Here is a 144,179-nt window from a genome sequence, read left to right as displayed (position 1 = left end):
TTGAGATCTGGGGAATTCAGAGTCAAGGGTAACACCTTGGGCTCTTCGTTGTGTCCCTCGAACTATTCCTAAGCAATTTTTGTAGTATTTCAAGGTGCATTGTTCTTCTGGTGGAGGCTGCTGCTGTTATGTCAGTGCTCCATGTGAAGGTGCACTTGTTCAGGAATAATGTTTGTGTAGATTCTCAGTCTGTCAGGTCATAGCAGTCATAGTAGAAACCCAACAAGTCCTCAAATTCATACGACCGCATCGGTCGTATGCACCGTGCACCGGAATACGACCCGTGAGAGCGTATTTATGTTAGCGCCCCTACGGGGAAAAGGAACACATTACGGGATTTAATTCACGAAACGGCTTTTCCGTCACAAAATGGCTTTTTCCTCACTTTCCCAACACGGGTTTAGGGTTATGGTTAAGGTTAGGGTTAGGGATAGGGACAGGGATAGTGTTCGATAAAACTTTGTTCATGGTGACATTTCACCTGCGACTCCAGAGTGTCGATATTTACTCAACCGCTAGAGGTCGCATACGTCAAAACGTAACACTGGGTCGTAATACGTGCATGTACAGACGACCTGTGTGGTCGTTTTTTGTTTGAGGACAGCCTGTAGAAACCAATTGGACTTCTCTTTTAGGTTCCTGAAGATGATAATGTTTATCGAGGTGCTTTGTGTCATAGAAATATCCACAAAAATCTAATTGAATTGGCCCCTAACCTGTCAGGTTGTTTTTTAATGTTGTGATTGATCTGGGTACATAAAATACTTTTTTAACTGCCAGTGTTTGGTCACTTAGCAAATGAGACCTTCTTTGATTGTCTTTGTTGTCTTTAACAGCCTGTGGAATGATTTGTATGTAAAGAAAACAAAATGTAAATCTAATCGACATTCTGCAGTTTACTATTAATATTTTTGTGCAGCTTAGATTGACTCTAATTAGCAGGTTATTTGTGTGTTCTCTATGTTTCTCTCGGTGTTAATTAAAGCACTTTTTCACTTGTCAGTTAAACAAAAAGACTAATTTTAGTCTTAAGTGTGTTGATCACTGTCTTTTAGTGGGAATGATTACAAATTGTGGGTGTGCTGGGACAAAGTAAGTGAAAGAAAAATTAATGGAAGAACCAATCTGCTACTTTGAAAACATTTAGACTTTTTTATAGTAAAGACTGCATCAGTGATCTTTATGTACTGTATTTCCTTCCTTCTGAAGAGAGCTTTTATATGGTTTGTGTAGATATCAAATCAAAGCTGTTCTATGGGTTTCCTTTTCAAAATTAGGGATGTCAGGCTGTCTTGTCTCTCTCTGTCTGACACATACACACAGTTCCTTCTTATCATACTTGGCAGCCTGTTGGTCTAATTACAATCTCTCTGTTATCTCTCCACCCAGGGGATGTACAGCTGCTGCCAATTTGAGGATGAGACCACTCCAGGAGGGAGCAAAAGCACTTTGCCCCAGTACCACACTGTGACCACCATGCCTACTGCACCCCAACAACATCTAGTTACAGCCACAGTAAACAACACGACTGCCATTGCCATGGTGCAGCAGCAACAGCAGCAAAAGCACCACCAACAGCAACAGGGACAGACTTATACTACCATGCTACCCGGATCACCGCCAACTACTGGACACTCAGCAATGGCTCTGGGTCCCTCAAATAGCCCCTTACTGGAAGGCCCTATGCCTTGCTCCACCTTCTTGCCCCGCCATGACCGTAGACTGGCTGTAGTTGATCGCTGGAACAGGCAAAAGCCAGAGAAGGTCATGAGCGGAGGCAGCAGTGGAGGCGTGGGTGTTGGGGGGATAGCAGGAGGGATCACTGAAATACAGGCCCAGCAGCAGATTCTAGGACAGCACTGGAGCCTGCAAGGAGGAGTTGCAGGTGGAGCAGGGGCAGGAGGTGACACAGGGCTAGATGAATACAAGCGCTACTATGGTCCTATAGATCCAGAAGGATTAGGCGCCAACTCGGACCAACAGGTAGGGGGCCCCCAGCAGACTCCCAAAGCCAATCCTCGAGGCCCCAAGGCCTCAGGAATGCCAAGGCTGCCTCCAAAAGGCCCCCAACAAGGCCCAGCGCACTTAATCCCTAAGCCTCCTCCACCAATCCCATCTTCTCCACGAAGGCCTCCCTTTTGGAGGCGAGGAAGCCTCGCTCAGACAAGGAGAAAAGGCTCAGGAGGTCCTCTATATGAGAATATACTCCCTCTGGGAAGGCGAGGAGGTGGGAGGTATGGAGCAAGTGATGGAAGTGGAAGGAGAGGCCGTCGTCCCCCTCCACCTCCTCCTCTTCCTGTCCCCCTTTCCTCACCAACACACACCCCAACTACTCCCTCCTCACCATGCCGTTTCTACTCCTCCTGCTCCAGTGCCTCATCTTCTTCCTCATCCTCCACGTCATCCTCATCCTCTTCTTCATCGTCTGTGTCGCTTTCTCGGTCAAATTCTCCCTCTTCTTGCACCAGTGACAGCTCCTATAACTCCTCACTGAGTTTCCGGTATCGAGCAGGTGATTTTACGGTAGATGACGACTACGACTCAGATCTCCTCACGGAGGAGTCCAGCCTCCTCCTGGGGTCTCGGAGGAAGATTCGTTCACGCCGCATGTCATCGCGCTCGCTGCCGTGCAGCCCACCGCCTCCGCCGATCCCACCACGCAAACCACGTCCTCAGAGAGATTACGGACGAGAGAGGACAGGAAGCCAACTGGCCCAGTTACAGGAGTGGTGGGCATCGTGGGGTGACCGAGAGCGAGGGAGGGGAGGAACAAGTCGAGGAGATGGAGTGGGCAGGGAGGAGAAGAGACACCATAAGGAGAGGGAGCGTGAGAGGAAGAGGAGGAAGAAGGGGCGAAAGAAGAAGAAGAGGGAGGAGAGGGAGAGAGAAAGGGAACGAAAGCGACGCAAAGCCAAAAAGAAGAGAAAGAAAGACGACAAGATGAGAAAGAGAGAGCGGAAGAGGTCAGAGCAGGAGGGAGCAGATCCTGAAAAACGAGAAGAGCTCAAATCAGGGACACCAGACTATCCATCGTACCCACCCCTGAGGCGCGAGTCCTTTCGGAAAAAGAGTGAGAGCTCAATCAGGAGCTATGGTTGGAACATCCCAGGAGAGGATGAAAGGAAAGAGAGGGAGGACAAAGAGAGAGATGACGGGGAGGACAGCCGAGGAAAGGAAAGACACCACAGGCGGAGGAACAGCAAGCATTATCAGAGCTCTAGCAGTAAGCCTTCTACATCTGTCAAGTTCTGGAGAGGGGGCAACCCATCCTCTGACGCCATTCCATCTGCCTTCCTGCCCTTGTTGCCTGTCTCCTCTAAAAGGAGGAAGAGTAAAAGTTCAGACAGGGATGCTGTTGGAATGGAAGGAGAGAGGAGGCCACTGCTGGGACGAAATGAAAGAGGCGAGATGCACTCCAAGGAGGGGTTGTCCTTCCATGAGTGGGAGTCCGAAGTAGAGGATGAGGAAGACGATTCAGAGCAGGAGAGGAGGAAAGCAGAGCATGGGAAGAGACGTGGAGGAGGAAGGACAATGTCCGATGAGGAGCGGGAACGTGATAAAGTAGTCGGGATATATTCTGATGACGATGGTTCCTCAGGAGAGTTTGGGAAGTTTGAGAGGTACTGGGAAGATCATGAGGGTAGAGCAGTGGGAGGGATTGGAGGGGGAGGCTGGTTTTTCAGTACCTACCCCTCCAGGGATAAAGCTGGCAGCATAAACAGCAGAGATGACCTGTTCCTGGAGCGAGGAGAGAGGTGGGGAACAGCAGAGAGTGGGTGGGGCTCTAGTGCAGGTGGAGGAGGAGGAGAGAGAGGTTGGGGATCGGGGTCACACTGGCCACCACCTCCTCTAACACCACCACCTCCCCGAAGATACTGGTCAGTGGACAAGCTCCACATACAGGACGAGAAGAAGAGTAAACGCAAGTCCAAGGACAAGGGAAGAGGGCACGCAGGCTGTTCATCCTGTCATTCCCCTCGACACCATCCGCACTCTCATTCCTCCAAATGGGCTCGCGTAACTTCACGAAGCCAGGAAGAGCTGTACCACCACTGCCAGAGTTTTGGTGGTCCCTTGAAGCCGAAACATGACTCCTCATCCTCATCCAAACCAGATCGATCACAGAATCCATCTAAATCTGGCAGCCAGTCAAACCTCAGCATCCATCAGCGGACACAGAGAACAGAAAGGGATCGAGATCGAGGAAGACAACCATCCCCACCTTCAGCCCTTATATCTAACCTGCCACCCTCTCTGCCTGCCCTTCCAGCTCCTCCATCCTCATCTCACTCCATCCACGTCCCTCCCCCAGCTTCGTCCTCATCTGTATCCTCTCCCTCCGTGGTCTCGTCCACACCGGGGGCACCCCAAGCCTCCTCCATGGCTTCGGCAAGTGCCAAACTACAGTACCAGAGATTGCGCTCTGTACCCCAACCCCAGAGGTTTCCTCAGTCTCCTCACTTACCCCTCAAAGCCAAGAGCCTTTGCTCTCGAAGGGACTCAGCCCATTTCTCCAGCGTGGAGAGTGAGGTCTGAAGTTCAACAAGGTATCAAAAGTCATAAGAGAGCCCTGTGAGGCTGACACCAAGCAGGTGATCTGGATTTGAATTTGCCTGACAGCAAACATGGCTACACAGCCAAGTCAGTACAGTACACGCACTGAGCCCTTTCCTAAAGTTCTGCACAAACAAACCAGAAAGCCAAACAAACCCAGTGGGGTAGGTCAAAGGAAAACAGGAGCAATCTTGTGTTTACTGTTGTATCCTTCTGTTCCTCTCAGTATGTGAAAGACGACAGCCACAGTAACTACTTGCATTCTGAATGGAGTTAACCAATACACAAAAAGCAAATCAGACATCAAAAGTTGTACAACTGAAGGAGACTCCTTTGCTATAGTAAGTAAAGGGCTTTGGATGTTGAAGCCGAGCAGTAGTTTGTATTCAGAGGATTCTTAATGCTTACTGAGGGCTCAGGAACTTTGTAGTACTGTATGCCTGCTGCTCTCGGAAGCCTTTAACACAGAACAATGTTCTTATTTTTATCCCTTCAACAAATCACTTACCCCAATTTTCCTTTTTCCTTAACAAACTGTTTACACCCCCACTGAACTGTGACGCCCATCCGAGGCACCTTTTGTTGTGTATGATCAATATCTTCTTGTTTAAAGTGAGAGGAGGATGATAACCATCTTGTCCTCTCTGGTATCCATTGCTTTCCTTATGTTCCTTTCCCCTCTCTTCTCTGCCCTCTACTCCCTTATTTTTCTTCATTTCTCTTTCTATTTTTTCACTCTTTTGCCACCATATTAACAAGCCTATCTTCTCCTCATCTCTCTTGTCATCTCCTCTCCTGTCCTCCCCTCTCGGCTCCTCTCCTCGATGTGATTATTCTGTGTGTCTGTGCTTTTCTGTGTTTGTATTCTTGACAACAGGGTAAGTCAACTGTGACTGATATTCTACTGGCTAAATGAAAAGCTGAGTGCCAAACTTAAATAGAGCTCGACATCAATCTGTACAACGTTAGCAGCTGTGTTTCCTTTTCATTTAAATATGTGCACATGCTAATACACACACATACATGCATACATAAAAAAGTGCCCACAAACACTCACATACAGGTACATGTAAGAACATGTGCACCTGATCAAGTCAGTTCATCTGTTCTCTTTCTGGAGCAATACATGAGTCACCCCTCTGTTCATGTCACGGCTTTATACTTTGAAACCTTTACTTTCCTTCTGTGTTGTAGTTGTTGTTATTGATGGTGTTCTATATATCAAGACATGTATTAAATCTAATACAATGTAAGCACTGTGCCATACTACTCAAGCTTGCGTGCACATGAAACGTTCTCTCTCAACTACCTAACTACGACAACGGAGGCAGTGTCTGTTCCCTCCCTGTATTTGACTGAATGTAAAGTCAGCCGCCAACAAGTGTGCTGCAACAACAATTAAGACACTTGAAGATGGAACTCGTAGCATTTCTGACGGATTAGCGTGCATGATGCAGGAATAGGGACGGCGTTAACTTCAGCTATTATCGACGTAGCCAGATAGCCGGTATGCTCACCTTGCAGGGTAACTCCAAGTAGTTGCTAATAAAGAAGTAGAGCTGCAGTGGTTTAGAAATGATTTTATTGCTCTGTTTGCATTTAGTGTTCACCTGCAGGAGGGTCAGTTGGCACCAAGGCTAGAATACCAGAAAGATTCGCAAAACTAATCAGCTTAGGTTTGCTTGCAGTGAAGCGTGAGAGAGGTGCGTAATATGCTAGGTGGCGCTACACAGATTGTTAGACAAGGTGCAGGGAAATAAATACTTACAGCCTTATGCTAATTGCTCCTGCCATATGTTTTGTGTAAAGTATGACAGTATGTATTTTAATCAACATGTCTGGGCCGTACGATCAGACAAGGGATTGATTGGTGCCAAATTAGCGATAGTGCGAGTGCCGTTTTGATGTCAAAGAGACTGTGCCTGTGTTGGATGCAAGCAGATGGTTTCCGAAGAGGTGTCAGATCTGATTGGTTAGGTATGAAAGACACAGTAGCACCTCCTGTGATAGTTTTCTTTTTTTTTTTAAGTATTTCTCACCTTGTAAATGTGTAACCAAGAGCTATAGCTTTTTAAATCCATGACCGAGCTGTCACCAGCAGTTACACTCCGATGTCAAGCGGTTTAGAGTAGTCAGTTCTAATTATCAACCGTAGACTTTAGCGTCAGGACACCGGACATCAGTGAAGTATTAGTGACGAGGAAAGAGCCGCTGGCACAACACTGTTTGTCTGTTTTCAGTTGGTCAAAATGCCTGAGCCATCTTTCCCGTAAGTCTGGTCAGCTCATGTTGTTTGCCTGGAACTGCATCTGAGCCATAATTTACTTCAGCTGAAGAAAACAAGAAGAGAACTTAAGTTTTTAACATACACTTGTGTAGAGTTTTTCTGACTTTCTTTAAGAAAAAAATCTATATATATATTCATATATATATTCATATATATATATATATATATATATATATACATATATATATATATATATATATCTGTGGCGGTGGGTAGCATTAGAAAAAATTGTTGTTTAGCGTCTTGATATTTGGGGATATTGTTTCTCATTCCAAGTCCATTGAATATAAATATCATGGGAAGTTCTTCAGTTCAGAACAGAAATTTACTTTCCACAAAAAGACCGTTCACTGCTTATTACAATCAGAGACTAACACAAAATTCAGTGAAACCAGACAAACCAACAAGTGTGATATGCCTCCGTGCATTCACGCCTCACGGAACTGAAGTTTGCTGCCCCACATCCAAGCAGAAGTTTGGGCTCATTTGGATTTCTGAGTGTCAAAGCTGTTGCTAAAACACTACAGCGTCAGCAAGAAACGTGTAATGGCACGCTGTCTCAGCAGCGCAGCAGCTGCTAGTGGTGTGAACACAAAGTTTGGGTGTTTCCCCAGAAAAAAATAAATAAACCACCGATCTTTCCTTCTTTGCCCTCGCCTCTTTCTCCTCATGTCTATCCATTGTATTGGTGTGTGTCTGCAATTGTAAAGCTGGTCTGTTTTTTAAAAAAGAAGAGTACCTGTGGATATATTTATTTCATCTAAAAAAGAAAATAGCATATCTAAATATATATGATAGTATATTTCAAGACTAAGATCTATGTTATATAAGTTTGTCTACTAAATTTACGGTATTATCTCAATGAATATGTCTTTTTTTGTCTGTTTGTCTGTCTCTCCTTGTCTCGAAACCTCCTGCCCAGCTCCCTTCCCCCCAGCGAAAACAGAGACCAGTATGTAACTGTGTTTTTGCTCACTTAAGACCAACCATCCGCCTCCATTAGCTATCTACTGTAGCTAACGCTAAGAGTTCAACAAAAGTGACAATGTGGAGGGGTGCGCGAGTGTCTTATGACCGTGTCACTGTAGCAGTGGTGGCGTGTGTTTGTCTACCCAGAGGGGCCTTTATTTTTGGTTTGGGCTACAGATTAACGACTAATTAAACCTTTTATGGACACAGCAGCTTTTACCACAACTCTCACTTGTGTAGGGGTCGCGTTCTCGACCCTCTTTTGGGTTCACCGGACCCGCCAGTTTCTACTGTAGTGTACAGTGAGGTGACCTCTTTGAAACACAATGTAGCGAGCAGCACAGGCTTTTTTGGTTTGTTTATTTTGCATCTCTTAGTAGCTGTATTACTCTTACAAAACATGCACAGCTACCCCTGCCAACCAACCTATATGGTATATATAAGGACTTTGATATACGTACATAGTGTGTTGTATCTGCCACGCTGCTGTGCTGTAAAACAAAAAAAAAAAAAAAGGAGAATTATACACTACAAACACACAGTTTCTTTCTTAATTTTACAAAACTGGTAAAGCTATTATGACACATGTCAGGGGCAGAGCTGAATCTGCTCACTGGTGTGGTTTCCGCTAAGGCCAAAAGTGGCCGAACCAGGGCTTTCACTTTTTTGATCATGACATTTAACAAATAAAATAACAAAAACATTCAATATCCCCCACTTTTCTCCAGCAGGGAATGATCCCACATTATTGGATGGAACATGGAAACATCATTTACTGAGGTCTTTCCTCTTGGCTGATTTGTTCGTACATGCGCTTATAGTACTTTAAGTCCATGATGAGTTGGTATGGTCCAATATTTATCCTTTTCCCAAATGGCTTTTAACGATATTTGAAGCATTTAGTGGTTCTTAGCCCTGGCAAGCCCAGTTTTAGCCTGCAGTGGAAACACATCCACAGTTTTTGCCTGTACGCCTCTGAACAATGTCTCAAGGCCTTGTATTAATACTGCTGTACTGACTGACTGTATGGGATGATGGCTGGTTGTACTGCATTCTATTGTCAGCACCTCACTTACACACACAGACACACACAGACACACAGACACACACACACACACACACAGACACACACACACACACACACACAGAGTCAGACTCACATAAACACACAAACATAGATGTGGTATGATGCCGCCACCACCCTGCTTCAGCCACATCTGCCAGCAGTGATGACAATACTCTGCTGTACTGCAAGCAGGATGAAAATAAAAAGATGATTTTAATAAAGAACTCAAGTGACTGTCTGAGTTTTATTTTACTGGATGGATGAGTGGGAAGAGATTCTGCTTTTATATTTTAAAATAAATCTGGCTGGCACTCGCTCAAAGTCCTTTAAAGACATGTTCAAAACTGACAGTTTCACATCAGTACAGCTAACTGCAGCATCTATATTGACTGAAACAACACCCCTCTGTTGCTCTACTGATTGTTTGACGTTCTACACACTTAAAAAACAATTTAATGACTTTAATGACTTTTTATTTTACAGATTTTTTATGAAAAGAAATGCACAAATAATCAACGAAATTGCAAAACCTGTGAATTTACATGCAGAATATAAAATAACTTTTGAAACCAGTAACCATGAATATCCACAAAATTTCCATTTTCTTAAAGACAATGGGAATTTTTTGGACGTAAACAAGCTGGTAAAATACATTCACATGTTATATTGAAAAAAAAGTTCAGTTTATTGCTGTAAATCATTTCCTAACATAGATAATTAGACAATTAATAGAAAAAAATATTGGTTCTGGAATTTTACATAAATTTGTGTGGTAAGTAGGAGATTTTTTTTTCTTGTTAAAAAAGTTTAATGTGTTTGCATCAGTGTATATGAAATGTATTTTTCTATATTATTCTGTATTAACCTTATATATTGTAGGTAATTTTATTGTTTTTAACACATGTAAACTTCATTAAACAATCTCATGTAAAATTAAGCCTAGAAGTTTTACTTTATTTATAGGAAGTTTTATTGGATGGTAATGTTCTGCTATTATACAGTATTTCTTTTGGCATCTCAGCTGCTGGAAAATGACAGTTTCTGTCATTAATTTCTGTATGTTCTACAGCAGACCTCTGGTAATGACTTTACATGTAGGAAGGTAACTCTCAAAACAATCTACATCAATGGAAGTTTGACTTAAAATGTCACAACAATAAATGTAGTTCTGCCCTGAAGAGCGTTTTTATTTTTTTAAACTCTCATTTCAGTTTTTCTTTCAGTGATATTCTAAATATGACTCCATGTATAAACCTAGAAGTCTTTCAGGTAATCAAACAACCACTTAATTATTTAAGAAGAATTTTTCTCACCTGTCTTTTCCCTTCTGTCATTCTCCATCTGTCCACCAGATGTCCTCACTTCTTTTTATGCCTGTCCAGTCATCTGACTCCAACTTCCACCTGGTTTAAGCCCCGCCCACTTACACACCTGTTCCGAGTTTCCCCACTATTTATACAAGTCTGCATGCAGGTTATGTGCAGCGACTCCTTGTTAGTACATGTTGTGGACTCCTGTTCCTGCCACCTTAACTGTTTCCTGTACGACCACACAAAACTGAATTTAAACCTTCTGTTGGCTCCTTTATCTGGCTGACTGTGCACCTTTGCCGTTAACATTTATCCAAAAGCAGATGTTTGGCACTGTTTTTGTGGTTGCGGATGTTTATTTGCTGCAGTGCTCTGAAATTGTAATTCAGTTTTCAACTTACAGTTTTCTGTACTTTCAAGAACTTTTTCAACAGTTTATTTCTGAAAGTTTTTACCTAAAAAAAATACGTGAAAATATAATTTAGCGGTTCAATATGCACAACTGATGCAACAGTGAACACGTCAGCCAAGCTCAGTAAACAACAATTCAGTTATTCCTGACCGACCCGCAACAAGTGAGCCGATAAATTATTTAAAAAGAATGAAAAGGGAAAAAATAAAACAAACTAAATGAAGCAAAATCAATACTTTTATGCAACAGATGTACTACTGTCAAACTCGCTGCACATTTTAGCAACAACCATGGTTGAGATATTATTTTTACTTTGCAGTTCCAGGCTTTGTAGAATTTATAGGTCTAATTAGAATGGTTCTAACATTGTCTAGTTACAAAAAAAGCTGCAGTAGATCTCTAATCCAGTGAGTGTTAAGAATTACAGTTAGGAAGAATTAGTCATCAAGTGATTTTCAAATGCAGAAGCAGCAGCATTTAATTCCCTTTTTGGACAGCATTGACTCCAAATGCTGCTATCAGTGGTGGCTGATTGATCTCAAATATCTTTTTGAAAGCTTTGAATACATTTCTACAGCAGGTCCAGAAAGTTTGTCTAAAAGTTTGTATTTCCATTTTTGTGCTGATCTCACATGAGGATTTGTAGTTGTGACAAAAAAAATTGGGTATTTTCCAAAACCGATGTCAGTCTGAGCTGCTCCAACATTGTCTACTGGAATAATGGACGGGACAGTTATTGAACATGGGCACCCGCAGCAGCTTCTCTGAATGATTCTGTCTCATCCTTAACAACATTTGCTGTCTCAGTTTATTTAACCTAAATGTCAGGAATTACTTTGCCAAATTAGTGCGCCGATGGATTCATTAGACTTAATTGGATCCATTCTGTGTTGGAAGCTGATGAGTTCAGTAAACTTTTGCTGCATCCACTGAACCCTTATAGTGCTGGATGTGGAAATGAAAACGAAAAGTTCTGGCTGCTGAATACAGCGAAATAAATACAGAAAGAGCGGCACAAAAGGCAGAAAAGAAAAAGATAAGGAGAGAGCGAGAGACAGAGGAGGGGAAGAAAAGACGGGAAGACGCCAACGCTGATAGAATAAGAAGCAGAAAGAAAAGGTGGAGAGAAGAGACTGTCTGCAGGGCAAGATAGAGCTGGTTGTCATCTCTGCCAACGATAGGCCACCATGAGTGCTGCCTGTATTAGCAACACAAGGGATACGGATAAACCTCACACATTTCCTTCTGCTTATTGCTCACTGAAACATATTGCAGCCATCTAAGGAGAAACACACCTCGTCCCTCTCACACAGCAGGAATTACCTTCTAATACTCCCTCCGCCTGCTATTTTACAGTCCTATAATTAGACTGCAGGTTCAGGAGTTCAAATGTGTTGACTCTGAATGAGCTTTCACCACAAACCGCACATGTTCAGAGGCAACACACTGGATTTCTGCTGCTTCATGTCTCTCCTGGGGGACATACATGTGCGTCTACATAACCCCCCCCCTCAGCTTAGTGACTTCCTGTGTGAAAGGCAGTAAAATGTCAGGGTTACAGTACATCAAGATGGAGCCCCCCCCGCCAAGCACTCGGTGTCACATTTACGAGTCAGCTTGAGCCGGGGTTAAACTCTTTGATGGATGTTATGCGTCAGTCATTTTTACCTGCACATACAGTACCTAAATGTCAGCAAATGCATTTGCTGCTGACCTCAGCAGATGTTTCGACAAAGAAGGCACAATGCACATGTAGCCTTTTATTCATCAGATAAACCAGGTGAGAGCTCTCAGTGCATGTAATAATAAAGCACCGCCCTCTTCCGCCTCGTCGTGTTTTATTGTTTAATGACAGTAAATCACTAGCTGTGTTTCCATTATCCTTAGATATGCGCAAAATGTAAATACTACAATAAAAAACTGGTAATGGAAACACCTGAATTTCGAAAAAGGACTAAAATATTGCTAAGAAGTTTTTACGCTCTCATGAGGTGGTTTTTCAGACGTTTTGATATTGAAAAATATCGCAAAAGCGCAATGGAAACATTTTTTATACGTCACCGGACGTGACGTACCTGGTCACATGACCAGTTCTCTCAGAGTAAACATGGCGCGGTACGTGTGGACAGAAGAGGAGACCGACACTTTTCTTGCCATTATTCTTGAGAAAAACATCACTGCCATACTAGACAGCAAACAGCAGAGGAATGCAGAGTGTTAGAAGGAGATAGAAACAGGTTTTGGGCGTCCATCTTCCTGCAGTGAAATCTCGCGGGATGATGTTTTACGAGAGTTACGATGCTTCTGCCCAGAACAACCTTCAATGGAAACACGTTCAAAGCGCAAATATACTTTGTCGAAATTTTAGAAATATCGCTTTTATTTTGCGAAAAACTGTAATGGAAACCCAGCTAATAAGGCAACTGTTTCGATGAACGTAAATGTCAAAGCACAGCGAAAAGGTCAAAGTAAATTCCAAACAAAAACAACAAAACACCTGTGTGTGCTCACCTGCCTGAACCTGGACCATCGCACATACACATGGTTTGACGTGTCGGATAATAAGTTAAAGGAGCGTCAGCAGGGATTTTAGCTGTGTTCAGTTGTATGAACAGATTTGTATCTGTAAGGCCTAACATGCCAAGCAGCCCGGTGGAATGTGACGGCAAATTGTCACGCCGTTATCAACCACTGATTATCCAGAGTCAGGTCTGAAAGTGAGTTGGTGGTGCAGCAGTGCTGAGAAATGTCACCACATAGTTTGATCCTGCTGGCTGTTTGTGGGCCTTTCTGATTGGAGTTTGCATGTTTTCCCGGTGTGGGTTTCCTCTGGGTGCTTTCTGCCACAGTTTAAATTGGGTCTAGGTGTTACTTTGTGCCAGGCCGGTGTCTTAAGGGTCTTTCAGGGTCCATATGATGTAATTTTTGCCATTTTGAGTCCACAAACCCCTCAGCCGACTCCATTGTGCAGCCCTACAGTAAGTTTGTAACCACATGGACAGTCCACATGGCGACTTTGCTACAAAGGCAACCGAGCTGTTTTTCCAGTATTTTATTCTACTTTATTGGGTTTTACAGTTTCATATCACCAGTTTTATCCTGTCTTGATGCGTTGCACACAGTTTTGTTGCTGCCTTTCTGATGATGTCTGCACCGCTTTGATCAGTTCAGGTTGTTTTAAACCTTCCAACTGGGCTCCAACAGGCCAGAAGAGTAGCATAATATCAACAACTATGCATCCTTCATGTTTGTTGCTGTATTTGTGCATGCTATATGATGCAGGCTTTAAGGCCAGTCCATGCTATCCACATCCATACATCCACAAGGTTTTACAGGGGTACGTTTGGCGCCATCCACTTAAGACCGGAAGGGTCGGCACTGCAAACATGCTGACTACCCACGTGCCAGGAAAATAAAAGGTGCTTAAAATGAATGCTTGTTGTGAGGAGATGCTGTACAAGGAGATTCTCCATAATCCAAAACTTTAGAATTCATAATTAAATGTTGAGATCGAAGTATAGCCTAGCCGCGCTAGACCCATGTTTCTGAAGGCACAAGGGTCTAGGGCCGCTCGACAGGGAGGGAGGCGGGCTAAAAGGATGTCTTTCAAATCACTCTGCAGCAATTAGGTAGGTATACAACCAATCAGCGCAACGAATAGGCTGACGTAGTTCCTAGAGCACCGGCGGATTGTGGCTAAGTCCCATTAGCTTCCCAACCAGCGGAGCCAACTGGTATATTAAGGATTTGCCATATCCCGTCGGCATAAGTCCAAATACATCTTTTTCTCAATGAAACACTTCAGTGCCGTCCTTTGTTTATCTTTCAAGTTGAATTTTAGCTTCAAATCTTTAAGGGCTGTGGCCAAAGCCGAGTCGAAAGATAACTGTTTATTGTGCGCCGGTTGTTTCTGTCAGAATTGTCACGCCTCTGTCGTCACTTAGTTACGTCCGCCTTCTGACTCTACACTTCATGGTGATTGGTCCGGCCAGTTTTAGGAGAATCCAGCCTCGAGCCTTATGGAGGGTAACTAGACCCACCCTGGCAGAGAATTAAATTCGTTGCCGTGGGTTGTCTAGCGTGGCTAGGCTAATCGAAGTAGACACTGCTAGACTGTGGACATGCTTTTAAATAATGGTGGACAGTAGGAAGCGTTAAATTCTCCAGAAATCCTGTGCTACGCCCATGCAGAGCACTATATCCTGTAAAAAGAGCAAAGCCACAGCATTTCAGAACATCCTCGGAACCCCATTTGTATTTCTGTGAATCCCATCACACCATCTGCAGAGCATAAAAAGAACTGCATCAAATATTGACTTTCAAAGTCCGCAACAGTCATGCAGAAACCATGAACTGGTATTTAGCCCCCACCCCGTGTTTAGCAGCTCACTATTTCATCATGACAAAGCCCCCAAGCACAATGAAACTGTTTTCTCACTTTGCTGTGGAGCTTGACTCCTGTGCTCAGAGACCTGACCTCAGCCCCACTGAGGGGATGAGCTGAATTGCCGACCGAGCCAGATTGTAACAACCAACATCGGTGATCGAACCCGCTAATGTTTTAGCGACTGTACGGGAACAAATCCCTCCAGTCAGCCCTTCAACACCCACTGGAAAGTCCGCCGATGTAGTATATATGAAGCTTGCCTTACAACACTTCACTTCACGGTCTAATCTCACCTGACAGCAAAAGGCTTCACTCCCACGACACGTTCATGTATCGACCTTGCTCTCTGGCATTTTGCACCACACAGTCACACCCATAAAGAGGGCATTTTTCCCATCATCCTTCGGTGGAGGGGTGGTTATCACGGAGTCACTTACAGTGAGAAATGACAGCGGCACAGGAGAAGCACTTGGAGAAATGGCTTCGCACACATGACATGATGAAAGATGAAATACCCCCTGAAGGCATCATACATTAGCGGGCATATATGTGTCTGATTTATGGCCAAAAGCTCCGGGTCATATTGATTTAATGCTGTGTGGAGTGAGTTCAGGTTCTGTAAGACACACGCATGTGAACCTACACCACCGGACCCTCCTGTCATTAGTGTTGTTGCATTGAGATGGATGATATTTCAGCTTACATTTGTAAAGGTTTGCATTAACAAGGGCTTGGTAATGAAGGAACGTCAGCAGGAAATAGAGATAAATACGCTTCGTGTTGCTGCTGTCTCTGTGTTTAAAGGCATTAGAGGAGATTTAATTTCCTACGACTTTGAACGTAGCATGCGCATGTGCACATACAACCTCTCCCTCACCCCCTCTAACCTCCCCCCTCTTAACATTTACGAAGAAACGACCCCCTCCAGAAACTTGCGTAGGACTCGTTAAGTTGCCTACAGCCGCAGTATAATCAATAATCAATAATACATTTTACCTGTCCAGAAGGAATTTAGCAACCAAGGCATCTGTCTTTAGGTCCATTTGTTGCTTGAGCTGACGCCATCGCCCAAATGACTCGCCAATAATCACTTTTGTTTTTGCATTCTCGCCATCCAGTCGTCTTATTTTCTCTGACCTCAAAAAATGCCTTTCTTTTACGGCTGGGTCCCCCTGGATCTTTATCTGCCATTATGTAAAAAAAGATGAGCAAAACAAGTCTCCAGCTAACTACGAAGCTATACCAAAGCAACACATACAGAAAACATGTAAGTCCAAGGCGTACGTAATCTACGTAACTAGGCCTGAGCCGGAAGATTTTTGATTGACAGGAAAGGGAGCAAAGCAAACGCCTCGGTCTGAGCGCGTTGATTGGTTGATGTTTTTCAGGTCCTGCCATGTCCACAGTTATTTTTATTTATTTTTTTTATTCTTTTAGAGACCATACATACAAGTCCACTAAAGGTCAGTATATTCATTTTATGTGAATCAGACAAATTAAACAAAAAAAAACCATCCTCCATAATGCCTTTAAAGGTGTCTGATGCTGGATCCCTACCATCAAAAAATGCAGCACGTGTTGGAAAAAGAAGAAATCCGCACTAAAATGGATGAATGAAAAGAAAAAGTATGCAGATTCTGACCTGGGGAGCTAATGCAAATCTGCTACATACATTTCCGGTTTGTGCAGTCGTTCAACTAGTGTAAGCTGGATTACAAATGGGGAATATTCCTGCAAAGTTACCTCAATGCATCTGTGAAAAATGACGACTGAAAAGGTGAGGTGAGGTGGAAGTGATTGATACAACTGCACATGCCTGTCATAAGGCAACTCTTTAATAATGCTCCTGGCAGACCTTCATCACAAATTCTGTACTTTTTTTCCCCATTGTTCCTTTATCTGTAAATGAAGACTGTCAGATGTGGTTTAAGGCCCCAGAAAGAAGCGATAAGAGATTGATCTTGATCTTTTACTGCTTGTATCTCAGGAGGATTTACAGGAATGAACACATTAAACAGATTAAAGGGCTGATAATGATGACTGATCTATTGAGACAAAGTGCTGTAAACTGCTGTGTAGAGGCCACTGGAGGCGGACGATGTTTTTCTCTTGTCCTTAATCACACTCGCGCCGTAATTAGTGTGTTGATGATTAATTGATGTTAAAGCGCAACGTAGTGCACCTTTAAAAATGCGTCTCCTCCCCTTCATCTGCACCTCCGTGAACGTCCCCAACGGGCTTAATAAACCGCTATATTCTCCTAATAGGTGCAATCACAATAACAGCACGCACTGTGATCGTCTGCTTGAGGGAACAGCATATGTCACATTACACTGCCACTGTGTTACCAGCTGTTTGGAAATGCAGTCATCTCATTAAGTGTTTTGCATATGCATTCATTACCTATATTGTTTTGTTGTGTTTTTGTTTTACGCATTTTCACCCAACGCTTGCATGCAGCCAGTGCCACTACTTCTGCCACATGCTCCAGGCGATGCTTCACAAGTCAACAGATTTTCCATTTTGATGTTCTGTACCTAAGGCTTGTCATTTTCATTCTTTATCAGATTTCACAGACGCATTTGCCCACATCATCAAATACATGTGCAGCCAAATGGTTTTGAAAAACATACAACCTTATTTTCAATTTCAGTAAAGCTCCCAAAATTCCAAAGGTACCAGGGGCCTTACACAACACAAAACAAATTTTAAAAAAACAGATGCAGAATTTTTCCATGCACTAAAATAGTGCGGCCATTTGAAGCACAGAGTCATGGGTTTAATTATTTCACTCTGTGTATCTGAAAGATTTAGTAGTGGTTAGAACAAGCTGATAGTCAAAATATAAGATTATGATGAAGTGCTTTTACTACCCTTTGGACTGCTTCAGATAAATTAAAGCGAGTGGTTAAACCAGGAGATATTTGAGGTCTTGTACTCCGTCTTTGGAGTGGCATGGCTCAGTGGGTAGAGTGGCCGTCTTGCAACCGGAGGGTTGCTGGTTCGATCCTCGGCCTTTCGTGTTCATGTCGAGGTGTCCCTGAGCAAGACGCCTAACCCCTAATTGCTCGTGGTGGGTCGTGGTTAGCGCCTTGCATGGCAGCTTCTTCCATCAGTGTATGAATGGGTGAATGTGACGTATCATGTAAAGCGCTTTGGGTACCTTGCAGGTATAGTAAAAGCGCTCTATAAATACAGACCATTTACCACCTTTGTGCACTTTAAAGTGGGTATACACATGCATTTTCTATTAGCAATGAATCACTTGACTATTTTTATGACAAAACAAATCATTTATTGCACTGCACTTATAGAAAATTTTAAGTTGATCTACCCTTAAAACTCACTGTCTGCACCAAACAGCAGCCAGGCAGTGTTAGTGTGTAAAACAGGTGAAGATAATTTTTCATTTAGCTCCTATGGAGCCCGATTTTCTGCTCTGGAGATGGTGGTGACCAAAAATGGAGCTAAAATATTGGTAAATACTGGACTTAAACTTGCCAGTTGGGCACAAACTTTACCATCGACGTGTAAAAACAGATTCTCTTACAACCCTGGACATAAATCTGGTTAGCATTATGCCCATAATTCTCATTGTGCTGAATTGTTTGAGTTTTGGGAATTGCCTAAGCCTGCCAAGAGCAGCAAATGACATTTGTGGCTTTGTGATTGACATTTTAATCTTTACTTGGAAAGAAATAAGCCCAGGGTAAACACTGAACAATCAAACAGCCAGCTTTGTGTTTATTTTTGACCAGGCTGCACTTCAGTTTTGCTATTGACAGGCAATTTCATTCTGTAACAATTCTAGTTATACTGTGTTGAGTAGTGCATGATGTTTCTAATCTGATGACACAAGCTGCATAAATTGCATGTTTATGTATTCATTGCAAAGCCTGGACTTAGACTTCTCTTTGTTGTATTTTGCAGCTGAAGTATCTATTAATCACCTGGCACTTGAATAAAACTTATCGCCAGTCAGTGTATGCAGCCGTATCAGCTTAAGAGGTGGTAATATATTGGTATTGTGCTCATAGCTTGTTCCTGCTGCACTCACTTGGAAACAAAATCAATTATTGCTGGTTCGGTGTTGCCTGATTAGACAGCAGTAAACAAAGTCCTCTTAAGGAAATGATATGTCAGAAAATTACTCCAGTAACAGAAAGTGAAGTGAAAACTTGGAGAAAACACAAAAGAACTGAAATTTCCTCTGAATATCAGCCAGAGCAACAAAGCAAACGGCTGAAGTAAAGAGTTTTCTTTGCAAATGCACTGTTTGTGTTTCAGAATTGATCATAGTTATTTCTGACTTTTTCTTGGAGCCGTTTATTTTTGCTGTTATTGTTTGATAGACAAATGTGATGGATGATATTTGGTGATTGTTTATATTTTCTGTTTGTTATGATGAAATATTGGATCGTTGAAACGAAATAAATGTTGATTCCAGGGTGCTGAAAGTCTCAGATTCAGAAGCAGCAATGCAGATTCTCTTCTGGCTGTGGAACGGTGAAGCAGCTCTTTGTCCTTGTTGAGTTGCTGAGGGAGAGTCATGAAGGTTTCACCATCTACTCCATGTCTTTTGAAGGCCTGTGACTGGTCCTCCAGGGAACACTGTTGGGGATGCTATGTGTGGGAGTATGGGTCAAGGAGCCATCCAATCCTTGTACCACCAAAGTAGAAGCTGTGACCATGCTCTTGGCACACATTCAAACATGTTTCTGGTCGGTGTTGGACTCCAAGGTTGCTCCTTGTTTCCAAACTCTCTTACCTATGATCCTCTGTTTTCCATTGATCAAATCCCAAGGTGCAGCCAGGGTGAGGAAGGCATCTGGTTTGGGGAATTCAACTCGCATGTCTTCTTTTTGCAGATGATGTGGTTCTGTTCACTCTATGAGACTGAGTTTGAAGTGGTGAGGAGAATAATTTTATTTATATAGCATCTTGTAAAAACAGAGTTGCTCTGCTTCACAGATAGGACAAAAAAGGAGGAAAAGCACTGAACAACACAAGAAATGGAGCCAAATGTGGCAAAAGATTTTTTTAAATAAATCCAGACAAAATACTAAAAGCACCAAAAACGCCATACTCAATGAAGGCAAAAAAAGATCGAGGGGTTGGAGTCAACATCGCCATGTCTGAGACTTTGCCAGAAATCAGTGGATTCCTCTGGGTGGTGGAGTTGCTGTCTCAAGCAAAGGAGTTTAAGTATCTCAGGATCTTGTTTACAAGTGATGGGAAAATGGAGCGTGAAATAGGCAGATGGATTGGTGCAGCATCAGCAGTGATGTGGGCGTTGTACTGGAGAGTCATGGTGGAGATGGAGCTGAGCTGGCAGGCGAACCTCTCAATTTACCAGCCTGTCTATGTTCCAACCTTCATCTGTGGTCATGAGCTTGAAGTAGTGACTGAAAAAATGAAGTGGCAGAAAAGAAGTTTCCTCCATTGGCACCTGCAGGGAACTCGGAGTAGATTTGCTGCTACTTTGCATCAAGAGGAACCAACTGAGGTGGTTTGGGTGTTTGATCACAATGCATCCTGGGCAATTTCAACTGGGAGGAACCACCCACGTAGACCCTGAACTCTCTGGAGGGACAGCATGTCTCATCTGGCCTGGGAACAGCTTGGGAAGCAGTGATTTGGTAATTGGCAGGTAAAGAGATGTCTAGACAGGTTAAGCTAAGTCAGGATGAAAAGAAAAAGCTGATGCCTTTGGAGCAACTTGAAAACATTGCTAGGGAGAGGGGACATCTGGAATACTCTGCTTAGACTGCTACCACTGAGACCAAACCCTGGATAAACAGCAGACATTTGGATCAAACTAACAATGCTTTTAACTCTGATACGTTCTGCCATCTAAGTTCCCGATCTGTTCGTTGCACACACTCATTCTCATGCTGCTGCTTTTTGCTTTCAACTTAGTCACTCACATACAAATATGTTTATACAACTGCTCATTAAGTATTCATGTTCTGGGCTCTCCACAGTTACAGCTGCTACTGTATTTATGGTGCACTGATACGCACACACATACGCTGGCCTCATCTGAATGGAGTTAACTTGTGTGGTTTTCGCTCGCAGGAGGGGGGGGCGTCATTCTGATGCAACAAGCTGACAGTCTTGGCACTATGTGTGCCTGATCTTGTATGCATGTTTGACCATATTCATGTCTTCTTTCTGCATGTGTCTCTTTGTGAGTGTTTCTTTGAGTGTGTGTGTGTGTGTGTGTGTCTGTGTGTGTGTGACTTGACTCTTGGCGTCGTTGTGTGTGCACACCCTTGACTACCACACACACTCCTTGGTGCGTGCCTGGAATACAAGGCAGGGCCTGATGGAAGGAGGAGAAACGAGATCGCTCCTTGTATCCAGGGGCAACGCAGGTAACGGGAGGATAAGCGACTTGGAGGACGCCTCTCTGCTGCGTTCCCAAAAGCCTCGGGACACGCTGGAAGAACGTTCACAGCCCTGACAGATTTCTGAAAACACATTGCATCACACGGCTAATGAAGAGATTTATTCGGCTGTCAAATTTACATAAAATCACAGAAGAAAGTGGCTTCCACTGTGCCTGCACGCTGTCTGTCAGCTTTTCCTCCAGCCGCACACATCAGCAGCTGATTTCACTGATTAGCTTGTCCTGTCTGATTGGCAGCGCGTTAATCAGTGAAATCACCTGCTGCACTGATTTCTTGGAGTTTGAACCTGCAGATCGTTGGCACACTGTGACACATGATTGGCCCATCATAAACAAGACGGCGTTTCATAAACTCATAGAAACTCTCCTTCAACCGCATTCCCTCCTCCTGGACAATTTAAAGGTTGCCAGTAAGCAGTGATTTGGTAATTGGCAGGTGAGGAGATGTCTAGACAGGTTCAAAAAGGGCAAAGTGGGGCTGAAAACAGAAAACTGACTTCAGCAGCATTTATCTCTGTGTGTAGCAGGAGCAAACTGGAAACCCTGCATTCACTGGCAGCCTCTGATTCTGCACAGCACAGGACTTTTAGAAATGTTGGGCCAATTACGAGACACGAAAGCAGAATTCAATGTAGCATCTGCTGTGACAGCAACGATGTGAAATTTGGCAGCGATGGTCTACTCATTGAATCGTTTTTCTTCTGCAGGGACACGGACTACTATTGCTGAACTGATTACAGTTAATAAATGCAGATGGGATTGATAGCAAAAACAGAAATACTGGAGGATGCAATAACAAGATGTCACCCATAATAAAAGCCTTAAAATTAGTCATCAGCAAAGCAATCTAGCATTTACACAACGGTACAGTCCCCTCAGGCTGCACACAATTCAGCAGGGACTCTGAATAAAGTGAAATACAGTCTGGAGCCTTAAAAATAATCAAACTATCTTATAATGAAGCAGCAGCCAGTGTGGAGTTACCTAAAATGACTTCCTACACTAAAAATATAAGAATTATTGGAACAACTTAAATGAATTGCTTCAGTTGGCAACAACACAGTTTAATTAAATTTATCCAGATTAAGTTAACAAGTAAAGTAAATGTCACTGGTTTGAGCTAAATGAACCTTAAATCATTCAGTTCCTCCCAAATGAACAGTTCACATGACAGAAGCCTAATTTTAAGGAAAGTTAGCTTCAGGTTTTTATTGTTACAACTTCCATATTTGAATTTCCTGAATGGAAAACGAGATTTTGTTTGTTCAGGAAGAAAACAGAAGTGAAGCTGCAGCAGAAACATTTAGAATATCTTTAAATGTTTCTGCTCAACAAGCAGGGAACCTAATTTACACACTTTTTCTGAAATGACAATGTCTTTTCAAAGAGATAAAGTGTGATTTTAAGTCGATAAAATCCACTAAAGTAAACTGCTATCACCAAAGCAAAAGGATAATGGCTTTAAATCGACTCCAGCTCAAATAAACTTTTACAGTGCATGATTAATTTTACAGATTTTAATTAAAAGTCCAGCAGCTGCACAGTGTTTAGGCCTGCTGATTTACACCTTGTTTTGTTGTTTTGTGCTGAATTGTGAAGGATTCATGCCCTGCATCAGAAAATGTTCCGTGCCTTTCAAAAATGCATTAATCTTGAAAATACTTCAAGATAATGTTAAATATAAGCCTTGGCAGGTTCATTGAGAACTGCTTAATCTGTGCATGCAGAATCTCAGTTTTATTGTAATTTATCTGCAGAACTGTTTGACATTCATTTCTTCGTGTCTGCTGAACATTAAAGCAGACAGACGGGGAAAAAGCAGAATAAATGTTGAACCGTCTGGTCATTTAGATAGTCCAGTTGTGTTGAGGAGCTCAGAACCATCAGATGTTACTGAACCTGGTTTATCAGTGGCTCATCTGTAAATAAGGGGCCGTTTACACGAGGACGCTTGCAGGTAAAAACGTCAAAATATTTCAACAAAACACCCTATCGTTTATACGAGGACGGCGTTTTGGGGGCTTTAAAATGCAAAAATTTGAAACCGGCCTCCAGAGTGGAAAAGTAGAAAACGCTCCGCCGTTACGTTTCCGTCTAAACAGCAAAACGCAAAACTTTGCCGAGATCTGACCACGTCGCGTACGCGATTACGTCACATACGTGCGCCGGTGCTTTGGTTTGCCGGCCGGTACAAGGACGTAAACAAAGATGTGTGATTATTTCCATCCTTCGTACCTTCAAGCAACTCTGGCAGCTCTATGTACACTACAGGAGTCGTACCAACAAACGTACAGAATCTGTACAAATTCCATTCATGAACATTTACCGCGTGCACGTAGACATGGCGGAGTTTTATCACAGCGCCACCCAGCTGCCTGGCATGCATATCCAATCGAATTCCACACACTATAGAGTCACCGTATATACGCAGATTTCCTTCAAAACCGCTCGTCTAAACGCGAAATGACAAGACGCCACTTTTGTGTTTTCTGTTAAGATGGCCCTCGTATAAACATAGCCTCAGACACAGAATAAAGTGGATTTGTTTTGTCGTGAAGGTGCTTTCCGTGCCATCTGTGGCTTTAATTTTTGAAAAGTACAAGAGTTTCCAGAAGTTGTTTTGAGAACGAGGCTTTGCTAAGATTTTGGGAATACCAGCAGTTTGGAAACTGGTCTGCAGTTACTGTAGATAGCCATCACTGGACTTTATTTTTTTTTTAAGATTTTGAACACAGACAGTTTTTGAAATAACCAGAGGACGAGGAAAGTGTTACAATATGGAGCAGAAAGGGCACAGCTGCATCCCAAACCACTGTTTTAAAAAAATATATATAGGCAAAAGAAGAGTGTCCAGTAGTTTGTTGGGATAGAAAGGACTGAAACTGCAGAAAATGGAGCCTCAGAAATTATTTTTACAACTGTAATCCCAGCCATCAAGACAACCTAAAACTTGGGGAAGGATAAATGATTAAACAGGCTGAAAGTTGCTGGTAAAAACACCGCAGGGGGTAAATCATTTCATTTCTCTTTGGGCTTACATAGACTGCAACGATGGTCCACTTGACTTCCAGTGTGTTGTTTTGTGTGCTTTCCTGTCTGCCAAACGGTAAAAACATGTTTGGTTTCTGTGGGTTTTTAGAAGTGTTACAGTCTGTTTGGAATACAACAGAACCTGTCACAGTTTTGAGAGGGTTTTTTTCAGGGAGGTATAATTCATTCTGTTCTGTTAATTGAAGCATCCCTCTCCATGTTGAGCCTATTACCTTCCTCACACTCCTCACCTGGTCCTGGTTCCCCATCAGCACACCTGCTTCCACTTCCCTCATCCCTCGCTGTATAAAGCTCCTGCTCTCCAGCACAGATTGTCTTCGTGCTGGTGTTTGGAAGTCATCTCAGTTCATGCCTAGCTATTTTTTTTTCATCTTTTGTTGACCAGAGCAGCCTGTTCCCTGTGGTTTTTGTGATCTTTTAGAAGTTTACAACAAGTAACGCTCATTTTCAGTTTTGCAATTTGCCTCCAATGTCCCGGCCGTCACAGAAGCCTCATTTTTAGCAATTAAATGTTCGTTTGGAAGTCCTTTGTTTGCAGTTACAGTGTTTTGTCCTTTGAGATTTTAGTCAATGGAGAAATTTGAAAGTGGGAGAGGGTTTGAAACGAACAACAAAGAAGCAAGTTAAACGCAGCAGAGCTTTCTTTGTGTTAGCATGACAAAACCTACAACCCCAATCAGAGATAAGAGGTGTCAGTCAGAGATAATGAGTAACAATCAGAGATAATGGATGTCACAGCAGTGGTGATCAACTGTCTGGTTACTCAGGTGTTCGGTCTCTGAGCACGCTCAAATTAAAGCGCATCGTTTGACTCTTCTTCTGCACGAGATGGAGCATTGCTGTACATCAGCTTTAGTAAAGAAAGACGGGTCCTTATAATCTAAAACTACGAGGGACATAAAAATGTGTTGTGACAAAAAGCAAGAAAAAAACAAAGTCCATAGATTTATTTTCCCTCTCAGTGACTCTTAATGTAGCTGCTGATTTCTAACATTCAACATTAGAGCTCTTAAACTTCCTTCATTCCAATGTGATGCCCAACAAGTGCATTTAGGTTTGACGCTGTCCCATAATGATTGATGTCATGTTAGCTATTTGCCAAATCAGATTAAAATTAATGTCATGGATTGACCATTCTCAGTGATGAATACAAATATTCTAAACTGTGCTCTATTAGCTGCAAGATCTGGACCGAGCAGGAAACGTATTGATACATTTTCTGCATTGCCAGCTACATGCGTGTGGGTTCCCATGGCAACATGATGCACCTCCATGGACGGCTTCATTCAGCTGGATTGCATGAAGCTTAGCAGGTTTACAGATATAATGTACTTCCTCAGCTGGGAACCTTTATCACTCAGGAAGAATATGGAGAAGAACTGGTGAAAGCTGCTTACTACTGAATTTCAATTTAAATCCCAAACTCCAAACCTTCTCCTTGAATTTCCCCCCCGGGATTAATAAAGCATCCATCCATCCATCTGAGCCGGTTAGCTGTGTACCAAGTTACCATGGTGATCTAGCAGGCTAACAGTTTATCTGGTCGTTATGTTGGATTTATTCCACCATTTATATTATAAATCTGGAGTGACTTTTATTGTAGGTTTAAAGTTTTTTTTTGCCTCATAACATTTTGGTTTGATTTGCATTTTATGTTCTTGTTTATAGATAGTGGTTTTCTTAACACTGTCAGTATTTTTTGGGACTTTTGACCCTGAATTAGTCCTGCAAACCACCCAAATGTCACATTTTCAGTTCCAAACATGGCCTTTTATCACACTGGCTCCAGGTGTAAACTAACCGTGACATCACCCGTTGGTTTCAACGCCGAGAAAATGAAGCCTGGATTTTGCTACTTCCTGGTCGCCGTTTTGGGTTTTTTTTGGAGCCAGTGACGTAAAAAGCGTCATCAAACAGGCTGGACCGGAGAGCAACTAGGGGCAGGATTGGCTGAGGACTCTCTTATCCCGCCCACATTTTACCGCAGAGGCTTCTGTTGCTGTCTATCAAGTATAGCCACGCCCCCTGGCTCCGCCAACTTTAACCATTTATTTAAAATTCAGTATTGATTTATTTTAAGATCTCTCATTTTAACCATGAAAACTAACGGGAAAAAAATCCTGAGCTGTAGAACATCAGTCTATCACATTTTATTTTTTCCAAAAATGAATTGGGGTCTATGGAGAAAAAGCTTTTTGGAGCCAACCATAGTGGACGGCGGGATATTGCAAGTTTTTGACACTTCTGGGTGAGCTTCAATTCTGGAGCCAGATGCTACGTCCATCTTTATATACAGTCTATGATTGGCTCACATCCACCAGTGAGTACATCAAGAACTTTGAAATCTTATCTGTGAATGTCTGGAACAAACCCACATTCAGGGTTTCCCCTCTTTTTTCCAGCAGAGGAAATAATTTTCCAAAATCTTCCGGTCTGTCCCCAGACTGATGAAACAGAAATCCTCTTCCCCTGCTCTTTCTCTACTTTTCCATTTCTGAAGCAGAAGATGGTTTCCACTGTCTCAGATGAAAAATGGATTTGGATAGTTTTATTCCGTCTGTCATGCTCATCTGTGAGATTAAAATTTCACCTTCTTCTGGAGGCTCATTAGTCCAATTTTCATGGGAGCAGAAAAGAGTCATTACTGCCCCTCATTGAACCTGATCAGACCTTGTTCCCTCTGTCCAGAAATGTACTCAGAACTTATTGAAGACAACTCATCACTGGATCACATTACGGCTCAGTGTGAGATCAGCACTGATGGCCCGTTAAATTTAGGCTCCAATTACTGTTTCACATCTGCACTGTTCAAACTTAACCAAGTTAAGAAGTTTGAAATTCTGACCTCATCATTGCCCGTCTCACAAGAACACTTTGGTGTTTTTGTGATATCTGTTGATTTATTGCAGCATCTTTTGTTTTCTCTGCTATCTGCCCAGAAAGCCATCTGAACTGCATCTTCACACACCGTTCAGGGTTTGTTGTGTTTATGTTGCTGCTGCATCGCTTCAAACTAGTGGCTGAACATATCAAATCCCATTTATCAAGCCAGATATGAGGCATTTCTCAGGTGTCTAGTGAAGTGATCTTTAATAAATGAAAGTTTTTAGCACGGAGGTACGTGTGTAAACTTGATCTTCATCAACAATAAACTATTCATGATGTTTATATCAGAAATGTTTGACCTAGCATAAGAAATTATGAGATGTTTTTACCTTTTTTTTTTTTTTTTACTGCCAACCCACCAACCTGACCCTAAGATCAATAAATCCATTTTTGGAATTGCATAATGTGCTTTTTTTTCCAAGTTATTTAATTCACAAGTCATTTACTTTTGTGTAGTTTGTGCTCAGTACCCAAAGTGCACAAATAATTAATGATTACCATTTCCACCTTAAGGCTGCTGCAGTGCAGAGCATTGATCCTGTAGAGCAAGCAATTACGTTAAAGGATTTCGTGCCCTGGAATGAATGTGTGAGAGTGTACACGCTCAGTTGTTTGGTTTGCCAACACAAAATTTAAGTTGAATACTGAAATGCTGCAATAAATCCAAACTTCATGAAGTTTCAGCTCAACCAAGTCTCCACAAAATTCTGCTTCTGTTCGACTAAACTGCGTCTTCAATCACACTTTGATGGAAATGCTGGATTATCTTAACATGTTGTTGCTATTTATTTTGTTTTTGCTCTCTTTATGTCCTTAACCTAACAAAGTCAGACCTAACTACAGTTTCCAACAAGTATTTATTGTTAAAGTGTTAAACCAATGCATGATATTTCCCTAAACCAAACCAAAAGGAGTATGACGATGACACTGAAGTCCAAGAATAATCCTCACGCAGGATGTAAAGTCTGTCAATTGAACTGAGACTCTTGTTGTATTGGCTGAGTTTTCCAATGCAGTGGATTATGATTTGTTGATGCCTCCCTTTACGCTGGACTTAATCACTCATTCCTCCATAAACTTCAGTTGGTTCAAAACACAACAGCACGTCTCATCTCCATCTCCTCAAAATACTCGCACATCGCTCTGGTCCTTCAAGCGCTCCACTGGCTTCCGGTGCACTTTCGAGTCCAGTACAAGGTCCTGTTGTTCGTGTTTATGGCCATAAACGGGCGTCCCCCCCCCCACACATCTCAGAGCTGTTGGCAATTCACCAACCTGCCAGGACTCTACGCTCATTGAGCCACACCTCCTTGGTTGTCCCCAGGGCAAGATATAGAAAGTTTGGTGACCGCTCTTTTGCCGTTCTTGGCTCTAAGCTCTGGAACTCTCTTCCGTCACACTTACAGTCCATTTCTGAACTAAATGTTTTTAAATGTCGTCTGAAAACGCACTTGTTCCGTGTAGCGTTTGATGCTTAGCTCCTTTTAGAACTGTGTGTTTCTTAAAATGCTTTTACTTATTTATTTTATTGTACTCTGTTAAGCGCTTTGTGCTCCTTTTGGCAGTTGGAAGGCGCTTTATGAATAAAATTTGATTGATTGATGCTAATGTTTGACAGGGCAGAGATGGAACTTGTTGTTGTGCTCAAGTCCAACCTAACCCCAGGTTTTTAAGGTGTACCTGCAGGTGCTTCTTCTTTTTTTTCTTTCCCCCCTTCCTTCTTTGAGCAGCCCTTAAAGAGGTTCTTCTTGGGCAGTTCTTGTGTTTGGAACAGACACAAAGGTTCCTGCAGTGTAAAACGACCCAATGTTAAGGTGTTTTTTGTGTATTTATAAATCCCTCCCATAACCTTCTACAAAACACTTCCAAATGTTTCTTATCCACCCATCTGCACGCTCTAAGGTTTTCCCCTGAATAATGATGCTTTGAAGCATCAGTCAATGATCCCTTATTTTTTGACTTTGCCAATGACTTTGATTAAGATCATTTTAAAAGTTCCTCACTGTAGTCCTCTAAATGTCAACTCTTTTAAATGCTGCATGTCTAATTCTGGCACCGGCTCCCAAACCTCTTCCTGCCAGCAGGTTGACAAACACTGAGGTGGTCCGACGGCTGCATTTTACACTCCGAGCAGGATCAGATTGACAAATGAGACCCATTGGTTGTGTCTAAAACCTCCAAAAATCCCTTTTCCATCTCCCCCCCTGCGTCCTACTTTCTGTGAAATTGATGTCAGTGCGGGTTGTATTTGGAGTTCTGACAGTTGAGGAGAAAGAAGTGGACTTTTTTTTAATGGTAACTATTCAGGTGGTTGGAGGCTTTGACCTTGCAGTGAGCATAATCAGATCATCAAAAAAAAAATCACTGATAAATTAAACAAATTCAATGATAAAATGACTGTTCCATAATCCCCCTTTTCTAGCAGTGAACTGATGATCGTAAAAGTCAAGTGTTTCAGCACAGATGTGGGATTTTAAGGAGAATATTCTCACATTAACGTCAGTAATATTCCATCATGGCACTCATTAGCAATCTGTCGCTACAATAATTAAAAAATTGAAGAACAGTGTGTGAATTTACAGACATATGTAATTTAAAGTCTTTCTGAGGCAAAACATGTTAATGCAGTAAAGCCGCTGGACGTCCTCTTCAGTGGAAGTTACGAGTGATGGTCTTAAAAACTTTCCCACTTATGGTAGTTATACTAGATTAAACTATACTGATATTACTCCCCACCCGCATTTCCATTAAATAGCAGTCTATATTAAAAATAACAGACTTTCTGAATCCCTGTGCCTCAGTTCACCTTTTATAATTCTGCCTGATTCTCCCTTTGGTTCTTACCTTACATATTTTAAAAGTGATATGAAGGCATAAATTTGAACCTGAGAATCAAATTTTTATGACCGAGCCGTAACAGTTTTATTAAAACCCATAACTCTGTTGCCTCTTCCAGATTTCATTGTGCGTCATTACTATATTGTGGCTTCACACACACACACTTCCACAGCTGGATATGTCTGCATAATTAAGTGCAAAATTCTCATATTGAATGAATGAGTAAATTACAGTTCATTGTGGGATGGGACTAATTCAGCGACCTCCTTCGTCTGGGTTCCAGCGGGTCGTAGACATTCTTAAGGTTTGAACTCCCAGCTGTAGAACTCTATTGAGATTTCAGACAGACATTTTTGTTGTAAAAATGTTTGTGTTTTGTGAGTTTATGGAGCTCTTGGGTTTGCATCCAGGATAAAGAGTGTCTGTGGTCAGATTTATTCAGTATTTTTGTGAATATTTTGTGGAGCTTTTTCTCCATTTTCTAACCATAACTGAAGAACACACAAGCTTGATAATGTGCTGCAGGATCAGATGTTTTTTTTTTTTTTTTTTTTTTTTTAAACGCATTTTGGCTGAACTTTATTGTCAGAATATTTGCAACTTGTTGAATGCATGCATGCATTTGCGGTTGCAATTTAGCTAAATTGAGTTGCAGAAAAAGACAAATGAGAAGAAAAGAATTGTTAAATCCATGAATTCCAGCATCCACACCGACACTGTAAAAATCTGCATCACCGTGTTTTATTACGGTGCATTTTTTGGAGCTGTTAATACTGTGAATATGATGGAGTTTGATAACAGACTAGACATAATTCAGCATCAACAGCACACATCCAAGAAGGAGATATAACAGACAGAAAACTGGGGGCAAACTGGTGAAATGTGCTGTCGGTTAGAGAGCAGATATTACTGTATATAATCCACTTTCTCAGCAGTTCAGGGGAAGTTCACTCCACTCACCTCCAGGTCGCTGTGTTTTGTTTTCAGTCCTCGTTGCCCTGATATTTCCTTTTTTCCTCCACATAAAATCGACAGTTTTATTTCTGTTTTAGTAAAACACAAAGCAGGAACGTGTTCCGCTGATGTTGCAGCTGTTGCCGAGTGAATGAGCCGTAATCACAGCCTGGTGTCGTTTAATATGTTCCCATGTCTGGCTGCCAGGATGGAAATCTGAATATTTTGGCGTAAACAGTTATGTGCTGTTTTTTTTCCATTTTTTTTAAAGTTTAGACAGTCTAACGGCGTATCTGCACTTTCATCTTAGGGAGGCAATGATTTAATACGCTCCTGCCACTGTGAAGAAACTACAGTTTTGATGTTACTTTGAAATATTCCGTCACAGTGGGCCACCAGCGACCCCTGTCCTCCTGTTAACTTCCAGAACTCCTCCAATTAGTCTGATCCCCTGAGGAGAGCGCTGTCACTGGATCACTGTTCAGCAGTTGAGCAGATTTAGGGGCTCGACACACGGGAGGCGACAACAGTCACACTCCATTCATTTTCTATGGCTGCTGTGCCACGAGACGAACATCGCTTTCCCCCCTCCCAACACAGCCCGATCTCACGAGGATTCGTGAAACTGTCACGTAAATTTTTGTTTCGGTTTCGTGCGCACCAACACGATTTCGTGATGTTTTTCGTGCCGCTCACCACGAAATGCGCACCAATGTATTTTAAACGGCGGACTTTTCGTGTCACTCAGAACGTATTTCAAAAGAATGTGTATATTATATTTTTAATGTAAAACCGTGGCGAATCCAACGCTATATTTTGCATGACATCGTCCCTAAACATAACCCTAACCATAACCTAACCATAACCTAACCATAACCTAACCATAAGCCGGTGGTACACTTACCAATTTGCATAGGAATTTCAAGAATGTCCGGCGGCCGGCGGCCGCAAACGCGATCACACAAGCAGTATACGCCGATGGACAGCTTAGATCGTCATGAATCTGCCGGTATAAACCACTTTCAGATGTGATTACCACAGCGAAAAACATTTCGTGGTGAGCGGCACGAAAAACATGACGAAATCGTGTTGGTGCGCACGAAACCGAAACTAAAACTTACGTGACAGTTTCACGAATCCCCGTGAGACCGGGTTGCCCAACAACGCGACGGCGACATTCGTGCACGTGAAATTTCGTGCCCGTTCACGTAGACGTGCACCCGCTGGCTTGCGACGCGATACAAGAAAGTTAAAAAATGTTCAACTTTTGTCGATGTCGCCTGGAGCTTCATCCAATCAGCGAGGGTTTCACTCACTGACCAATGAGCTTACAGCATGTTACACAGTACAGTCTGCTCCTACACATTCACGGTCCGCTCCGGTTTTCAAACATTGTTTTCAGCCCTTTTCAACATGGGGGAGCCAGTTATTTTAGCCGTGATTGATTTCCCGATTCTTTATGATCCTTCCCTTACTGTCTATCGTTATATAAATAAAAAAGCTGCTGCATGGGAGTTGGTTGGCACCAGGGTAAACTTTTATAAGCCAATTTCAAGAGTAAAATTCCAGCTAAATTAAGCAATATCTTCTGGCTCATCATCTTTATGCTTTTCTGTCATGAAACTCTTTGAAAATGTAAAAAAATCCCTCCAATTTCACAGCCAATCAGAAGTGAGGGAGACAAGTGATCTGTGCTGTGTGTCGCCGTCGCCTGCCGCTGCCAAATATCGTGCACCGGGTGTTGAATTTATCTCCTGTTGCGATGACTTTCGCATTCCCCCCTCAACTGTCGCTTCCCGTGTGTCGAGTCCCCTCCTGTCACTTGAAGCTTTTATATGAGCTGCTCTTAAGAGAATGAGGATGAGGAAGTGCATGCAGCAAACATCTGGAAGGTGATCAAAGTCGTTGCAGCAGGTTTCTTCGAGAAAAGTCAAGTGGGTGCAACTGTACTTTAGCTGACACTTGAAGATAAAATGCAGTGTGCATTTTAGAGGCCCTGTTAATGTGTCCATATGTTGTTGTTTTTTATATGCTCGGAGATACTAGGGTACTTGAAAAAGTTCTCAGCCTCATCAGAAAATGCCACAGGAGTTCTTGCATTATTTTTCAACATAGTCTGGTTTACCTTCAATGCAGTTGGTCCACTGATATTCAAGCTTTACTATCCCTTCTGGATTCACACATGGCGGCTTCTGGACGGCCATATGGACGGACGGTACGCTGTCCTGGAGCAACAGCAGTCAGCTCAAAGGCTTCCTCTCCTTTTTTCTTTGATTGCTTCTTTTGATTGTTCCAATTCTGATGAATAGTAGTCCCCGTTAATGGTTTGACCCATTTGCAACAAGTCAATCACAAGCAATCCCTCACTGTCCCAAATCACAGAAACCATCGCCTTCCACTTACCTGATTTTTTTTGAGAGGCAAAGAGCAGATGTGTTTCCCATGTTTGCGTTGTGATATAGTGATATTGAGTGATCTAAGGCTTTATAGCAGTGGTCGGCAACTGGCGGCCCGTGGGCCAAAACTGGGCCGTCAGAAATAATATCTGGCCCACCAGATGATTTTGAAAATTTGATTTGGCACGGAGCCAAGCCAGTCCGTCACCGCAACATGAAACTCACGTGGTCGGCTGCTGCTGGGCATTTCCACGTTCGCGCTACTGGTCGGACACGGTTGTACCAGCCAGATTTCACTGAGCAACAATGTGTGCAAAACATGTGTGTCTTGGCAGTCATTTTTAATACATCTGTGATCAGAATTGAGACGTGTGTCCCAAGCAGCTGCAATCAGCAGTAGAGCCCCCCCCCCCCCCCCGCTTGGCTGAGTGTTTCCAACTTATAAACGCAGCGTACCAAAGACGGTCAGATTTAGACTTCTAAGGTTTCAAATGGTGCAAACCTGGGAAACCAATCCTGTCAGCTTTGTGGAGTTTCCTTTAGCATTCTTCTTCTTAATCAGCTTCTGGTTCCAGCATGTGTGGCTTGCAGATCAGTGTTGGAGCAGAGACATGGGTGAGCTGGTGTGCTGAGCTGCAGTGCTTGGAGAAGGATGGTGGAAATAAAAATAATGATTTCATAGATCTGCACATTCTGAAGGAAGCAAGAGTTACATTTGAGCATTTTAAGGCAGGAAGGGATTATTTTCATGGGAAGAAAATCTTCTAAATATGTAACTTTGATGCGCAGAGATGAGAGGGATTTAAACCATTCCAGCTGTAAGCTTGTGGATATCCCTGTTGCAGCACTGTCTCTCCAAACATATGTTCCTAAAGTTAAACAGCATTTTGAAGTAATGTATTTTCTGTAGGATTTGTTGATGTACTGTAATGCATCTAATCAACACGTCTTTGTCATTTATTTTATTGAGTTACTGTTCTGGCTCTTTAGCAAACCAACCATGCATTACCCCAGTAACCTGGAAAATGGAGGAGAGTCTTCAGTCACATCGGGAAAAGGGTCATATTTTACCCCAAAAGATGATATTTTGAAACTAACCAAATGCATATGTTGCCTAAGTCTTAACCTTACAGAAAGTTAAAATGAGTCTCAGAGTAATTGTAGCAGAGCATGAGCCTGTACCGTCTTCCTTACACACACTTTGTGGCTCTTTAAAACTATAAGTATTTTCTACAACCTTGCAACCTTACCTTTGTGAAAAAAGTACATTGCAGTTTAGTTTATTAATAATAATAACTTTATTTATAAAGCGCTTTCCGTCAAAGTGCTGTACACAGAAATAAAAACAGATAAAAATACAAACAATAAAAAGAGAACAATAAAAAAAAGACATCAGTTAAACAAACAATTTAAGATTCACATATAAAAGAAAAGAGGTGTGTCTTCAGCTTAGTTTTAAATACATTAATGGACGATGCCTACCTGATTTCAGCAGGCAGACTGTTCCACAATGTAGGTGCCCGGAAAGAAAATGCCCGTTCCCCCACCGTCTTTTTACAGACCTTTGGGACATTCAGAAGTCCAGTCCCCTGAGAACGGAGAGCCCGAGCGGGGACATACAGATTCAACAGGCTGGATAAATAAGACGGGGCCATTCCATGAACAATTTTATAGGTTAGTAGCAGCACCTTAAAGTCTGCTCTAACATGAACTGGTAGCCAATGCAGAGAGACCAGCACTGGAGTAATATGCTCGTATTTACTTGTTCTGCGTTCTGGACCATCTGCAGACCATGAAGACTTCTTCATTTACAGACCTGATAAAAGGACATTGCAATAGTCCAACCATGAAGAAACAAAAGCATCAATGAGGACCTCAGCATCCTGAAATGACAGACTTGGTCTGATTTTAGAGATGTTTCTGAAGTGGAAAAAGGCCAAGCTGGTCTCCTCTTTAATATGGAATTTCAATGAGAGGGTTTTATCAAAGTGTACACCAAGATTCTTAAGTGTTTGTGGGCAGAGAATAAACTGCTCTGTGAAGAATAGCTGGTGACTTCTTCAAGGAAACAAGATGTCAAAGCAAAAAGATGGAATAAAAGAAAAGTTTAACATAATTCACCTACTGTACGAATCGAGCAAATATGACGTTGGCAGCTCAACAATGCAACTGCTATCTTAAAGATTATGTTCCTATATGCGCCCCTTTGGGATTTCTTTTCATTGCTATGCAGATGACCTACAACGATACATGCCCTTGGTCCCTCAAAGTGTTTTTGACACTATAATGTTTTCATACTATAATGTGTGTCTACTTCCTTTTGTTGTCTTTTTGCCATGTTTTTTCCTATTCTTTAAAATTTTTTTTTACTGATTTATTATTATGACATTACTGTTTAAAACACTGCCTCTGCTTAAGCCCTCCTCATTATCTCTGGTGTTACTTTTATTGTTAGAACCAGCTAAACAACCACCAAGAAAGTACCACAAACTAGTACATGTACACGCTCACCCCTACACTCCTGCACACACACAATACTCACAACCTATTGTATGTTTCAATTATGTACCCCTGTTGTCTGTTTTTTTTTGTTCATTGCACAATGTTTTGTATGCTTACATGTTATTAAATGTGATTTTTTTTTTAAAAAAGTGTTTTTGCCACTGATAAACTCCAGGCCTGTCTCTCAGCTGCTAGGAGCTGGCTATCAATGAATTTCCTGCTCCTGAATTCTGCCAAGACTGAAATGATGGTGATTGGACCTGAAAGTGTTAAACTCCCCACAGACAGCAGGAAATTCATTCAGAAAAATAAACTCTCTCTGACAATAAACGTGATCATAAAGAATCGTCTGAGTGAAGGAATCATTTCTGAGTCGGAAACAAACCTGTTTTGTGAGCAGATCACGCTGAGACAGTATTTTCAGTAAATGACTTGGAAATAAGATAAACCTTCATCCACCTCTGCCTCTGAAAAAACAATGTTTGCCTCACTGAAGCCGCAGCTTTCTCACTGTTTTCTGCCCAAATTCTCCTCGACACAAGCTGCGGGTGACTGCGACTATATTTATCTCAGCAAACCCATGCAGAATGTGATTGTCAGTTTTGTCACATACTCTGTGAGAACAGACAGACTCCTGCCACTGAGCCTGTACCTGCCAACGACAACACGTGCCTGAAAACCGATGACAGACAACCGTGCTGCACTTTTTTTTTTTTTTTTTTTACTGTGAGTGTATCAATGCGGCTTTGTGACTGGCAAAGATATATTTATATTTTTATTTTCCTTTGGATATGGTTTGGTGCCGCAGCGTAAAATAAAGCTCAAAGAAAACATGCTGTTCTGCGTCTCTATCTGCTCCAGACAAAGTGCAGCGAAAATCAGGCCGAGATAGAGACGGAGAGGGGGACTGAGCGAGATAGACTGACAGGGAATGACGAGAGAAAAGGGAATAACAGAAATAGAGACCGAGATGGAGCCGGAGAGTTGGTGGGGAAGTGAGAGGAGATATTTTTGATTGTGAGAAATGGCTGATAGACAGATCTGCTGAGGCAAAGTGAGACGAAGGGTAGGGAGTGGAAAAGAGAGTGACAGATAGAAAACTGAAGGGCTGATGGATTAAGACATGTACGCTCTCAAACTCTTCATCGTCTTTTGAAGCCCCTCTTTCACTATTGCTGCTATTTGTTATCTCTGCCTCCTTTTGACTTTGTCTGTTTTTTCTGGTAGTATTTTATCACTTTGCTATTAATGAAAAGTGAAGTTTGACTTTGAAACTAGCCACTTTCTGCATCCTTTTAATGATGAAAGAGCTCGAAACTTCAAATGCTTTTTTCGCAACCTGGGTCTTGCATTTTTAACCTTTTATTCCTACTGGTTTTGATTGCACTTTCTGTACTCGCTCAGTTATTATCCTCATCTGGGAATGCTTCAGCAGAGTCAGGTAGAGCAAGCAACACAAGCGCTCAAAATCAAAATTATATCAACCAGTGAAGTCGGATCACTCCCATGATTAATATGAGGGATCTTAAGATGATCGATGGGATAGGAAAGTGGAAAGACATCCGTTCATTTCTTCTGAGATTCCTCAAACCGTTGCTGTTTTAACATGTAAATTACTCTCTTTTTTTTTTAACATATTTTAAAAGTACAATATGCAAGATGTTGAACATTAATGTAGCAGAAAACAGCTATCTGCTGTGTACAAATAGAGTGGATGATGTCTTTATCAGAGCATGAAGCCACACTCCCTCTGTGTGTGTTGAAATAAGAGCGTTTGTGGTGGGGCGGCATGGTGGTGGGGGGGAGTCGGGTTGTGGGGGGTGGTTCGGGCGGGTGGTCGTGGGGGAGGTGGGGCTGTGGGCCTTTGAGCAGATAAGCAGACAAAAAGAAAAGAGGAAAAAAAAAGAAAGAAATAAGAGCGTCTTATTTATTATATTTAGTCTACTCCAAAAGAGCTGGTGCATGCGAGTCCCTCACTTTGAAACTGTCAGCTCCACCCACACTTATAAACTCACAGTGACCTCCCACCTCGCATTGTGAAAGTTAAAGTGCACTCCGACATTCGACCACTTGCCCAAGACCCAAGAAGTGTTTTAATTAAGCCGGTTACCTAATTTATGCCCACTGATGAACTAGCAACTGAGGTGGTTCAGATATCTGCTCAGGATTCCTCCTGGACACCCACTTTCGGCAGTTTTCTGAGTGAATCCACAAGGAGAAGACCCCAGGGTAGACCATGAACTTGTTGGGAAGATGACATATCTCATCTGGCCAGGGAACACCTTAGGATTCCTCAGGAGGAACTGGAAAGCATTGCTTGGAAGAAGAATGTCTGGAACACCCTGCCATGGTGACCTAATACCTGGATAAGTGGAAGAGGGAGGATGGATGGATGGATGGATGGATGGGTGGGTGGGTGGGTGGATGTAACTTGTTTCCTTTCGCCTCAGTGATGGTCTCTACAGCAGCTGTACGGCCTTCTTCTGCTTCTCCTTCCCTGCTTGTTTCTGTTCATCTCAAGCTCTTTTGTGTCTGTTTCCACACATGGGTGGATCCACGTCCATCTATGGGTCCACTCTGGTCTAACAGACTGTGGAAACAGAAACACACTGAGCAAAACAGACGGGAGCAAAGAGTTTAATGACAACCCGTGACAGCCATTCAGTGTATTTATCAGGGCTAGCATGGACTAATGGTTGTGGCTGGATTATATTTTGTTGGCTGTCCGTACATAACCTTCCTGGATGTAAATGAAAGTGATCTGAGCTGCAAGGTGTGGCTAACTTTCCCGCTTGTTTTGTTCTCTAACATCAGGTGGTTCTCAAATGTTGCAACAGTCCTGGCACTGAGGCTTTTTGTGGCATCGCAGACAGTCTGAAGGACGTTACATGGCATCAACCTCTACGAACATCCAAGAAGACGCTCTGTGGGACAAAACTGCAACATGGAACTTTGCAAAAGAAGATATTAAATAAAGCTTGATGAGCACCTTCTTCTGATGTAAGACCAGAATGGGGTCCCACATGTTTGGAGCCAAACTGACCAGGACTACCACAGTGAACGCATCTTCCTGACACTGAAGCACAGAGGTGAAAGTGTGATGATGTGGGGCTGCATGAGTGTAAGAAGTGTTGTGGAGATGATATTTATAGATGACAACATGAACATGTGTGGATATACCAAAATAGTGGCTGACAAGATGATGTCCAGTCTGCAGAAGCTCGACAGAAGATGATATTCCAGCATGATAGCCAGTCCCTCCAAGATTGCACGGGCATTTTTTTCAGATTGTTGCGGCCTAAAATGCCTGAATTTGCGGCAGCTTTTCTAAAAAATTGCGATGTAAGTTGCGATGTTTTAGACGTATTTGTTGCGAAATTGTGGGAGACAGCGACAATCGCTAAAAAAGTTTCATTTTTTCCAGTTTTTAGAACATGTTTCAACATTTTAATTGACAACATTTCTTCCTAAATTAATCCTTTAACACTCCAACCCATTTCCACAAACTGGAACACCACGGTGGGAAACCAGCAGCAGCCAGATGCTGGTTTAACATGAAGTGGTTGGTAGATTTAAGGCACTAAATGATCATTTACTGTTGAAGGAATCATATTTGGACATATCAGTCAGTGGATTAAAAAGTTAATTTCACATCCTAGCATGCATGTATTCACACACACGCTCACGGCTCGTCACGTCCTTTAATGAATCTAACTTCCCTTCATTCTCTCAGAGCTCCAACAGATCTGGATCAACAGCTTCCATCATGGTGATCTGTCTGGTCTGTTTCCGCTCCTTTCAGACGTTCTCCTGATTGTCTGGAGGTAGAAAAGTGTCAGTCGATGGTTTTCGTTTGTTTTCCACCACAATATTCCACGGGTGTAAAACAGTTTAGCTCTGCTTTGGTGAAGAACATCAGGGAATTGTTTTTCACGTCTTCAGCAGTAATTTTTGTTGGTAAATGAGAGACATTAGAATGGGACATGTCTGCATCTTCAGACCACAAACAGGAAGTGAATTGGGTGACGTATGCTTATTACGTTTGGGACTGCTATGATTGGTGGAATGCATGGGAGGCGGGCCAAAATTGCGTGATTGTTGTGATCACAACATCACAAATTCCTGCAGGGACTGGATAGCAACCAAAAGCACACTGTCAAAATCAGACAAGAGTTTCTACAGATGGACAAAATGAGAACTACGACTTGGACACGTATGTCACCTGGCTAGAATCCAATAGAACACCTCTGAGGTATTTCTAAAAAGCAACACAACCTCTCCTTGACTTAGAATTAAATGAAACTGATGGAAGCTGGTGGAGAAATTCTGAATTGGTTAAAAAAAATGCAAAGTGCTGCTCATAACGGTTCCCTACACACACAAAAAAGAGCGCAAGAGAATCTTACAAATCTACTGATCTTATTGCAACAGAGGGGATGAGGCATGATGGGGTCAAGCAGTGCTGGAGGTCTGGAGCAGAAGATGAGCTGTGTAAAGAAAACTGAAGGAGATAAAAGAGGGCATGAAAGTAAGAGTGAAAAAGGTATAGATTCAGAGAGAGTGAAAGGGAGAGAGGGGGATTGGTTGGATGCTCTCTGTCGGCCTCATTGGATTTTCATCATTTTTCCCCATTAGTCTCTATAGAAACTCTCTCAAAAGGACCTGAGCTGAACATTAAACAGCATCAAGCTTCCATCTCCAACTCGAGCATTTCTCAAAGCAACATTTATGATTTAAACACTGGGTACTTGAATTATTGAAATAAACTGCAGATTTTAGAGTAGTGCCATACTGCAGTGCAGATCTGAGGATTTAAAGCTGTCTTTAGGCAGATTTTTAATATCTATCAGAGCTGAAATGACTCTGGGTTGTTTCAACAAATCTTTAGCTCAACTAAGTGAAATAAGATGCAACTCTGCAGCCAGGGCCGGCCGCTGGCATAAACACTCTATCCCGTTGTTTATAGCCACATCCACTAGAGGGGGCCACACCACAATAAGTGTATGATTCGCATTTTGTCCCTGTCGAGGATACATTTTTAAAAAGAAAATAAATATTTGCTGTTAATCATGTGCATGTGTGTTTTAACCCAATTACAAGCTGTGCACGTGATTTGGCAGTTGCCCTTAGCATGTTTTGGGGCCACACAAAAAATCTTGCTTAGGGCCACCAAAGTCCTAGGGCCGGCCCTGTCTGCAGCGGAGCCCTTTAAGCATCGTTCAGTATTTATTTTAGTTTTCCTGCTTCAAGAGATTTCAAACAAACTGAAACAACACAGTTCAGTTGAAGGTGCTGGACTCTACTTGCAAACAATAAATAGTTGATACCTGCGCTAAATGAGTGGCTGCTGAAGAGATTTTTAAAAGTTCAGATTTACAGCTATGTGTGGACACATAGCAACTCTCATTGGGTGATAACGTTGTTTGCTAATGTTTGCTAACGCACTAGCTTGATGAATTGATGGCGCATCAGTCCTGGGATTTCTGAGAGTCTGTCTGCCCACAAGTGGTCAGAAACTTTAAAGCTGCACAAATCATTATTGTTAATGATTACATTTAAAAATAAGAGACATTACATTACTTTCATTGTAGAGGTAATGCTACTTCTCATAAGATTTATCACAAAATGTATCAGTTCTCTTCAGCTCCAATGAGCATTTCCCATTTTTAGCATCTTGTTTTGGTCTTGATTCAGTCCCATACTTGATTTCCTTCAGCTCAGTTACATATTTCATCTATTTTTCTAGTTTTTTAGCTTCCGGCTTTATTTGAGCAAAAAAAAAAAAAAAAAAGCTTTTCTTAACCCACCTCCTAGATGGTTTTCGTTGGCAACTGTTCAACCTAAATTTCATTTTTAGTCGGAGCAGAAGTCAGAGGGAACCAATCTGATGAACGCAGAGTGATGATCATGCTGTCATAGACACAAAACTGAAGTAAGAAGAACTCACAAACCATTGTGGTACAGTTTAGGTCAGGGGTGTCAAAAAGGAAACACAAAACGACAAAAACAAGAAACAAAATTACAAAAACATGAGACAAACAACAGATGTCAGACAAAAAAAGACAAAACAACAAAAACAAGACGCAAAAGAACAATCTAGTATTTTACTTTATGATCAAAACAACTTCTTGTTGTCCAGAAATTATTATGGATTTAATTCTACAATCTGCAGTTAATGCCTTCTCTGTAATTTTTACACTTTGAAGGCCGGATTTGGCCAGCGGGCCGGATGTTTGACAGCCCTGGTTTAGATGGTTTGTGTCAAATTACAGAGAATTCTGCCTCTATAGTCCAACGCTGGCTGACAAAGACAAGTTGCACAACCATGTGAACGTCAAAGAAAGGTTTTGTCCAGTTTTGGAAACTGCTCCTTCTCTGCTGTGCAGCTTCTATTCCTTTCCTTGATGGTAGCTGCAGACAAAGCTCTCATTTCCAGCGATGATCCTGGACGTGAAGGTCGGATCACCTGACTGCTGACTGACACAGAATATGATGTTTGCTCTCTGCACCAGACTGAGGTCTGTGGAGAAATTACAAGTGAGGTGTAATGTGTGCAGCGCGGGTCCTGATGTCGATAGTGAGGTCTCCTGGCAGTTATTGCTCACATGCTCCTTTAACACGCACCACAAACGGTCTCACAGCTTTCTGATCGCCCTCATATCGGTGATGTATGTCAGTGTCGTGTTCACAACCTGTTCAGCTGCCTCCAATGTTCAAAGACGTTTTTTTTATGTTATTGTTCTGTTTATGTACTTGCCACTATAAAATATGCCACCTCGCATTCATTTTATGTTGCTTTTATACCTTCGATGTGTTCTATGAGGGCAGTACTAGGAAACTGCATTTGCTAAAATTTGACTTGTGGCCTCCAAGCAAAAATTTCTTGTTAAAATTTTTAAAATTTTGCTCATTTTCGAGTGAGAGAAGCAGCAGTGGTTCATTCATTATTTAAGTGGAATGGCCCTGAATGTGTAATGCGATGCGTTCCAGCTCTTCATAGCAATCCAATTTACATTTACACGAGGAACAGCTTGTTCTGAATCACACCCTTTGATTCGATTCGGCTCCTCTGAGGACCGAGCAGCCAGCAGTCAGAGCCAGACTTCAACTTCTCCGGGTGCGAGCGACGGCGGAGCGGAGACGCTTCACTTCCGTGGCATCAGAACGCAGTTCGCAGTGACATGTGGCAAGACGGTGACGGGACCTCACAGCGAGGCAGCTGGCTGGAGATAGGCCGGGGAAATCATAAATCACACGCCGAACAGGAGAGGTGCAGGCTCAGAGAAAGGTGACTGGAGACTGAGAAAAGATGCTGAAATGAAAGGTGACGCCTCCAGCTAACTGTTGAGTGCAATCCAGGAATTAGAAGTGTAATTTGTGGGGGTGAAAAAGCCCCTCTCCTGAGATGGAAACAGAGTCAGAATGTAAATATGTGTTTGTATGGACTGATGGTAAATTGACATTTTTTATAAATAATGCATCTCTAGCTATAGATGTACTTGATATTGTATCCATATATTCATATATTAGTGTGTTCATAAATTACTCCTTACATACTAGATGCTAAATTGCATTTCATTGTCTTGTACTCTGTGCAATGACAATAAATCTGGATTGAATCTAATTTAATCTAGTCTAATAATCTCATCAGGTGACAGATTGGCTACTGTCCCTCAAAAAGGTGGATTTCACATGTAATAGGCATTCTAATTCCTACATGCTTCACCTTTAACCTCAAAGCTTAAAGTCTGCACTTAAAGCACAACTTGATTGTTTCAGCTCTACCGTAAAACGGGGCTATAAGGGACAGCGGGGTAATAAGGGACATTTTTCCGGAAAATGTTTTAAATGTAATTCTGCAGTTTTTACCTAGATTTCTTTAAGAATTCATGGATAATTAATAAAAACAACACAAAACCACATCCTGCTCAACATAAAAACTGCAGAATTACATTTAAAACATTTTCCGGAAAAATGTCCCTTATTACCCCGCTGTCCCTTATAGCCCCATTTTACGGTAATCTATTGTGGAGCCAAAATGCTGGAAATTCTGTCAATGTCCAAATTTTTGTGGTTTTAACTGTAAATGGTGTGAACAGTCCATTCAGACGTCCTCTTGACTTTGGTCTGCTACCTTCACATGCTCACGTCTAGATTTGTATAAAAGCACTGGAATCTGTTGTTTTTTGCTTCCAGGGTTTGTGCCAAGATTCATACTGAATTTGGAAAAAGGGCTTTGAAGGACTCTACATTTGAAATCAGTTGCAAGACTGCCAGACTTTTTTTTTTTTTTTTTTTTAAAAAAGCTCTCTCTCCTTTTCTCTAGTATCTTCTGGCCTATTCCACTCTATACTAACATGACACCCACAACTATGGTGTTCAGTACTGTCTGGCTAATTATTCATTTATTTATTGTTTTTTTGTTTGGTTTTCTGTTCTCTGGTGTATGTGTTTGCTTGTTTGTCTTATTGATGGGTAATTATTAGTTGGGAATAACACAACACCTGATATTCTTCAGATGTAATAGCATTGCTTGCTAGTCCCTGTCCCTGTCCGTCCTCTCTCGTCCTGTCCACCCTTTGTTTCCCCTCACATCACCACTGAGGTGTAGCACTGCCCTCCCTGGCTCTTAACAGGGAAATGTAATAAAGAGTGTCAGCTTAGCTTTCAGGGAGGGCTGGTGATGGTCACACGCATGCACTAAATAATAAGATATTTGACTGCAAGACTAAAATATGCATTAATCTCATAAAGTGTTGACACCCCTTCCATGGAGTTAAACAATGAGAATAAATGCAGACAAAAAAAAAAAAGCTGATCTTACTTAATGAATTCAAAGCAAATTTGTACGACTTGGAGGCCGAAACATTCAGATCAACACTACTGTTTGATAGAAGACTAAACCCGAAGCAATTTCTGTACAGCATATTAGATTAAATGTGTTCTTCCATAACAGGAAGAGTTTCAGAACAACTGCAAAACAGGTTTGCAAAATTAGCTTACAAATGAGTGAATGTATTTGCTGTTTTGCTCTCTAAAAAATGGAAATTTATTCAGTTTACCCTCTGATGGCTGTAGGTGTTGTTCAAAATGATAATATTCCATAAGTCGCATAAAAAGGTTAAAGAAAGAGTTGATTTTGCTTTTAACCCAACACTGGGATCAGTTCTAGAAAAGGCAACCCTGTCGTCGTTGTTTACCGCCTCCAGACACGGTGAAATACACTTACGATGTAAAACATGTTTCCCCTGTGTGGTCCGCTGTGTTTTGACATCCTGCACTAATTTAAATTCTGCCCAGATGAATATCTGTTATTTCCTGCACTTGGACACCTGGCCTGATTAAACAAGTCGTGCCGTTTAAAAGGGGGATCAACCTTGTGTCTCTGCATTACTGCGTTTGTCTGCTAAATTATTTTAACACCAAGATGACAGTTTGTAATTTTTAATGGGAGTGACCCAAACCGAGCGGCTGACCTCTGATGAAACTAATGATGTCTGGAGTGAGCTGCAGCCGGCGCTGAGTCTATTAACACCGTAACACCGTGAACCCGCCGTACGGAGCTGCTCATTTCATAAAACCCTTCAAGACACCAAGATTTTACTGATTCTTTGCTACTTCTCTGAATGTCCTCATCAAACAAAAAGCACCAAGGATATCTGACCATTTAGAACAGTGAATATCAGCATGTTTGGCCTCTCTGTCTTGAAAATGAAGTGCAGCATATTTGCACTTTTGTTACAAGCCACAGAGTACAGGAGCAGTGAATAATGGAGTACTACTCCCAGGAACGAGGTGCTTCTTTTGGGAAGAATCTGTTATGTGACTGTAAAGTGGATGTCTTCACTAAATGACTTTGACTCTTAAATTTTTTTCTCATAGATGGAGCTAAAGAATTAGATTCAGGATGAAAACAAGAGTCTAAAGCCTGTTAATGTTTGCTCATTCCTCCTAAATAGAAAGTACAGCAGCGGCTGACAAGAACTTCATTAGTTCTGCAAGTAACCAGCCATCAGGCCACAACAGGAACCAGAAAACCAGACATCTTGATCTTGTTTTGTTGCACTTATCCAGGTTGTTTTCTCCTGACAAGATGTCAGGAGATGGAAAAGTTTAGAGTTGATGCTGAGGGCAACATGAAGGTTTGTCAAAGATACAGTCCATTAAAGGTCAATGAGATGTTTCAGTCTGGACAAAAAACAACAACAAAAAAAACAGCCAACAAGCCAAATGTCATTTCTAGAGCCATTCAGTGATTGATAAAATACAGAATTTTCTAAATCTGTGAGGTATTTTGGAATGACCTCACTTGAAAATCCACGTTTTAACTGAACAGAAACATCTAACACACACATAAATATATTCATATTCTGCTCTATTTCTCTGTGAGCAAACAACCCACAACGTAAAGCAGATCTGTGAAAGTCATCATGTCGACTACTAGGACCAGGTTTCCTTGAGTTGTTTGGTTCCATTGAAGCAGCGTTCAGATGACTCTCAGCTGGATTTGATCGACTCATCAGAAGTTCGTTGAGCTAAATCAACCTGCAGCTGTTATCAGTCTGTCTGTGTCTCCAGTTTACAGCACAACTGTGGGACAATCGGGGAAGTGTCAGAAGTCAGCTCTTCTTGTGTGGAACAGCAGTCTTTGTCAAAGTCAGGAGATGGACTGAAGGTTTCCAAGGGGCCGTTTACACGAGGACGCTTGCAGGTAAAAACGTCAAAATATTTCAACAAAACACCCTATCGTTTATACGAGGACGGCGTTTTGGGGGCTTGAAAACGCAAAAATTTGAAACCGGCCTCCAGAGTGGAAAAATTGAAAACTCTCCACCGTTACGTTTCCGTCTAAACAGCAAAACGCAAAACTGTGCTGAGATCTGACCACGTCGCATACGCGATTATGTCACATATGTGACCCTATAAAGTTTGAATTAGAAACAAAATGCGTGTTCACCTTCAGGAGTGTAAGACCTGGAGAGAGTTCAGAGCTTGAATCTCAAATGACTGCTTCTCCAAAGTTCCACAACTGAAAAACAGTCTTCATGCTGTTGAAGGATGGTAAATTAACTGGTGAAAAAAAATGGTGAATTAAAATTAAAAACTGCTACACTGCAGTAAGGGGAGAATTAAAACTGCATCACAGCAAACTGCGCCACAGCTCTAGGTCCAGAGAAAGCTGTTGGAGAATGATCTGGATGTCAGAAGGCAGGCTGCCCATGCACCTGGTGTTTACCGACAAAAAGTAGTGAAAACTGGTTTTAGCTGGCTGTGGCAGGCGAGGTCATGTCAGGACAAGGGGGGTTACCTTGGGCAAACATGCATTTGCTGAAGTATACCGAGTAATAGAATTTATCTGATGAGGTTCCTCGTGGTAATGAAAGGCTCTGATTGGTTGGGCAGTGTAACAGTGGGAGGGATCTGGCACACCACCTAGTGGATCTGATCAACGAGTGGGCTGAATCCCAAACCGCCCCCTACACACTCCCCCTCCACTACCGAGTGTCACTCCAAAAGAAGTCACACTCGCAGCTGTGGAGGGCACCTATTATAGAGCTCCGGGAGATGACGTCACACAATCCCGGCATGCAGCAGTCGAAATCAAAACACCGCCATATTGGCAGGAAGGCGCGCTGTTTAAACTACTGCCAGCTAACTCCTAAACGTTCTTCAGCATCGACATCAGAGAGTTCCACCATATGGTGGACAGTTGTTGCGCCCCGGGATGCCAGAACAGCCGAGGACGAGCAAAGGGGAGAGCATTTTATCGGATTCCCAAAGATCCTGAAAGACGACAGAGGTGGACCACTGCCGTAAAACGCGCAAGAAGCGAGCAGAAGAAAACGGAGCGGTGGGAACCCGCAGGCAACGGATTCCGCTTATGTAGCGACCACTTTGTATCAGGTGCAGAATCCGTTTCCTAAGCTTTATATCTGATCGCATAATTTCTCTTACCCCTCAAGGCTTTTATACGCTGTTCCGCTTCAGTGTCCCGCCCGCGGTACACTTTGAGATCTGCATAAGCAATTTGCTAAATGTCTGAAACGCGATTATACAAACACTATACGCCGATGGAAAGCTTAGATTCTCATGAATCCGCCGGTATAAACCACTTTCAGATGTGATTACCACAGCGGGTAATATAAACACATTTGTCCAACAAACAACGAATATCCATCCATCTGTTCTCTATTCACGGCTTTAACGTACACAGCGCGACTCACATTTCCGGGTTTATTATTACACACAGATGAAAATATTCCACAAAAAACGCCCATAATCCGACCTTGGACATCCAGACAAAACAAGCCAGTAAAATATTTTGTCCAAAACATGTCCTGAAGTCGGTATAAAATCCCCGAATCGGTCGTTTTCGAGGAAATACACCTCGCGATGCGTCCAATATTCCCTGTATTTCTCGTCATATTTTTATTTACAAATAGAATATTAGCGATTTTTTTTTTTTTTTGTACTGAAAATGGCTGGAATTGACTGCAGCTTAAAGGGTTAAGAGATTCACCGGAGTAGGATGAAGGAAAATTTATCAGGTAATTGTAGATGTCAGGGTACCGCAGGTCCGGTAAAAGGTCCGCTCCGACCGTCTCAAGATTCTTAAATAAGATACCGGGGGTATGATATGGATCGGATATGTTTAGTTTTTCCATTTGTTTGTATATTTTATAATATCGTCTGATTTAAAATGAAAAGTAAAATCAGACGGCGTAAATTTTCTACCAGCGCCATTCATTTTGAAGCGGAGTTTCCTGCCAACATGGTGGCGTAAACAAACGGAGTCACGTGACGTCCGGAGCTCTATTGAAGGGGGAGGGTATAAATACGATCGTCAGGAATGGGACGCCCTGTCGCCTCACCGGAAAACGGAAGACGTCATCGTCACGGTAACACAAAGACGCCTACTGTGCATGGCTGTAGCGCTGTGGCACAGGTTGCAACTAACAAGGATCGCTGCTGCTTCCAGAAGATGAAAGCATCCCACTTTTTTTTTTCACTCACGTTTTCCAATTCTATTATCTGGCATTTCAAATCCAACAACTGAATAAATGAATTCTGTCAGTTGTGTTCAAAGAAGACTTTAGTTTCTTCACTCCTAAATCAGTTTTGGTGTTTTGACCGACAGCGTGAGGTAGAGGAACCGATAAAACCTGAAGAAAGCAGATCAAACAAGGTAACAGTCAAAGAGTTCAGGTAAGAAAAGTCTCCAGAGCTCCATCAGTACCAGAGACCTCCACGGTTCTCGGTGTCGAGAATACGTGCGACGGCACAGGAGGAGAATCAGCGTCTTTTTTTTTTTCTTGTTTTGGTTCTTTCTTTTTTCCTTAAAGTTCTGTCAGTCCAGTCCTGTGTTTGGTGAGCTGAGACCTTTAGTACATTTTGATGGTGAAGTTTTGATGGTGTCATTTGTTGTCTCTCTTGAAAAAACATCATGATTCACATACCCTAATTCCACAAATCGACTGAATACATGCGCTAACATCAGTACAACGGAAACACAATTAAATCAAACGTCAGCAGAGAAGAAGATTTGTTTCTTTTGTTTTATCTTTTTACACCACTCTCTTTGTGATGTTCTGTCAGTGTGAAAAAGGCGTGGGAGAAATAATGGACGCATGTGGAACTCACATCGATATGTTGTTTCCTCCTCCATTTCGACGTTGCACTTCCTGAAAAAGTTGTCCAGAGTGAGCATCGATGCAGACTCGCTATTTAAGGGCTGAACAGTCCACTCTCCCTCCGTACTACGCGGTTTGGGACGGCCCTTAATACGGAGGACCCTCCGCAGAACGCGCAAACGGAGGGGTAGTGTGTAGGTGGCGGTTTGGGATTCAGCCGTAATTTTTGTAGGAAAGCATCAGGAAATCAGATACTATTAATAACTGAATAAATGATGTAATGGTGTTAGACAAGTCCCAACTTGTTCCAAAAAAGAAGGATGGACCTGCGTGGAACCCCAGAGCCAGAAAAGTATAAAAGACAGGGCATCAGAGGGCAGGGCCAGACTTACCCCGGGGTATCTCAGAGTGTTTGGATCTGTGCACAGAATAAACACTTTATTTTGAATCTGAAGACGACTCCGAGACTTTTCTCTGTTTTTTCCCTTGGTGAGACTACTGCAACTGTTATTTTTAATTGATTATATTTTTTTCACTGATTTGGAACCTAAATTTGAGACAATATACATAATTTGAGAAGACACGGGATACTCTACGATGCAGTGACCTTTTCTTGCTGTTTGTGAGCTTCCTTTTATGAACCCTCCCATAATTCTTCTTGTAGCATTTCTGCTATTTGTAGAGAGTTCAGAATCGGTGTGTGTGTTTTCCTGATAATTGCAGAGATGGCGTTCAGGTGCACTCTTCACACCACTTTATAAAATAGAAATTGGACAGCATTAGAAGCTTTTAGCAAGCATGAAGTGCAATAGAACTGTTGCTGAGGAGGGAAAAGAGGACTTCAGGGTATGCACAGGGGATCTGTGTGATTTTAATCAAATTTTCTTGGTTATGGTTCTTTCAAATAATCTTAAAATAAGACTTTTTGGTCAGTAAGTATCTCTGGAGTCAGGTCAGTGTCATCACCGATCCGGTTTAAGCCGCTTTTGATCTGAGGTGTTTTAACTTCTTGATCAAACTTTCAAAACAAGTAAAACTTAATTTTCACCACAGTAAATGTGTACAGCCCAGTTAAAGGTGTTAAATTTCTCACGTTTTGGAAATAAAGTCGTCAGCGTCGCCGGTTTCTGCGTGTTCTCGTCGTGTTCCCTTCCTCAAAGCCCTCCAGCTTTACTCAGCGTCAGAGATCCTGTGAAAGTGATAATTCATTTAATTTGGAAACTTATCAAGACGCCGAGACAAGAAGGTGCTCTGGAGAGTAAATTAATCAACTTCTTCTCCTCCTTTTTTTCCCTGTCACTCTGCTCTAAACATAAGAATAAGGAAGCTGAGTCTCTCCACTGAAGAAGTGCTTGTTTTCCTCATGCATTCATATGCAGAAGCTGTGGTGTTTGTGCGCTGGCGGGCAAATGTACGAGAAATGGCTCATATTTGTATTGATTGACAGACTCTCACAGCTTGAATACAGACACACGCTTTGTCTGTATGACCGGCTGACTGTTAGATCGACTGAATAGGTGCAAATTTACCGATCATACTGATGTGAACTGAGCTGCAGCTGCTTTAAAATATATTTACTTTGCATATTTTCAGTTTGCACGCAGAAGCGCTGGAATGCGGCTGAATTTGGAGCAAAGCTATGGAGCTAAAAATATCTGAATAGTGTTCAAATCAGAGTGACAAATCAAATGATAGGTTGCTTCTATGTACATAATAAAAAGGCCATCAGATATCAGCAGTACATGGGAAAATCTCCATAAAGAAAACACATAATATTTAACATTTTCTACAATCAGCTAATAATATTTTATGCTCCCAAATATTGGGAATCACTTGCAAATGAATGCTGCAAATTATTCAACAGCAATCAAGAAAAAATGCTGGAAACATGAATTAAAGGTCAGATATTTTAGGAAAAACAGAGAATAACTAAGTGTAAAGTGTGTCTTTTTTTTTTTTGCATAACAATAATTTAAATGTTGAAGAGCCTGCAGACATTCAATTTAAAAAGTGTAAGCTTAGAAAAAGAGGCTGTGTTTGGTCTAATATGTACATATTTTAATAATAATGACAATGCTATTGAACATAATGCAGTTCTTTACAGTGTTTGTTAAAGACTCCCCTCTGTGTTTTTTTGTTGTTGTTTTTTTGCTTTCGTCACAGCAAAGTATTGTTAACATTACATTTTGTTGTGCATTTTGTTTCTGTTCCCCCATGAGATTGCATTAGCTGCTTCCTGATGCATCTTTTTTTTTCCATTCTTGCATGCATGTCTGAGATAAAACAGAAGAATATCAGTAAAGTTTCTCCTTATGATGTAACCTGATTTCAGAATCTGCTCGTATTTTAGCACTCCTGTAGTGTGAGCCTGGATTAAGTCACTTTAAAGCATGATGGGATTGCTTTAAAGGGGAAAAAAACTTCAAAATATGTAACTTTGAGACACAGAGACGAGGTTTTAAGAGTTTGAGAGGGATTTAAAGTGTGCTGCTGCTGATTTTTTTTGTGTCTTTTACTTTCTTGGCTCTGTCCCCTCTCTGCCTGTTTCTAAAGTCTTTCATTTCATATGCTCTGATTCCTATTCATCCCCAGCAGAAGCCCGGCGAGTTCTCATCATTTCCATTCACCTGCGCTTAATCCACACACACCTGCTCGTCATTCTCCCATCAGCCCCTCGGTGTGTCTGTATATCCGTCCTCTTTCGCCGGCTCCTTGTTTGTTGTGCTTTCACAGCCGTGGTGCTCCAGCCTCGGCTCTTGTTTGTCTGTTTTTTCTTCTTATACCTCTTCCCCCGTCTGCCTGTCTGTTCCCCTTTTGGAATTGTTTGTTTTCTTTGATTGTTTGTGTACTGCCAACCTCTGCCTCAGATCTACCCACCGAGTAAACTCAATTTAACTTCACCCTGCATTGTCCCCGAGTCTGACTTTTTAGTCCCAACATCTGCACCAGGAGTTTTCTAGAAATCAGTCTGCATGAGGAGAAGTCATATTATCAGAACATGTGATGTTAACAATGGCAGCTTTGTATAGAAGTAATCGATAGAAATAAAGCAGAGATTCAAAGGGAATATATTCTAATTTATTTTTCTTCCAATGTGGACAATAAACCACACGAGGCAGTCTGAAAACTAGAGCTCTCAGCATTTACCGAGATCATTTGTATTGATCTATAAATCTCTCGACGCCGGTGCAGATGCAGCAGTGCGATCACCCTGAGATATGGTGCAATAAAGACCTTACTTATTGCCCTTTTAACTGAGCAGTCCAGATAATAATCCCCCTGCTGACCAGAGGAGGGCAGCCTGGTTGGAGTTCACGCTCCCCATCAGCTCCTCGCCGGTCTCTGGGTGACCACAAGCAGCGACATGAAATGAGAAGACACATGTACACACCTGCACATGGACTGCATGTGATCAAAAACCATCCACTTAGCGACACTGACATGCTTGTAATTGAAATCCTCTTGTGGCACACCTCCATACGTACCCTGATGAATAATAAGCCTCCGTGCGTCATGCTTCTGTTCATGCTTCCCCACAGGCATGATTGAAAGCCTCTATATTTTATCGAGTTCAGTTTGACCTCCAACCCCCTTCTGCTCCCGTGAAAGCCGAGAGCTGACATTGATTGAAGCATGGTGCAGCTGATGGGGGGGTAGTGGTTCTCAGATGTACTGCAAATGTACTGAATGATGCATTTCTGATTACAGAGTGAAATGAGAGGGACGTGACGGACAGCCGAAAGGCCAAATGGTGGAGAAAAAGCTAAAGAAGTAAAGCAGGAAGGCGTATCGTTTCCATCTTAAAGTTTGAACCCGTCCGCAGGGGTTTGATCCCATTAAGGCACACGTGCACTAGTGAGGTCTGACACCGGCCTGGGATGATGAGGTCTGGCTTAACGGAGGCGTTCTGGTTCATTCCACAGGTGATGGATGAGGCTGAGGTCAGGTTTCTGTGCAGACCAGTGAAGCTCCTTCACGTGAACCTGGGGAAACCAATTTATGGAGCAAAAATGTCGCAGCAAAGCTAGAAGCACATTGTTGTCCAAAATGAATGAAAACGATAAATTTCTTAACAATGCTGTCAGTCAAAGTGCTGTACATAGATAAAAACAATAAAAGCATCAGAAATTCACAAACATACTGAAACAATTGAAAGGACATCAGTAAAAGAAATCATTTAAGACTCATATGTAGCAGTAAACCAGGGGGTCTCCAGCTTTGCTTGAAATCCAGCAGTGGAAGATGCCAAACAGGTTCCATAAAGTCAGTGCACGGGGGGAAAAAAGCCCGTTCCCCAACTGTCTTTTTATGGACCTTTGGGTCCTCTGGGAACGCAAAACACGAGTGAGGATGTGGTATCTGATCTGTTTTAACCCCTCCTATATGTTGAAAACCTATAAAACCTGATTGCTGGTCATTGTCCAGCAAGGAGGATTCAATCGGCCGGCTCCATTTCTCCTTCACCTGCACATCATGGACACCAGAGAGAGAAACAACGACAAGGACATACGGGCTCACCAAATTGGACAGGTATGATGAGGTAATCCCATTTACAGTTTTGTACGCTGGCAGCAGCACCTAAAAGCCTGCTCTAACCTGAACAGGTAGTCGGTGATCTGATCTGCTCATATCTGCTGGAGCTTGTCGTTCAGTATAGCCTTCTTTAACCCTTGCCTCAGGTTAAATCAGGACCAGCTCTCCGTTTAAAGGGTTAGATTCTATCTGCCTATTAGTATTCCACCTAACAGGTTTCAGCAGAATAATTAAGCTGGTGTCGAGGAATACTCGCCTAGGTCCTAACTGTCTTCTTCCAAACGTCTTACCCCTCTTACTCCAATAAATACTCTCTTACTAAGCAGCCCTCCTAAGTAGTAGAATTGATTTATTGACCACGTTTGTTAACGACAGCTTTCCTCTTAAAACTGTGGCACTTGTTGATATTCCTAGGTTCGTTTTAGAGGTTTGGAAAACTAACCTCAGGGGTAATGTTTAAATAACTAGTTGGATTAAAGTAACCTTTAAGAACCATTAGATTTAATGCACACAATCAACTTAACTTTTTACCACTATGCAGAATAGGTGAATCTTAATCATTTCATTAGACTTCTCTTTAAATGCAATATAGCGTTTTATTAAGCAATTATTAGCAGGGGCACAGCATTAATTCATGATTAAACAATTTAATTATTTCTGATTATTTCTAACTAAACTAAACTAAGCTGAGCGTACCTAAGAATCTTCTCTAATTAGTAAATTTAGGAGAGAGAGCGGACAGCCAGGCCTTAGCTGCCACGCCCGGTCTTGACCTGCATCTAGTTGAACTCCTCCGTGGACCAGCAGACTCGGTACGAAGTCTTCTTTGTGGGCAGAGGGTGTTCTTCATAGGCAGGGGGAGTGGAGAGGTCCCGATAGCCAATCGTTGGTCTGGCAGTTATCTTTAGTAGCAGCTGGAACACAAGTGCGGGCGTCTCAGCTGTCTTCTCAGTCGGATGGTGGTGGTGGAAAGCCCCCGTCTCATCAGGCTGTGGTGGGTCACTGGGTCTTCCAGCCCCTGGAGTGGAGCAGCCCTCTGCTGCTGCCTCCTGTGCCTCTCTGGATGCCATGGGTGCTTGCCTCTCTTCATCTCTTTGGACAACTGCAGACCTCTCAGGACTCTCTGTCTGGCAAAGTGTGGTCTTCGCTTGTTGAACAAAGTCAGACAAAGACTTTGCCTCCAACGATGTTCTCAGCGAACTCTGGAGCCTAAGTCCTGCGTTGTCTTCACGTCTCTTGGGCAAAAGGGTCCGGTGATGATTCTTCAGAACTCTGGCGATGCTCCCCGGCAGCTCCGGCGAGCAGCATCTCCCCCCTCCAGGGGAGAACTCCAAATTCAGTGTCTCTGTCTCTGGGTTTTATACCCTAGCTCGACTTCAGCTTAGCACATACACATTTTCACACACAATTCTAACTAATAGGTACGCCCAGGTAATTAATTCATAGGTTTAAGACACAACCTTCTTCCTATCACGCATACATCATTCTTTCCATCTTTTCTGTTAACACATCCACTTGTTACACACACTTCAGTTGTCATGACAATGTAGGCCTGAGCCCATCCTGTCATCCTGTGGAAACTCCAAGTTCCTCATTTCTGAGGAGACTTCTGCTTTTCCCATCCTGTCTGCATACAGCTCAGAACAGCACAGATTACTTCCATTCAAAACTCACTCAGTTACACTGAATCACTTCTTTAAATCATTTTTCTTAGCATGATCAAATAACTTATTTTAAATCATTCTCTTCTATAGCAATCATCATTTCCAGAATATATATCAGCCTATCAAAATCATTCTTGCATCAAGCATAAGCATAATCATGTGGTTAACTTATATAGTTTCTCATTTTAACTTTTCATTGGTTTGCTTAAAGCTTGTATTTAGGTGGTGGTTGCTCCTGGGATCTCAAATAACTAGGCCCCACTTGACAAGCTGCTGGTTCTGGACCATCTGCAGACCACCAAAAATCAAAGGCTGGAGAAAAGTGAAAACAGATTTGTGTAACAAAACTGAATTGTTGTTTTTTTTCCTCCTTACTTTCCCATTAATCATGTTTGCATTCTTAGGATTTAGCTGCTGTCGATGCATTTAAAACTAGATATAAAGCAGTTCAAACTGTCAAAGCTGCAGCAGCTGCAACAGAAACAAGCTGCTGATACACTGATGCTTCACTGATAATGTGATGATGGCTTATATAGGAATAGATCAGTCAGAGGGAACAAACTAGGACTTTTACTTTATTATTTTAACGACATCCATCCATCTATTATCTATACACCGCTTAATCCTCACCCGAAGAAAGCCCACGTGTGCACAGAGAGAACATGCAAACTTCATGCAGAAAGATCCCAGGAGGGCCGGGACACGAACCGGGGATGTGAAAGAATGAGAAGACCTTTATTTTTAAAAGAAAAGAAAAAACTAAACTGAAACACTGCTTATGGACACATCAATGCCTGCTATGGGTGTGTTTTTTTCTTATTTTTCTTTTTTCCTCAATGCTGTTGTCTTAAAGTTGAGCTCATACACCTGAATGTATTCTGGAAAATGTAATTAGATCCATCTAGATTCCTATATTTTGAATTGTTGCCTTTACACAAATAAAGAAAGATCCTCCATTAACTGATACAGAAAAGGCACAAACTGGTGCCTAAAAGGTCATCGAAATGCAGAAAATTTAGTGTTTATTTCCCCAAAACCCCCAAATCCCTGAGCTGTAAGGTAAACGTGCTAACCACCGAGCCACTGTGCAGACGTTTTTTAACTACATTTTCCTGGTAATTCCTTTGTTTTATTGGTATTTTACTTCTTCTTTTATTACTTTCCAAAGGATCTCAACACTTCTTTCACCACTGGTAGCAATAACATCAAAAGTGGGCCTTTTTGAGCTGATTTTATAAACATTTTGATTTCAGAAAAGAAGAAAAACATGCATCCTGCAGTTAGCGGTTGCAGCTTTGTTTGACTTATTGACTGATGTCTCCTAAAGGCAGCATATTAGGCATACTGTATTTCTGGACAGTTCCAGCACTGACACACAAGCCACACTTCACCAGTCCGTCCACTAGAGGGTGCCAGATGCAGTGAGATTTTGAAGGCAGAGGAGAATCCAACCCCGTACTGACTTCCTGACCACCTGCCTGAGTGACTTATTCACTGCTTCAGCTTGACCTAATAAATCACATTACCATTGCCGGTAGTGTAATTACTGGCCAGCTGTCGCGTCTCTTTTTTTAACTCTGGGCTGGACTGAGTGTGCCGTACCGGACTGCAAGAGAGCCGACAGAGTGGAAGGGACAGAAATCCAATGGAGCGGGCTGGACTGGGCTCAGGTGAGCTATAATGAAGGGAGAACGAGACGGGAAGCCGCGATCCAGATTAGTGTTACTGCAGCGCCGCAACCGTGATGACAACTCCACTGTGCTGTCAGAAGCCATTAGGTCTCATTAGTGTGTGTGTGTGTGTGTGTGTGTGTGTGTGTGTGTGTGTGTGTGTGTGTGTGTGTGTGTGTGTGTGTGTGTGTGTGTGCGCGCGCGCGCGCGTGTGTGCGTCAGACCAGTTCTGCCATATTTCACCTGTTACACATGACCAGACTTTTACAGAATACAGAACTTAATTGCACACATCTGGGACTCACATTTAAGATTTAGAAATATTATAAGGTGATATATGGCATGTGTGCAGCTTTGATGTCTCCTTTGAGACTTTTTATGTTGATATTTTTCCTGCTGCATTCTGTTTATTTAGATCTATAGCACAAAATAACTCTTTATGCCTCAGAAAAACATGCTTTTCCACGTAGGAAACAGACATGTGAAATAGAAAGGTCATCAACTGTTGGGTTTGTCGGTGGAGTTCTGATATTATATCTTTGATATTGTGATTTTCTCTACAAAATCCCTTTAAACCACCAAACCTGCATTTTCCGCCTCCTACACTGTCTGCAGGCTTTCAGAGCAGACTCAAAAACTCTCACGTATATTGTTGTATTTTCTAAAAGTTTGAGTAATTTAGTGAGAAGAGAGCAACAGCACATTAGTTGAGAACTACTTTGAGCAGTGGATTGATACATATTTGAAGGTCTGCTTGGGTTATTTTGGTCAAAACATAAAGCAGATTACAGTGAGCAGGTTCCAGCGCTTGAAGATAATCTTAAGTAGAAGTTACGCATTCAAATCCAAAGTAATCAAGAATTCAAAAGGTTTCAGTGCTGCATTAGTAAACATTTGGTTCCATATAACAGACTGATATTAGTGTTGAACGTTCATGTTGCTGGATGTGAAGCTGCTTTCTTATATTTTTGGGAGGAGAATCTGTGGCAATGCCTCACGTTTTATAAACGGATGTTTTTCAGGTAAAACGTAAATGTGCAAAGTAACTTTGTTGGACAAATGTCATGGAGTAAACAGAATGAAGTCAGAAAAAGGGAAACATCTGTAACTTCAATCTGTACTGAAGTAAACCACTTCACTGCTGGTATGTCCATAGTAATGAAGAACACTGCTGAAGTGGTGTCATCCTTCAGTTACAGAAAAAAACCTGTTCAGTGCCATCTGTACGAGAGGAGATCCAAAGTAGTTTAAATCAATCCACTGGACTTTAACCCATAAGAACCCAAATCCATTTTTCCTTAAAGGACTTAATAAGTTAAGGTCAGACATAAGACTTTATAGGAAGAGACTGGGGCACTCAAAGTGCCTGTTACACTGGTGTCACCGTGGGTTCTTATGGGTTGAGAAAGTTCCTTGAAGACGTTTCACCTCTAATCCAAAAGGCTTCTTCAGTTCTGGTGGTGGTTGGTGTGCCCAGGACACACCTCAGAGGTTTAAAACCTGAGGCAACACCAACCACCACCAGAGCTGAAGAAGCCTCTTGGATGAGAGGTGAAACGTCTTTAAGGAACTTTCTTAAAGTCCACCTGATTGATTTAAACTACTTTGGATAGCCATGACCTGGATGAATGAGAACCTACACAGACATCTGTACGAGAGGAGATATTTTCTTGCAGCGTGGATGAGTATTTTTTTTAAGTGTGTTCTCAAATTTATTTCTAGAGTAAATGAAGCGAGAAGGAGCTGAATCACGTTCAGTCCAAACCCCTAGAAGAGGTTTCCTGATGGAGCAATGATTCTCAGCACATAATGCATAACGGCCGCTGGTATCTGTGTTTGGAGCTGTGATTGATTCCAGCTGGCTGAAGACGGAGCTCCAGATCTCACCTGGTGCTCATGAGGAGTGATTATCCTGGAGCTTCAGACCTCCTCCCTGGTCCTCCACTCCTCCTGATCCACCGGATTGGTTCACCACCACAACTCCTCCTCCCGCAACATCCCAGCAATCACTGCACATGAGTATATATCTGCAGCCAAGACCCCTTTCTGCTGGTTTGATGGAACCAGTTTGTGCTGGTACCTCTTAGTGGTTTGTGCTGTGTTCTGTAGGGGTAGTGAGGGGTGACAACAGACAATTAGAACTTCTGTTGGCGGCTGCTGATTCCATGTGGAGCTTCCAGTTTTAATGGAGACTGTGGCTCCTGTTAGCAGTCTGCCAACTTTAGAAAGAAGCTGTTTCGTAACTTGAGCCTTTGTCTGTTTAGAGGCATCCGTTTAGTTTAGTTAGTTCTGTACACTGTGTGTATAGTTTCTGTTGTGTTGGGTGTTGCTGCTGTGTTTTGGTTTGGCTACGGAGTTTAGTTCTGTTTGTGAACTCCGTTAGCCTTCGTTTGGTTTTATTTGGTTCTTTGATTTAACAGCATCCGCCAGCCCTTATTTCTTTGTGTTATCACTGTTTTTTATGTTACTTTGCTACTCCGCAATAAACTCCTTCACCTGAACCAATAACATCTGGTTATTGTTGCTGCATCCAGCTGATCCTAGAGTTTGGATCGCAAAAAATGTCAGAACCATCTGAGCTGCATCAACTAAAGTATGCTGGAAAGAAAGTGTATTTAGCTGAAGTATAGGGGTGTTTCAAATCATCAGTTTTTGTTTTTTTTAAAGATGGCAGTTCACATTTGTGGATTCTATCAACTTGAAATCATACATTGTGCCTTTCTGCTGGCTTTCTAACGATAGCCAAAGTGGGGAAAATTGGGATTTACTGCTCTTTTAGTGTTGTATGTCTCACATCATGACTTTAATGTAAATTTTTCTGCTTCAGTTCACCCGCTGTTTGCTTCGAGTAGGGTTACAGAAAAGGGGGAAAAATGTAAGTCTAATGACAAAATCATGTTCTGCGTTTCGGCAAAGCAAATACTTTGAAAACTGGGAACCTCAATTGTCCTGAAATCTGTTGTAGCCATCAGGGCCGGCCCTAGGACTTTGATGGCCCTAAGCAAGATTTTTTTTTGTGGCCCCAAAACATGCACAGGGCAACTACCAAATCACGTGCACAGCTTGTAATTGGGTTAAAACACACATGCACATGATTAACAGCAAATATATATATTTTTTTAAATGTATCCGAGACAGGGACAAAATGCGAATCACACACTTATTGTGGTGTGGCCCCCTCTAGTGGATGTGGCTATAAACAACGGGATAGAGTGTTTATGCCAGCGGCCGGCCCTGGTAGCCATGCAAACTGGTCACTTAACAAGAAGAAAATGATTCAAGTTTTATCAATTCAAACAACTCATAAGTTGATCAAAAAAATTTCTTTGAGTGTATTTGTTAAAATATAGCTCCATATTTTTGCTGACGGCGTTCTCAATCATTAAAACATCGCAAATTCTTCTACAAACAAAAGCAGCAAGATGCATGCAAAATTATTTCATTGTTCTGTTTGCCCAATGAGCATTTTGTTCCTGGCTGCGTTCAGCATCACGTCTTACTTCTTCAGCTGAGTCTTCCTTCATAATGACTGAAGCCTGTCTGCTTCCGTGAGGCCTTTATTTAGGTGCACTGCTGTCATTTTTTGATTCATAGCTGATGCTTTAAATATGCAAAGTCTGACTGAGATCAGGACTTTAAGGACCTTGAAGAAGGAAGGACAATAAAGTTCCTTTAATCTGATCTCATGGTGTGGTAATAAAGTCGGAGCTGGCTGACTTAATATTGGCATCTGCAGGAGGGCAAGGAGGGAGGATGTGGAGTTTTACTCGTATTGTGGGGACATAAATGTGTGTGAGTGGGGATTTGACTTGCTTTGGATGACAAAAAGCCCCCGAACATCAATATGTATCATTAAATTTTATGTTTAAATTCAAATTAAATTAAGATTGAATTAGGATTATAGCGAATCTACATTGAATCAGTGCAAATCAATGTAATGTCAATGGAAGTGATGGAAACCTGACGGTGTGTGTTACATGTTTGTGTGCATCCTCAATAAACTTGTGCATGGGACACGCTCTTGAAGCGTGTGTGTGTGCGTGTCTCTGTGTGTGTGTTCGCGATGCCTTGCCTGATGAAAGCCAGCAGGAGACCCAGCGCCCCTCTGAGCTCGACTCCATCAGAGAGAAAAGAGGAGACGAGCAGCAATGAGGACGGTGGGGGAGGGAGGGAGGAGATGTGGGTTTCAGACTCTGTGTGTGTGTGTGTGTGTGTGTGTGTGTGTGTGTGTGTGTGCGCGCATTTGTGCATGTGTCTTTCTGAGGGAATGACGAGGAGATGGAGAGAGAACACACAGCTCTGTATGTCAGTTATGATTCTTCAGCCATGAATGTAAAATAGGACTGTAATGCGCGGTTTGTCTGCGTGTGTCATTGTGTTTCTGCAGACTCTCTGTGGCAACACATGACACGAAACCAAACGAAATGTCATCTCATGTTTGCGTTTTCCCTTCACAGCTACAGAAAATAAATAACTTCTAATACGACTCCGGGGAAGCTCAGTTTTTCTCGCTTTAGGTGCACAAACTAATGGGTCAGGGGGAAGTCATGGTTTGGGTGGAAGTGACTTCTAGGATTCTCTGTGCAACATTCAGAACCAACAACCAAAACAAACAGGCACATCTACACAAAAGAGCCAACAAAAAAGAGCCCAGCCACAACTGTTAGCCCATGCTAGCACAGTAGAACACAACGAATGGTCATAATGGGTGACTTTATCTTCACCTGTCGCTTCTGTAATATTCACTGGTTATTTAGTTTATTTAGCATCTTGAATGCAGCATCTCTGGGACGTTGTGATTGGTTGTTTGTGTCACATGTATATCCACAGTGCCATGTGGGAAATGTTTTTTTTTCATGTGCGAAGCTGGCCTTCTGATATGTGCAGTCTTCCAAATAAAATAGTTGTGAATTAGTGCCTAATGGTCATACATTCTAATGTAGTTTAAGTCCACAAAACAAGACAGCTTCTCCTTTTCTTCACTCATTTCTGTTTGATTTTTCAAACTGAAGTGAACAAAAACTGACACACAAAGACCAGAGCAGAGCAGACATGAGTAAAGAAAAAGAAGCAAAGGCTGACACGAAATAAACGAGTGCGTATTAAATAGATATGTGACATCAATAAAATGCTTTCAATTCTTTGGATTATTAGGGCACCAGACTGTACATTTAACTTTACAGGTCATGCTGTCAGTCTAAGTGCAGGGAGGAACAACAGTTTCAACGGGAGGTATACACATGCACTAACCTGCACAGAACATAAAACCAGGAAGCCAGATTTCAACACAACTCTGATAATTACTACCACCATTACTCCACTACATCTTTGCATAGCAGATAGCTCCTTGATGCAATGTTAAGGCAACACCAGAGTTAATGTCAAATCAATTTAACACCCTTAAGGTTTGTAAATGGCCAGAGGGGAAAAAAGACGTTAAAATGGAAGACTGATATTTCTATCAGAACCAGTGCCATTCCTACATTTGAGTAGAAAAAGTTGGCTTTTGGACACCTTGTTTGTTTGTCCGACCAAGATTTTGTCTTTAAAAAAAACACAATAGTTCTGTTTCAAATTGCCAGAAAGGTGAGCATAAGGTGGCGTCCTGGTTGTTCTTTTGGGCTGAACATAACCAGAACTTCTCTGGCAGAAAACCAGTATGTTCAGCTCAATAACATTACCACTATTTATTATTTTCACACATCTGCAACGACTGTCACTTGAACATAAAGTCAGAATTTAATCTTTGTCATCGTCTGACTCAACAGGTGACGTCATTATCAACGGTCTGAAGTAAACAATCAACAGATGATGAACTGAAAATGCACAATAAGTTCAAGATCATTTCTGCGGGCTAACAGGTTTTGTCTTGTAGTTTTAATTTTTGCTGCTTTGACAATATTTTACTCGTGAAGTTAATTGCTGGCTTTTGTGAACAAAAATCAAACAAAAAAGATTTTATTACTAGTCAAACACAGTGATCAAGTTTGACTGGATAACTCTCATTTATTTCCATTTGAGCTAATGTTATTCATTTTCTTGGGAATTCTTCAAGTAAAATGAAGATGAGGATAATAAAGCCACTTTGTCCTTAAGTAAATTCCAAAAAAACATCCAATTTGGGTGAACTAACACCAAAGTTAGGAGTAACAGTCAATGACATACACCCCCTGTCAAAAGTTTTAGGACACTGTCTCATTCAAATAAAGTAGAACCTGTCCTACAACTTTTGACAGGGGGTGTATTTCATCACATGGATGTGATCAGGGCAGGACTCTGATCATACATGTAAAGTTTCAGGCAGATTGGAGCATGTTCAGGGCATTTACACAGCATTTGAAATTTCATGGCGAAGGATCAAAATTCCAGAGGCCGCCACGGACACGCCCTTTGACTTTGGAAAAAGATTTTAATAACTTTGGATCATTAAGGCCTCCTGTATGTACTGGCCCAATTTGAGGTGAATCGGAGTTTCCCCCTGGGAGGAGTTCACTCTAGAAAAAAATGAAAAATGGGCAAAATCTGACATTCAACACAAAATAGCTCACTTCCTGTTGGGTTTGGAATGTGGCTGTCACTGACTTTTTTGTTCAGCCTGATGTGCTGCATATGTGTACCAAATTTGGTAGATACACCCCCTGTCAAAAGTTGTGGGACAGGTTCTACTTTATTTGAATGAGAAAGTGTCCTAAAACTTTTGACAGGGGGTGTACTTTCACACTAAAACGATGACTTGTTTCCAAATTCCTCGCATAAAAGATGCCATCGCCAAACATACCGACAGATCAGGATGTTCCAACCCTCATAACATGAAGCAGCATGCAATCAGCAGCACTATTATACAAATCAAGATAAGAGTGGAGGGATGAGTTTCTCATTTGAAAATGGCGAGTGGGGAAGAAAACACTGTCGGTACATACTCGACACAAAAGATGCTAATTTTCAGGAGCTTCTAGCAGCAGCAGCAGTGTGTGACGGTTGACTCATCATCGAGGAGAAAAATGCAGCATGTAGCAGCTTCAGCTAATAAACGGATGTTCCCCTGAAAATTAATAACCTCAAAGGGCGAGTCTGCCTTTGAGGTGTGTGACACTGCAATATATCAGTGCAGCAATTAAAACGTGTTAATTAACGAGCGAGTTAACGAGCTCCGAGTTTTGGAACAGGGTCGTTAACCAGCCTCCGATTGGTCGATGAGAACAAACAAACCAAATCTCTTCCTGTTTCGTGTGTGTGAGCGCCGGTTCGGTGTGTTTTAGGGTTTAAATGTGGCCAGCTTGTTCACACTTCATCATACATGATCGCCACCACCTGGAGCGGCAGATGGTGGGGCAACAGTCAGAGGGTCACAGTCTAAACCTGGAAAATATTTATTTCACAGTCTAAAATGTACGTTGAGATTTCACAAAAGAGAGCAGTTTTAAAATCGATCAGAAATACTTTATTGTTCCCCGAGGGCAAATTGTCTATGTTAGAGTTGTTCCCACTGAAAGTTTTAGAAATCTAAACAGTAACAAAAAGTTAGACTAAATATTGTACCACTTCATTACCATAATGGAGCTTTAAGTTACACAAACATCTGTGTTTATTTCAAACCCTAAACAATGAAGTTCTTGTTAAATATCGACAGATGGTTGCATTCATTGGAAAACACATTTGTAGCGGAGCTTCTGTTTTGCTTTTTTTAAAGTGCAATTTGCAATAAACAATACAAGCATTAAAGTTGAAAATCTATCATTTAAAAATAGGGATTTTTTTGTTCTGAAAAGAGGCATTTTAAGTTTTGTTTTCATTAGAAACACAACGTTGGATCCATCTTCCGAAAAAAAGTCACATCAAACTGTCCTTACGTGATTCTAATAAGAAGAAAAAAATGTCTAACCTGTCCTCTTTATCTTTTGAAACCCTAAAAAAAATCAATAAAAATGGACTACATTTATTATGGTATCTACGCCGACATCTGGCCTCCTAATAAAGTCGTGTTTTCTTTGATCTCTGCTGGCTTTTCGCTCGCCTTGGTCACAGGAAGGTCAGAGGCATGACTAAATGATAGTGGTGATTAATGACGGGGAGGATGTGCTTTGTCTTCATATGAGACACAATCTGGTGTACTGTACATGACGAGCACATCAATAAGAAGATAATTTGCTGCCAGCTACTGGAAACAGGCAGCTACTACACCTTTATTTCATGCTGCTCCTTTCTAACTGCAAGGCCTCATACACAAACACAAACAATATGCTCACAAATAGCCCAATAATCAGATGGGTCAATATGTAACTGAGGGACTTTTGAAGTCCATGGGGAATATCTTGCATACATTTTTATTAAAAGTTAAAAAAAAAAAAACTATTTTTTTTATATTCAGTATGATCACGTCTTTACAAATTCAGTAACTATTTATTATGGAAACAATCACTTATTAATGAAAAATGACAGAATATCAATAAAATGTCAAGTTAATATGAAGTAGTTAACAGATTTACTACAATATCTTTGAAACTGAAAGTTATTTCTAAAGATATTCAATTGTCTGTATAATATTTAGATGAATCTTTCTCTAAAATGCTATGTGGTGTTTGGTTATAGGCGGCCATGTTGGTTTTAGGACGGAAAACAGCAAAAATGTCAACTATGATACAAAAAGTCCTGCAGTTATATATTGACCCAGCTGTTCTTGAAAAAAAATCAGAAAAGTCATGTGATGATAATATTCACAGTTTAACCGCTTGAAGGTTTTTAGTTTTTTTTTTTTTTAGGTTTTTTTTTTGCTGCTGTTAAGCTGCAGCGACTATTTTTAGCCTCTGCTTAATTGGATGTGCGGAGAAGTTCACACAAGTTCAACTTCAGACCATCAACACACAGACACACGCTGGAGGTCCAGCCTCCGGTCCAGCAGTCTGTCACAGATGTGCCTGAGCTGAATGACCGAAGGCGAAAAAACATTCAGCCGCTCAGACATTCAGTCTCTCATCTGGCTGAGCAGGAGGCCCTAAATGGGTCAGAGGCATCACAGACCTGAACACACACACACACACACACACACACACACACACACACACACACACACACACACACACACACACACACACACACACACACACACACACACACATATGCAGTGTGGAGCAGCCATGTTTTAGTATTCATAGGTCACATTACAGATATTTATTTAGGAAGCATCTTTGCACAACGTCATCATTTAGACGTCTTATTTGTCAGATAATAAAAATCGCACATGACATTACAGTCAGCTATGGAATAAAAGGCAGAAATGATTTTATTAGCATTAGCAAACATTAGCTGTTTTTGCATTAATGTGTCCGAGCATGTGAATGAATATTTCCGTGCTCTTGTTCGTATCTTGTGATGAAGTGGCGTGTGTGCGTGTCGTGTAGGGGGGGTAAATATAGCCAGCGTGGAGGGAAGGAGTGAGTTCAGAGCTCCAGGTCCCCGCAGGGCTCGGCAGCGTCTGCCAACTCAGTGTGGCTCCCGGCGTTTCTCTCACGGGAAGCAGTGAGGAAGAGGAAGCTGCTGTTTATACCTAAATAAAAACAAGAACATCTGTTTGCTTCCTTGCTTTAATGGGATGTGAGGTATGGATGCAGGCTGCTGGGAATTCGACTTGTTGGTCACTTTAACCTCAATGCCAGGTTTTAATATTTGCTTGTCAGGAGGTAGGTTTGATCCGGTCACTGCCACTGACGTAACTCTGCATTTTACGTCATTTGCAGTTGTTAAAGATGCCATTGTGATGGTGGCTAGCGGGTTGGCTTGGTATTTCTGTAAATTTATGTAATGTCCATGTGACATTTGTCAGTTTTCTTGAATGTATTACATTTTCTGTCATTTTCCCATCAGTTTAAAGCAGCTCATATCACATGCACACATTCACTGGCCTGCTGTGCGCTGATTATTCACCTTCACCTCCTATGGAGAGCCGAATGTCACTCATCACAATGTTCATTTTAGAGCCCTGTTTACCAAAAATTGCAATCCTGTCAAACTAAACTTCCTTGTCAGATATATTTAGATTTTTTTGCACAATATTTTTGTTTATACGTGTCATTTATTTTACTACTTTGCTGTTGCGTCTTTTCAGCTAACCAATCATGTGTTAGAGACTTCTGGCAACACAAAAAAAAATGCTTAAGATTCAATTGTGTTGTAAAGGGACCAGATTTGAATCCAAATCATGAAAATTAAACTTCTAAGAATGATGGTCCAACTGCAGACTTTCCCTCCTACCTGCTTATGCTGACTTTAACAAAATTTGAGTTTCTTTCAAAACATAAATAAAAATGCAGTATATTTGTAAACTCCATGCCCATTCAGATAAATTAAAATGTCATTGTTTTTTTATGTGTATGTGTAAAATATTGCTGTCTATGTGGGCAGAACCATACCTTTTACAAAGAAATACTGAGGTACTTAATTCTTTTGTTGTATCTGCAAATCTTGAAAAGCATTCCTCATTTATTGCTGACAGTTAGGAAACTGATAAACAGAAAGCCTATATGTAACAAACCTTAGCAACCAAACCGTCCATTTGCAGGGTGGGACTTTTCGTATCATTATTCAGAAAAGTTTTACAAAGATTCAGCACAGTTCTAGATGAGCTGATGTGCTCAAACTGCAGTGACTGAGGAGAGGTGGAGTCTTGAAAGATCTAGATGTAGTACATCTGTACACGCCTGTATTACGACCGAGTGTTACATTTTGAAGTTAGGCGACCTCTAGCGGTTGAGTAAATATCAACACTCCGGTGTCTCAGCTGAAACATCACCATGAACAAGCTTTGACCTAACACTAACCCTAACCATAACCATAACCCTAAACCCGCCTTGTGAAAGTGAGGGAAAAGCCGTTTTGTGAATTAAATCCCGTAATGCCTTCCTGTCTCCCGTAGGGGCGCTAACCTAAACACGCTCTCTTGGGTCGTATTCAGGGGCACGTACATACGACCTGTGTGGTCGTATAAGTTTGAGGGCTTGTTGCTACAGAGGGTTGCAGAGGGGATGAAGTCTATCGGAGCTGACTTAGGGTGAATGCAGAGTAAATCCTGGACAGGTTGGATGTCTGTTTGTTTCTTCAGGTTAAATCAAGATGGACTTTAAATTTGTCATGAGTCTGTTGTTGTCAAGTCTGCACATTTCGACAGAATTTAACTTTTGACAGTTTTCACATTGAACTTGGTTGGCTCCTCGACTGGGAGGAAATGTAGAAAACATTTTTACATTGGCAGCTTTCCAAGGAAAGAAATAGGAGCAGACATCAGGTGGCACAAACTTTAAGAGTAACAACCTCGGGATCAACCCTTTTACTCTTCCTGCTTCTACTGTGGAGTAGAATCCGACAGCTTCAACCAAGATGTTAAGTCCAGGCGTTTTATGTTGTTGATTGTGACATTTGAGAAGAGAAGACTGCTACTAGACAAGGACATGGACTTGAACAAACCAACCAGCACCGAGCCCCACGAAAAAGTACTTTTTATGCCTTGATAACGGCCCTCAAAGAAGTTCCACACCGGCAGTTCTTGTGGTTGGAGCACACACTAAGGCTCAGACTGACATAAAGCAGCCTGCAGGTTTCGTCAGGGGAAAACAGCCTAATAGGAAAAGGTCCAGAAGAATGTGCAGCAACAGCACATTAATTTGTCTAAAATTATCTTTAACTGATCAGCAATGAAATGATTGCAAATGCAGTAGAAAGTCCTATGCCCAAAAGTTTGTTATCACATAAAAAAAAAAAAAAATTGGAATGCTGGTACAGTCAGTGTTGGGTAAATATTAAGAATGAACTTGTCAAGTCAAGAAATCTTTATTGTCCCCGCGGGGCACTTTTTGGTGCAGCCAGCAGCAAAAACAACAAACAAACACAATAAAATGCGATACACAACAATAAAATACTCAACAGAAACAACAACAATAACAATAATCAATTAAAATGCAATAAGATATAAGCTTTAAAAAAAAGCCTAAGGAAAGTTAAAATGACCACAAAGCAAAGTGCATTATGAAGGTGTTAAAAACCGTTCATTATTAAGAAGGCCAATGGGACCAATGATTTTTTAAATCTGTCTGTCCTACATCTAGGCACTTGAAGCCTACATCTAGATGGAAGCACCCTGAATTCAGAAGCAAGAGGGTGACTAGTTTCAAACAGGACAAATTTTTCTTGGTTTAGATACTCGTTCTGTGCTATCACCAGATTCCCACAGGGAGTCTCGGCCAGAACACCACTGAGGCCAGTTTCTTCAGAGTATGGGAATAAAAGAAGCAGAGACTTGGTTAATTGTCTGTTTATTTGTAATTGTGGTTGTAGTTTTTCTTTGATCTACGCACAATCAACGTCTAAAGAAGGATTTCTCTGTTGACTTATCAGCCACCCGTTACCCTATCACACTGCTCGTTACTGTTTGACGTCACTCCCCACTTGTGCCACACGCACAGAACAGAAAGAAAATCTAACACTATTTTAACATAAACTACAACCTTAATAGACATAACTTGGGGGCATTTTCTCCACTCAGTTATCTCCTTTTTAAAAACAATACGTGTTTGCTATATGCTTGCTCCGTATAACTCACTGAAGTCTTTGTCATGGTGCTGCTTTACTAGCTAAACTCCCACAGTGTTCGCTGCTTGCTAATATGTGACAGTGCTAAATAATAAGAGACTCTAACCTGCAGATACCTAATGTTAAATCAATCAGATCGTGACAGTGCATGATCTGTTAATTAAAACTTTCTCCGCTTTGAGGAGAGCAAACCGCACAGCTAGCTAGTAGTAGCAACCAACAGTTAAAAGTAGCACCTAGCAGTTTACATTAAGAATCTAGCTGCTTACATTAGCACCTAGCTTCTAGCATTAGTAATTAGCTGCTAACAGTAGCAACGTGCAGCTAAAACCACCGCACAACAACTAACATTAGCAACTAGCTGTTAGCATTAGTAACTAGCTGCTTACATTAGCAACCAGCCTCTAATAGTACCGCCCAGCAACTGACAACAAGCCGACGGCGGAAATTCCGAAATTCCAGTTTCCATAGGATTTGTTTGGACCAAATTTTACAGCTTGTCATTGTTTGAAAGCAGATCACCAGGCTAGAAGTGACGCTATCACTGCTAATACTTCTAAGTGGTTAAAACAGTTGGGGACAGGGGGCAGTGTTATGTAACCACGACCACGTCAGTGCGCTTCGTCTCAGCCTCCAGTCTGATCGCTGCCATATTTCACTTCAAGTGCTTCTGAGCTCTTGGACGGAGGCAGCCTGAGGCGGGTGCTGCTGTCTCTGACAACATTTCTGCCCATAAAAACACAATCCCCTCAGGTTCAAATCAGTTTGCACAGTATAGGCTGCGGCTCTGGTATCTTGTATGCTGCGTGCTGCTCGGCTTCATTTGCATCATCACGTCCCTTCTTCTTTATTAACACTTCTCTCATTATAATCAGTGCGGCTCCGAAGTTCTGTGATAAGTTCCTCCGACGCCATAGTGGGAATAAATTATGCGGATCGTCGCTGTTGTTTCTGCTGAGACTTTCCCTGCTGCGATACAGTACATGGAAGTTGGAAGGATTAAGAGAAAAAGAAAAGCCTGAGCCAAGACATAATGCCTCTTTGAAATCCTCCACACCCCCTGCAGATGACTAATTTCCCTCTTTACTTAAATCCACTCTCCCTCTGTGTCTTCCCCCCCTCTTTTTGTCCTCCCTCCATCTCCATATCTCTGTTTCTCCCACAGCAGGTCCTTCTCTTTGCTTTCCTGTCACCTCTCATCTCACTGTGTTCCTCCAACGTTAACGCTAAACCGTGCTGACATCATGTATGATGTTTGTGTTCCTGTGACTAAGCTGATGTTGCCGGCTGATTTCCTTCACTTTAATTGTATGGAAAATCCTGTGCTCGGTGGACAGACCGACATTTGTCTTGTGACACTGGTGCAGAAAGACACTGAGAGCGAAGGCATCTTTACATATCAGCACATTTAATGTAATTATCACCAACACTGGATCCAACACTGTATTCCACTTACTGTGATTCAAATGGAGAATTTCATTTTTTTTAAACACACAGACGAAATTGAAAAATGACTTTAGTCAATTCTGCCAATGTAAGAACCTGATTTTCAGAGGATTTAGCCTCCGTCTCCATCTCTCTTTTCATTTCTCCTGTCTCTTGGCAGCCGGTCTGCCTTCTGTTCTTATTGTTCTCTCCGTCCTATGCCACCTCCTTTCGCTCGCTCTCCTCCCATTCACCTCTCCTTCATCTCCTCCCCTCCTACCCCCTTCCTCTCCTTTTTGCTCTACGGCAACGATCATAATTGGTCTGGAGACATACAATACAGTATTGACAGCTCGCACGGCAACAGCAATGCACATGCTGACGCACATTTTTCAAGGACGTCCAGGCCTCACACTGCGTGCACGAGCTGCATGTGACTATATCCATATATCTGACCTTCACTGAACGGCAGTAAACAAAGCATATTATTCATCATGGTGCGTAAAATGACTGTGAGGGAGAAAAAAAATCAAGTGATACTGATTTTTTGATTTTTTTTTTTTTTACTGGTCACCATCAGAGGTTAATAAAAATCATCAAGAGCCACAGTGTTGATGTCACTACAGGGCTAGATGCTAACTCAGACTTCTTTTTCTAATACAGAACTTGATGCAAGAATTTGTGGAGTTTAAAAGATCTCCTTCAATTCAAATCCAGTTTTTCACCCTGCTTACATGTCCATAGGGGTTGTCATAGTTTCTCTGATGTCCGTGATGTGCAAGCGGAGAAGAAACGTCCGTTGACACTGACTTGCTTAATAATAAGTTTATTATAAGAACAGCATCGACAGAGAGACTGTCTGGGAGGATCCTGCCAAATGAATCTCCCTGAACAGCAAACGGAGGTCACTTTTATATGTTTTAAACAAGTGGAACCATGTCACAACACGTGATCTGTATCAGAAGACCTAAAAACAAGAGCCTCATTGATAAACCCTGTTGCGGAATCCATAGGATAATTCCCTAGACACAGGAACTACTAATACAACACGGAGTTCTTTCAGCAAGAAGATACAGTCCATTCATAGAGCACATGCCTAGTAACACATGTCTCAAGTCATATGAATCGCGTCTAACGACACGTCTGGCCTCACAGATCAGATACTACAGGGTTTTTCTGTTTGCTGTTCATACCAGTTTGCACCACGACTGAAACTAGCCCCTTCAAACTGCAGGGTACCAATGGCAGTGTCAAAAAGTTTTCATTTCTAACAAACCCATTTAACCATTCGTGTCAGCCTGGAGGGGTGGGACTTCCAATGAATGAATGAATCAAACTGTATTTATCTTTATGTTTATTTGTATCAGAACAAACCAATACCCCATACCCTTAAACATTATATCATTGATGTGGAACTCAATAAAAACAGGGACTGAAAAACTGAGGAACTAGTCCTGAAAACATTTTATTCCACACATTGCATATTTCAGCAACTTTTTGATCTGTCAGAAAACATGACCATTATAATCTGATTATGGTATTTGCAGGGTTTTCGCTTATATGCTTGTTGATCGTTTCTTAATCGCATTACAATCCATTTTTCACGGTCAGGTATAATCTGCATACGTCGCACCACAGCTCTTTCCTCTTATCGCCCATCTTCTCTCCATCCTCTTCTCGTTATTCCGTTGTTTTCCTGACCGTCCTCTGAAGATGCTGACCTTCCTGTTTGAGACTGTCGAAGCAGCAAAATCACTCCTTTTCTCCTTCGGTCAATCTGCCTCTGTCATCCCTTTCTCCCTTGATCCCGTCTCTCTATCCTGTAGCTTAACCCAGTTCACTTTGTTTGCCAGCTAATAAAGTAGACTTGATGAGCATATGCATTTTATAAAGGAGGATGATACGAAGCTCTTTTCATCCCAAGGACGAGACGGAGTAAGTGTGGAAGATATAATATCAGGACTGGAACATTTTTAAAAAGTTGTCTTTCATAGGCTAGAATAAGAGTCTCTTACTTAATAAGTTCTTGATTTCCTTTTGTTGAGAGATTTTTGCTTCCTCACAAAAAGATAATTTTGTTCTTTCTAGGAGTTGATGTGAAAGAAACTTGTCACTGAAAAGCACATATTTCAAATTACCTGTGTACCATCAAAATACATTCTGTCCATAAATGCAACCTTTAGACACAATATGCACGCTGTTCAAAAGAAGCTTTGAAAACCCTTCTGCAATGATCACAGGATGTCATTTTTGATTGCTTGTCAATCTCAAGAGGGTTAGTGGTGCCTAATGTTAGCCAGTAGGAGCTCAGATGCTACATAAACAAGAAGAAAGGAAAGTGGTGTGCTGATGAAGGAGCAGCTCTTTTTGATCAGGATGAGCAATGACTGATTACCATCATCACCGTACATAAGGGTAATTTAAGAAGTTCTCGTCCTCAGTTGGAAATAAGGGTTTTAACTCTCATTCTGAGGCTTAGCTGTATGCTATGAAGTTTTACATCACTGTCCACAAACGTGAGAGGTGAAAACTTTGAGCTGGCTGCTGTTGCTCCAGGACGTCTGTCTACACAACATAGGAGGCCACGAAATTTTACTCACCGTACCTGGTGCTATCTGTCTTTTATCTGTTTCCCAAACTGAATTCCCACTTGCACCATTTACAGATGGATGATGAGGTCATGCATGCTGTTGAGGAGTATCTAATGACTCAATGTAACCTTCTTCTGCAAAGTGATAGTGAAGCTTGAACATTATTGCTGGACCAAGAGCGTTGAAGTTAAGGAAGACAAAAAATAATGCAAGAACAATTTCCTGGGACATTTTCTGGTGAGACTGAGAACTTTCTGAAGTACCCCATGCTTAGTAAAAGTTCGTGTTTTGCTTTAGAAGACTGGATGACTAGCCTGGCGACACAGTAGATGGAGGAACTGCATGTTGTCAGTCCAGCATTTCACTCAGCCCTGCGTCCTTTCCTTTTCTGATCTCCTATTACAAAAAGGGGTTCTGTTTGTGTAGGGACCAGCAAGCTGCCAATGCGTTGTCTTGCAAACACAAACAGCTTTGAGCAACAAAATCCAGAATCTGTGGGCGTGGAATAACAACCCTAACCTTAAGACTGGCCACAAGATGTCTCCTACTTCACTGAAACGTGGAGGGAAACTTACACTGTAAAACTGTTCTTATATTTGGATGAGACATTTGGGTGTATTCATGACCAGCTCTGTCGAAAACTAAACTGTATCTTCGTGAATCTCTCACAGATGATGTAGAAAAGGCTTCTACTTCAAAGGAGAACCAGAGTCCTCTCAGGACCATTATTCTTAGACTTCAGTGCTGTTTTCACCTAGCCTAGCCGCGCTAGACAACCCACGGCAACGAATTTAATTCTCTGCCAGGGTGGGTCTAGTTACCCTCCATAAGGCTCGAGGCTGGATTCTCCTAAAACTGGCCGGACCAATCACCGTGAAGTGTAGAGTCAGAAGGCGGGCGTAACGAAGTGACGACAGAGGCGCGACGATTCTGACAGAAACAACCGGCGCACAATAAACAGTTATCTTTCGACTCGGCTTTGGCCACAGCCCTTAAAGATTTGAAGCTAAAATTCAACTTGAAAGATAAACAAAGGACGGCACTGAAGTGTTTCATTGAGAAGAAAGACGTATTTGGACTTATGCCGACGGGATATGGCAAATCCTTAATATACCAGTTGGCTCCGCTGGTTGGGAAGCTAATGGGACTTAGCCACAATCCGCCGACGCTCTGGGAACTACGTCAGCCTATTCGTTGTGCTGATTGGTTGTATACCTACCCAATTGCTGCAGAGTGATTTGAAAGACAACCTTTTAGCCCGCCTCCCTCCCTGTTGAGCGGCCCTACACCCTTGTGCCTTCAGAAACATGGGGCTAGCGCGGCTAGGCTAGTTTTCACCTGTTGTTTACTTTCACTTTTCACCAGGTCTTTAGAAAGGTATCGGAAAATATCACACTTGTGTTGACACTTTCACAACTCTACATACATGTTTAAGGCTTAGGGAAGCTTACGCAAAAACTGTCTGGTTAGGTTCAGGAAAACATCATGGTTTGGGTTGAAATTAGATTATTTTACGACATATGTAAAGTTTTTAGTGTTTAAATGAACAGTAGAGAGGTTCATTTTTTATCATTTTAAAGTGCCAAAAGGAAAACATTTGTCATCATCACATTTTCAAAACATAAGCATCACGCTTAAAGGCAGCTTGACAATGACTTTGCAAAAAATCAATATTTTTTGCTGTTCCTCCTTCACCCAAGTCCCTTCGTACATCGTCCTCCCAGTTCGCCTCCATCTGTCAGACAACCTGAGTCATGGCTAATAAACTTAATTAATCTGTCTGTATGTCTTACGTATTCGGTTCATGTTCTCATCTCAGTGTTTTGTTGAACATTTTTCCTTTCCCTTCCCGCTGCTCTTTCTTTCCTCTCCAACTGCTCCTCATCAGCCTCCTCTTGTCCTTGCATCACCCCTGCTTCCTTTCTTTCATATGTTAATCTTTCACTGACTTTCTTCCTCCATTACATTGTCATTCCTTCCTTGCATTCCTCTCCCTAATTTCTTATTAGTCTCCTTATTTGTCTCCTTCCTTCCCTTATTCGCCTCCGTTCTCGTCCTTCCTTTTCCTTTCTATTTCTTCTTTTATCCCCTCTTCCCTTTCACTCCCTCATTGTTTCTTCATCTTTATTTGTTGTCTCTTTCTTCCACCCCTTCATCTCCATCCACTCGTTTTCTACTTCTCCCCACCTGTTTTCCTCCATTTCATCTTTTCCCTTCCCTCTCCTAATCACACCAACACCTCCTTCGCTCACTGTCAGACTTTTCCTCTAATTTAAATGCCATTTCTGTAATCTCTCCCTCCCTGCTCCCTTCCCTCCATCCTTCACCTCCTCCAACCAAATGTTATTTTCCTGGTGGAATTTCGCTGAAATCACCGTTGTCACAGCAACCACATAATGACTTCCAAAGTATTCAAAACAAGCTTTCACAGATGCAGAGGGTGGGGAGGTTCCAGCCAGGTTTACTACCATTTACAATACATCATTCTTCTTCTGCATATGTAGTGTCAGACACCAGCTTCTATTTTTATCTTTGCAATTGAGGAGGGAAGCACGACTCGCTTACTGTGTGTTTCAGTAGAGTTGCTGTGGTGATGTGTATTTTCTCATGCCTCACCTGTGTTCATTATCTCCCAGTAAGTCAGATTAAACATTCAGTAGAAAATGAGTACCATACTTCAACTCTAATCTGAAGAATTTGCGTTTTTAGGCACTAAGTTTTTAATTTTCTTCACTTTGTTGGTCCGCTTTGTGGTGTTGAACCGGTTGCTTACAGTGGATTTGTCAAAGTTCTTAAGCTGGAAAAGCCGACCTGAGACTGAACCAATGGGTAAATGTGCAGTATAATCCCAGCAGTGAGTATAAAAAGGTTAAAAAGATTCAAGAGAGGCTAAGTTGTTTGGTGGTCTGTTATAATCAGCACCTTTCACAGAACACCAGTTCAAAAACATAAAAATGTCATTGGTTAAATGTCCCACATTTTTGCCCCTTGTTGAGAAATTGGCAAAACTCTGACTTGTCCCTAAAATGTGTCTCAGTTTTTCAGCTCAAAAAGCCACAATCATCATTCATTTAACTCCTGGTTTTACCATTATTCCATATGAGCTGTTTTAACGTCTGTAGCTTTAAATGAAGCTCACTGTTTATGCCCCATTCAGGAAGAAGACTCTCTCTGTGTCCGTGATTAACAGCGTGGAGAGGAAGAGATGATCAGGTCAGTCGACACAAACATGAATGAGTGTCACTCAGACTTTCTATGGCCTCTAACTTCCATAGTTTGGTTGTCAGACGACGTTGTAAAATCAGTAGTTGGACTGTATAAAATGCAGCTGATGCGAGCACAGGGAGCAGGAGAGAAGTAAATAGATGTCGAGGATGCATTGAAGCGCAACATGCTATGGGTTCAAGTGGCTTTTAAAGTTTCCCTCAGGTTTACAGTTTCCACAGAGCTCCGACCTGTGAGCACATAATCACAGATAATGGTACAAATGACACCGTTAGCCACACAGCATGCTAACACTAAGAACTTTCCTGCTGTTATGTTGACATTGCCATAATAAATAAAAGCAATCCAGGCTTCAACCTCATCTGGAAGCTGTGGGTAGTGAAGTGGCAGGAGTGTACAAAGCTTGAGCTAGATGACAATTGTTTCCTCAGTTCCTCTATTCTCACAGCTTTTATTTTACACCTCCAAATTTTAAAAAACACACAAAAAATGGAATTTCACGGTATGGGACCTTGAAAGTTCTTGGCCAGCTGTTTACTAACATTCAGGAAACACATGAAGAGAAATTCATAGAATTAAAGGAGGCAGATAAACCAATTTGTACATGATCAGGAACCTTGCTGCCACAAAATCATCTGTTTTTTTGTGTAACAGGTTTGACTGTTCTCATCAAGAGAGCCTTTCAATGAGGCTCTTTAGCAGCACCACATGAAATCCACAGTTGAATGCAGACTTTTCTTAAAGGCTTCTGAGAAACAAAACATAGACTCGACAAGACTTGGGGGGGCTTAACGTAACGACATAAATCACCGTGTTCCACTTGAATACAGTCAGATCACCCAGGGTGCATGTTAATGCCACGTGCAGGCAGTCAAACACATGCACACATAAACACCAATGTAAACGCATGCACACACACACACAAATGGAGAGCAGCATGTATGCAGGCCCATTACATCCTTGCATGAACACATGCAAATATCAACACGCACTTGAGTCATTTGACATTTACGCAGCTTATACAAATGTTAAAGTGGCATTATGGCGCTGTCGTATTTTTGTTTTGCATGTGCCAATTAATTATCTAAGCACCACAAAAGGAAGTCCATAGAATCATGTGGAAGCGGCCTAGAAATGTCAGTGATGCCACATTTGTACACAAATGTTCATAATTACCAGTAATTAGAAGAGTCTTACTCTATTCCTGAGTCTTTTCTCTGTGCCTCTGCAGTGTTATGTTGAAATATTTACCTTTTGTGGCAGAAGCATTCTCATGCTGTTCATATTTGTCCTTTAAATGGTGCATTGCAAGACGGATGAGTGGATATGACATGAAATGCGGTGTATGACTAAATAAATAGACCAGGGAATAAACCAACAGACAGGAGATGATCTAAAAATGACTTAGGCAACAGCATTTTAGATTAGAGCTTAATTGTGTTGTGGACGCCTTAGAATCCACCCGTGCATAATATAATGACTAATGGAAAGTGTGACTAACACAGAGATTAATGATATGTGTGATAATGAAATAAGCATCCAACCAGATATTTTCACAAAATTGAATATTTAACTGAGTGTAAAGACAATTGGTTCTTTTGGTATTTGACCAAAAAGTAACTATTTGCTTAACCCTTACACTCTTTTAAAGCAGTAAAGAAAGAATAAAGCACGCTTTAGATATGAGATATTTGAGCATTTTTAATGAGATCCTTCAAATCAGCATGCAGGACCCTGAAGGAGCTTCCTATCCCTCTTTACAGCGGTGCAAGTCTGCAGTCCATTGATGTAGAAATCCCTCATTTCAGTGTTATTGCTCACATGTGTAGATCAATGTACAGCTAGCTATATATAGCTACGCTAGCGTATTGGATTTCCCTGGCAGCGAGCTAAAAATAGAGTGAGGGGCGAGAAAGAGGGGGCGAGAGGGATCCCAAAGGAATAAGACAAACACAGTAGGATGAAAGGAGGAGCAGAGAGAGGATCTATAAGGACTCTGCTTGCTGTACTTGCTATGCAGCCTTCTTCCTCCCTGTCGACTTTCACTGTTTCTCTTCTTATTAAATCAATTAACAGCTTCACCCCATTTTTCACTAATGGTTTATGTGCAAACCAAACATTCGTAATGACAGCACTGTTTGACACAGTTTTAAAACCTTTTAACAATTAAAAATAAGGGACAGAGTTACTTCTGTGGATCAGTGCCCACTTCTCCCTTCAGCATTTGAGTGCCAGGGGAGTTTTACTTCACTTACTCCACAGTGGAGCTCTTACAGGATGCCTCAGGCAGAAGTAGTAGGTTTCCGTGTCCGCTGGGAGGTTTTTACGAGCTGTGTTAAGCAGAAGCTGGTGTTCACTGCTGATCGAGCTGCTGCTGCTGATGCTGCTGATGCGCACAAGCTTCCAGCCTGCCGGTCGAGGAGCCGTTATCCATCTGAACAGCAGGTTGATTTGGATTCAGAAGTGGTTGCAGGCTCTCCCATTGCCTTTCTTTCACATGAGGCGTTTTGTTTAGCGCTGGCTTTAAGGCGATAAAGCTGCGGCTAATTATTTTTATCAGCAGTTAATCTGCAGATTTTTTTTCATTAATCCATTTAGTGTGTTTGTCAGAAAGTGGAAAAGCTCAACGTTCGAATGATTTGTTTTGTACGACAGTGCAGCCAGGACCAGACTTCGCTCAGAGGCATAACCCACAGTTCATACTGTAACTAAACACAAATACAGCGGATGAACACGCCTGAACAGAACACATAGAAGGCCTGTATCTGTCTGATGTGCCTGTCAGCTATTTACTCACTGCTACATTTTCAGAATCTGGAACTTTCAACATATTTTGCATCTTCTTTAACATGCATCTTCTGAACGTGTATATTCAACTGCACCTTTTACTTAAAGTCATTATATTTCTGCAAATGTTCACCATCAGTTACCCTACTGTCTCGCGTTCTTAAAACATCAAATAGACACTATATCACTGTTTTCATTTTTTACTATTTTTTTTATTTCATTGCTACAGCCCATATGATTGCACCATTTCTCCCATTTTGTGGCAACAACCTCTCATTGTGTTCAGCCTTGTACACCTGTTCTTGCACGCCGACTGACCCCTTCGTCGTCCATGGCTTCAATGTCCCGCCTACCTCTCTCCAGAGCCGACGGCCTCCAATCAAGCCCCACTCCTGGCTTTAAAATAACCGTCAATCCTGCATCCTGTGCAGGCGTGAACTAACCGTGACGTCACCCGTTGGTTTCAATGCCGAGAAAATGAAGCCCGGATTTTGCTACTTCCTGGTCGCCATTTTGGATTTTTTGTAGCCAGTGACGTAAAAAGCGTCATCAAACAGGCTGGACCAGAGAGCAACTAGGGGCAGGACCAGTCAATGGGACTGTCAATCAAATATAGCCACGCCCCCTGGCTCTGCCAACTTTAATGATTTATTTAAAATTCAGTATTGATTTATTTTAAGATCGGCCACCTGATCTCTCATTTTGACCATGAAAACTAACGGGAAAAAATCCTGAGCTGTAGAACATCAGTCTATCAAATTTGATTTTCTCCAAAAATGAATTGGGGTCTATGGAGAAAAAGTTTTTTGGAGCCAACCCTAGTGGACGGCGTGATATTGCAAGTTTTTGACACTTGCAGGTGGGCTTCAGTTTTGGAGCCAGATGCTACGTCCATCTTTATATACAGTCTATGGATCCTGTGGCAGCTTTTATGATGTGTTCAGCTCATCCATGTGTCTCTTGAATGTGTTTTTCTTTCGTAAAGGATCTAGCTGAGACGCAGGTTTCATTTTGAGGAAGGAGGGCTTCGTTAGGGACAAAATGACAGTTAAAACCTTTTCTGTTAGTAAATCCTTGAGAGCGATGCTTCTTTTGTTTTTCTGTTTGGTTAGTGTAGTTACATTTTGTTTGCGAGTAGTTTAGATATACTCAAGCTTCAAGAAGAAGAAGTCCTCTTTTGGTTCTGTTTGTTTATTTTATTAAGTGGCACCCTTTGCCATCCATCACCTCGGTTCATTCTGGCCAAACAGCGTCCATCTGCTGTTCTTATTATCTTCTAGCTCATTCTAGGTTTTATATCTGCACATATGTTACTTTACTTTAAAAAACTGCATTGATTGGACTGCTGTATAATCTGTACTCTTTTATATGTGCAGTCCTTGTTTGTTGTGTTCTGATATGGTGACATGGCTGGACAAGAAACAAACTTGGAAGATGGAACAAACTACATATTGTCTGAAATATCATCTTCACTCGCTCCACTGCCCACAGAAATGGATCTGTACAGACAATCTAATTTTAGTGCCGTTCCGTTCCCCGCACCGTGTTTGGAGCCTTCACATGTTCAATGATGTCACTTCACATGTAAGGGTTCAAGGCTGAGGGGGAACATTGGGGCTTCTGTTTGTGCCTGGCCTACGGGTCTTTGAACTGAACCGTGTTGTGAATTCACAAATAAGTGTATGTGAACTCTGAGAAATGTGGTGGTTGGATGCTGGAGAAAAGATGAGAACAAAGAAACCAAATGGAACTCACAGAAATAGCCTCTATTGGGGGTTGAAGGAGCGTTGGGCCCAGGTGCTCCCAGTTCCACTAGACGGACAGACACAGCTACCAATTTACTGCAAGACAGCGAGGGAAAAACAAGCAGATACACTTGAAGCAGGCCAGAGAGGATTGCATTGTGTTTTAGATGTGGCATCTCCTGAGAAAAGGGATTTGTGAATGTGCAGGTCAGAAACTAGTTCCAAAAAGTTTAGTACATCAATGAGCATTTCCTAATGTCTGAGTAAATTACAGGTTCAGATTAAAAAGCACTTAAATACAACACATATTTGCTTTCAGATAAAACAAAAAAGACAGTCAAGATATGGATTTTACACTCAAATATCCTTTTAAATTTGATCACCAGACACGTATTAGCAATTAAACCAATACCTGTCTTCACCATCCTGCCTCACTACTTCCTAAAATGCTGATGTTTTAAATCACTCATGTTACATTTCAGTTTTTCTTAGGATTAAATCGGGGACATATTGATTCCGAATAGCCCTTTAAAGATTTCCACACTGAACCGCCCCTCCTGAACTCTACCCTTTTGTATAATTATTGATTATACCTTTGTCTTTTAAAAGAGACTTCTGCCTCTCTGATGGGATATTAGTATTGATCCGGTGGTATTTACTGTTTCTCTCAGTGGAAACCTTTTCTTTAACTGTACAACACAAAGCCTCAGGAGGCATTTTACATTACGGACGCTTTCACTCCGGTGATGAAACTGGAAAAACAAGTCTAAAGTGTGGATAAGTGCTACGATTTTCAAGCCGTCAGTGACCGTTAGTGGTGTTTTGGGAAACAACGGAATATGCAGTAGAGTCACATTTTCTTTAGAAATCCCAATAGATTTGAAACTATTGCACAATAAAATGCATGCCAGAGGCTAAATAATTCTCTTTATCCCCCTTTCATGCCTGAATCTTGCACTGTTTCCATCTACGAGTAAATAAAGGCAGTGAACACATTCCTCCGTCTGCTGTTCATCAGCACTGCAGCAGCCTTTGGTCCTGAACATTTTGAACTTTCAGCCACATAAAGATACTATCAATTGATTCACAGCTTCACTGTATATTGGTTGTATAGACGCTGGAAGAAATGCGCCTCCAGAAACAACAAGGAAGGAATAAAACTGAACACAGCTTGAGGACAACGCTATTTGTTCGTACTTTAGACCCCAACTTTCCAGCAGTTGCTTCTCACTTCAATTTCAGTCCCCCAGTTTGCAGAATTGCTTGCAGACAGCTCTTCACGAGGACTAAATGTGAGTTATTTTCTACACAGATACTTTGAAGCAGCTGTGAAGAAAAGTGCAGCAAAGTCTGACTGCTGCATCCGTAGTTATTTTTTCCCTGATCTGTGCAGCAGCAGAAGGCAGTTTGACTCAGGACCAGTTGGCCTGACTCTGGAATAACCGGTTAACTAGGCCATGTGCTCCCTCGCTATTACTATGTTTGTGATTATGAGTCACGTATTTCACCATAAATGGCAGAAGGTTCCTCAACTCTCTGCTGTTCTGGAGTCTAATAGAAGAATTAGTGCTGGGAAGCCAAGTTTCACTTTAAGTAATCAGTCACAGGAAGATACCCTCACCCAACATTAGTTTTTTTTTTCTCATTTTGGCGTTGAGTTTTAAATGAATTTAATTTATTTTGTCTAACTACAGACCACTGTGTATAATAATCAGAATTTGTCACTTGTGACGTCAAAGGAAAGATCGCCAGTTTGGAAAAGAAACAAAATCTGATTCTGGCCATTGGAGGGGAGGATGGAGGCATAAACCAGACTTTCTCCCAGAGAACCAGGATTTATGATAGACAAGACACAATCAGTCTCAGACTTTATTCTTTATTGTTTATTTGCTTCCTGGTAAGACTGAGGAAATGTCACACTTTGCTAAAGGCTTGGCTGACGTCAAGGACCTAAATTACCTGGTTAAGGTTAGAAATAATGTCATGATTAGGGTTAAAACTACAACACTTTTGACTGTATATTTGAATCTTCTCCATTTTCTGGGTTGGCACTGTCTTTTCTATGACTGATTGGCCGAAAAGGGGAAATACTGAAGCACTAACATAACTGACAAAGACACATTGACAAGAAACATACTCGTGACACATCACAAATGACGAAACACGGCTAAAAATAAACGACACTGTAGCTTCCTTAGGGAAATGAAAAAGCTAAACAGGCCATTTGTGGGCTCATTTCTGTGGATATTAGCCCCCCTTACAGAGTGAAGCCACCAACTGTCAAAAATGTTTTCCACATGTCTTCATGGCAGAGCTGCCAGCCTGCTTTAGCTTTCAAATTACCACACGTGAAGTTGACAGGGTTGGTTCCTGGGGTTTGTTACATGTGAAACCCTGGACGTCTGAATATGTGTCAACAGAACACCACAGTCTGGATTTTCACCAAAGGGAGTCTTCAGCTTCCTCAAGGTGACCAAAATGACACTTTTGGCAAAGGAGAATCAACCAGAGTATCAATATTACAGTGATGACAAGCAGTCTTATGTTTTCTAAAGGGACCCCAGTGTGTAAATGCAATTAAATCGGGCCTCTAACGTGATATTGCAGCAATCATCCCTGAAAATAAATGGCAATCTTTACAGAAATTTTTCTGTTTGTTTGCTGGCACAAGTGCAAAGATACCAACAAATTACTGGTGAAAAAACACTTTTACTACATGCATCACTTTCCACATAGCCTGAGCCGTGTAGACGATAAAACACTTTCCCCTCCAGCTCACAAACATTTCCAGCCCAGGATAAGAAGTTTAGAATTTTCTCCTGGGGATGGGACTTATGGAGGCAGATTGCTCGGCCTGTAAAGCTGAAAGATGAGAGCCCACCTGAGGTAGGGGACAGACGACCCATTTTGAGGCTGAACTCGTGTTTTTTCCTTTTTTTTTTCTGAAGGCAGATCCTATTGAAACATGTGAGAATGTAGGCCAGCGACTGTGAAGAGTCAACATGTAGTGAAGGATGTGATTACCATCGACTCTGTACCCCACAGAGACCACATGGCAGATGTCACATCGCATCAGGCTCTTGCTGCACTTGAAAGGATGGTGATATATAGACCCGGGCATGCACATTTTAAAAGACGCCATAGATCTTTCCTCATGGTGCTTCCCACTGCAACTGGGTGTCATCCTATCTCTGCATATGTTCATTATTTATCAATGTCTGACCTTTGAGTGAAGTAAAATCCTGCATATTCTTGGCCTATTGATGGTCTCTATTTCAAATTAATGTAGACACCTGAGTATATATGTCTACATTGGATGATTCCACACTTCAGAGCGTGTCCTTTACCGACCATGAGAGACAGATGGGATTTGGAGGTTGGGTTGGTGGATGGTTGGAAAGAAAATATGATTTGATGTTTGCATTTTGTCACCAACCATTTATTATTATTTAAGATTATTCTAATCTTTCGTTCCCGTCGGATAACTGTGAAAAGACCTTAACCACAGCTGTCCTGCTGACATTTAGTTTTGTTTTTTCAGCTCAGTTTATTGAGATTTACAATAAAAGTTCTGAAAATAATGCAATATTATGGGGCTGCATGCAGTTCCTATTAAAAGCATTTCTAAGTATTCAGAGGATGCTGAAGATGCTGGTGGCCCTGCAGGAGGGGGCGCTGTGACGTCACGGGTGACGATCCTTGAGGTGGATGGCTCAGGTGAGAATGCCGGAAGTGTAGGAGGCTCGGAGTTTGCTACGGCTGGAGAGGACGCCAAAATCCGCAGAAGCAACTTTCTTTTGTTGTGCTTCTCAGCGCGTTCTGCAGACTTCAACGATCCGGTCTCTCCGTGTGGTTTTGGAGGATTCCCGTGAAGACGCGCGCCGCGTGCGTCATGGAGAGCTGTCCAGAGGTGGATGTGACGGCTGAAAGTAGTCGGACCTCGTTTGTTGAGCGTGGAGATCGAGGAATGCGCATCATGGAGGGCTGGCGGCTTTGGAGAGAAGTTTTACTGGGGGAATATTATGACTTGCGTCGGATGGATTGATCAGCGGTTCCATGGTGAGTAGGCTCTTACTTAATGCTTGTCTGTTGTACAAATAAGGCGATGATGGTATGATGTGCGGTCTGTTGTTGAGAAAGGGACACCAACGATGTTAGATTGATTAGCTGAGTAGAAGTAGGCCTGTCAGGTGAAAGTGTGTGAATGAGGACCGCTAGAAATGAGTTGTGTAAGTGCAGACCTTCTACCATTTCTTTTTTATCTCTGGGCCTACTGCTCTGAAGCACCCCCACACCATGATGCTGCCACCACCATGCTTTGCTGTGTGGGTGGTGTGTTTATGATGATGTGCAGTGTTTGGTGCCATCAGACCAAATCATTTTCTTCTCATGGACTTAAGAGTCTCCCATATGCCTTCTGGTGAACTCTGGTTGAATTTGATAAGCATTTTTTTCAACGATGTCTCTTTCGTTAACAGGCAACATTTGCTGTAGTATGCACAGTCTCTGGTAACTCCTTCTGATGAGTCATAGGTGTCTTGGTGGCCACAATGATCTATTGAACTATACTGCAGGAGACATTTAGTGACTTGCAATGTTGCTTCATGTGAATTCTCTTTTACTAATTGTGTACGTTCTGGCACAAGTAGGCTGCATCTGAGTAGAATTAAGTGAGTCGCTTTAAAGGGGGTGAGCACTTTTGAAATCAGCTGTTTCATTCAAAATGAAAATCTGTTGATGTATATTCCCAATTCTAAAAAAAAAAGGCCAAATTAAATTGACCAACATTTAGTGTTGAAAAGCTATGAGAGAAGAATATTTCCACGTGCTGTGAATACTGTTTATAGGCGCTGTATAAATAGCTCGCTGCTTCGGGCACATCTCGTGTGTCGTGTCTGTGCGTTGTAGCCGTTTTGCGTGCCATCATCATCATCATGGTGTTAAGATAACATGTGAAATGGTGAAGGTTAGGTGTTGTAAAAATGCCTGGCTGTTGGAAAACCATAAAGTCCCACCCAGCATCATTCTCATCTCATCAACATTTGGTCACTGCTAGGTGGAAATCTGATCTTTATGTTAATACTCAATATCAAAATCAAGCATTAGCCACCTTCTTTTTTTTTTTTTTTTTTTTACATTCAGATAGAACTTGATTATTTGTCTGCTCTGCAATCAGCCAATCAAACTTCAGAATGTTTCTTATGTAACCATGCACATTTACTAGTTGGTTCAAAACCCTCTGACTTGTGTAATTTTTTTACTTAAAGAATTCAGAAGGCTGAGACGTTTCCTTTGTGGCGTTTATTCTGGTAAATGTAAGAAAACCTCAGGCCTCTCAGGAACTGGCAGTGAATTCACACAATTATACAATATTAAAACAAGCTAATAAAACACAGTATGTATCTGGTAAATGTAAGAAAAACCTCTGATAAGTGGACTCAGGCACACTAAAAAGGGAGCAGCACGTTCATTAGGCTAATGCTAGCTAGGTAGCTAGCTCATGCCTCCTCAAATACATATTTAAGCAAACAAAAACATTAAATATAACAACACACTTCAGTCAACATCTGGATAGATCATAGTGTACATACACTCATGAAATAAACAAGAGGACATCAAGAAAACAGCCATTTATGAGCCCCTGCTGTGCTCCACAAACTACCTCATGCACCCTTTTAAGTACTGACAGTGTGGCACCAACACCGGTAACACACTACAGCTCCAGAGAGGGCGCTATTGAGCCAACAGCAATAAATGAAAACCAAATTACAGCAAGTGGAATTACTGTTACACTTAAATTGTCAAGAACAAACAATCGGCCAGTCATGTATCTTTGGGTGCAAACAGAAGGCCCCTGTATGTGTTTGTGTGCGATTGGTTAGTGCTGGCAGGTGGGACGAATCCCCATGCTGCCCACACATGTACTCATGTATTTACACTCACACACGCACACAGAGTGAGTCACAGGGCAAAGCAGCCCACTGTATCAGTCTGTGGGTCGCCAGGGGCTGATGGGGCCACTCAACCATGAAAGAGGGGTATGGAGGCGTAACAAGCACACAGCCAAACACACAATATCACATGCAGGAGGACGGGGAGACACATGCACACGGTTCCTTTTTTTCATATGTGACCTCCTGCTCACTCTTTCCTTCTCGCTGTCTTTCTTGAAACATGAGACTGGATTGACTTTTCCAGAAAAATGACCACTGCTACCACCTTCCCTCAACATTAATCAAGGATTTTAGTTGTCTAACATTCAACAGCACCAAGGATATTGTTCCCAAACCTCCTTGTGTTTCTATATACCCAGTGGTGCACACCAACCCTCTCCATCTTGACACTAGAGTTGACATAAACTGTTAGAAATAGCTTTTTTTTAACGATTATCCATTCTGGTCAGTCTGAGACACTACTGCTGTTTTCCAGCCAGCTTCAAGTTTCTTGCAGTATTCAGTTCAGAAACTCAGTTGAAAGAAAACCGAAAATGAATTTCTGAACGGCGAAGGCTGTGGAGGCTTTAAACTGAACGTCTTCTTAATATTCCTTGTATGCTTTAACTTTCCGCATAGTATTACCAGACAAATTTGCAATTAGTGCACTTGTAATTAATCCAGCTTTGGTACAGCGCTCCCTCCCTCCCCGTTCTCCTCTTCACTCGTTTTCTCTTCCTTTCAAAGCTCAGCAGGCAGAACCGCAGCCATTATTCTGAGAACTTCCAATCTAATTTTATTTATATAGCGCCAGTTCATAATGTGAGTCATCTGAGGGCACTTTACATAGAAAGGTGAAAATGCTACAATATTATATTATATAGAAAACCCCAACAAGTTAAACTATTCACCTTTGTACACTTTGGCAACAGAAGGTAGGAAGAAACTCAGTTTTTACAGGGGAAACTTGCATCAGAACCAGGCTAATGGAGGGCGACTGTCTGCCTCAACTGGTCGGGGTGAGGATGAGAGACTTCTTTATGATGACTTCGCCAGTAAAAAATAGACTTTAAAGTAGACTTAAAGTCCCTGCAATTCCCTTTTGAGCATCCCTTTGGCAACAGAGGGAAGAAAGAAGCTAAATTTACACAGGTTAAATTTGCATCAGAACCAGGCACAGACAATGGCGACTGTCTGCCTCGACTGGTCAGGGTGAGGATAGGGGACTTCTTTAGAATGACTTCACCAGTAAAAAGTAGACTTAAAATCCCTTAAATTGTCTTTTGAGCATCCCTTTGGCAATAGAGGGAAGGAAGAAACCCAGTTTTTACTGGTGAAACTTGCATCAGATCCAGGCTCAGACAGAGTGACTGTCTGCCTCGACTGGTCGGGGTGAGGTTGTTGGACTTCAATATAATGACTTTACCAGTAAAAAGTAGACTGAAAGTTCCTGAAATTCCCTTTTAAGCAGCAATTTGGTACTAGAGGGAAGAAAGAAGATTTTTGCAGGTGAAACTGTCTGCATGGCAACTGTCTGCTTTGACTCGTCAGGGTGAGGATGAGGAGCTTTTATTATGATGACTTCACCAGTCAAAAGTAGACTTTAGAGAAGATTTGAAGCCCCTTAAATTTCAGATGACTCGCAATTATTCCACCATAGCAGTCCTAAACTCCCAGCTCCTATCCTGAAGCAGAAACACCTTAATGAACAGCTCATATTGTAGACTTTTTCGCTCCAGTTTGTTGCTAATTGCCATCAGAATAAAGTTTTCTAAGTTGAGCCACAAAGAGACATGCTGAGAGGTTTTGATGATTAATTAGTTACACAATACTCATTTGGCTGCACCTTCAAATCAGTCATGATGTTGCAAACTGATGACAATTATTAAACTTCCCGGTGTGGCTCGGCTTCTCATCTCATAATAAACCCAACATTATTTACATCTTTTACCTTATATTACATCACCTTTTTAATGAGCAGACTGGTTGCTGTCACATCATTACAACTAAACAGTTTAAATTCTGTTTTTTTTAACTTGCACACACACAGAAATGTGTAAACATCACGACAAGTTTTGACTTTGAAATCTTCCTTTCATTCCCGGCTCCTGGAGATTATTTCCACCCTTGTCAATCTTTTGACTGCTCAGTTATTATGCAGAGAAGATGAATGCAGCTCACGCCACAGATACTGTTTGGCTGTTTTGTTCATTAATGACTTACACGACGCTAATTGTTGCTGTATGTTTGAATCAGTCATGCTGTCACTGAGCATGATGTGTCCTCAATTTTCCAAGCCTCCTATGTGCCATGCTGCCTTTTTGCGCGTGCACGCCTCCTTCTCCCCTCCAGCCTACATCACTGTAACCCCACCACCACCACCACCTCCCCCCCTCTCCTTCACACACACCACACCAGTCCCACCTCCCTCTGTACCCAAACTACAGTGAAGCCAATTCAAGCGATTCTCCGCAGTGCTGAAAGAGCAGAGTGAAGTAAAGAAGGAGAAGCAGCAGCAGCAGCAGGAGGAGGAGGAGGAGTGAGGAAGAGAAAGAAGAGGGGGAGAAGCAAAGGAGAAGAGGGGAGGTTCGGGGAAACACGAGAAAGAGAGAGAGTCTGTGTAGAGTAAGCAGCAGAGAGAGAGAGAGGCAGATCAGGGGGGAAACTGCAAAATTTGGTGTCCAGGCTTCCCAGTTGCGCACAGATCTCAGCTGCACCGTTCCGACCAGCTCTCCGCTCTGCAGGGTGAGTAGCTTCTGCTGCTGCTGGCTTTTATTTTTGAACTGCGTCTCATTCCACCCATCTCATCTCTGTGTCTTTTTTTCCTTTCCTCCCTGCTTCCATCTGTTTTAAAGCCACTCGCGCTCTTTGGGGGGCTGCTTGAGGGGCGAGCTGCTCCGCGTCTTTGGCTCTGCGCTCGTCAGGACTTCTGTGTCGGGGGATGATGCTCACGCATGTGACCGTGTCATGGCATCACATTTTTTTTAAAAATTTAATTTCTGCCTCCCCCGGTTTCCCCTCCTATAAGCCAGCGATGTTGTTGTATAAGAGAGGAGTCCTCCTGCTCACCTCGGGGTTTTTTTAGGGGGAAGAGAAAGATGTGCGCTGTTTTTATTTGTATTGATTTATTTTCTAATTTTTGGGCTGACAGCTGCTGGTGAGTGTGTCTGCTCGGCTCCGCTGCTCCTGTTAGTGGAGGGGGGTGTACTGTACGCTGATTAGTGTGGTGCATTTGGAAGCAGCGCGCCGTTTGCACTGTACAGTCTGGAGAACAGCGCAGGAAAAACCGCTCCGCTCCCAGAGGCGCGTAGAGGAGGAGGAGGAGAAGGGAGGGTGGGAGGGTGAGGCAAAGTGTGTGAGGATGATGTGATTGTGTCACTTTGTGTGTGTGTGTGTGCTGGAGTGAGGCGATCGTGTGTGTTTGTGCTCTCAAAACTCTTGGCTCGTTCTTGGGGAACCCATCCTGTGATTCTGTTCCAACAGACTGCAGCACTTCTTATTCTCTCTCTCTCTCTACATGCATATGCATAATAAGATGAAGAGCAGAAACAGGAGTGAGAGGGACGAAGGGAAGCGTCTTGGGTTTTTCCCCTCTTCATCCATCCCCAGTCTGCATCTGCAGAGATGTTCCTCCTCAATGAATGTAAAAAAAATCTTTGAACACTGTACTGTGAATTTTTTACACATTTTTCCCCAATTTTGTGAAATTACAGAAAGTAACATGACAGAGGAAACTATTAATTTAAATGGTAAATTAAAAAAAGAGGCCAAAACTGTATTCCACTTCAAAAATCTGCATTTTTACAAGCCATGATTTGTCCTTTTTACACAATTTGACTACAGCTGAGTGCATGTATTCTTTATGCTGCTGCGGATTCAGATGCACTAATATTAATATGCTGCTTTATTTGACTGCTGCACTTTTAAGTTATTCAGTTATTTAATAGTTTATACTATTTCTGTTTGACTATACATCTTAGGCTGTATGATGCAAACAATGTTTTATTACATTTTTATATTTAATGACAATATGGCGTCTGTCTATTTATCTAAAATTCCATCTTTTCTACTGTACTATCAGCAATAACTGTAGTTATCTTGCAGTCATTTGCTGTTATTTGAAAGAAAAATTACATATTCTGAGGACTGAAAAATGTAAAATATTTTTTTTAAAATTCAAACAAAGTTTAATCTAATTTTAATTGAATAAACATCCCAAAACTGTCAATAATGTACATATCAAATATATATATATGCTGTATATATATATATATATATATATATATATTTACAAATGTTAATTTATTATTTTGCAACTTAAAACTACACCTTTTTACTGTTTGTAAGTCATTCAAAAGGCATGTAATTTTACATATATTTAGTTATTTTTTATGCTTTTCACAGTTTTTGAACATTACAGTATTGGGTTTTTTTTTGCGTATTTTTCTGGCATTCCTGCTGCCAGATTTTCATGTTCTTTTTTTTTTTTTTTTAGAACATTATTGCCATATAACAGGGCAATTACATAAAAAAAAGCATTAACATTGTCCTGAGACTGGGCATCATACCAAATACAAAATGAAAAAAAAAAAAAAAAATGCAGGCATAGGTTTGAGTCCTACTCCAGGAATTCTATTATTGGCCCCCACTTCCTCTCAAAAACAGGGGATTTTATTTGCAGTTGTGCTGTCAGCTGTTCCATCAAGAAAACTTCTCTAGTTTTTTGTGTCCATTGTGTAATTGTCGGTGGCTCAGGTTTCAACCTGCATATTATCATTTTTCTTGCAGTCATTAACATTAAATGCAGAAGATATTCTTGGTCATGAGAGAGAGACTGTCCGGAGAGATGTCCGGTATAAAAATACTAAAGGGTCCCAAGAATTTCACGTTCTTTTAATGGATTTTTTACAGTGTGCAATCTGTACCATTAAAATCAACTAAAAATGTAATTATTTGATGGATACTTGCCGTTATTTTAACAGTTTTTATAGTTATTTACTTTTTCAGCATTGCAACATTTTCACTACGTTTTTTCTGTCACTCTTGCTGATTTTATTTTATTTTATTTTTTTTACAGTGCGCCAAAGAATAATGGGCTGTCAGGTGACTTGAAACTATAATATCACTATTGTTTAGAACATATTAAATAGTTGAATAGATGCTTACAGTTCTTCTCAGATTCCTACTAGAAAGGAATGATTCAGCCTTTAGATGGTGTGTCAGAGCTCTGCAGTGCGTTCATGTTCTGGACGATGGAGGCTTGTCATGGAAAGTCCCTGTGATTAGAAAGCTTTCAAACCATGAAACATTTACGATGGCGTTAATTAGCATGTTAAGTCACCTCATGGGTGGAAAGCAGTGAGAGCTGGCGATGAGGGAATTAAATAAAGTGGGAATTTTTAAGACTAGCATTAAATTTGGTGTAGTTTTAGAGACATGTTTGAGTGTACAGTATGTCCTAAAAGACATTTCTGTCTTGTGCATGTGATGAATCATATTTACTTCTGAGCACAAATGATCCATGAATTGAACTGTGTGGAGTAACTTCTAAGACATTTTAAGCCATAAAGGGATTATCTTCCTGAAAGAAAAATCTAAATATGTAACTTTGATGCATGAAGATTATTTTTTTAATGGTTTAATCAGTGACCAGAGAGAAAGCAGAACTTGTGGCGACAGTCCAGCGTTTGAATACGCGGGGATATCTGGACAAACTACAAAGATTAACAAAAATGGAGACCCGAGGACGGTGACACCCTGAACACTAAAACATGTTCAGAAAGACCAACTGAAAGGCTGCGTTTAATATCTGTTCTTAACCATCAAAAATGAAGGGCTTCTCAGTGCTGCTGCCATTTTGTAACCGATTTCAAACAATGCAGCAGAACAGGAGGGAGGGAACACAGACACCAGTTCTGCTTTTTGAATGGAAAATGAGTTCCTTTCATGTGGTGCTGGTGATGTGATGCCAGCCAGGATCCCTGTACAGCGGCTATAAAGGTCAGATATGTGGTTTACTCTACTGCAGCAGTGTCCAGATGTGTAAAGTGGTTGTATAACGTGTGAGGTATCATCATCATCTGGCATGTTGCCCTCTGAGGCGAGCAGAAATGAATCACACACTAAGTTGAGCCGTTGAAGTGTCTGATTGATGATGTGAGTCCCGGACAGCGGCAGGGTCAGAGCTTCCACGGAGGTTACTGTAAAGTGTTTCGGATACGTTAGTCCAATAAAGAGATAACACATCTCTGGTGCCACTGCGGGACCTCAAGACCCCACATGTCGGGTTTTATAGCACATTCAGCTGCAGGATGAGTTGAAAATGAGTCACAGTTTGACCAGATCCTGTCGAGGTTAAGGAGAACTTACAAACCAATTAAAAATATTTAACTCTGAGTTATTTAAGCACGATTCTAGTCTGCTAATTAGATTTACCACTGAAAAAATAAAATTATTCTAGATTCAGCTGTAGGAATCTCTGTTGAATCCAACTTTAAATTCTAAAAAAACAGAGAGTGAACTGACCAAAATTAAGAATAAACCAAACAGGGCAATTTGTGGTTGGAAAAAGAAGCCAAAAACTGCAGTTCCACGAATGTCCACTAGATGCCGGCTCTAAAAGTGAGTCCCTCCCCATAGACCTCAGTGTTAAATGTCCAACTTTACAGTAGAAGTAAACATGTTTACAGCCTGGCACAAGAGTGCTGCTGTAGTCTCTAAAGCTAACTTCTCTATTTATAACAGCTGTAAGGTGGGTGAATTTTTATACAACTCATTTGGATAAATTGGATTGAGGCTTAAACTTATGCATAATTAAGGGCGTGGCCACTTCGTGTGAGAGGTGACTCCCTTCATAAGACAGTCCACAACTCATTCACTCCACCTGTTTGCTAAGTTCTGCATTAGCCAACAGTTAGGATACAGTCCGTACACAAATAATGCATAATAGATCATATAAAATGGTATTATATCGTGGCATTAATATATTTGTCTTGTTCTTAACTCTCAAAGTTAAGAGTTGTATCCTGACGATAACAATGGAATAACGAAATGGAGACATTGCTCAAAATTTCAGTTTTATGGTGTATTTCTGGTGCAGCAGCCAATCAGAGGCAGCCTTCGGGGAATCATAGGAGCCATGCAGAGATGTTTGTTCACAGTGTTGGATATTATGTGTTATCTATCGTAATATGCAGCAAATTCGACTGAGAACAAACCAAAACAAATCCAAGGAAAAAAGTACTAATTTCTGTTTTTGTCACATACACCCCCTTGTGGCTGCTTTAATAATGACAAATAAATGACAAACCTATAGGACGACTGAGGTAGGTGGAGTCTGCTTTGGGATCCCATCTCCTGCTATCTTGAGTCATTTAATTGTGCTGGAACCATGTTTTGTCGTTCCCTGAACCTAATCCAACCTGAAGCACACATCGCTCTGACAGACTCATGCGTCAAAGCAAACGACCTGTCTGGCTGTGATTTTGAAGGACTCGCTAAAATTAGAGGTCAAGAACCCTCGAGACACACCGGTTCCTACAAAAGGGCTTTTATTCAGAGAGGCCACACATAGAGGTGGGGCAGAAAGCCAGCTGTCATCACGCAGCTGTGATTTCTGTGTGTCTCTGCACAATCGACTCTTAAAAAATGTGAATAAACGAGCACTCATCCAGCCTCTCCTCCAACACATGCGTCACTACGGGACACAAAAGGTGGCAGCGTTAGCATAGACGATGACAACTTAAGAGACTCTTTGTGTCGGCTTCTTTAAGGTTCGAGCTGAAAATCATTTTTTGCAGAAAGACATTTTGGTTTCCATGTGTCAGGACGGATACGTTTTCAGTGTTTGAATCATGCACAGTTAAGGTCGATTCCCCTTCAGGCCAGTCAGATGTGACCTCAAACACAAATTATACAACATCCAAACTGACTGAAGGTGAATGAAGACGTGTGTGTGTGTGACTGGATGGGTTTCTTTAGGCTTTTGTGCCCGTGTGCAGGCATGTATGATGTGTTAAGCTGCCTACCAGCCCTGCTGCATGCATGTGTGTGTGTGTGTCGTACAGTATGTGTGTGGCGCAAGGACTTTCCTCAGTTTTTGGGCCAAGGTCTTTCCCTGTAAGCTCTCTCTTCCCCTTTTCCTCTGCTGTTATTTCTCTGCATCCCTGCTCGTCCCTCCTCGGTCTCTTGCAGGCCCTCCTTCCCTCTCGCCGGCATGTGCACGCGTGTGCATGTTTTTTAAGCTAATTATCTTTATCAGCCCGGCAGTGGTTCTATAGTCTGCAGGACGACGGGTTTGTTTCCCAAAGCTTTCATCGTCTTAAGTACCGCTTTGAGAAATGAGAGTCTTCTTGTGGCTCCGAGAGACTGGAGGCGCACTTCGGCAGAATTCCTAGAAAAGTCTGGGAGAATGTTGCGGCTATTTTTAAAAGATAAGTTGTTTTTGGCATTTTCGGAGCAAATGTCTTGTTATTCTTCGCGTCTCTTTTCCTCCACGTCCTCTTTCTCCTTCTGTTTATTCCTTTCTTCCATCCTGACTTGACTGCTTTCAGCATTCAGTACATTTCATTCGCCTCCTAATCCCTTTGACCAGTTCTTTCATTTCATAGCATTAACCCGCTATTTATTTTACTTTGACGAATCCATTTAATCCGATAGATGATTCTGACCTTGTTCCCCCTCCCCATTCCTCCTCCTCTTCCTCCTTTGTTTTCTCCTTCTGTTTATTCCTTTCTTCTGTCCTGAAAAAATCCTGACAAAAGCGAATAACAAAATGACACAAAATGCGACAAATGACACAAAACAGAACAATAAAGGGTCAAAACGTTAGGGGGGAGAAAAGGGACAAGTGGCACAAACAAAACAAAAAATTCCCCCCAAAAATGACAAAAGTGAGAAACAAAATGACAAAAAATATAGACAACACAAGTGAGGCAAAAAAATACAAAATGACAAAAACGATACACAAAACATTGAATAAAGCAAAACACAAAAAGACAAAAATAAGATAAAAAAAAAAACACAAGTGAGACATAAAGGAAGCACAAAAATGAGAAAATCTGACAAAAAAAGACCAAAAAACAAGACAAATATTACAAAAATGAGACAGAAAATTGACAAAAGAACAATCTAGTATTTTACTTTCTGATCCAAACAACTTGTCATGGTCTAGAAATGATTTTAAATTTATACTTTTACTAATTTACAATCTGCAGTTAATGTCTTCTCCGTAATTTTTACACCGTATAGTCATCCGGCTTGTTTGACTCCCTGTCTTAAAGCATTATCCGTCTATTTCTGCCTTCGTTTTTCTTTTAGGAATTCATTTAATCTGGTAGATGTTTCAGACCTTCTTCCTCATCCCAATTCCTCCTTCTTCTCCTTTATTTTCTCCTTCTGTTTACTCCTTTCTTCCATCCTGACTTGGCTGCTTTCAGCATTCACTACATTTTTTCTTTTTACTCTCTTCATTCACCTTTTAATCCTTCTGATCAGTTCTTATATCTTATAGCATTAACCATCTATTTCCATCTTTATTTGTCTTTTAATCCGGTAGATGTGTCTGAGCTTCTTCCTCATCCACATTCCTCATCCTTCTCCTTCATTTCGTCCTTCTGTTTCCTCTGTCATGACTCCTCTTCATGTCGTCTCCCATTCTTCCCATCTTTAAATATCCATCTCTTTTCCTGCCAGTTGGCTCGATCCTCTTGCTGCTGACAGAGGGACATATTGCCTTCTCAACAGAAAACAAATCCCACCACCCCTCCCCCCCAACCCCAACTCTCGCAGACTAACCTGGGAACGCCATCTGTGGAGCCCCGCCCGGCACCATGGGACGTGTAGTTTCGTGGTGCTCAGCAGTTGCTTGGCCCTGCTCTGTACTGACCCACAGTCGCTGCTTCGCTTCGCTTTCATCTCCGTTTCATCCGCCTCCCTCTTTATTTCTTTGCCACTTCTTCGTTTTGGGAGCCAAGATCGCTATCCTCTGTGGGTGTCTGCTAGCTAGAAGTTTCCTAGAAGTAGTAGGGAAAAAATAAATAATACAAACTTTACAAAGAGGTGGTGTTTGCATCGCCATTTAGGAAAGTCTGTTTTTTAAATTTGGCTTCTTCAGAGCAGGACGACAGCCAAGATTTTAGAAATACTGAGGTCATGAATCCAAATTCACAATTCCAACAACCAAAGACTGAACCAGAGAAAACATGAATTTCATTTCCATGTTCAGTTATTATTATTTTAAGAGAAGGTGTAACTATTGCTTTCAGCCTAACAGTTTTGTCATCCTGCTGTCCGATATTTCATCCTTTCCACGCTTTTCTGAGTCATCAACTATCTGAGCCAAAAGATGGGTTTGAAAGTCACGTTATCTTTAAAAAATGGCCAAAATGACAGTTAATTGCCCAGAATGCACCGAAAACCAAAGAAAAGGTCAGATCTTTGACGGGACGCTGCATTGCAAAGTTTAACTCTCAAAAAATTGAGCATTGGTGTCAGATTTTCAAATTCTGTGCTTCTCAGTACAACTGTCAATCATGGAGCTGAAATTCAGTGATTTTTTTTTTGTTTGTTTGTTTTTAGCTGAGCTGCAGACTGTTCTGACACAGAAAGAAAACAAATATGGAGACAAATAAAAAATGTAAATAGTAAAATATCTGTAGCATGAATTCGTAGTTGTTGTGTAGTAGATTGTACTGTTACCACTCGCAGGCAGTTGGAAATTAAAGATTTTCTCAGTTAATCTAAGACATGTAATCAAAGAAATTCATCTTTCATTATCATTTGGCAAATATGTACTGTGACACTACACACAGAGGGCATTTTTGAGGTCTTTCTACTTCTCATCATGGTTGTTTTGTTTCTATAGAGGTGCAGGACTTTATATTGCAGTAAAAAATGAACCCACAGTGAGGAAAAATGGAACGGGAGCAAAAAGAAAAAACTCCAGGAAATATCCCAGAGAACGTGAGCCATGCTTGGTAGCTGTGTGGTTTACATCCTAACATTGTTTCAAATTAAAATGTTGGTTTTATTAATTTCACCAACCACTGTAGTAGAATTTGCTACCAAAATAAAACTCAAAGTCTCTGATAAAGTCTGTGTCCATTACATGAAAAATGTTTAGCATTTTTAATGTAATGTCCTCAAAATAAAAAGCAAACGCCAAGTAAAAGACAAACGTGTCATCGTTGTAGTTTTTGTTTAACTGGATCAAATGTAAGTGACCAAACGGCCCGACTGTAATGCTGTGAGGTCAATATTTAATTGTGGGACTTTTTGTATCATAGTCCACATTTTTGCTGTTTTCAGGCCTAAAATCAACATGGCCGCCTATAACCAAACACCACATGGAATTTTACAGAAAGATTCTTCTAAATAGTATCTATATAATTGAGTGAAATTGTAATTGAAAGTTATTTCTAAAGATATTGTAGTAAACCTGTTGACTACTTCATATTAAATAAGTCAGAAAGCCTTGGAGTCTTCCAGTCTTTCCTTCAGGAGGAAATGACATCATGAGGAGCAGGTCATGTGATCTGGAATTAACACACTTCCTGGAGAGGAGTTTTTGGAACGGGGAATTTAGTGGAAATGGATTTAATTTGTTGTCTTCTATATAAGATTCGATATACAATCCCTAAAAAGAAATATGCCATGATTATCTCAACTTAATAAAAAGAACACAATCAAAATAATTCCTGAATCAGCTCATTTTATTATTGTTTAGCTCATTAGAAGGTGATTTGTGTTAAACTCAGACGTTATTTAGTTGACATTTTAGTGATATCCAGTCATTTTTCATTAATAAGTGATTGTTTCCATAATAAATAATTTGATCACAATGAATATAAAAAAAAATTCTTTGGTTTTTTTTTTTACTTTTACCAAAAACGTACAAAGGATATATCCCATGGGCTTCAAAAGTCCCTCAGTTATAGATTAACTGTGTTAAATCTGCCCACAGAGCTGCTCTAAATTCAGCACAGACATCACTCATACCAAGAAGATAATTGAGAAAATAAGCTTTGGAGCGTCATAAAATTCCAACAGAGGAGTAAAAAATGTCCTTGACTCCATTTTTTTAACGTGTCTGAATTCTTTTATACGCCTTATTATTACTCCATTTTTATCTGATTGAGAAATTCAGCTCTTCAGTCTTTTGCTTCTACCAGGACTATACAATCGTAACTTTATTCATTAAGTGAGAAGAACAATTACCAACACAAATATTACAATCACCTATAAAGAGGCTTGTTGATTGCAGATAAAAAACCACCTCTGTCTGACTGTCCTGCACAATGGGCTCCTTATTAAGTAAATGGACTATTTCCAGAAATTAATTCAGATGTACAAAGCTCCTGATTAAGGGGAACTTATTATCAGTCCTCCACCGACAACCCCCTTTTAATGCCTTAATTAGTAACGCACACTCGTTCATTAAGTTGGACTTCATTTAGGATGCTTCTAAGCCTCCAATGAAATTAAACAGAATTAATAATGTATCCAAATAAAAATGTGAATTATGCTGAGGAGTATTTTGTGGAGCTTTGTAACGAAGAAGCAAAATATAACCCTCGGCGATGTACATCTTTACTCTTATAAACGGCAGGAAAGAGGCGCAGCTTGTTAGCTAACGATGCTCCAGGCTTGTGTAGTATAAAGTAATTTATTGAAGCAGTTATCAGAGAAAAAAAAGGCAAAAATTCAATGTGTTTGTCAAAGAAATGACAGGCAGCATGAGAAATGTAGATAAATCAAATAAAATCAGAGATGGTCAGCATTTTCTGGTTGCAGAAGTGTTCTAGCTGACCCTGACCTTTGACCTCTGAGACGTCTGAGTAAAGCCTCTGAAGAACAGATTTATTCATTTTTATTTCGAAAGTAACATGCTTTGGACTGGGGCCTTTTACTGTTTTTATATTTTTGCATTTGGCAGCTAAAACACCACACGACTTTGATCATTTCTTCTCAGATGTAACAGTCAGCGTTCACATGACCACAAGAGGTGCTTGCCAGGTGAATGCAGCTCTTTGAGCAAACGAGGACCAAATTGCACAAACATTGGGTCCAGGAAGCAGTCAACAAGCGACACTTTGAGAGCTGAAGCATTTCACTTCCAGTATCTAAAATAGTGATGTTTACTAGCTCTTCGCCTTTCTAGTTGTTGTCAAAACAGTGCAAAAATAAATAAACAGCAAATGTGCAAAAAAAAAAAAAAGTGGACATGTCTAGTCCTGGAAGAGAGAAAGAGAGAAAAAATGAGAGTGAAAGAAGAGGAATGTGTGTAGCCAAAGGGGAGGGGAGTCTGTGTGGTTGACTGGAGTATGAGGAAGGTTTCAGCACCGTAGTGGTGGACAGCTCCTAGTGCTGCTCTACAGAAAATCCTCCATATCCATCTACAGTATCTATCCATCTATATATCTATCCATCTATCTATCTGTCTGTCTATCTGTCTGTCTATCTGTCCATCTATGATTCAGCCATATTTGTTTTTGATTTCCGAGGCTTTTATTTTGGTAAGCCACAGCTCATAGACTTATATGTGAGTGAAAAGCAGATATGCTGAAAATGTGAATTTGTCAACAGATAAGAAAACAAAATGAAGAGCTGACGATTACGAATATATTAAGATGAGATAAAACATTCTTTATTGATCCTTTACCGGGGAGATTCACGTCATGAAAAATAAATATAGAAGAATAGAATTATAAATCAGTAATGTGGGCTTATACACAGTCAGCAAGTTTGTGATCATCTAAATGGAATTAAAGGACAAACCTATGAGCCCCAGAACTTGCTTAATGCTACACTTGCTTCGTTTGTGCAGCTCTAATGTCTGTAGGGTGAAGGATGTGGGCCGTGGATCGTTTGGGTTTAAGGGTGGGATCTCCATGGAATGGGCTTGTATCGCAAACACTCGATTGGATTAAGATCAGGAGAGCTTGGAGGCTTGTTATTGAGCTCTTGGTTGCTTTCCTCGAACTGCTGCTAAATAATGTCACAGTGTGATGGGGAGCAATGTCCTGCTGGAAAACCATGAGTCCCCAGGTTTCCCAGCAGAACGTTGCTTCGTAACGAGATGATTCGTGGTCATTTCTGACCTGCACAAAACATTTGCATCTGAATGGAAACATAGTTGGATCTTTGAGGTTATTTGCATTAAAAAGAAAGTCATTTAAATAACTTTATCTGGAACATGGCTAATATCTGAAACATTTGAAAATACACTTTCTTCTTCAACTTCATCCAAACCCTCTCTCCTTGTTCTCTCCTCCCTCCATTCATTTACACACTCCTCCTTCTTTTCTCTCTTTACTTCCTCCTTCTCCTCCTCTATCCTTCGTACTAATCCCACTCTTCTCTTCTAATTGCTGCCTCTCTTCACCTCCTCTCGTTCTCCTTTCAGCATCCTTTCTTCACCTTTTCCTCCTTTCCTCCTGCACCCACAGTGTCACAGGCACCCTCCCTCTCTCTTCCTCTCCTTCGTCTTCCCTCCTTTCCCACATCATTACCTCAGATTGTTTGTTCCTCAGCACCACCGCTCCATTCATCTGTAATTCATTACATCGCCTCTGCTCCTGGATTGCCCCCTCGTGCACACACAGTTAGTTAGCAGCTGGTGCAACCTGGGAATTGTGGTTATATTCTCCAGGCTTAAACTACAAAGAGAACCTCATCCCAGCCCATTTGTTGTCTGCTATCTCAGCAAACACAGGCCTGGTTCAGAGTGTGTGTTTGCGTGTGCTCGTGATGTGAGGACATAAATCTGTTTGCACAGTCACATCGTGAGGTCTTACTGCCCTTTTGGGGACAAAATAAACAAGTTGCTATGAGCTCAATCATTAGACTGCAGCAGGAAGTCTTGGTTTAAGTTTGGAGTAAGGGCTGCTGCTGGGCGAGTAGTGATTCTGGTTAGGGTAAGTCAATGTGATGTCCTTCCAAGTGATGGAAACTCAATTGTGTGTGTTTGTGTGTCCGAAATACTCGTGCACTGACCCATCACAACAGTTCTGTCCTCCAAACCCACATTTCTGCAGGCTGCTGTCTCTCTCCAGCCCGGGTTTGTGCATAAAGTCATTTACAGAGCCTCAGAGTGACTCAAACGATACAGGATTCTTGGCATTATTTGTCGATATTGTATTTATTCGTCCCAATCCCAAACAATCAGACATACACTGCAGTTAGCGTGGCTTTACATGTGAGACCAAAGTGTATGGAATTCATGCACAAAAGATGGAAAAACTGGAACCAGTAGGGAGATCAGCCAAAGTTTATTTTCTGAAATGAAATGAAATTCTAGGTATGTTTCTGAAGATGACAAATTGAAATTAAAGTTGGCAAGATTTAAAAAATTTGATTGGTAAGGAGGCTGTACAGTGGAGTAGTGGTTAGCACTTTTGCCTTACAGCAAGAAGATCCCCGGTTCAAATCCCGGCCTGGGATCTTTCTGCATGGAGTTTGCATGTTCTCCCTGTACATGCGTGGGTTTTCTCCGGGTACTCCGGCTTCCTCCCACAGTCCAAAAACATGCTGAGGTTAATTGGTTACTCTAAATTGTCTGTAGGTGTGAATGTGAGTGTGATTGTGTGTCTGTATATGTAGCCCTGTGACAGACTGGTGACCTGTCCAGGGTGTCCCCTGCCTTCACAGAGTCAGCTGGGATAGACTCCAGCACCCCCCATGACCCTAGTGAGGATAAAGCGGTGTATAGAGAATGGATGGATGGATGATCAGTAAGGTTTCAGTCACTGTGGGAAATCCAATGTTTAATTATTTCCACTGCCTTCTTTAAAAAATCACCCTCTTGAATAAGTAATTATAATATAAACTTTAAAAAATTACAAATGTGTTGAATATGCTGTTGCTTCACATCCTTTACAACCAGATCACAGCTCTGCCACATCATTAAAGTTCTCTGAAATAGAAAACTAAATGATAAAAACCTTCCTTTCTCCTCAAATTGAACTCATCATGAACTCGGTGCTGCACGAAGAAGCTTACTGGATCCACACTGGATCACATTTTTCATGAATGAACACCAGAATTTGTCACATTTCCTCTCATTTTTCACACTTGGCAAATATTTCTGCTATTATTCTTGTGACTTTTAGAGATGGTTCATGTTTTCTCATGTTTGTTCTGCTACTTTTTCTACTTTTATCTCTATAACTCCCCCCTCATTTCTAACATGATGTTAGGTGTGTTGCACTTGAATGCAAACTTTGGCAACACTCGCCCTCTGCCTTACCATCCAATACATTTAAAGCTCACTTCAACAAATTATCCAATGAGAATCACACACCTGGTTCAGTCTGGACAGAAGTGCCTCATGTCTTTGTCCACTTTTGACTCAAACCAGCACCAGGTTCAGCTGCATTTTGCTTGGAGATGCACAGAGGACCTTCATTTTGCTCCACATGTTTGTATCTGTGAACCATTTTAATAATCCAGTGTGCAGTGAATCAAAGAACATTCTAGGGGAATGAAATCAAACCTGCCTTTCATGCAATCAGCTGGTGATGTTGTTGTAGATGAGTAGCCTAAATGAATTCCTAATTAATACAAAAAATCGAGAATCAGCTTGAACAAAATGCAGAGTCATCTTCTATGACACGGTGTCAGTCGCTCCAGAGTCGACTCCCGGTAAACGTTCCGTTACCGTTAAATAAATTAAACCTGACCATCTCCACAGGCTGTTCAAAGTTGTGAAAATGTGTTTTCACAGGTAGTCTGTTCCTCCTGCTGCCATAAATAATGGATCCATCCTGGAAATCTGTTGATGTACCACTTTATTTCTTATTAAAGTAGCACCAGAGATTTTATAACCAATGACAATCTGTTTAGATGAGGACACTGATCCACGTGGTCACTGCAGCCATCACACCAGGTTCTGTAAATTCCTCAAACTTCTTCCTAGAAAGCATTAGGAGTAGTTGATTAACTGGTGCCTGCATGCATCCGTTAGCAAACACTGGCTTAGGGTTAAATGCACAAAAATACATGAAATAAATGAAAATATCACAATCTTTATGTTAGTTTTGTCTAGCCAATTCTGTATTTATGAGGAAATACGAACATCTCGGAACTAGCTGTATGTAGAAACGTATATTCTGATATTTACCGACTACCTCCATCTGTTGTGACTTTCCTTAAGTCTAAAAGTCATTATAGTTTCTATGCGTTAGTCAACAGCAGCTCTGAGTGAAGCCCACAGGCTGAGACGGTTATCAGAGTCCTGCAGGTACTCCGCTCCGTCTCTGGTGTTCTAAGTGGAGGATGGATTTGTGTGTTTTGACTGAGCGCCGCTGAACGCCTGACTGCCTCTCATGTCGAGCCTGACATTTCCTCTGCTAAGACTGATGCTTATTTGCACGAGCCGAGCACAAATCAACCTCTGTCTCATTCAGAGGACGTGGCTTTGGTCTCGGGAAGCGTCTTGTTTGAATGAAAGTCACAGCGCTTTCTCTCGCCATCTGTCTGCACACCGCAGAAATCTGGATGTTTGGCTGCAGATTTTCTGTGTTTTGGGGGATTGCATCCTGCTTTAAAATGTATATATTGCCTGAAAACTAATACAAGCTGCAACCACAGATACATACAATCCCTTCTTAGAAGTTTCAAAAATTCATGACTTATTCACAAGTTTTTCAGACTGTAGTGAGATCAGGGAGCAGGTGGAGGTCTGCCCTGGAAAGGAGAGGAAGGAAGGTTAGCTGCAGCAGGACAGAATACATGTGTGTGAATGAGAGTTAGGGTGAGGTTACAGGGAACAGAGGTGAAGAAGGTGGAGGATTTTAAGCGCTTAAGGTCAACAGTCCGGAGCAATGGAGAGTGTGGAAAAGAGGTGAAAAAGCAAGTAGGTTGGAACAGGTAGAGAGAAGCGTCAGGTGTGATTAAAAAGAGTGTCAGTGGCTGGGTTTCCATTACAGTTTTTCACAAAATAAAGGCGATATTTCTAAAATTTTGACAAAGTATATTTGCGCTTTGAACGTGTTTCCATTGAAGGTTGTTCTGGGCAGAAGCATCGTAACTCTCGTAAAATATCGTCCCGCGAGATTTCACTGCAGGAAGATGGACGCCCAAAACCTGTTCCTATCTCCTTCTAACACTCTGCATTCCTCTGCTGTTTGCTGTCTAGTATGGCAGTGATGTTTTTCTCAAGAATAATGGCAAGAAAAGTCTCGATCTCCTCTTCTGTCCACACGTACCGCGCCATGTTTACTCCGAGAGAACTGGTCATGTGACCAGGTACGTCACGTCCGGTGACGTATAAAAAGTGTTTCCATTGCGCTTTTGTGATATTTTTCAATATAAACGTCTGAAAAACCACCTCATGAGAGCGTAAAAACTTTTTTGCGATATTTTAGTCCTTTTTTCGAAATTCAGGTGTTTCCATTACCAGTTTTTTATTGCGCTATTTACATTTTGCGCATATCTAAGGATAATGGAAAAGCAGCTAGTGAGATTCAAAGGAAAGGTGTAGAAATGGTGGTTAGAGACATGGCACTGAGGAAAAGACAGGTGGCAGAGCTGGAGGTAGCAGAGACTGAAATGTTGAGGTTCTCTTTGGGAGTGACCAGGATGGATAGGATCAGGAATGAGGACATCAGAGGGACAGTGGATGTGAGACATTTTGGAGATAAAGACTGAGATGGTTTGGACGTGTACAAAGGAGGGATGGTGAATATATCAGTAGAAGGATGCTGAGTTTTGAACTTCCAGGGAGGAGGCCTCAAGGAAGACCAGAGAGGATGTTTCTGGATGTAGTGAAGAGGACATGAAGGTAGTTGGTGTGAGAGACGAGGATGCAAGCAGAAGATGGAAAGAAAAAGAAGGAGGTCTACACGTTTTTCAGACCATTGTTGAGTCCTTGGTCGAGGTCTTACCAGGAACCATCCATCCATCATCTATACACCGCTTCATCCTCATCAGGGTCATGGGGGGGTGGAGTCTGTCCCAGCTGACTGAGGGTGAAGGCAGGGACACCTGGACAGGTAACAGTAAATCACAGGACTACACATAGAGACAATCACAGTCACCAGTTAACCTCAGCATGTTCCTGGACTGTGGGAGGAAGCCGGAGAACCAGAGAGAACCCACGCATGTACAGGAGAACATGGAGACTCCATGCAGAAAGATCCCAGGCTCAGGCTGGAACACGAACCGGGGATCTTCTAGCTGCAAGGCGACAGTACTAACCACTGACTCACTGTGCAGCCCTATTTTGCCAAAAGTGTTTGATTTGCTTTCATTGATTTGTGCTTAAATTAAAAATAAAATTAATTTGGTTGATGTCACATTACATGGGATGCATTTCAGCCCGGAAGGGTATATTCTGAGCCATGTCAGCCCCCGGGGTATAAACTGGGCTAAGCTATAGTAAACTTTAGCTGGGGCTTTAATCTAACCTGTTCCACACAAACTAGTCAATCTTAGTTTAGACACAAATCAAAGTGATATTATACTGAAATCTGTCACACAGAAACAAGTGAAAGCAACACCAGCCAATGTGGACGTTCTTTCATAATGTTTTGCTTAAATTTTTCTTGTTTTTTAATTCAGTTTTTACTTTCATTTGAACTTTTTGATTTTAATTTGCTAAAGACCATTCTAGTTGTGTTCTTTTATAATGATTTGATTACTGAGCATACTCATTAAAAAAAGAATTTAACAATTAGAAGTTTAACATGTTTGTGTCAACAGGTATAAACTGGCCTAGGCTACTTTATTCCAGGTTATACTTTGTTGGGGTTGTTAATCTGGCCTGATACACCAGAGAAAACCCACACATGCACATAGAGAACATCCAAGCTCCATGCAGAAAGATCCCAGGATCAGGCCGGGATGTGGAACTATTTCTTCTGAAAATCACAAAGTTAAAGTTTGGGTTCTGCAGCTCCACTGAGCGTTCTGTTTGTCTGCAGACTCACATGAGCAGCTCCACCGCCGCATACCTGCTCGTCTGCTTTAATCTCTGCGGGGGATTTCTGTTGAGGGATGTTTTACGATCTAAAATATTTGTAACGGGTGACTCACGTCTGAGTGAGCGAATCCTCTCTGACACTGCTGAATGTGCTCGGCGGCGTCTTACTTGAGTGATGAGGTCACGCCTCGCTCCCTTCCTGCCTGACAGCGACTTTCTTTTCGCTTCTTATCTGTTCGCTTCTGATCTTGTCTCGCCGAGTTCATTTTGTTCTCGGCTGGTCTCTTATCTGCTTCTCTCTTTCTCAGCCTCCCCTCGTAAACAACATTTTAAGAGTCGGTGAACCTTCCTCTAACGGCCCGCTTTGAATGCCGTTTATTTGTAGCACGATGAAAAATATTCAGTTTAGCTGTAAATGTCCCCTTTGAACAGGACAATGTGGGGGGGAAACGCCCGTGCTTCTTAGGCTTCTAGAAATGTAAATTGATGTGAGAGGGGAGAGTTCTTAAGACCGCAGTGAAAACTTCTGATCAGCAGGATGAGCATGTTTTTGAACTTTAAAATGAGTTGTTGAACTTTCTCTTATTTAAGCTCCATTGAATGGAGTCTGGGCATATCCTGAACAAAATGAGCAACTGAATCTAGAAAATGGTAGGTAATTTAAAATGTATGCGAAGCTTCTGAAGCTTCGAGGTCATAGTTGTTTTTTAATTGTAAATGTAGTTTGTTTTTTATGTAGATGGATAGATAGATACCATTCTAACTGCAATAATTCCAGCAATAAACTGCTTTGATGTAGGAAAATTCATAACAAAGTTAATGATTAGGTCATTTACAGCAAGACTACTTTATTCATTATTACTATTATATGATTTAAATGGAAAAAGGGCAAAAATGGAGGGTCAAGTCCATGTTTTTTTTTTTGCTCTTAAGTCTCTACAGACTCTCAAGTCATATAATAACCTCCCCTAGAAGCTTAAAAATGACGTTTTTGTATATTCAAGTTGAATTTAAGTTGTTCATCCATCATAGCACACTGTTATTATGGGATGTACTGCATGCATATGCTGCAGAGCGCACATATAAGCAATAGTGTTGATCTTATTGACGTTTTGGACTTCCTCCTTTCTAAAAGCAGAGCTTCAGCAGCTCAGACTGTAAATGCATCAGTGTCTTATGTCTGACATAGTGACAGCATTGCGTATGTTTATTTATTTTCTCATAAATGCACATGCAGTCCTGTTTTATGGGCTGTATGCAGTTTGTGCACAGCTGCAGCTGATCTGATCTGTCAGTTAATATCATCTTATTCAGGCTTAGAGACAAGCAGGTTGTTTCTGCGAAGTGGTTCTTCAGTGTAGCTCATTTGGAGACAAAAGTCTGACAGTGATGTGCAGAAATGACGGTCTGTCTGAGAGGAGAAGGTTTGGGTTGAAGTGGAATCCGTTCCTGAGCGTCCATATGCTGTTTAGTTATTGGTGGAGTGGAGCTTCACGCCTGCTACACCCGCAGCACGAATGTGACCTCCATTTTGACTGGATGGATGAGGCTGTGTGTTTGTGTGTGTATGAAAAAGAGGATGTTTCTCAGTGTGTCAACAGCTGAAGTGATGCATGGCGGAGGCAGCGTTTGTGCCACCTAGTGAGTGTCAAACTGCACTGCAGGTTACCTGGAAGCCTGACAGACTGCAGAAGCTCGTTACTGTCGTTAGCTGAATGCTTGTTTTGGTCATTTACGGAACATCATCATCATGTATGGAACCAAGAGACACCTTGAGGACTAAACATTTATTGATATTTTTTGCCCTGTTGGTAAAAACTCCATTTGCCAGAGTTGACCAAACAGCAGAGCTTCATATTTTTTAGGATTTTCTAACCTTTCAGTCGCAGTCAGGGTTCTTTTTTCTTGTTTTCTACTCGGTGAAAAAGCTTCTCGTTTTCAAGGATTCTGATACATTATTGATCAGCGCCTGCATGAATAAACCCTGAGCTCTACCTGCGACTCCCTGAAGGAAAGTCTGAGTCATAGTGAGCAAACAGGACTCCCAGTCACTGCCCAGCCTGCATCGTTTGTCACTATTTTCATGTTTGCTCATTTTTTCTCATTAATCCTCTCATAATTAATCATCCTGTTTTGCCTTGTTTTAATATTTTACATTATTTTACTCTGTTTTACATATTGATTGCTTTTGGAGTTTATTATTTTATATTTAGCAGTTGTCGTGTTTGTTACTTTAGATGCAGAACTTGGTTGTTTTAAACAGGCTGTGTGCATAAACTTGATTAGATTTTCCCCCGTTTCGTTTTTGGAGACTTTCCTCTCTGCTGTTGGCATAAAAATGCTCACTCTGGTGGAAAGAAACTGCTTTTTGTTCTGGCTGATCCTGATGAAGATCCTTTCCTTGAACCTTTCGCATCAGTGCTTCCTTTTGTTCGCTCACGGAGGTGTTTCTCCTCTTTTATGTCATTTTTATTGGAAGACTTCTGGTGGAATTCTTGACCTTCTGACTGTTTAAAGCTTTTCTTGAATCCCTTCATTCAGAGTATCATTTACAGTCACTGTGAATGTGTTCACACCCACCTGGAATGGAATAAAATAAAAAAAATAAGTCAGGAAAACTTATTTTATTGCATTTACACTTTGAATTATGCTCAATTCATTTTGACTTTTTTTTGACAAATATTTACTGAAAAAGAATCTTTTATGTCAAAGTGAAAACAGATTTCTACAAAATAAGAGTAGATTAAAATTAACCCTCTTTATACTATGGTGAATGCTTATGCAGTCAATTATTTTACTTTGTTTTTAATTCATTCACTGTACTTTCAAAAAATATAATTTCACTTCGACATGAAAAAATTCTTGTCCAACAAGTCGACTCAAACTGACTTATTCGGTGTTGAAACGCAATAAAATGAGAGAGTATCTGAGGGAAGTGAATCATTTTTATGTGGTGTACTGCTTCATGACCTTTTTCTTGACTTTGTTGTTATTTCCTGCTTTATGAGGGAACTTTACCCTCCATGTCCTTGAATTTACCGGCACCGTTTTTATTTTGAAAAAGCATTTACACAGAAAAACCATCTTAAAACCTCCAGACCAGTATGAAGAGTTCTGCTTTGCTTTTAAGGCTTCACAGTCAAAAACAAAAATCTCAATTTGCTGTGATGATGCTGAGATGCATTTTGATATTTGATATCTCATGTCAGTTAAAGTCAGGACAGATTAAAAACAGCTTCTTTCTGTCCTTTTGTCACGTCTTTGTTTCTGAGTTTTTGGACCTTTGTCCTTTCTTTCCTCCCCTCTTTGATTTCTTCATATAACCAGAATCCAGCAGGGATTTGTTCTCCTCTTCTGCTCAAGTGAAACGATTCTTTCCTCTTCCTCCTCAGATGAGTTCGTTTAGCACGAGGGCGCTGACGCTGCTCTCGTCGGTGTTCGGGGCCTGTGGTTTGCTGCTGGTGGGCGTCGCCGTGTCGACCGACTACTGGCTGCTGATGGAGGAAGGAATCGTCCTGCAGCAGAACCAGACCACCGAGGTCAAGATGGCGCTGCACTCCGGCCTCTGGAGGGTCTGCTTCGTGGCAGGTCGGTCACAATCTCACGCCAGTATGCATTCATTTTATGGAAGGAGCTTTTCACGAGCTTTTTTTTGCTTTTCTGTGCTAGCATGCTTTTTATTTTTTTTTAAATTTAACCTTTATTTAACCAGGAGAAATCCCACTGAGATTAACAACCTCTCCTGCAAGGGAGTCCTGGCCAGGATGGGCAGCAGCAAATACAAAACAGTTATAAAATTACACAGTTCAAATATGATTAAAACACAAGCAAAAAGCAAAAAAAAAAAATCTAATTTGCAAGCAATTTATGAGAAGCAAGTGCATGTTGTGGAATCAGCCTCAAGAACTTGCAGTTTGGATTTAAAAACGTTGGAATATGTTGCAGAAAGAACTAGGGCTGGCCTGAATAGTGGTCTCTAGTCTCTGGATATTCGGGCCCTATTAAAGACGAATATCTGAATATTCGTTCTGCCCCGTAACGTTCAGTTAAACTGAAGAATTCCCAAACAGCAGAGGTCTTCCGCATCTTGTCTTGTGTTTATGCAACGAAGTGAAGCGTGACGTCAGAGTCGGATGGGGCGGGGGTTGCTAAGGATACCGCCGTAGCGAACGAATATTCGAATATTCGGGATCAGACCTAGAAAGAACTGGAAGTTATCTTGGTTAATTTCCAGTCTTTCTGCAACATACTCCATGAAAAAGCCTTTTTACCCAGTTCAGTACAAACATATGGAACAGAAAGCAACAAATTATCTTGTGAACGGAGAGCGTGAAGATCAGAACTTTCCTGTGCAGTTAGAGAACAAATGTAGGCGTGCAGTAGTCCAAGTATTGCCTTGTGTATGAAAGTCTACCAATGACGGATCCTTCTGGAGAATAAAGCAGCCGTCCCACCTGAGAGCACAGGTGTACATGTTTATTTACTTTGTCTTTGCCCAAATTGTTTTCTCATTGCATTTCTTTGAGACAGGGTTTAACAATGTGACCTGGATAGTGTAAACATAATCCTGAATATTACAGCTGTTTTTCCTGTTCAGTACTTCACACAGCAAATACACAGTTTTGGATTTTTTTTAAAAACAAGCATTTCTCTGTCTTTTCATAGAACCATATGTGTTTAAAAAAAACAAAAGAAAAAAAAATATATATATATATGTGTGTGTATATGTGTGTGTGTGTGTGTGTGTGTGTGTTTAGAGAGCTTATTCATACTGTGAATGCTGAAACAGAGAACACATAATTTAATCAGAAATATACTACGAGTTTAAAATGCAGTTTAAAATCCCACCTCACAGCGATGCGTCGGCACTTTACGGTTCATAATAAACCTTAGAGAAGCAAACAGTGTCAATCATCCGAAACATTCATGTAATCCAACACAGACAAAAAGTCGCAGCGACAAGCCGCTTTTTGTGACACTAAAAGAGAATAAAAACCCAGTTTTAGCCTCAGCTTCTTCACAAGATTCTCCATATGTGGCTTAAAAGAGCTAGTCATCAGATATTTATGCACGTGAACCACCTCTAGTTCGTTTCCCTCCAGGGTGGACGCTGAAGGAATCATTGTTTCCACTTCCTAGAGCTGGAAAACAGCATTAGCTCAGTCTTGTCTGCATACTTAATTACATCTTATGGTTTAGAAATAATTTGATGTCTTTTTGGTTCTTATTAGCCAGAATATTCTTTTTCTGAGGCTCAGAAGGTACCAGATTATTTTCACTGTAGACTTGTGTGTTCTGGTGTGATGTTCCCCATAATCCTGTAGCTCCTCTTTCATGCACTTTATCTCCTTCTATTTTCCCTGATTGCAAGTCCTTTTGCCAAAATGTGACTTTTTTATCACCACTGCAGTGAGAAAACACCAGGGTTTTCTTTGAAAATACACAAATAAAATGGAAAACAACCAAAACCTTTATTTAAAGCTTGAAAAGCTGCGACATTTCGCATGTTTGCTGAGATAAACGCTGAAACAGTTGTACACTGATTGTCTTGAGTGTGGATCTTGAGGATAATTCCAGGTGTTTGGTTCATAAAAATTAAAACCAGCTTTTGTGAGTTCAGAATAAAGCTTCAGACAGATAGTGGAGCAGATCTGGTAGAGTCCTTTGGTCCAGTTCAGCCAAGATGTTGTGTAGGGTTTAAACAGCAAAGATCAGATTTGTTAATGAAAGGATGGAAGTGTTTAACGTGCCTGCTGCAGTGGTGACTATCAGGGAGCTCTGGCAATGATTCTGAAAGTGGAAAGATAAACTCAGTCTAGGGGTTTGAGAGCGAAAGCAGCAGCATGTCTCCAGATTCTATCACTGACTGATAGAAAGACTGCCTCAGCCGTGCTTTTTCCTACAGTTTAAGTGAAGGTCCATTCAAACATTTTAAACGACAGCTGCTGAGCCAAAGCGCTTTCCAGATGAGAAACAACACTGACGAATTTACTTTAACAGGTTTAAATATTAAGCTTCAAACCCTACAATACCAAGAAATCACCAGGCTAATTTACATGACTAATTAGTGTTAACACCTCACAGAATTCTACATGGCAAACCCAATGAATCTAAAGATTGGATCAGTGAAGAGACTGATGGACCACCAGCAGAACCAGGCTCAGGGACGGAGACGTCTGCCTCGACTGGCTGGGGCGAGGCTGAAGAAGACAGAAGTGGAAAACGGAGGCAAAGACATAAATAAATGAGCATAAACAATGGACAGATTGGTGCAACAGATAAGTACAGATCAGCCAGAAACACCTGCAGAGAGATGCAGAGGACAGAAAGGACACGGCACTAACTAGAAGTTTTACCAAACTTGGACCGCCCGGCGACAAAGATGACCCCTGTGACCTTGAAAATGAGGTCACGGTCACCAAATGCGAACTTGACCTGTGTCTTATTATGGTAGACCTGTGTACCAAATATGGTGAGGCTACATCAATGTTTTATGGAGTTATCGCGCAGAAACCAAAGTGTTACAGACAAACGCGCAAGCAAGCAAGACCATGCAGCTGAAAACAATACCTTCCGGCAAACGCAGTTTTGCCGTGCGGTAATAATGTATACTATCACAGCCCTTCAACTTCGCCCTATCATGACATATAATGGTGGTGGATAATGCAGGATATACCTAAAGATTATGTTGAAATGTGCCTTTTTTTAAAAAGACACCCCCATGTCCAGGTTAAATCCTACCAAATGAATGGTATATGTCATTTCAATAAGGAGAGATTATATGAAAATAGAAGGATTAGCATGCTGGATCCAAGTATTTTGGTGACCGAGAGACGACCTCATAGTCTCAGGTGAAGACAAAAACAGGAATCCCCAGAGTTTAGAGACCTGTGGTGGCGGAGCAAAGTTTGAAGCCAGCTGAAAATCCCTGGACAACCCAGATGAGGAAAAGGGTTGTACAATCAGCGGTGTGGAAGGAAGAGTGACAGAGCTGGAATGACTTTAAAGAACTGGGTTTAGGGGCTGATTGACTCCGAGAGCGAAGGCTGATAGATCATTGGACGATCATTGAGATTGAAGGGATCTCGACAGCGTGGAAAAACTAAAGTGACAAAGAGAAGCAGAGCAGCAGGATTCCAAGCAGTTTCTATGAATTATCTGCTTCTGTCTCATTTTTCCTAACTGTGGGCTCTTTTTTCATTGCAAAATTAAGTCCTGGGCATTTGTAGAAACAGAACAACCATGACTAGAATTAGAGAAAACTCTTGTTATGGTGTGAAATGACACAAATATAATGCCATAAATCAAATAGAAAAATGATACACAAATTTCTCTGATTATTAGTTGGACAACAAAAATGAAGGAAAAAACAAGAATCAACTTGTAAAACATTATTCCAAGGGCTCACAGGTGTTAGAGAGAAAAACACTAATGTTTTTAATGTGTGAACACAGCCTGCAGTTCAGCCGAGTTCACCTGGATAGGTGAGGAATTTTTGTTTAAGGACAGATTGTTGCAGCTGAGGCGCTCATGGCTTCGTGTTTGTACCAAAGAGTGCAGATTTTTTTGTTTTTTACAGAATGAAGTTAGTTGAAATGGTTTATTTATTTATTTTTTTTAATGAGACAAGTAGAATTAGAGTGATTTAGATAGAATGTCCCAAAATTTCGCTTAGATTTGGTTAAATGTTCCAACAGAATGGTAAATCACAGATGAGTCCAACAAGTATTTCACAGGTTTTCTGCATGGTAAATGGAGTCCTGTTGGAATTTTTTAAAAGATAACACATCTTTCAACCTTGCTGGCAGGCTTTGGGATTTAAATTTCCCCACACCGTGATTCCATCAAATCAACTACGTGATTGGTGGGATTCGTCCCAGTTGAGCTGCTACAAAGCAGATGATTGGCTCTTTTGGTGATTCTCCTGTCGAGTTTGATTCTTTAAGTTTCGAGTGTGTGCCTCAGAGTCTTTTGTCCCGTCTGGTAGAACTTTGCTTCTTTAGACAACTCTGCTGAAGCCAAAAGAACTGAATTGTATTTTCTTTTTCCTGAACACACAAACAACAGCAGGGTGGACACAAATAACTGTCCTTATTGCAGTAGCTGTCTCAGTGTTTAGGGTCATGATGGTGTTGCTCTGGGGAGGTGGCCATGTTTGTGTTTCCCTGTTGTCTGACGCCTGGTACAAAAGGTCAGAGGAGGAAAACGCTGGTGGCATTTGGATCGGCTGCGAGAGGGAGGAGAGAGATCACATTTGTCTGCGCATGCATGCATCATTTTTGTCGACATATTTTTGTGCACGTACAGATGTCTGTTTTGTGTATCGTGTGTGTGTGTGTGTGTTCTCTCTGCCTGCAGTTTGAGGTTAATCATCGTCTGCATTCAGCTCCTCTTCCTCTCTATCTGGACTCAGACCTTGTTTTCTCCCAAACCTCCTGACCTCCATCTGTCTCTGCTTCTAATTCATTTTTTCTCTCACTTCCAATCTCCACCTTCCCTGTTTTTGTTTGTTTATTTGTTTTCCGATGTCTCTTTTGGGGTCTTCTCTTTCACCTCTCCTTTCATTCGTCCTTTCCAAATCCCTTCAGAAGCTCCCACTGTCTGCCCTCCGTCTGTGTCTTTTAACCTCTTTATTTTTTGGTTTGTTTATCCTGGTTTTTATTTATATATGCAAATAATTCCATATTGTTTGTGACCCAAAGAAGACCCCAATAAGGCCAAACATTTATAGCTCCTTCTGTTTGTTTTTCTTCCTTCCTCAGGACCGGAGAAGGGCAGATGTGTGGCGTCGGAGTACTTCACCGAGCCGGAGATCGAGATCACGACAGAAAATACAGCCAACATCCTCAGTAAGTTCCAGTTCTCTGTGTGAGAACTTTATACTGATGATGATTAATAAAAGAGCTGCAAAAAACAGTTTGTGTATTAGTTTGGGTCAATTTTACCTTCTGGTTTTGTTCAAAATGTATGTGAAAAATATACCTGTGTGGTGAAATTAAAGGTAAAACGTTGAACCAGGAAGTTGTACTGTATGAATAGGATTCTATATGTGCAGTTTGTTCATTACTTTTTCATGTAGGACTTCTCTACTAGTTGCCAATGTGGTTTAGAGGTTTACATTTTAGGTTTTTTGTTTAGCTGTGCATCCATTTTAACTGAAGCCTTCCATTTAAGAGAAGTTATTCTTAGAGGAGAAGCAAAAACCAGTTACTGTATTAGTTTGCGTCTCTTTTTTTCTTCTGATTTGGTACAGAATTTTAGGGCTGGACCCGAATATCTGAATATTCGTTCGTATCCGGATATTAATTTTGGTATCCGAATAATCCTGCCCCCCGGTCGGACGTTACCGGGAACGAATATTCGGCGTTGCTGTCTTCCCTCCGCCTTCAGCCCACATCGGCTCATATTGGGGCTCATCTCGTCCTGTGATCACATAAACATGTACACGTATGTCTATGTGACCACTCCTTCCTCCCCCCAGACAAAATAGGAATATTCGGAGCTCGTCTCTTCCCTTCGCCTTCGGCCCACTTCGGCTCATCCCGTCGTGTTCGGCTCATCTCAGCTCCTCCATTCATGTTTCTTACCTCCACCCGAATGACCGGGTTGCTGCAGACTCTGACGTCACGCTTCACTTCGTTGCATAAACACAAGACAAGATGCAGAACACCTCCGCTGTTTGGGAATTCTTCAGTTTAACCTTTTAAGCTTCAGTCAATTCCAGCCGTTTTCAGTACTAAAAAATCGCTAATATTCTATTTTTAAATAAAAAAAATTACGAAAAATACAGGGAATATTGGACGCGCATCGCGAGGTGCTTTTCCTTGAAAACGACCGATTCGTGGATTTTATACCGACTTCAGGACATGTTTTGGACAAAACAGTTTACTGACTTGTGTCATCTGGATGTAAAAGGTTGGATTATGGCCGTTTTTTGTGGAATCTTTTTTTGTGTGTAATAATGAACCCGGAAATGTGAGTCGCGCTGTGTGCATTGAAGCCGTGTACAGAGAACGGATGGATGGATATTTGTTTTTGTCGGACAAATGTGTTTTTCTCACCCGCTGTGGTAATCACATCTGAAAGTGGTTTATACCGGCGGATTCATGAGAATCTAAGCTTTCCATCGGCGTATAGTGTTTGTATAATCGTGTTTGCAGCCGTCGGACATTCTTGAAATCCCTATGCAAATTAGTAGGTGTACCGCTGGCGGTACACCTACGACGCACTGAAGCGTAAAGAGTTAACTGAAGACAAAACGAAGGCAGTGTGCAAAATTTGCGTCTGGGAGACCTGACGAACGGATCCGGATATTCGTCTTTAATAGGGCCCGAATATCTGGAGACCAGAAACCACTATTTGGGCCAGCCCTACAAAATTTATTTGAAAAATATACCTGCATGGTTAAATAAAAAGTTAAAATGTTGAGTTTCAGATCAGCAAGTTGTACTGTATGATTAAAAAGTTAATGTGCAGTTTTTTCACAAACTACACACTGATTTTCCTTCATCCTCACCTCCAGATGCTCTGAGTGTTTGAGCTCAGAACTCAGTCCTTCACGCTGACAGCAACATTTTCTAGTATGTTGCTGCTGATGGCGAAATATTATCCAAAGTTCGGTTTCTGGCCAACAAACCTGTGCAAAACCGCATTCATTTTTCAAGAATTCTGTGTTTACACAAATAGATTTTTCAGTCAATCAGGACGACGTTCCCCGCGGAGCCGTTTTGTCTGTGAGCTGTTTGAATGATTTAAGATGTTGACACTGTGAACCGGCTTCAAAGTGCTCTCCCCTCTGCAGTTTGTTCTGTCTCTTTGAAGTGAAGCGCACACTGTTGTTAGAAACACCGGCGGGGAAGACGTGCGGTCCGTTTAATGCCAGATAAATGTCCTCAGGTAGACGCACAAGTCAGAACACCCGCAGTGGCTCGGTGGGAGACGGTGCTGAATAAATCATGGAGCAGCTTAACACCAACAGACCTCCGGGTAGAAATGCACAGCCCAAATTTATACCATGCTTGAAGATTTTTGACTCCAACCTGCCCTGTCGTTAGGAAATACATTCTGTTCTTCAAATTGAGGACTTGCTTTTATGTAGTTTTCATACATTTTCAAATAACGGTGAGGTTTTCTGAAAGTTTTAGGGGCTCCTGCTCTTGTAAATTAAAATGCGCTCAGCCTTGCAACAAAAAAAATGTTGGAAAAAATGTTCTCGGAGGAAAACATGCCTCTGAGATTGAACACAGCCAGAAGAAACAACACAATGGGGAGTATTCTGTAAAGTACACTACCCTTTGATGCACAACAAACTGAACTGTTTACAGCCAACTTAAGCGTGACCTCAGGATGTTAGCTGCAGTTATTTTAATATTTTTGACAACTTTTAATGGTTTAGTAGCTTCACAGCAAAAATACTTACAATTAAGAAGGTCCTCTGCTGCTGCGCCTTTGAACCATTCAGATCAATGTGGTTTAAAGTGGTAAACTGAGGCAGATGCACTTCACAAAATTTATTACAATTTCAAAATTTAACATTTCAGCACCTAAAACAGTCTTACACCTTAACATCTAACTCCAGATGATAAAGCCATTATCTACTATCTACATTCACACACCTTATTTACAAATTTTATTGTGTATTTTTTAGGATAAGATGAATTTTATTGATCCTACGGTGGGAAAAGTTCACCCTTACAGCAGCTCCAAGAACAAAAATAGTATAAAGTCAGTACAGAGTAAATTAGGAACACACAGTGCAAAAATGCAGAGAATAATATAAACACAGAAGATTTTTTTCTTAGAAGACTGTTTACATTTTTTGTGTAGAAAATGTTAGTATCACTACATCCTCGCTCATTTAGCAGAATGATAATGTGACGGTTCAAAACTTGACAAAATTGTATTCTCTACAAGGTGACTATTACAGTTTAGGGCTGAAGTTTAGCAAAATTTAAGTAAACCAGCTGAAATGAGAAGATCTTTGATTCAAGCAGCAGCTGTCAGTGCAAAGCTGCAGTTCCTCAAATTGCCACTAGAGGCTGGCGTCAAATAAGCCTCATTCCCCATAGACCTCCATGTTAAAATGCCCAAATTCACTGCAGAAATAAACATGTTTACAGGGTGGTACAGAAACGTTTTTGGTGTTTATAGCTAGTTCCTCATTTCTGACTCTATGCGGGTTAAGTTTTTAGAACTTACTAGTGTGGCTTAAAGTAACACATAATTACACAACTGATGCCCCCCTCAGCTCTACTCACACTCCATCTCTTATACATTTTTTTGGATTAGTCGTCACTTGGTCACTGCTAAGAACTGATGCAGCCACACTGAGCTTCAAACCCTCTCAGAGGACAGTTTATTCCTCTTTTTATGCGGTCAGTCCTTTAATCAGTGCAACACAAAGCTGCACAATTATAATTACAAGCTGCACCAAAAAGTTGAAACAGGCATTTGTGGGCTTAATGAGGGCTACAGTTGTTTTAATCATTGATGAACAGTTTTAAACCAAGCAGCATTAGAATTCAAACCTTCACACCCTTCAAATTCTAATGAACCTGAAAAGCAGAGAAACTTGTGACTCACCGTCTTTGCCTTGGACTAACAAAGTCAGAAAAACTTGCTGGAAAAATTTTCAATTATTTAGGATTCCCCCAGAACATTTCTCAAGGGTTCTGCGTTTGCTGCATTTTAATTTTCCTCGTTTTTCCTCTCACCTTACTTTCTCTCACTAACCCTCCCTCCTCCAGAAATGGTCCGAACTGCCACTCCCTTCCCCATGGTCTCCCTGCTCTTCGTCTTCACCGCCTTCGTCATCAGCAACATCGGACACATCCGGCCGCAGCGCACCATCCTCGCCTTCGTGTCCGGTATATTCTTCATACTATCAGGTAGTACACCCAGCACACACCTGTTTCAGACCGTAAATGACGTTGTCAGCCTCTGAGCAGCAACAGAAGGAGTTTTACTCGCTTCACACCTTGTTCTTGTGCAGAGAAAACTGTCAAAGCCTCACAGAACACTAATTTTATACTCTCGTGGAACAGCTAAACACTCCATGATTTTTCATGTCGCAGTTTGTTTCCCGATTTTCCAATTACTCTGCCGTGTCTTGTAGTCGTTGCAAAGCAGCCTGGGAGGCGAAGCTCAGCTGTCAGAGAGTCTGGATGCAGGGTCTTCAGAGAGAAAACAAGTTTTCTAGCTGTACAAAACACAACGCCGCTCCGTGCATTTACGCCAGGATAACAGCAGCCTCCATGCAGCTAATGCGACATATGTACCGCCTCTGAGGAGCAGTTTCCTTCCAGGCGCTCGCGAGGGTTTATGATCAGGCGATTAAACCCAACTGTGAACTTTCCTCAGCTGCTCCCAGGTCAGTCTTGCATTGCCTCGTTTTAAATTGCAGACTTTACAGTCCATGATGGCGAAGATTTAAAGCTCATCCTGGCACTGCAGATAAAAAGGCTTCAGGGAAGGCCACATTCTGTATCAGAGATTAAAGAATGACTGAGGCTGCTTTCTGTAATGACATTTTCACCGTATTGTCCTCAGTTTTTTTATTGCGGAGGTATTTTCTTTGGTGTTCTGCGGGCACACAGATATTTCTTAATGCTTTTTGTGCATGTTGTCCTTGAAGAACACAATATATTTGTGCAAGCACGAGCAGATTACATCCAAATCAAGAACACGATAAACACTGTGCGCACGAAGATGATGAGTTTATACAACTTTGCAGAGTGGAAAAGCTGCAACAATCCCAGTAAAGTGTAAACATGATGAGTAGCAGATCAATAGATTTTCTAAATATGTAAAAATGAGCTACATTTGATTGAAAAGTTAGCAAAGGCTTTTAAAGAGAACTCAAGGTCATTCAATAAACAGCATAATTGTTCAAATTACAGGTTTTTTCATAGCACAGGTCTCATTTTAAAATGTTTCAACAATGAAGGAATCCCACACCTTCATAAATGTGTATATATTATATGAATGAATGAATGAATGAATTTTTTACTATTGTGTCTTACATACATTCAGTATGCCAGCCCTAACATGGGCTTATAAGACACCAAAGTACACACCAAGCCAGTTGCCAGCAGTAGGTACAATAAACACATTTTAGAATTTCATTATTTAAATAAAGAAGTCTGCCGCCTCTTCCAGGCTTTACAAACAAATGCAGCCAGGTTATGAACATTATATGTACACAAATATTTCATCTTGTCGTCGTCACTACACCAGAACAAATCAGGCTTTTTAACAGATACTTCACTGAACAACACATTTCTGAGGTCCTCATAAAAAGAACAATACAACAAAAAATGAGATTCACTCTCAACTTCTCCCAGTTGACATCGTCCACAGAGTCTCTCTTCCTCAGGCGTTTGTGAGAACCTTCCGGTCTCTAAAGCCAGAGGGAGAATTCCAGTTCATAATTGAGCAATCAGGGATCTCTGGTTTCTTGTCAGATTAGATTTAACGTAAAATTCTGCCTCGAAATCATCCTTTATCTGAACATAAGTCCGTAACTTGGGTTTAGTCAAAATCTCACTTTTCCACTTTTCTTTAAATGTAGACAATAATTTTGTTTGAATGTCTTTAATATTGCAGGACAAATTGTTATGAAATATATAAAGAAGCTGTGCTTCATTAAAAACTGCTCCAAGCTCTGCAGCCCAGAGAGAGTTAGATTTACTCCAAAGGAAGACCCTTTTTGTTATTCTATTATCAGGCGTATAAATAATCCGGTTCCACAGTCTGACCATTTCACATTTCCTTAAGATAAATCCAGGAATCCAGCCCATATCGCCCTGTGCTGCCAAGACTGGAACAAACCTGTGTATTATAAGTGGTTAAGGGTTAAATCTGCCTTTGCATGCTTTGGGGTATCTGCTGTAGTTTTACTTCCTGTTTCTCTTCTGTCTCCATGCTTCTCCCATGTCTGTCTCTCAATCTGTTTGTCTGTTTGTGTCTTCTGGCTCCTTTTTAGTGACTTTCGGTTTCATTTTGAGGTGATTCTCCCTGCCTGTCTCTTTTTCTTTTTTACTGCCTCACTTTGTGTGTTTTCCCGCCTGTGTTATTGTCTGCTCCGCCCTCATTGCTTTCACTTGCATTTTGTTCCCTAATTAGTTCCCAGTCTCTCCTTGTTCCCTGTACTCATCTCCTGTGTTTGCTGCCTGTGCTCCTGATGCCATGCCGGTTCATTTTTACTTTAGTTTTTGTGTTCCTCTTTTGTTTATTTTTAATTTCTGTCAGCCTGTTCTCCTCAGTTTTTGTGTCTGGAATCAGTTTTGGGTTATTGAAGCTCTCTTTTCCTTCCTGCTTATCTAAAGCTCTGCAGCTCATTCAACAATTACTCACAGCAGTCTTCCTAAAGCAGTCAGTGCATCTCAAGTCTGGACAATATATGTAAACATATCATTAAAGGGTTAATAATTAGAGTACTTCAAGACGTTTTACACGCACAACTTGAAATAAGGATAAAAATAAACTGTTATTCTAAAAACACAAACAGAAAAGAGCCTGAATTAAGAATAACAGAAAACCAGTGGTTGAGGAGTCAGGGCGTTGTACAGGATGCTCACATGGTTGTTCATCAGTGGTGCACATCTGTTAACATGTTGGGATCATTTTAGATTCAGAGAATGGCAGGAAAGATTGAGGGGCATGAAAGTCCTGTCGACTTAAATAGGACGTTAAATAGCAGCAGAGCAGAAGAAAAGAAGTGTTCCTGCAGAAAGTCAGCATCCTTAAAGGTTAATGATAAAAAGACAGCTCAGTGGATGGAGATTCAGTCTGCAGCTCTTCTATGTGTTTCCCAGCTGACGGCTTGTCAGACCATACCTTGTTCTCGCTGCTGGCTGAACAGTGAATGGAATTTAATTCCAAATAATTGCTCTCTGCTGAGAAAGCTGCAGGGCAGCAGCGATTTGATGTTTCACTGCGGGCTTTTGGTAAAAAGTTTCAACTTAAACCAAACAGTCTGGAAAGGGACTTTGTTGTAGTTTGACAGAACTACAGTCAGAAAGACTGTAATGAGGAGGTGTGGTTTTCTTCAAGATGTTGCTTCTGAGCCAAAACCCTCCCATTATCTCCCTGCAGCAAGTGACTGTCGTCAGACTCCACTACTCCAGACAGGCAGCTCAGTGGAAAGTTACTGGATGATATTTTTGATCACTATTTTAGAGACCCAAGTGGTTCTGAACTAAAACAAAAAGAGATTCACCTTCAGATCTGTTCCATACAGATTCTGCTATGTGGACAAAAGTGTGCAGACAACCCTGGTCTGGTGCTGTTCTTCATGATATGGAGCAGATTTCTCATTCCAGCAGGATAGAAAGACCTCATAGTGCTTCATGGTAGTGCCCCTTTGCACAAACCCAGGTCTATAAAGACGTGCTTTTTTCCGTTTTTGTGCATAAGACCCTGCACAAAGCCCTGACCTCAACTCCATCCAACACCTTTGGGATGAACTCGCACATTGACTGTGAACCAGGCCTTATTACCTCACGTCAATATTACACCTCACTAATGCCTCTTTTAGCTAAATGAGACCAAATCCCTGCAGCCAGCTTTCAAAACCTTGTGGAAAGGATTCAAGAAAAATGGAGCTATAATAGCCGCAGATAAATGTTGATGATTGTGGTGAGACGTGTTCAACATTCAGATGTGGATGTGATGTTTTACTGCCTGCATGTCGTGTTTGTCTGAGTACAGTGTTCCCAGTAACAAGCAGATGCATCTGCTAATGCCAGCTCGTTTGACAGGAAGAAAATTGGAAAAAGTTGCACCTCCACCACAGGAGGATTCACTGAACTGTGTGGCGTTTTGACTGCTAGTAGAAATATACACATGCATGAGTATGTGACATTCTGTATTCCAGCTAGTAGTTTTCACAAATCAGTTGTCATAATTAGGGGAAAAATGGGATGCAGACTGCTTATGAGTATCACTGGATGTACCAGATAATTACAGGAAACAACGAAAACCTCCAAGCAGGAAATACATGATGGAAATGCTGAGAATAGTTTGTAGTCTAACAGGAGTATTCTGTGCACTGGTTATGGACAGAGTTTCACTTTCCAGTCATGTTCTACCAAAACCAGTTTGCCTCCTCCCGACACCGTTTTGCAATAATTACAAAGAGACACGGCATTTTTCACCCTGTAGCAGAATGGTAATGAGCTTCAGTCAGATCATTCTCCAGCAGTGACACAGCATTGTGGTGATGCAGAAGGATTCATCCATCCGAGGATGTTTTCCTCTTTTCCTGCTTTTTAAAACTGATCATGATCGGTTTAATCTTCAACAAATCTACAAAAAAGAGACAATTTTATGTCAAAATGAAAGTGGATTTCTATAAAGTAATGTCAGTTATTTAGAAATGTAAAATAACTAGGGATGTCCAATAATATCAGCTCATCGATATTATCGGCCCAATATTGGCATAAAAATGTAATATCGGTCAATATCGTGATTTTTTTTTTCAGTTTTTTACGTTGAGAAAGCCTTATTGCATTTGAGAATGCATCCAATGGGGCATCACAATAAAATGAGGCACTACGTTAATTCCACCACAGGAGATCTGTGATGTTACCTTAAATTAGTTCAATTGCCCATAGATGTCGGTATCGTTGATATCGGAATCGGAAATTGAGAGTTGGACAAAATCAACATATGGGTTATTGGCAAAAAAGACCATATCGGACATCCCTAATAATAATATAAGATAAAATCTACTTTATTCATCCCAGAGGAAATTATTTAATTAGAAATAAGCAAGTAAATATAATATATAGTAAAATATAATATAACTGTTTGCATGAGTGTTAATTACCTTAGAAGTGATTGAGAATTCATACAATTAGTGAAATGGAAGTTAATGGTGCAGTGACGTGAATCGGAAATGCTCTTTGTCTTTTTGCTACAGTAACTAATAACTGAGCATCCTTGAATGTTTTATTTTAAAAAATGGAAGGAATATGGATGTGCAATTTAGACCAGGCTGCCTTTTAAAATTGAGCACTGTTCAAAAAGAGCTATTAGAGTGGCACAAGACACCTATGACTCCTCAAACGCAGCAGAAAGTATCAAACAACATGTACCGTACATAGGCTTCCTGCAGATTTTTTGTCTGCAGCACAGACTAAGTGGAGACGCTTGCTGATCTGTTGAGTCAGAGCGTGTAAATAAAACGGTGAGATGTTGGCCTGGTGAGCTTTGAATTAAATGAAAAAGACAAAAGACAACTTTCCAGAGCAAAGAAAAACTTTGTCACTGTAATCCATCTTCTTGTTTCAGTGGTTGCTCGCATCGATAAAGTCGTTCTGTCAGGTTGCTGGAAGAGGAGCTGCGACATCTCTCCTGAGCATTCTGTTCTTTGTGTCGAGTTGTTTTGGGAGTGAGTCTAACGCAGCCAAGTAGGTGACATCCTCTGGTATCTCTGCAGGACGCTGGGTGACGCTTCTGGTCGTTACCTCCAGCATAGGGTCAGCTGATGGAGTGGTTGTTGGGTTTGTTTTTTTTTTTGGACGTTGTTATTCTCTCCGTTTCCCTGAGCAGACAGGATGACATCACCTTGTTTGCATGAGGGAACTTTACCTCACAGATGCTAGCTTAGCATGGTGGTCTGCTGACTAGACACATGATGTCATGGCGATGTCACCGAGCCAAGATGATGGAGGAAAAACACGTTTGTGCAATAAAGCAACTGGAGATAACTAATGTGAAATCTGTGCAAAATGTGTGCAGAGAAACATCAAAAGCTAAAAATTCCAAAAGCATATCCAGGCTGGAGCCCTTAGAAAGAGGAGCTATTTGTGCTTTCCATTTGTCTTTTTCATGCAGAGTCATTGATTTTTGTGAGTATTTTCCTTCTTTTTTCAATAATTCTTGGTTTATTTAGTGCATAAACTTGAAAAATTCTGAGATTTATTAACACTTTCAAGTTTTTCCAAGTAAAACATTGTGTTCTCATGTGAAAAAAACATTCCACATGTGACAAATGAGTTGACGTACGTGAGCAGACGTGAGGTGTTTTGACATGTCACACTTCATGAAAACGTGTAAATGATAATGCCACCTCCATGCATCGACACAAAGTGAATAGAAGAGGCCGTTTTGGAGAACATTTTTTTAAAGTTTGTTTTTCAGTCAATGGTTATGTGAAAATAAATCTCTGCAGGGTTGTTTTGGTTGTTTTTTTTTAACTTTAAGAAGTCCTTTCAACAGCCAGTGACTGCAGTTCGGCAGCTTTGGGAAGAATAAAGAACTGGTTCCCTGTCAGAAAAAAAACTTCTGATCATTTATGGTAGAAAAAAAAGAACATTGAGAATTCGACAGTCAATGGTTACCAATTCCCCTCAGAAACAGCAACTCGAGCAGGACTTCTGTTGGTTTACTCTAAAAGCTGTTTTCGCAGGCAGCGCTGCAGCTATTTCACACACAGCAGGGGAGGCGAACACAACCACAGAGATCAGTGGTGTTTTGGTTTTTTGAATGATGTCACGTGACTCAGCAAAAAAAAAAAAAGAACAGCTGCGTTTGTCTCCGTCAGCATGCGTGTGTTTTGTCATGAAAAGCGGCCATCAGTCACCGTCAGCACCCCAAGGTTAGCACATGGTGACCGCGGACCAGCTGTTTCCTCCCGCTGTCCTTCCTCTCCAGTCATTTCTCTCCTCTCTGGTGTTTTTCCCGTCTCCTCCTGTGAATGTGTGTGCGCTCATTCATGCACATGTTGGTTCCACGCATACAACATAGCCAGGAGGCCGTTTGAGATGAGCACTGAGTCACAACACTGCCATCTGATGGCCAAAAGGAGGAATTACACCTCTGTACTTTCCCCCCCACAATTAAACAAATTAAAGCAGTCTAATTATTGTCATATTTAGTGTAATGGGAAAGATTGAGGCTGAACATGAACACAGAAATTTTGTTAGATTATTTCACCACTGATTTGTCACTAAATCTTCAATCTATTCTTTTTTTAGTTTTGTCTAATCGTGTCTTCATATTATAGTTTCATTTTTGTGTGTATTGATGTTCTGATTTACTGTTTTTCTGATTGTCACTGCTCATTTTTGTTCTTCTGTTTCCAACTTTCAGATTTTCGTGAAGCTAATGAAACTGCCTGTTCATGATATAATGAATGCATTTAGACGTGAAGTCAAGTCAACTTTATTGTCAATTCTTCAATATGCACAAACATGCCAAGGGTTGAAATGATGCAACTCTCTCTTCATGCAACAGTAGACATTAAACAAACATAAGGTTCTGAGATTTAAAAAAATACAAGTCTATAAATAAAATTTAAAAAAAAAACAAGTAAATTAAGAACTAAAAATGAAAAGTCCAGTAAACTAAGAACAAAAAAGCAAAACTAGAACTAAGCAACAACTAATAAAAGCAGAACTTGGTGAAATGTAAACATGACCATGAGATAGAATGGCATGGCAGATATAGTGCAGAATAAAATACTGACAATGTTTAAATATATATATATCATGGGACAAAAACAGGCAAAGCTAAAGCCACCATCTGATTTTGAGACAAACTTGACTCCTTGTAATTTGTGGCAGAAAGACTGGAAGCAGTGTTTTGTTAATGCATATCTGTTGAATGCCTTCAGTGTTTTTTTTTTCCACCCATCATCTTGTAGGGATAAAGAGAAAAGTACCCATATTAAAACACCACAGATTATTACTATAAGCCTCGGAGCAGCATGATGTTCCGTCCTTCATCGGCTTTGGATTCCTGGAAGCATCTTAGCTCATAGATTTGTTCCATCATTAATGTCCTACAAATCTCCTGCCTGCCTCCTCGAGGACCCTCCCGCTACGATTAGTGCCATTTTACAGATGCCACACCAAACAATCCCCCTGACAAATATGTCTCTAAGTCATTTTGCACACCTTGTGGACAGAAAAACGGCCTTGGAGACAAATGAAGTGCCTCTAATTTGTGCAGGAGACACAACCGCGGCTTCCGGTGTTGCATCTCGGTGTCTCTGACATGCAGTTGCCTTTTGAAGGAGGAGCAGAGCCGTTCTGCAGAGCCTCAGAGCCTCTGCGGCACCCTGAAGCACAAGCCTAAATCTGGCTTAACACATTTGAACTCCATGTAGGCTCTTTATATATTTATTTTATGACTTTGCATGGTGTTTTATATAGAGATGCCACTGATATTTTGTAGGAAAAAAGAACTTTGAGGTGATTCTTTCACAGGGAAGCATCTCTGTGTTGTGTCAGACTCTCGCTGCTGTAGGATTTTGCAGGTCAGCTGCAGTGGTTGGTCTGTCGACAGGGGAGGGACTGACACACTCTTAATGAGGCTTCACTGTGTGTGTTTGTTTGCGTGCATGCAACCAGGATTTGTATTTTAGTGTGTTGCATTCATGCGTCTCTTTTGTACTGATTTTTCTTTGACCACAAAAGTGCATGTGTGCGAGTTTGTCCTTATTTGTGTGCAACTCTGTTCTTGTTTCTCTTCACCACAGCACAGCCCGTTGTTGGGGTTTTCTCAGCCTATTTACAGTACAACCAGGACGCGTTATCATTAGCCATTCCAGCTACACACACACACACACACACACACACACACACACACACACACACACACACACGCAGATACACAGAAAAAAAGCACACAAATACAAAGAGACTAAAGGGACGCTCAGACGAGATTAGTATTACAAGGTAACGAGGGAAATGTAACATTGGCCTTGCACCTCCTGGTTTTCCAGTTATTTGTAGTTTGTAGCTTGGTTAAACATTTATGAGGGCTAAAAAACAAAAAGAATCTCCTAATCTCCCATTTTTTCCCTCTTCAGCTGCTGTGCCTGTTCTTCAAATATGCACTGTTCGTGTGCACATTTGCAATCTGTCTCGAGCCACAGAGCATAGTAGTGCGCCTTTGATGCACGGACACAGTTAACTTGTTACTTGTTCCTATGGAAATATGTTAACATACATTAGCCAACTATATCTGAGCACAAGATCAAATGTTGGACTGACTCCATGAACAGTCATTACAACTTAATTTGTTTAAAACAAAGGCCATATATAGCTTGAAGTCAAACTGATCAGCCAAAGATTTTTTTTTCCAAAGTTAAGCACAGAGTGGATTTCTTGTTTGATTTCTTCATAAAGTTTGGTTCCTCATGGTCAGATTTTGATTGGTGTCTTCTCTCTTGTGTAGTACAATTTGGCTACACTCTACTTCTGTAATTTTGTGCTGGATAAAGGATGGAGCTAGCTAACGCATCAAAACTCTCAGCTAGATCTTCGAAGTACTAACTAAGTCATTTCAATTTCTTTTTGTAAAAGGGCAGTGCTAAGATATGACTACATCTCATTGATACCTGATCAGAAATCCATCTTTTAAGAAAAATGAAACAGCAACTCAAATTTTCTTCTGTAAATATGCTGAAATCAACAGAAACCGCTGCTACTACAAAAACTCCTATGTAATAATTGATTTTTGTTGGCAGTGAGTTTGGACTACAGCAAGCAGCTCCATTTATTATTTTTTCAAATGATTTCACAGTTACTGCTGTGTGGTCACTGAAATCAGAATTTGTTGCAAAAGGTGTCCCACAAGGCTCATCCTGGGACCTTTGCTGTTCCCACTTATACAGATGAGACTGTCTCCTTTGTGTTTGGCTTTAATGTTACCTCTTCATGCTGATGATACAGTTTTGTACTGTAGTGTGTTTCCTGCTGTCAGAACTCTTCAGGACTGCTTTGCCGAGTTAAAAAGATATACTCAATAGCAGATAAATGCAGATAAAACTACATTTCTGATCTTCATCAGAGCCAAATATAACGAATATGACAATGTGTTCATCTATGGGTGCCACAAAATCTGGAAATTTGGATAGATGAGACTTTCAAATGTCAGTAATGATGAATACCAAAGTAAATTACTGGTTTCTTTTACATAAATGTATCATGTTCCCACTGCCTTGTAGAAGAAGCTTACTAAGGCAGTTTTCTGTCAGGTGTGGTTAATGGTGACATTTATACATGCATGCATCAGAGCTGCATGCTAAGGATGTGTGGCCTTCCTTCTCTGTAAGGCAGAATGACACTGGATTAATTCAAATATGTTGGCCTATAGGTCATAGGCCACACATACATAGGCTCTGACTGTTTCCTTGTAGTTCTCTTATTTGCTTTATTGCTGCCTTTTATTGTCTTACCCATGTCAAACACTGCAAAGTGTTGCAGGTGCTGGCTGCTTTTACTGAGCTCCGAAAAATCTAGTTGTACTCCCTGTGCACCTGCAACCTGGCATAACCTCCAGAACAATCCAGAGCTTGACTCATTTTCCTGCTTTAGGACAGTTCAGGTTTTTAATTTCATCTCGGTTCACTTCCAGCTGTACTCATTTTAGCTGATTCATTTGTTTCTACATTTTAAAATGCTCTAAATTAATGCGTTTATTTTCTCACTAACGTTGCCTTCTAATACTTTCATTGCTATTGGCAACTAAGTTTCTCCTTTTGTGCCTGCATCTTTCATTTTCTTGCTCAGCTGCATCATAATTGAGGCCTCAACACCTCAGTATACTCAGAGTTAAATTAATGAATTTTTCCCATGAAAAATATCTCATAAGAACTGCATGACTGTGACCGACTGTGTTTCTGTGCCTCTGCAGGTCTCAGCCTGGTGGTGGGTTTGGTTCTGTACATCTCCAGCATTAACGACGAGGTGATGAACCGACCCAGAGAGCCCGAGCAGTTCTTCCACTACCACTACGGCTGGTCCTTCGCCTTCGCCGCTTCGTCTTCCTGCTCAAAGAGGTGATCGAAGAAACAGCACACGCCAGCGCGCGCATGCACAAGCACGAAGAGTCGGTCACACGTGAACTCGTAGCACTGCGGCATGTACACAAACACACAGATGAGTAAACACACGGCGAGCGCTTTCACAGTGACACAAATATGCACTGATGCTTTGCAGAGACTTAACGTGCGGCGACACACACAGATTGTTTGGAATCCGGTTTGGATGTCCACCAACCGCCATTTAGCTAAACACACTCGAGCATGTGCACAAACACCAGAGAGGAAAAGACGCACACAACACACACTCTCTCTCTCTCTGATTGCTGAAAAGCAGACTTCTTCAGCTAAACACACATTTAAAAAGTGCGTGCGTAGGAGCCCGTCATCCTGCCCGCATCAATATTCATAAATGTTAATAGCTTGAATACTTGAGGGCAGCAGCTCTGTCGCAGCACAGCTTCATATGCATCAGAATATTTTCTCGCTGAGGGGAGGGAGGCTGCTCTGCTACTCCTCCTCCATCCTTCACTTCTCTCCCCTTCTTGTCTCATCTCCTCTGCTTCATTCAAGCCTTCTTCTCTCTCTCCGTCCTCTACTTTTATCTCCCCTTCTTTAATCCTCTGTTGTAGCCTCTCTCTTCTCTTATCTCGTCTCCTCTTTGCCTTCTGTGCATTTTTTTTATCTCCTCTTTGTCTCCGTCTTGTCGTTTCTGTTCTGTTTCCTTATCCCTCCTCACACTTGTGTTCTGTAGCATTTCTACACTTCTCTCTCTTCTTCTCTGCGAGCTTTTATTACCATATTTCTTCCATTTTGGTTATCTTTCAGTGTCTAATCCCGTTTGCCCTCCTCCTCTTTTTTCTCTCTTACTTACACATCTGCTTCCCTTATTCTGTTCACTGTTCATCCATCTATATTTTTATTTCCTATTTCCACATTTGTCTCTCCTTGTCTCCTTTCATGTCTTCTATTATCTTCCCATGAAGTTGCTTTGTCATCTTTTTTCCTCTCCTCTGTAATCCTGTTTTTTATGTTCCATTTATCTCATCTCCATCATCCCCCTCCAATCTCCTCTCTCTCCACATCTGTTTTTATCTTCTGCATTTCAACACCCCGATATCCTCCTTTTTTTTTGTCCTCTATTTTCCCTCCCTCTCTGATAATCTGTTCTCTCATTTCCTCTCCTTTTTCCTCTCCTCCTACCTTGTCCTCTCTCAGCTCTTTCCCGCCTTCCCTCTTCCTCTCGCTCTTCTTCTAATCTGCTGCCGGAGTTGCAAAGCACATTTAAGCGCACCGTTTTCCTGTCGTACACGTGAGCGCGTTGATCGGCGTTCACGTTCCAGCGTTGTTGTGGCGACGATGTTGTGGATGAATACTGAATGAGCAGCGAATGCTCGGCAGATGCCCGAGTGAAAACATGAATACATTTTTGATAATGGCTCATTCCAGCGAGGCGCAGCAGGCCTTTTTGTCAACTCTGCTAAATTTATTCAGGGTTTCTTTCATCCCCCCCCCACCATCTCCTGACGGCAATGTGTTACAGTTTAAGGATGGTGATGGTTCCAGTGTTTCATCAATCTTTCGCGTTGTTCAGTTTCATTCCCTCTGGCGATGCAGATGTTGTGTTTCCGCGGATGGAACGTCTCTTCTCTCTTCGTGTCAGTTTCGTGTTTTTTAGCAGCAACGTTCCCAGCATGTATTTATTTTTCTCAAATCCACTTTACTTTCAACGGACTGTCTGTGAAGAAGAGGCGCTGTTTCAAAAAAAATGGACAGTTAGAAACTAAACTGCAAGCGGTCGGCAGTACGGGCTGGACTTTACATCTGATTTAAATAATTTTACATATCTTAAGAGGATAATTTTCCCAGTTAGGAAATTTGTCAGTTAATCTTATGAAGATGTTTCTGTTTACTACTAGAGAAGGCCTGCCGTGAAGCATAAGAACACAAAGAGCAATAAATAGTTTGCAAAACATGAATTCCCAACAGGATTGAATGATAAAATGAAAGCGAGATTAAACCAAATATTCATCTTTTTATTGTATAAAAGCTGCATGCATCTGCACTGACTATACACTGATATGTAAGACAATTATTGGATATAAGGGAATGGATGGAATTGTTTTGGACGAACATTTTCATGTAAAGAGCACTGTGATTGAAAGGGAAAATTCACCAAATAATAATAGAAAATATTAGCAGGGCTGCCTGCAAAGAAAATTATACCTGCAGATAGCGGAAGAAAAGGACAAAAGAAATGAGCGACTAATGGCAGGATCATACGCACACCTTTATCAAATTAACCAGACTGCTTTGGACTTTGGGGAGTTGTTCTTGTTTATTTAGTTTTTAAAATAAGTTTTAAAACAAGGAGTCTGCTGAACACCACACTTTGATTCAGCTGTTTTATCATGCCAATCAACAAATTTAAAGAAAACCTGAAGAAGCCAAAACTTAATTTTCTCCAGCTGAAGAATCTGATATCACTCACTCTACCCTACATTGTGCACTGTCAGCGAGTGTGCCATTTTGTAGTGCTGTCCCGATGCTAGCTTACAAATGTTACACCCTGTATACTGTGGTGCACTCAAAATATCCCAAAATGCGCCTTCAAAAGTAATGTTCAGCCGATGGCCAATGCACTGCGTACCATTGTGTATTATGTGAAGGTGGTGAGACAAACAGGAGCATAAAAAACTAAAATGTAAGTAATTTCCTGTTTAGGTTGTACTGATGACTCTGATTTTATCTGTTATTAGCCATGTAATAAAGTGTGAACTTGATGTGTTTTCACTACGGTGCTGCAGCGCGAATCACAGCTCACAAGCAACCTGAGTAATGGAGTAGTGTCCAAAATGTTACTCTGCTCTAGTGCTCCCTACATAGTTCACTATACACGGGGTCCTCGAATTACGTTGGAGTTTCGTTCCTACAGTGTTAAGTTGGTTTTCGCCATAAGTTGGAACTCCAGTGAAAATGTAAACAAAGCCATCACCATAAGGCTCACCAAGATATGTTGTTGCTGTTGGTCTTCCAGCCAAAGCAGTAATAATCTTTCCATCAATAATGGACCACTACACTGCTTTGTAATCACAGTTGATTTCATAGGCGCAGATCCTTTCACATGTTTGTGTCCCCTTTTTATCACCGACTGACCGTCGAGACGTTCGTTTGTGTTTTGCCATGTTCCGAGCGTTTTATTACATTCAGCTCAACTTCCATTGAGATGGCTTTTCCTTTTCTTTGAAGCATCAGAAGAATCTTCATTATGCTCGTTAGCCAGAGTGAAGTTAGCAAATGTAGCATAATCCAATGTGGCGGCAAATGTAAACAAAGCCATCTTAAAATGCTGCGTGACCACTGTACATACAGTATTCATCCACTCTGCTCGCAAACCAGTTCCGACACAACAACGAAACACCGTACGTTAAACCGAGGACCGACCCGTAATCAGTACTGACATAACGACGAAACGACGTAAACCGAGGACCTCCTGTATAGTGGTCCCAAAACAGTGGATGATTTCGGACGCAGCCAGTGTGCGACCTTGTGTCTTCGTGTCTGTCTCCACCCAGGGGCAGGAGTGATGTCTGTCTACCTCTTCATGAAGCGCTACGCCGAGGAGGAGCTTTACCGGCCTCACCCTGCACTCTATCGCCCCCGCATGTCCGACTGCAGCGACTACAGCGGCCAGTTCCTCCACCCGGACTCCTGGCCTCCACCGCAGCGAGGTCGCAGCGCCTCCGAGGTCTCCTCCGACATCTCCATCCAGCTCAACCAGACCCCCCCACCACAGCCGCCTCCCAAAGGGGGCAGCAGCTCCCAGGCGACGCCCTCATCCTCCGGTCCTTCATCGGCCGCCAGCTACCAGCTCCAGCCGGCCTCTTCCTCCTCCACCTCCTCCTCCTACCCGCACCCCCTTTACCCAGCCGCCACCTCCACCCTTCCCAGGGTCTCCCACGCCCACGGCCACCCTCAGCCTCACCCTCACCCAAGCGGGCCCCCGCCTCAGTCTCTCCCTATGGCAGCGCCCCCCTCTGCCGTGCCTCCTCCCCGCTACCACACACATATGCGAATGAGCGCCTCGCCATGCTAGGCTACATAAGCAGGGAACGGGAGGGAAAACACAACTCGGGGTGGGTTGGGGGGGTTAGATTGGCTCTGTTACAGCTCTGACACACCACACGACATAAACACAGATACAAACACAAATCCTGTACCCTCAAAGTGTGTGGGAGGAGGGTTGCGGCAGAGTCACTGAAGGAAGGAGGTTTAAGGAGATCAAAAAAAAAAAAAAACAAATAGAGAGGAGGGAAGGAAAGGGGGGGGGGGGGGGGGCAGGTGGTGGGCGGAGAGATGACTCACCGCCGATGCCGAGCTCGAGCCCGAGATGAAGACGGACACTTAACAAAACTTTTAACACGCTGGGAGGGAAGCTGGGAGGGGAGGAGGGAGGGATACGATGATTAGTAGCAACAAGACGTTTGTGGGGTTTGTGACGGGTACATTCATCACCGGGCCGTGATACACAGGCAACAGTGTGGAGCAGCGCAGCAAACAGGAAGCTGAACCATCTCCAAAATGCTGTCCGTTCACAAAAAGAACAAAAATGTCAAACAAGCAATGTATCTTGTAAACGTACTATCCTTTCATCAACCAAGGATGTAAGTAAGACAAATGCTTGATGTTGAAAATACACAATTTCCTTTGACTCTGTTTCTGATTTCATGAACATGGTTGGGAAGGTTGCTTCATTATATGTTGATTACTTTCGAAATAGTTGAGAAAACTGAGAATCAACCTTAAATTTGACTTGTTGTTCACCATATACCTGACCAGTAAATTACCACAGGAATGTTGAATTTTGGTGGAAAGGTGCTTATTGGTCTTGGTATAATCAGATTTTGAAAAATATGAAGCAAAAAATCTTGGTCCCAACCAGGAGTAACATTTTTTTCAGCACCTTTTGTTTCAAAGTGGTCATCTTTATTCTGACACAACCTGTTTATTAAGGCCTTAGCAAGGCTCCAAATACATACAATATATGGTATATTCAATTTTGCAAAGGTGGACATCATATGAAATCATTTTGCAGGGCAAGTTTGAAGAAATAATTAGCATCACAACAAGAAGTAACCGGACACTAAACCTTCTCAAAGGAGTCAAGGGCAGCAGTCTTCCTTTCTCGGTAGTATGTTTAAATTATTACATTTGTGTGTTTAATTTTTATGGACAAAAAATAGCATTCACCTAAAGACAACAACTGTCTAAAGTGAAAAACTATGTACAATTATATTTTTACAACTGTAAATTTTTAGTTTTATGTTTTTAAATATAAATTTGACTTCCCAACTTTGCTCATGAAAACTATAATTGAAAAGAATGACGAAAATACCAATATAATACAGAATGTCCATTTCATCAATAAACAGTATTGCTTGTGGCTTTTGCCCATGTACCATGACCAACAAACACAACTATTATCTACACATCCACAGGTGAAATGTGTATGCATAGAGATTTATACTCTAACTGTATAGACTTGTTTCAGGATGCTGAAACAGATGTTATGAAAACTTAATCCCGTACGTTTTAGGTGTTTTAGGTATCGAATTTTCTAAGTTGTTTGTATTTTGGGATGGAAGCTTTGGGAATGAATGTTCAACATTTTGTGCAATGAAATTTGAAGACGCAACTGAGAGACTTTTTAAAGAGTCGAGCACAGTCGGAGAACCTCTGTGGGAAGTTTCTCTGACCTGACTGAGCAGGGACTGTCTCTTTACCCACGGTACAATCAAAGTGGAGGCCTTGGCGTTTTGGCATTTACAATGCGAGTCTGAGATTTAAATGTTTTTGGTGTGTACATAGTAATGCATACAGATGTGAGAAACTGTACCAGTTAAAGCCAGGTTCAGATTCCATTTTAATCGATTCGATTCAGGAAAAAAAAAAGTCTGGAGGGAATCAAGTGTTCAGAACATGATGAATGGTAGAATGTCCATGGCCAATTTTGTTGTCATTTCCATCATCCCAGTTTTAATCGTGACATTTTGGAGGTTTATTTCAAATGATTACCTCCTAGTTTTCTGTCTGACAATGACTTCCTGAGTTGATAGATTTTAAATGGAATCTTGTTCTTCCTGGTTTTATTGAAATTATAGAAAGTTTATATCAAGAATATGGAAGTGTAGAAATGGCACTTTGATGAACACGAGCTTAGATGGAGAGCAAACTGAAAACCTGTGTTTTTTCCGATTTAGTTCCTGTTTTAATTTATTATTTATGAAATTAGCTTAGCAGTAAGATCTATACTGACTTTACTTCTTCATGGATTCATAGACGGGTATATTTGTGTGTCATCAGCATGACAGTGGAAGGATACTGAAGCTTAAAGGCAGCATATATAAAGAAAATAAAATGGGCCCTGAGATGGAACCTTGAGGTACTCCACAAGTGATTGGAGCAAACAAATACCAGTTCATGTTTCAATTCCCCATGACTTTCAGAGCTTAAAATTACCAACAGTATGTTTAATGTTTAAAACTATGACATGAACTCTTGAGACATTTTTATAGTACAGCCAATAGGAAGATGTTTGGGTTAAGAGTTACTGCAGTTTGAATGGCAGCATTCTTTCTCTGAGCTTATTTGCATATTTTTAGTTTTCACTGAAGATCCAGGTATTCTTAACATAACCATCACTAATTAGCAGATGTAGCATTTCCTGTCCATGCTAACATAAAACATGAGGTTAACAGATTATTGTTTGACAGTGGAAATGGTCATTTAATTAAGGAAATATACATAAACTGATCAGAAATTGCATTTAAACCACCTAATTATTAGTCTGCAGCAAAGTTTAAATGAGTGGTAGATGTGAAAGTAACATCCACATGAATGCAGGATCCGAGGTTTAACAGAAGAACATGATTAGTGTCATTCACTCACCTGTCAGTGGTTTCAGTGTTGTCTCTAATACACAGGTGTTTTTCAGTTTGCCTCCTGTCTAAGTTCTAATGTTGCACAGTGACTGGTAAGATTGCCTGTTTTTGTAGCATATTAACAATCATGCCCAGCATAGGGCATTGTTAGTAGCCATTTTTAGACCTATCGGGGAAAATGTTATGCTTACAACCTGTGGTACTGTTAAAGAAAAACATTGTAGCAAATTACCTGCGGTGTTACTAGCATATTTTATGAATATTTGCTATGTGAAAAATTAAATAGGAAATCATTTAGCAGCTGATTATAAGAGCTTTTGCTGATGTTTTGAGATGTTTATTTGAATTCCCAAAGCTGAGCATCCATGCTGTGTAGTGAGCGCACACAGACACACACACACACACACACACACACACACACACACACACACACACACACACACACACACACACGTATTTATGTAGCTGACCTCTGAGGAGCTCTTTTTTTGCTTCATACAAATGAATCTGAATCAACGGCGTTTTTTCAAGGACAGCAGAGCAAAGAAGTAGAGCTCTGATGCAGTGAAACACTTTTTGAAATGTTTCCTTCTTCTGTTCAGTGCAGACATTTCTTCAAACTGTGATATGGGTGTAAATATTCACACTGTATATTCTGTATGCAGACTACCCAAGATATGTTTACATTATAAAAGGTAGAGGAAATTTTCAAGTTTACATGGTCATCCGTTTTTGAGTCGGTACTATTAGACTGACTAAATACCTGTCAAACTGTTGGTTTCAGTAGGAGATGTTTTGTTTTCACCAGTCCTGAAAATGTACTATTTGCAGGATTTTTATCTGCCAGCAGTGTTTTGTTAAGTTTAAAACCAATAAAGCTTGCCTGGTTCCAGATGGCTGTTTGCTCATTTTATAATCATATACACCTGTTTGGAAATTAAACAGCAGTTAGAAAGCAGATTAGTTTGAAAACTGTGTCATCTCTCAAACACAAATACCTTAGAATGATATTCAAAATACACCAAGTTTCTGTGAGCACCAGAACTTTCTCTGTTTGTGTTTCTGCATCGTGGCTCCACATGTCAAAACACTGAAATATCTAAGTAAAAATCTATTGACAGACAGGTGTAAAAACAGTTTCAGTGGTGATTAGAAGGTATGGATCTAGGCATGGTAGCACTAATCAGACCTGCAGTGTCATCCAACTCCACTGATGCCACAGACAGTGCACTGCTTTCACAAATGAATTCTGAAAACCAGACAGACATTTGATTCAGGGCTTATTGATGGACATCAGAGTTTCTGTGACAGCTCAGACACTGCAAAGGACAGATCATAACATCAAGATGCATGGACAGCGTCCAAGAAAAAGCCATTTAGTCGAAAACCGTTAGATGAAACTTTGCTAAATGAAAAGAAGCCTGATGAATATTCAGAGCACATTCTTTGGTCAGATGGGATCAAGATAAATGTCCTTGGCTCACATGGAGTGCAGCATGTTTGGTGTAAACATCACCAGGACTATCACGCTGAATGCATGGTCCAGGCAGTGAAGCACAGAGGTGGGAGTGTGATGATAGGGGTCTGCAGGAGTGCAAAAATGTTGTGGAGGTGACATTTAAAGCACTGCCAAAGTCACACAAGAGTTTCTAAAGAAGAGCAAAGGAAGAACTATGACCTGGATCAGTGTGTGGCCTCACTTGAATCCATTAGAACACTTTTGGGGAATTTTAAAGAGACAGACGGAAGAACACAACACCTCCCAGCAAAGAGTCACTAGTGCAGAAATCTGCAGACACTGGTATCATCCATGCTGAGGAGGGTCGAGTTTGTTATTAGACATAAATATGAACACAGAAAGAATTGAAAAACAGTAACGTAGACGGGACTGACTTCTTTTGCACTCACTGTATTTTTAATGTGGTAAATGTGAACCGGTCATTTTTAATTTGACATCAGAGCAGATACTTTACTGTTCAAATTACAAGTAGTCTGATTACTGCAAGGTGATACAATTTAGAATGATTTGACATTTAAGAGAACTCACTTCTGCTGAAACTTAACCACGTAGAGAAAAAGACATCAGTGTTATACAGCTGCTCTTCATTAGCAACGCTGAAAACACAGGTTGTTCTTTTGGTGCATTTGATACTGCACACGTCCTCTAGATTTACTCCTTTGACTCACCTTCTGATGGCGTGGACTGTGTGTTAAATGCTGCAGGGGGCAACATCCAGAATAGGTTACAAAATGAGTCATAAATTGATTAGTTCATGACCATATTTGCATGTTTTGATACCCGCACTTATATAACAATTGCAGGTCTGAAAATGAAATGCATTATGGTGCATTATTAAAGTATGACTCAGCCCTTGCATAACACATTTGCTTACTAAATCATTTTGATATTATATGTTTGCAGACTGTTAAGTGATATGGAATCATTCTATTCATTTACTGCAAAGCACATCATTTCTGTATAAGAGTAGACTTTAGTGATCGCCTCCGTAGGCGATGAAAAGGTAATTTTATATAACACAGGGTTGCTATCTGATATTTGTTCCTCCAGTTATTAGCTGGGGGGACAAAACATGCACAAATCTTAAAAAACTTCATGTCTCAAAAAAGCTTCATGTTCATGTAGTACTGCAGTCTCATTTGAACTTTAAAACATTTACATTTGCTTTGTTTTACAGATGTAGAAAAGGCAGTCAGCGTCTTTTTCCCAAACAGAGAATGAGAATTAAAATGTGCTCACAAAGAATGCCCATAGGGTACTCTCAAAAAGGCGTTTTCTGTGAAGATAATTAGATCTTGTTTCAGTTTGAACTTGGGCGGAGTTTTGCTCTATATAAGCCCAGGACTGAGGAATCGTTGCCTGATGCAAGAGGTGCAGCAAATCTAACAAGCATTTCAGAGCGATGGTACTCAAGCAAGTTTTTCACACTTGAGTGTTTCTTAGAAAAAAATCTAATCAGCCCAAATAACAGAGCAGACCTCAGCGAGGGCACTGTGGGTACTGAGGAGGTTTAAGAGCAAACAGAGATGTTGCTAAAACCCTCCGGTCCAATTTTATGTTGGAAAACCTTATTATCCCGTTGTGATTTCAGATAACTGGCCTGACATCAATTATAAAGTTTGCGAGTTGCTCTCAAACTTGACGCTGCTTTGGAAGTGAGGGTGATGTAATGCTGTCCGCACCGCCGAGCTCACAGCTGCACCTTTTATTGGAGCAGCAAGAACACACTCTGATGATCAGAGGAGGAAGTTCTAGGCGTTTTGTGGAAGCAGTCCACTATTTGGGCAGCTGGTCTCTCCCAATTTAACAAGTTATTGAGAGAATCAAGTCAACTTAAACAAAATAAAAAATTGACTTGAATGTTCAGGCCCACTGATGAGCCAATAAGATTCAGCTGAGCAGACAAGGAGGCAGCATGAGGGGGGATTAGTTGATGGCAATCAGATGTGCAAAAGCATCAGACTCACAAAGGGCACCTAATGGGTGGCCATGAAGATAACTAATGACTTACACTAATCTTCACTTTTTATTTCACGTTTAGACGAGCGGTTTTGAAGGAAATCTGCGTATATACGGTGACTCTATAGCGTGTGGAATTCGATTGGATATGCATGCCAGGCAGCTAGGTGGCGCTGTGATAAAACTCCACCATGTCTACGCGCATGCGTACTATCTCCCTTTTCGGATCTCCGGAGCGGTAAATGTCAGATGGTGACTACATAGAGTTACATACATAGAGACTTACATAGAGCTGCCAGAGTTGCTTGAAGGTACGAAGGATGGAAATAATCAGACATCTTTGTTTACTTTTGTTTACTTCCTTGTACCGGTCGGCAAACCAAAGCACCGGCACACGTATGTGACGTAATCGCGTACGTGACGTGGTCAGATCTCAGCAAAGTTTTTTTTTTTTTTCCGGCAAAGTTTTGCGTTTTGCTGTTTAGACGGAAACGTAACGGCGGAGAGTTTTCAACTTTTCCACTCTGGGGGCCGGTTTCAAATTTTTTTAAGCCCCCAAAACGCCGTCCTCGTATAAACGATAGGGTGTTTTGTTGAAATATTTTGACGTTTTTACCTGCAACCGTCCTCGTGTAAACAGGGCCTCAGAGATTCGACTGATTACTATGATGAGCATGATAAGGTAGGGTCACAAGATCAACACCAGCAGAACAGACAGTGTTAACACGAGCTATGAATAGGCCAAAGGGAGTGACACTGTTGGTACAAATGGTTACATGTGGAATCAGTGCTGCATTTATTTTTGATTGCCTTTTGCTTTGATGACAAGATGTTATCCTGTTTGCCTTGTTCTTTAGTATTTCATGTTTATTTTGTAAGTTTTATCCTACTTTCTGTCATGCTTCATTCCACATTTCTGTGTTTCATGTGGTAAACTCAGGCTGTTTTAAAATGAACTTGATTTGATTTAGCATGCTAACATTTTCTAATCATCACCTTAACACAATATGCAGTTGAATCAGATGAGAATGTAATTTATTACTCCAGTGTTTAGTCATGAACCGCATGACTGTGGACACATTTCACATTTTGACCCGGATGAAAGTTGAAGGAATCACTAAATGATTAGAATTCATGCTGAGAGGGGTCTGAATGTTTGTATCAAATGTCATGGAAATGCAACCAGCGGCTCTTGAGACACTTCACTAAATCCCACAAATGTCAGCCTCTTGGTGGATTGAGAGAAGTCAGCGGGATCAGGGCAGTCATTGGGATTTGTCCTCTGGGAACCATGAATGTCACGGCAACCCATCAAACAGCTGAGATATTTCAGTCGTGGACAAACCAGCGCGGCCCTCCAAAAGCCATCCACACTGAAATCAATATTTTAACTTACTATTTAAAATCCTGTGAAGTATTTCAAGCCCTTATGTGCCTACTTTTACTTCCATATGCAGGACTACATCTCCCTGCTAATGCTTGTTTACCTGAGGCCCTGCTTGCCGCTGTGTGACTGCACTGTGAATGTCAGTGGAAGCTGCAGCAGACTGGCTTTTACTGTCACTACAGAGTGGGACTGCACTTAATTTCTAAATGTTTGTCTTTCTGGCCTGGGCATTGATTTTCTCTGTCTGTCTTTATTACTTTGGCTCCCCTCCTGTGAATACCCCCACCACACACACACATCCACACAGACATTAAAGTCTCCACTCTCCCCTTCCCCGGGCAGACTTCTGATCCATATTGACTATCCGTCTTGGTTTAGCTTCCTTCACTGTTCCTTATTAAACCTGTAAAGGCTGTCTTGTTCTACCTGTCTGTTCTCCTTTCCACATTCATTTCTCTCTCTCATTCCTTTCTTCGTCGCCTCCCTTCTGTCTTATTTCTTCAGCCTCTATATACTTTGCTGTGAGGCAGCAGAAGTTATACAATCATCCCAATATCAGGCCTTTCAATTTTACTGTCTGCTGAGTCTGATCCAATTTGTTTACCAACATAATATCAACATGCAACAGGGATGTTTTTGACAGCTGTTGAGCTCACTCCTCTACCTTCAGGCCAATTTTTAAAGATAACAAAATGTAATATGTGTCATGTTGCTGCAGTGGTTAACACTGTCACCTCACACCCACAAGGTTCTTAGTTTAAACCTATGGGTTCTCTTGGACATTTCATTTGCACGTCTGCCCTTTATCTGCATGATTAGTGATTCCAAATTGGTTGTGAGTGAGCATGCATGGTAGTGCCTTTCCACTA

At 41.4% G+C, this 144,179-nt stretch overlaps 2 protein-coding genes and 1 long non-coding RNA gene across 3 annotated transcripts in view; all 3 read left to right on the top strand.

The window, feature by feature from the left end:
- Nucleotides 1-9,100, top strand: part of grin2da (glutamate receptor, ionotropic, N-methyl D-aspartate 2D, a) — a 322,668-nt gene extending 313,568 nt beyond the window's left edge. Inside the window, exon 19 of the mRNA XM_051955237.1 lies at nt 1,390-9,100. Coding sequence (XP_051811197.1) covers nt 1,390-4,536 — 3,147 coding nt within the window. The 3' untranslated portion in view covers nt 4,537-9,100. The remainder of the gene's footprint in view (nt 1-1,389) is intronic.
- A 48,186-nt stretch (nt 9,101-57,286) lies between these two features.
- LOC127536041 (uncharacterized) lies at nt 57,287-62,008 on the top strand. Its single transcript, XR_007945033.1, has 2 exons — nt 57,287-57,522; nt 59,247-62,008. It is a non-coding gene; the product is annotated as an uncharacterized LOC127536041 (long non-coding RNA).
- A 28,202-nt stretch (nt 62,009-90,210) lies between these two features.
- cacng7a (calcium channel, voltage-dependent, gamma subunit 7a) lies at nt 90,211-135,806 on the top strand. Its single transcript, XM_051955251.1, has 6 exons — nt 90,211-90,552; nt 111,121-111,316; nt 116,491-116,577; nt 120,475-120,615; nt 131,378-131,509; nt 135,065-135,806. Exons 2-6 carry the CDS (start codon nt 111,121-111,123, stop codon nt 135,598-135,600), a joined length of 1,092 nt encoding a protein of 363 aa, XP_051811211.1. The 5' UTR covers nt 90,211-90,552; the 3' UTR covers nt 135,601-135,806.
- The last annotated feature ends 8,373 nt before the right edge of the window (nt 135,807-144,179 follow it).

The sequence above is a fragment of the Acanthochromis polyacanthus genome, chromosome 11 (assembly GCF_021347895.1).
Source record: "Acanthochromis polyacanthus isolate Apoly-LR-REF ecotype Palm Island chromosome 11, KAUST_Apoly_ChrSc, whole genome shotgun sequence".
NCBI lineage: Eukaryota > Metazoa > Chordata > Actinopteri > Pomacentridae > Acanthochromis > Acanthochromis polyacanthus.
The sequence above is the reverse complement of the archived record's forward strand: the minus strand, read 5'-3'. Positions and strand labels throughout refer to the sequence as shown.

Excerpts from the sequence above, each read along its gene's own strand:
- cacng7a (XM_051955251.1), top strand. The coding sequence starts at position 111,121 with ATGAGTTCGTTTAGCACGAGGGCGCTGACGCTGCTCTCGTCGGTGTTC. Across the intron at positions 111,317-116,490 it reads GAGGGTCTGCTTCGTGGCAG|GACCGGAGAAGGGCAGATGT; the intron begins GTCGGTCACAAT and ends TTCCTTCCTCAG. Across the intron at positions 131,510-135,064 it reads CGCCTTCGCCGCTTCGTCTT|TCTGTCTCCACCCAGGGGCA; the intron begins CCTGCTCAAAGA and ends TGTGTCTTCGTG.